Genomic DNA, 112,359 nt, shown 5'->3' with positions numbered 1-112,359 from the left:
GTGACTTCAACCATTGCCGTTCAAATTTTATTTACAACGACCTTGGTTGAAGTAGAAGCATGCTTCGGGAGTTCTGTGCGACCATAAAATACCTACCTAGTTGAAGTGAAAGTTTTATAAGACCGCTGTGAGGCAAGACATGCTGTATGGCTTAGAATGTTGGGCCACCAAGAAGCAACATGCGGATAAGATAAGTGTAGCGGAAATGCAAATGCTTAGATGGATGTGCGGCCACACGAGATTAGATAGAATTAAAAATGAAGACATCCATAAAAAGGTAGGAGTGGCACCAATTGAGTAGAAGATGATAGAGCACCGCTTAAGACTGTTTGGGCATATCCAACGTAGGCCTTTTGGATGCTCTAATGAGAAGAAGTGACTCGTGCTAAGTTGATGGAGTAAAAAGAGGTAGGGGCAGAGCGAAAACAGCTTGGGATTGATTTAGTCAATTTGAGTTAGATTTATTTAAGAGGTAGGGGCAGACCGAAAACAGAGAACATGACATTGGATAGGAGAGAATGGAAGAAAATGACTAATGTAGATAAATCCAACTAGTGTCGGGATTAGACTTAGTCAATTTGAGCCGGATTGATTCTTTCACCTTCTTCATGAAAATGGCTTTGTTTCGTTTGCCGTAAATTTGGCGCTAACAGATTTTTTTTGACTATCTTTCCACTTCAAAATGGGAGTAAAATTTATTTTATGCCAATTTTTACATAAGAAACTGGTGCAAGAAGCGTTGTTCTTTAAATTAAAACACGGTGTTAAAGACGAATTAATTCCTTAATTAGTTTTGCACATTGCCCTTAAATGCAGTGATATTTGAAAACTTTTACCAAATCATGACTTCTCATTTTTCTCGTATGAACTCTCACTATAAAACAGAACCACTAGCAAAACTGAAATCCATTTTGTATAAAAAGATGGGATGGACACATGCCCGCAAGAAAGAGAGTGCGAATCCTTATAGAACATCAAAAATATTGTGAAAATAACCACATAACCAGTCATTTTTGCTTTCCTCTTAATTTTCCGAACAGAATTGCAGTTTGCAAGTGTTTTCCTACCATGAAATTTCACCCGGTATAAAGAAAGAGAGTGGTATTGGGACCCACTGGTTTCGGTCATCGTCACTTGATAATTTTTAACCTAGAAATTTTTAGCTGGTCATGACTCATGACTAACTTACGTTGATTTTGAAGAAGCAATGAAATATTAAATAAAAGAGATGGGTATCCAGTGCCAAAAAAGTGGGCAGCAACTCTATCCCATATTCCCATTAAATAACCCCCATTCTTAACTATCATTTATTCTTCTTCATGATTTAGTGTAGTGCTATTAAATGAAAGGAGAGCAGCCTCGAATGACAGAGCCTTCACTACTCCTGTAGTTTCGTTTGCATTTTCTTTTAAGATGAAATTATAGCTGTACGCCCACTATTAGTTATTAATAAAAATGCAAATTACTATATAAAAAGGGGAAGCCCCTTTCTTTACTTGGGACAGCCCCATCTGTATTTATGACCAAGCTTTTAAATTTCAACTGAAATCCGAAATTTCGGTCAAGTCCAAAACCGAAACGTTCCGAAACCGAAATGGCTGAAATTTCGGCGAAACTTTAGATAAAATATTATTATTTTATTTGTTTACATAATTTCGCCCGGCAGAAATTCCGGTTTCGGTTTGGTCCGAAATTCATGCCGAAACCAAAATTTAAAACCTCTGTTTATGACTACTATTTTACACTGGAGAGGGCTGCCCCCAATTAGAAAAGGGTCAAATATATCATTTCCCTAGAAAAGATGAGGCGATTACCCTTTCATGCACAAAATGCCTTCCAGAGTCTATTTTAAGGTTTATGGGAGGTCCGTCAAGGGCTCACTGTTTACTATTTTAAAATATGAAGTGAAGAAAAAAACAAAACAGCTTTGTATATGGGTTTCCTTTCCTTTTCTTCTTCGTTTATTTTTAACTAGTGATTAGATTAGCTTACCAGAATCAGATTCATTAATCAATAAAAAATTAAACACCACTTCTAATTGCATGAACTGGGCGAAGCCTGAAAGCATGGTCTTTTTGCTAAAAAAGAATAACTCATGTTGGAGACTTATCCTTTGGCATCATAACTTCTAAGATGGTTGTTCGCACGCACCTGTCCCGTGGATGGCTTTAAATTCAAAATGGGGATTGTGATCTTGGCCGACACAACTTTTAAATCTCTCCTAGTTGTAAAGGTTACATCATTGATGCTTGATTGTCTACTTAATGACATCTAGATCAAAGAAAAGTCAATTGTATAATCTTTGGGTTATGGCCTTTGTGAGAGTTGTTGTAATCAATGCAAGATTAGGGGTGTATCAGTGTATCTGCTTCGCATTGGATCCACCTATGTCTTGGTCTCAACCCGTTCAGATCACTTATCAATCAGATCCTTTTCGGAACGCTTTCGTAACCTACTCTGAGTATGTTAGAATTCATTTTTAATCGGGCCATCTATTCGAGTGTACTAAGTCCTTCTTGATGTTATCCACAGGGCTTATAGTTAGGAGAGGGAAGATGGGAGAAAGTCCAAAGAGAGAAGAATTGACATCGAAATGAAAGTAGGGAAAATAAAATGTTTGTTTGTTGTTTTGAGTAGACCTTTTAAATGTGAAGAACTTAGACCTCCTTAATAGGCATAGATTAACAAAAATATGAAGGGTATTTTCACACATTGGCACCATTTGTTCAAATCTAGGGTGCTCTATCAAATTTGCCTAGGTCACGATCCAAAATAATTTCAGACCTTGGGATATAGATCCGGTCGACACATTCAGATCCGACTACTGTCCTATCCATTAATTAGCAATTGGATCCTTCAGATCCATCTGACCGTCTGGGTCCTGACACCCGAGCGAAATGGATGAATGGATTGTTCAATACCAAATATTCCTAAGGTCATAAAAATGCAAAGTTGTGGAAGGGAAAATGTGACGAAATTAGAACATGGAATTTTGGGAGATCCTGGTATTTCTCTATCAAGAACTAGGTTGTTTTGTACTTAGATAAGATCATATTGTTTTATGAATGGAACATAAGATCATGTAATTAGAGATTTTTTTTTATGTGATTAGCATAAGATCATATATCGACAAGCAATCTATGAACGCATGCAATGAGATTGTCTCCAACAATTGAATAGTTCAAGTCATTATTTTGATCCTTTGTGTCTCCACAATTTCATCATTAATCATAGTAGAAGTGAGGAGAGGAAGGAGAGGAGAATGGTAGAAAAAAGGGGGAGTGAGGTTATATTACCTCTCCCCCAATAAAATATACACTCATCAAACGGCAGTTCCATATAAAAAATGACAAAGTAGATGTAGACTTCGACCTTATGTAGAACCTAAAAGGCGTTAATGAAGAATTTTAGAGAATTTCTATTATTCTTGAATTTCTTGGATGAATTACAAAGGGAATTGATGGTGCTTATAAACAGCACTTACATGATAAACATAGAAATAAATTACGATAACAATGGAAGGAGAGATGTGTAGAATATTCTAATCTAATTACTAATCAAACCTAGTTTCCTAATCTATCTAGGTTACCTCTACTAGCCAACTTGCCTAGTATAATAAGATGATCCAACGATGAGATCTCCACATAATCCACCAATGAGATCTCATTTTTCACTTTTTTGCTTTGCCTTTGCGGCTTTGCGCTCCAAAAATATAGAAGGGAAAAATTGCCAATGGGAAACATCAAAATATGAGAATTGCCAACGGGGGACACACTTTTGAAAAATTGTTAGAGAGCGACGAAATGGGGTTAACAAGTCTCTAAAAGGGGGTTATCAACCCTCTAAATGGGGTTATCAAACTCTAAAAAGGGGTGACCCGGTTGGCAATTCTCGTATTTTGATGTCCCCCATTGACAATTTTTCCAATATAGAAGAGGGTCCCTTTCTAGAAGACTTGGAAGTGAAACAGAACAACCCCCAATCACGCCCCCTTTAATTGCTCTACCCAAAGTAAGGACATTGTGTAATACAATCGTAACTTTCAAATTTATTTGGCATTAAAAACAGCTTCACGAGATAGCCGTTGGAACCACCAAACACAATGGGAATCCCGTGCCAAGCAGGCATACCCCAAAAGGAGAAACCTTTTCATGGTTGGAAAAATGTGAGATGATCTAAAAAAATCCTTTGCGCTCTATAGGTTGCCTAAACGAGAGTGGAAGCGATCAAATCCCTATTGTAGACAATTGCCCGTAGGGGTGACTTTGTTATTTTAAGGAAAAATGCAAAAATTAGGAGTTGAGGCAATTGCCCGTAAAGGTGTCAAGACTCGAGCCCACAATCCGTTCCCAACGAACAAAACTTGGCTGCAAAACGGTCTGCAGGAACTTCCTGCAAAACCATGCATATTTGAACATGACAGGGGGAGTTTAGGAAGTTCCTAAAGAATTTTTTGGAAGACAAAAGTACCCCTATCACGTTCAAATATGCAGGGTTTTGCAGGAAGTTCCTCCAAAACGTTTTGCCGCTAAGTTTTGTTCGTTACCAACTCGATTACACTGGCTCCCTTCATTTGGATCTAGTATGGTCCATCGGATTTTATCGCTATGTTTGAGTCATGATTCGAAATAATTTCGGACTTTTGAATATGGCTCTAATGGATAGTTTCGACTCAGCTGTTGTGCCCAAATCCTGCCCGTTAATTAACATTCAGATCATTTGGATCCATCCAACTTTTGAGGTGAATTGAAAAAGCCATCAGAGACTTACAATTCCCAAAATGCAATCAACAACTATTTAGGCCCTGTTCATTTGAGATTGTGACAACCGATTGGTAGCCCCGGACCTATTACCGGACTCAAATTTAAATGTAATTTTGAGTCCCATAATAGATTTTGGGTTCACAATCAGTTGGCGCAATCTGAAAGGAACACGCCCTTAGTCAGGCCCTGTTCGTTGGAGATTATATCAACCGATTGTGATTCCAAAAACAATTATTGGACATTTTGTCCAAAACCAATTAAATTGGTTTTGGACTCACAATCGGTTGGCATAATCTTAAACGAATATTTTGAGGGCATGGCCATCTAAGGTAGAGAGCAACTGGGGAATGGTAGTTTAGATCATTGGTAAAGTGGTCACCCCCTAAACTTGTTGTCCGACATTACTAAGTTGAGTAAGATAAACCTTTCTAAGGTGTAGGAGTGTCATTATCAAAATAATGGAATGTGAAAATCATTTTCAACTCGGTCTCTATTCATAAAAAGATATTCTCTAGGATCGGTTCGGATAGGTGGATCATTTTGGAAAACTTTGAAAAAGAAAAAACTTTTCCAAAATTTCATATTCTTTCATTGTTTGATTACACATGAAAAATAGTGACTTGAACCGCTGCAGCTCAAGTTTTATTTTAAACGATAACCTCTAAGATTGGAAATAAAATAAATCCATGAATTTTATTTCCTAGTCTCTGTTTTTTTTCCTCATAAAATGGGCGTAAAACATATTTTATTACAGTCTTTCCACTTAAAAATGGTACTAAAATTTATTTTATGCCTATTTTTACAGAAGCTACTGTCTGAAGAAGGGTTTTTCTTGCAATCCAAACAAGGTGTAAAAGACAATGAGCCCCTTAATTAGTCTAGCACATTTGCCTTTAATGCATTGAAAATGAAAGATATACTACAAAAAGAGGGAAGTGATATATTTGCCCCTGTTTAACTTGGCTCAGCCCCCTCTATACACTAGAGGGGGCTGTCCCAAGTTAAATAGAGGCACACATATCATTTCCCTAGAAAAGAGGAGGCCGTGTGAGGCAAAAATAAATAAAGATTATCCGTTCATGCACAGGAAGGTTTCGAACATCTTTTTTTTTTGTTTTAAAGAGGGCCGTGAGGGGCTCTCTAATTACTATTTTAAAATTTGAAGTGAATAAAAAGAAGGGATTTTTGTAGAAAGCCATTTCGCCACTGGCTGTTGCATAAGCTAGCAGCCACACAGGGTCACTTTTGAGCAGATTTTGTCTTATTCATCTACCACTAATTGTCAAGCCAAGTTGATTCTCACCCAATGAAATCTCGCTCTCGCATGCAACAGCCAGCCACAAAATGCCTTCCTGCGAAAGTCCCAAGCAAGACCCAAAAAACAAAACTGCTTTGTATGAGTTTCCTTTCCTGTTTTTTTTTTTTTTTTTTACTTACTAGTGATTGGATTAGCCTACTAGAATCAGATTCATTAATCAATTATACACACTTCTAATTGCATGAACTGATTGCGGAGCGAGGCCAGAAAAGAATGGTCTTTTTTGCTAAAAAACCAATTACTCAATAGTTGGAGACTTACCATTTTGCATCATAACTTCTGAAGCCCTATTCGTTTAAGATTATGACAAACGATGGTGAGCTCCCACCCTGATTATGGACTGAAATTACATCAATTTTGAGCCCAATAATCGGTTAAGGGCCCCACCATCTCTTATCATAATCTCAATCAAACAGGGCCTAAGATGGTTGTTCGCATGCACTCCTCTCCAGTGTGTGGCTGTAAATTCAAAATGAGGATTGTGAACTTGGCCGACATACATCATCGATGCTTAATCGTCTACTTAATGACATCGAGATCAAAGGAAAATCAATTGAATAATCTATGGGTTATGGCCTTTGAGAGAGGTGCTGTGCTGTAATCAATGCAAGATTAAGGGTGTGTCAGCGAATCTACTTCGGATTGGATCCACCTATGTCTTCTTTCATTGGAGTGTCCTAGGTCCTGCTAAGACATAAATGAAAGAAAATATGAAGAGACTAAGACTCTCTATCGGATCCAGCTACTGTGCCCAAATCTGAAATTAGCATCAGATCATATACAGAGAAGCAATCTATTAACATAGATTTATAAACAAAACCACTTTTTAGATATCATAATTGAAGAAACTTTCTTGTTGGGGTAAACATATCCTCACATCATTTCCTTTGAGGAGAATAAGCAAAAATAGAAAATTTAGGTCCTTTCTCATGAAGGGTAAAAAAGAAAAGAGAAAACATGAGAAGCTGCAATTATAATGACTTGGCTTTAAATTACAGAGGCGTGGAAGGAGCAAAAAGTACCCGACACAAAAAAAATGGGAGATTTCATGATTTCTCACGCTAAAATTTAGGGCAGTGATATTTCCCCCCCTCTGATGGCTATTTTCCCCCTCTTTAACAGAAATCGTTAACTTTTATGCTTTTGGACTTAACGGTTGCTTCTCCACCCCTTCATAAGAGTTAACGAAAACTGTTAAAGGGGGGAAATAGCCATCGAGGGGGGAAAATATCAGTGCCCAAAATTTATTATCAAATCTCAAATCCGTGAGTTACTCCTTTCCAACAGACCTTTCATAATAACTCTCTTCTTGTACTCTTTGGAGTATATTTCCGGCGATTTCGGCGTACTTTCCGGCGATGATTCGTCAGTTTCCGAACTATAAACATCAGTTTTCAGGCAAGGCGCGAAATAGAGACACGTGGACGTCCAGATGATCGCACATATCCGGCCCCAAAAGAGCAACACGGAGAGGCTGATTAGCATCAAATACAATCCAGTGGCAGAATTGTAATTTCCGATCGCTGTTTCTCCCGTTTTCCGGCGAGTTTGTTGCAGATTGCTCTCGTTCGATGTGCCGGAATACACCGGGAGCGATCTCGTCCGTTGATCTGACAATAATGTGAACTTACGTTCAGACGAAGAAGCATCTGAAGAAGAAGTCATAGAGCGGGAAAAAGAAGACGAAGAAAAGACTGATTCGGTTTTCCGATCATCTTCCGGCAAAGATTCCCGGCTAATTTCCGGCACCGGCATTTCATCCGGCGAGTCGGAGTGCTTTCGGATCTGTATCCGATTTGAATCTTTCCGCGCTTTTCCGCTTCGATCCTTCGTCTATCAAAATCATTAAAACAAAGATCCAAAAGTAGGATAGATGAAATCAGATAACATGTAATAATCGATAAAAAATAATTTCAAACTTGCAAAAAAAAAAAACAAAAAAAAAAACCAGAAACTTACAGCGAGATTCTCAGAGGCCACAGTTTTTAAGACGCGAGAGAAAATCCGGCTAGTGATTTTCCTTCTCCGATGATCGACGACAACATCTTCTTCTTCAACCTCGGGATTTTCCGACTTGGAAGAAGCTGAGAGGATCAGATTTTCTTGGAAGAAAGTGAAAAGAGGATCTCCTGATCGCTCCTTTCCATTAGATTTCTTCTCCACTTCTAAGCCAATAGGGCGAAAACAAAGGAGTAACCTGTTCTTCCCTCTAGTTTTCATTTCTCTAGGGTTTTTGCGTTCTCTTTCTCTCTCTAAACAGATTGTTTAGGTTATGGTTCGCATTTTTCTAGAGAGAGATCGGAGAAAGCGAGGGGACCTTCGTGGAGTTTCAAACATAAAGCCGGCAATACAATAGTTTTGGTCATCGTCTCGCGATTCTCTTGTGTTTTTTTCTTCTCCTTCTATTTTTCCCTTGGATTTTGTTTTCGGGGTTTTCCGTTTCTTACTCCTGCCCGCTACTTTTAACTATCCCATTTATTTATATGTAGGCGGGGGGGCAGTAAAAGTCGCTCTCTCTAGTCTCTCGAGAACGGAAATAGATAATTCTTAGTAAGAGCGTATCTATTGTTTTATTCGGGTTAATTACTGAATAAAGGTCTCTTAAATGACGATTATGCCCTCTCGTTTTGAAAATTTCCGGAAAGGTAAGCTCCACGTCATCTGCGTGTAGGGGAAGTTAAAGCGGCTCGTATGGCTATATAGACCTGGCAAACGGCAGGGCCGGGTCATATTTTACAGGTCACTAAGCTGGGACCCGCACCCGGCCCGTATGGGCCGGGTCAACCGGATTTTTGACATTTTTTTGACATATTTTCTTGAGAAAATGACAAAAAAAAAGGTCTTTATTATGATAATGACGTGTCCAGATGGGAGATTTGAAAATGACTAATATAGAGTGATAGTGACTTGTTTGGGTGTTTTAAGACCAAAGTACCCCTCAGTTGAATTTATTTTTTCACTTTGGGAATGAGTAAAAAGATATTTTCACAAAGATATTTTCACCTCTCTCTCTCTCTCTCTCTCTCTCTCTGTAGCAATCACCGGCCTTTCTCGCCGGCCTTTCTCTCTCTTTACTCTCTCTCTCTCCGGCACTCTCCGTCGACGGCACGGCACCCTCTCTCTCGACCTCTCAACGGCCCTCTCTCTCGACCTCTCGACGGCCCTCTCTCTCGACGGTACCCTCTCTCTCGACGGTACCCTCTCTCTCTCTCCGGCCCTCTTCGTCGACGGCAGGGCACCCTCTCTCTCGACCTCTCGACGGCCCTCTCTCTCAACGGCACCCTGTCGCTCTCCCTCTCTCATAGGTTGGTACTCTCTCCCTCTCAGTTGTTTTTTGGGATTTTAGGGTTTTGAAAAATTAGGGAAACTAAAAATTAGGATTTTAGGGAAACCAAATTTTTGGGAAACCAAATTTTTAGGATTTTAGGGAAACTAAAAATTAGGGGTTTTGAAAACAAAAATCAGTTTGAAAATCAGTTTTCTCAAAACCCCTAATTTTTTAGTAAATCTATGGTTTAAAGTCCTAAATGTTGGTTTAAACCCCTAAGTTTTTACTAAATGTATGGTTTAAAGCCCTAAAGGTTGGTTTAAACCCCTAATGTGTTACTAAATCTATGGTTTAAAGCCCTAAAGGTTGGTTTAAACCCCTAATGTTTTACTAAATCTATGGTTTAAAGCCCTAAAGGTTGGTTTAAACCCCTAATTTTGTACTAAATCTTTGGTTTAAACCCCTAAATGTTCGTTTAAACCCCTAATGTTTTACTAAATTTATGGTTTAAAGCCTTAAAGGTTGGTTTAAACCCCTAATTTTTTACTAAATCTATGGTTTAAAGCCCTAAAGGTTGGTTTAAACCCCTAATTTTGTACTAAATCTATGGTTTAAAGCCCTAAAGGTTGGTTTAAACCCTTAATGTGTTACTAAATCTATGGTTTAAAGCCCTAAAGGTTGGTTTAAACCCCTAATTTTGTACTAAATCTATGGTTTAAAGCCCTAAAGGTTGGTTTAAACCCCTAATGTGTTACTAAATCTATGGTTTAAAGCCCTAAATGTTGGTTTAAACCCCTAATGTGTTACTAAATCTATGGTTTAAAGTCCTAAAGGTTGGTTTAAACCCCTAAGTTTTTACTAAATGTATGGTTTAAAGCCCTAAAGGTTGGTTTAAACCCCTAATTATTTACTAAATCTTTGGTTTAAAGGCCTAAAGGTTGGTTTAAACCCCTAATGTTTTACTAAATCTATGGTTTAAAGCCCTAAAGGTTGGTTTAAACCCATAATGTTTTACTAAATCTATGGTTTAAAGCCCTAAAGGTTGGTTTAAACCCCTAATTTTGTACTAAATCTTTGGTTTAAACCCCTAAATGTTCGTTTAAACCCCTAATGTTTTACTAAATTTATGGTTTAAAGCCTTAAAGGTTGGTTTAAACCCCTAATTTTTTACTAAATGTATGGTTTAAAGCCCTGAAGGTTGGTTTAAACCTCTAATTTTGTACTAAATCTATGGTTTAAAGCCCTAAAGGTTGGTTTAAACCCCTAATGTGTTACTAAATCTATGGTTTAAAGCCCTAAAGGTTGGTTTAAACTCCTAATGTTTTACTAAATCTATGGTTTAAAGCCCTAAAGGTTGGTTTAAACACCTAATGTTTTACTAAATCTATGGTTTAAAGCCCTAAAGGTTGGTTTAAACCCATAATGTTTTACTAAATCTATGGTTTAAAGCCCTAAAGGTTTGGTTTAAACCCCTAATTTTGTACAAAATCTTTGGTTTAAAGCCGTAAAGGTTGGTTTAAACCCCTAATTGTTTACTAAATCTATGGTTTAAAGCTCTGAAGTTTGGTTTAAACCCATAATTTTTTTAAAATGTATGGTTTAATGACCTAACGTTTGGTTTAAGCCCTAATAATTTTTCAGAAATCTATGGTTTAAGCCCTGAGATACAATACAATCGAAAATATATGGTTTAAACCAATAATTTCTCACACCTTATTGGTTTAAACTCTAAATCTTGAATAATATATGGTTTAAATCAATAATTTATGACAAATCATTTGTTTAAACTCCTTTTTCGGAAATCAGCCCCTAAGTTTTGAAAAACAATGGTTTAAACCAATAATTTATGAGAAATCATTGGTTTAAACCCTTAATATTTGAGAAATCAGTTGGTTTAAAGCAGTTGTTAACTTTTTTTTCACCACATTCTGTTTCAACAGGTCGAAATCTGATTTAGTGGATTTGATTCCATCTTTTCCCCCTAGTGATCATCTCATCAAACCATGGTAATGCCTCCGTTATTCTTTTAAGGCTTGTATTTTTAAAAATGTTGTATATATCTAATAATGGTTTGTTTTGCAGGCGTCTTATGCTACGTCAAGATGCTGCCCCTCTAAGTTTGACGAATTCTTCAGGTCCCTCCGTTATTCAGTTTGGAAGTTTAAATTAATTGTGGAAGAGCGTGGTCGATGATGTGTTGTTGTTTTGCAGCAATGATTGCGGGTTGTTTGTGCTTAAGGAGATGGACTGCCTGGCACGTGACGTTCCGCCAGAGTTCAGTCAGGCAGATATAGAGCTGATGAGAGGACAATTGTTGGAGGATTTCTTAGAAGGGCGGTGTAGCACGGTTTTGAACTTGTAGGAGTTGATGAACATGCAGGCTTGGCGAGGTTGAATTCCATTTCAAATGTAGGCTTGTAAGAAACAATATCATTGTAATGTTTATATGTGGGTAAAGGCTGGGAAGATGCCAAAAATCATTTTTCATATCAACATTGTATTTGGTTTGTCTTTTTGTAGCAACAACCAGAAAATGCTGTTGTAAATAAGATAGGCTTTACATGGATATGTAAGTGGTACACATTCCAACACGAAAACATCTCTGTTGTTCTATATGTGGATCTTATCAAATACATGGATGATGGTTTGTACTCTAAAAATTTGTTTAAGATTTTGAGATCCAATGTAAGCCGAAAGTTGATTACTTCAGTCAAACTTATAAAAGTAAATTTGTGGCCAATAATCAGTTTTGAACCCAGACGTGGTTGGGGAAAATGAAAAAAAAAAAAACAACGACCAAACTCTACTGCGGAATTCCGACGAACTTCTCGGAATTCCGCACCCGGAATTCCGAGAAAAGCTTCGGAATTCCGCAGTAGCCATATACAGAACCCCAACAGATGAATATGTTACTGCGGAATTCTGCCGAATTCTCGGAATTCCGCAATAACCAAATTACGCAAAAAAAATTGTGTCGGAATTCTGATTTTTTTTTCGGAATTCAGAGAGTCGGCCCAGGCGCGCATAATGTCTGGACCGACTCGTTGAACTCATTTTAATTTCTTTCTCCCTTTTTCTCCTCCATCTCAAAAACCTCATTTGTTTTTGTTTTTTTCTTCTCTAAATCCACCATCCATCCTCCCTCCATCCTCGATCCTCTTCTTCCTTAGCAAACCCTACATTTCTCTCCTAAACCCTACCCACATCATTTTTCTTGAAACCCTTTCCCCTTTCTCTCATTTTTCCATCTTTTAGCTGTCCCTTCCCCTTCCTCTTCTTTTCCCCTTTCTCAATTAAGTCACAGTGAGAGGGGTACCGACCTCTTTTGTGCCGGTGGCGGGGAGAGAGAGGACCGGCGAGAGAGGTAGAGAGAGTGCCGGAGAAGACCGCCGGAGAGAGAGAGAGAGAGAGAGAGAGAGAGAGAGAGAGAGAGAGAGAGAGAGAGAGAGAGAGAGAGAGAGAGAGAGAGGTGGGTGGGTGTATAATGTTAAGTGCTTTGGGTTTCTCAAATTAAAAAAATCTAACAGCTGAAAGTAATCATCATAGCCTGTAATTTGATTTGATAGGGGGAGAGAGAGAGGGAAAGAGAGAGAGAGAGGGAGAGGGAAAGAGAAAAACGTAGAGTGAGGGGCATTCTCGTCCTAAAGACTTTATATTAGTCATTTCCAACTCTCTCCCCTTGACAGGTCATTGTCATATCAAAGCCCTTTTTCTTGGTCATTTTCTCTATTTTCTTTTATTTTTTTCCTTTTTTTATGCCGACACAGCCACACTATAATAGGATGATCCAAACCGTCCATGTGATGGGTTGGGACTGGAGACCAAGCTTCTCCCACTAGGTCCCACATTTGAATGGTCTGAACCGTCCATCTTTGAGTAATTTGACCATCTTAAAAAAAATGCTAGAACGGAAAATGGGAGATTTTTTTTTTCTGGCTTAGAAGATCCAAAGCAAAGGCTCTCAAAATGGGTGATTTAGATAATTCAAATGTGGGACCTAATTACCACATTTGTGTAGCACATCTGGAGGTGTTTTCTTTTTTTTTTTTCTTTTTGCATTTTCCCTTGTGTGGCACATCTAGAGGTAGCACATACACATGCATGTGAGGGGTAGTTTTGCCATTTAAGGGAGAAATTACCTAATAGCACATCTGGAACATAGCGATAGAATTAACTTGCAAGTCAAATTTCAAAAGCACGTGCAGAGAAGTTTGACTCGCGATGAGTCACTATTTACCTCTTGTTATGTTTACACGGTCACCCGCGGGTCCACCCGGACCCGCCCAGTTTTTACTGGCCTGGTTGACCAGCGGGTCATCTTAGAAACGGGTCACATATGGTGGACCCGGACCCGGAAATTACGGGCTTGCCGGGTCGACCCACGGGTCCGGGTCACTCTTTGCCAGGTCTAGTGGCTTATGGTTTCCGGAGATTCAAAAGCGTGTCTTTATCACTTTGAAGGTCATTAGCATCAGTTAAGTCTCCACAATTACAAGTGGTTGATTTTTGTTGGATTTCCCGTTTAGTACTTCTACGTTTTCGAACGTAAAGACTCGTTATAAGAGAGTCTTCTCCTACGGACGAACGTCCTTCTCACGAGTCTTCTCCTTTGACCAACTTGCTTCATCAAGAGTCAGGATTCTCCCTTGGCCGACTAAGAGTCAGTATTCTCCTTATTTCTCCTTTGAATCGTAAGTTGGCCCTAATAGGGTTTTTGTAACCACTATACTATTCTTGTGTATGTTATACAAGGCACTGTTGAGACCCTTAATGGACCCGATTCGGATAAGATTCTCCTATATTTGTTTCATGATCCATTTGAATTCACTACGAGAAAAACATCTTATTGTTTTCGCTCCGCAAAAGCCTGGGTGTGATAGAACCGTAGGTCATTACGAGTAGGAGTAGCGTGTGGTTTGTGATTGAAGGCGAATTCAATTATATGGGTAATCAACCTGTGAATCCTGGGATTGGATTTAAGGAGATTGAGGTCAAGGGGAACGCCACCTTTTATCTTGGGCACTAATGCCTTTTACAAAAGGCATTGTTAAGCATGTCGTTTTTTATAGAAGCACTGTTAAGCCTTAATGGACCCAATTCGGATAAGATTCTCCTATGTTTGTTGAACGATCCATTTGTATTCACTACAATAAAAACATCCTATTGTTTTTGTCTGCGAATGCCCATGTGTGATAGACCAGTTGATCAGTGCAAGTAGCATGTGGTTTGTGATGGCATGCCAATTTGTAAAAAGTCCAAAATTCAATTCTAGGAGTAATCAACCTTTCTACCCTAGGTTTGGGATTGGATTTCAATGAGACAGAGGGGAACACCATTTCTTGAGCTCTAATGCCTTTTACAAAAGGACTTTTTAAATGACGCAATGCCACAGTGATGACTTTTAACGTTGATACACACAGAATGTGTGACACATCGATACACGCGGAACGAAATCAAGTCGCATTAGCGTCGACGCCAGAACACAAACGAGATGTTGATGCTCGTAGAATGCAATCAACATGTATCCGATTAACCTCTTAAAAAGATAACACAAACAAACGCTAGTGCGAAAGATAGAGGTGTAAGGAGAAATGCTAACCGAAGACAATGATTCCATCTTGTTGGGTCTTCAATTCTTGGAGTGAAACTACAACTACTGAAAGTACAGTGCGGGAAAGTAAAGTAAATGCTAAGATAAATTACGACATGGTTGATGTTGGTTTCATTTTGTAGACCCCAACTAGTTTGGGACAAAGGCTTAGTTGAGTTGAGTTGATGTTGGTTTAGGGACAACTTTTTGTCAATATTACTAGATATATAGCGACAAATGTTTAACCATCACAAAACCTGCTGCTATAGTCCTTAAGCAAAGCCAATTTTAGCTATGGACTATGTTCCAGTCGCTAAAGACAGATAGCGGCAGATTTTTTTTCTTATGGGAGTTGGTATATTCTACTGCCAGCTAGTGTATTTCTTGTAGTGATTTTAACTCATAGTTCTACTCCATTGGATCCGCAGATCTTTCTATTTTGTGTGTATATTATAGTCCCATTAAGAATAGCGTTCATCAAAGTGTCCTAGGTCTTACCATTATTTTGCATAATTATTATTTTATACAAAATTTTAATTTTAATTTTGTTGTTTTGGTTCCATACAAAGAGATCATATGTTTAGGTCCCGCCCATTTAGCCGATCTAGTTTTAGTCATGGTTTTAAATTTCAATACCGTTATATGTTATATGTTTTGGACCTCACCGAAACTGAAATTTTGGCCGAAGTTTCAAAATTTTGGCCGAAATCTGAGACACCATTAAGAACAATAATTTTTTTAATGAAATTTTGGAAAATAAAAAATAATTAAAAAATTGACATTTTTGGCTTGAATTTCATAAAACTTTGGACAAAATCTTAAAAAAAGAAGGAAATTTTAGACCGAAATTTCTGAAATATGATACTGTTTTGGGTACTGTCGATATCGGTTTCGATGTTGACAGAAATCTGAAATTTCGGTCGAAATTTAAAACCATGGTTTTAGTCCCCTATAATCTGTTTATGTCCCACCCAATTATAGTCAAATAAAATCAGTCTGATTGTCAGGGTCTTTTCATTGCCCTACGCCCCTACACATTTTTAGGGTTATTCTCTTTCATTAGAAGCGATCTCACACTAGCGGGTTCTCTTGGGCTCTTGAGTGTTTGGTTTTTGCTGTGTGATTGCTCTGTTGAATGATTTATAATAGTTGCCATTGATAGCGAAGAAAATCGAAGAGATTTGCACCTCGTGGATGTAGGCCATAGTTCGAACCATGTAAAATTTGTCTCACGTCCCGGCTACTAATTTTCTTTAATGTAGTTTGTATCTTATTTTCTTAAGAACATGCTTATGTCCACCAAAAGGATCCAAAAGTTAAGGGCGGGGCATATTGGTTATGCAAGGAAATGGTTTTGAAGTTAATAGTTATAATAGCTTTAGAAATGATGTAGTTAATGTCTTCCAAAGAATCCTCTTAAGGTCCTATTTGCAAATACGATTCAAAGTGATCTCACGCTTGCGGGTTGCGTATCACATATTTACAAATAAGAACCATTTTTTATGGCATCCCAAGAGGTCCTAAAACAAAAATGGATGGCAATACGAGATCTCATATCATGATTGTAGCTTATGGGCCACCATGAATCTAGTCTCCCTTGATTAAATCATACTAATCCCTTGTTCTAGGGTTGATAAGAACATTTTCTAGAAATATTTGACAATGGCATTTTAATCATTAAATATGGTCTCTTGGAAGTATAGAAAAAAATCCAATTTTCATACGGGGAAAAGCTAAAAGCATCCCAAACAATCCTGTATTGTCAAATGATTTTTGACAATACATTCATCTGTAGAAGATTTCATAAATGATTTTTGGGGCACTCCATATTCAGATCGGTTCAGATCGGAGGTTTAGTATCATCCTATGGAAATGATTTTTGGGGCACAACCTATTTACGTTGTGCCCAAACAGATGAACTGTTTGGATCATCATATGGAGTGGGCCGTATCTACTTTTTTAGACTTCATGTGTTTTCACGGCCACCCATCGTATAAATTCTCTTGTCAAATATATATCTGAAATATTTAAAGCTACTAGGAAGTGAAGACACATTAGCAGAGTCTTTTCCTAGGGTCCATTTGGTTGGACCAGAAATTGGGAAATTTAAAGTAAATGAAGAGGACATGTTACCCGTTTCTCAGCATCCTTGGTTGCCATTTATTATTCACACGAGTCTTCTAGTCGCCTCTAAAATTTTCAAATGCAAAACCCTTTTTTATGTTTGACTTCTCTCTCAGATAAAACCCAAAAAAGAGAGTAAAGAAATGGCGATAGGTTTTCCTTTCCTTCTACATTATGTACATCCAAACGAACCCCTAGAGTCGTGACATAGTTTAATTGTTGTTCTTGTCTCCCAGTGGGCCCTACTTGGGTTGTTGCAACTTGCAAGCAGTACATATGTTTTATATTATGGGATTTGCTAGGGACCATTGCACAAGGCATTTTGCGGACGGTCTGTTGCATTAGAGAGCAGCCACATCATGAATGAAGACAACATCTGTGGCTGCTCTCTCATGCAACAGACAGTCTGTGAAATGCCTCTTGCGATGGTCCCAGCAAATCCCTTATATATATGGGAGTTGGTAGTGACTATTGCAAAAGGCATTTCGCGGATGGGCTGTTGCATAAGAGAGCAGCCGCCTCAGCTAAATTAAACGAATAAGACAAAATCTGCTGAAAAGGAGAATAGGAGAAAAGGAGAAAAAGCTAACCCATTATATATATAATTTCTCCACTCAACGAAAGAGAATAAGAGAAAAGGAGAATTTGAGAAGGGAAATGATATCAGCACAGTCATATTTTGATATTTCTGCTAACCCATCTTGTCTTTAATTATTTAAAGAGCTGTCAAAAGGTTAATACATTTTCCTAAAAGCTCTCATGAGCCAATTAAAGAAGAAATACAAGTCTGGTGTTCTTTCGGTAGAAGAACGCTCACGGTTTTGAGTCTTACTTAGTTTTTGGCTTCAGAAAGAGAGCGAAAAACATTGATAGCGCCATTGTATTTTTTAAAAGAGAAACATGACTAGAGATTCTCAACTTCTAATTAAATACTAAGTGAGTCAAAATTAGAAAAGAGGCAGCCCTATCTATGATAATGTCACTCCTCTCTCCAATATATGCGTTTCTGCGTTACAATTATTTCTCGAGAAGCCATCAGCATCGCAAGGGAAAAGTTGACTAAGGAGTGCTATTATCAAAATGTAGGAATGGGGATATCATCCCCACAGACAACCAGGCATTCCGATGATTACTTCGCTGAGAGTCTATTTCACTTGTCTCTAATTGAATGTGGGACCATTTACTATTCTTAAATTGTAACCATCTTATTATAAGTTTTTTTATTTGGCAAACAAACAAACTCACAAATATATCTAACATAGCAATTAGCAAATATAAAGCCGACATACAAAAACACAAGAACAATGTGTTTTTATGGAGCAATGTGGGCGGCCATTTGCTTACAATTCAAGTCAAATATCATCTTTAGATGGGCCATGCACCAAAATTTTTCATCATCAAGCTCTTTGATTTCTGGAGGCTTTTGTAATGAATATGGGGTCTACATTTTGATATATAATAGGGTTGCAATTTTCCTTAGAAACTGGGTATTTGTTTCATGGAAATGAGTTGGCCAAATGCTGAAAATCTCATTTTCCATGAGGAAAGGTTCCAGTACTAAGAGTATCTTAACCTTAATTTATTTGCATAGTGATTGTTTCTCGACGCAATGAGAAATTTAAAACAAGTTATGTGGGGATGAGGACCGGGTTCCTGGTCAAAGCGCAAGGGTATTGGTGGTAGTGGTAGTCTACTAGCAGTGTGTAAGTGCAGGTATAATAAAATATAGTCAAGCTAAGCATTAGGCATGTGTCTTTCAAGAATATTATATCCATGTTGAACTATATGGGTATAATAGAATATAGTCTAACTCCATGCTAGAGAAGTGGCCATCAGGATGCCACCCGGGACATGAAAAGTTTTTACTCTTCAATACATTAGTGTAACTAATGTTGTGTTTTTCAGGGAGTCAAGTAGAAGCGTGTGTCATGGTAATCCTTTTAAGAAATTTGTCATATTGGACACAAATCAACATATAGTTAATTGAAAGATCTAAATTTATCTTGTTTCCATATTTTCGGTGTTATTTATCAGGTTTAATTAGTGAGAGTCCAAGATGAGATGCTTGTGCATAGCCTACATATGGAGCCAATTGTTTTGAACTGTGAGATGGTGTTTCCTTCTATGTCATTGCTAGCCAACAGATCTTCAAGAATCGAGCTAGATTTCCTTTTTTGATCCTACGAATTTCCCCTTCGGCAATTGGTCTGAAAACCAAGTTCCAGGGAATTGGCATAACAACAATCTAGAGAGGGAAATAAGAAAATTTGGAAAAGATTTTCCAAGTAGTGGTTGATAACTGAGCAAGGAATCTTTGAATACATGACCACGATGAATAGGTATTGTTGACAAGAAATGCTTGATGAGAATCAATTTACAACCATAAGAAAGATGGTTCCCACAGCAATCTCTAATTCTAATTTTGACAGAATCCAGGAGAGAAAAGAAAGTTTCTATGATGGGTTGTGGTGCAGGGGTAAGTGACACGGAAACAATTTGGTAGTAATTTAAGGTGGAGTTGAGAGGCTTCGTGCTATAAAGTTCAGAAATTCTGTACTTACAGGATTAGATGGGTTGTCGGTTGGAGAAGTAGGAACTCCTACAACTTCCTCCAACTGAGCTGTTATATTTCCTTAATGGTCCACAATAGTTAATGGGAAGTGTCACTAAAATTTGGCTTCCAAATGCAGCCTCCAAAAGGTCTCTCAATAAAGTGCAGTGGCTGGGAAGAATCTGTACCAACCCTTTTCAAATCTTTTAGCCTACTAATGGAGTCTTCTAATCGATGAAGAACTAACAATTCTAAACCAAGATTGAAAAAAAAAAAATTCTAAGCCAAAATTGCTTTATCAATTATAGCACACTAACTGTGATCGGTAAGGAGGAGTGAAGTTCAATTTGACTTTCAAATACCAATAGCGAGGACTCTTTCTGTTCAGAACTGATTTCTTCAATAAACTTGAACTCTTACAAAGGCACAAATTCCTTTTTTCAAGCTGACTTGTTAATTTCCAAGATAGACACAGTCTACCAAGAACCCAACTAGTTTGGGACAAAGGCTTTGTTGAGTTGAGTTGAATTGAGCCAAAGTCTACCAAGAGCATTAATCAAATTTTCACCTCAAGCCATGTTCATACAAAAGAACAAGTGGTGATCGAGATCTAAAGTGCATGGCAATGTGGAGAAATCTGACACAGGCATTTAGATTGAAAAGAAAGGGACAAGAAACTGCCAAATAAGTCGCAGATGGGCATACGTTACTGAACGAAGCTAAAAATCAAAAGCAATTGGAAATGACATGAGTTGCAAATAAGGTGAAAGGCGAATATAAACAAACTATAGAGGGGCAGAATTATTGTTTTGAGATAAACCGAGCATAATTTCCAGAGATTCCCAAATGAGATAAACCGGAACTTTTCACCTAACAGAGCTGTTTTATCCCATCTTAAACCATTTGCTTCTTGAAATATTACACTTGCATGCATGCTACTGTATCCCTTTTTGTTTTGTTGAATGGTACATGTTACTGTATCCTTAAACATTGAGAAAATTGAACAAACCGAATTGTGAAACAACTGTAGCCATATCTGATCGGTTTTGTCAGCAATTGCAATTTGGAAATGCATTCAAGATAGCTCTGTATTTCATGTTTTATTAATATTAAAAATGCTTAAGAGGATTCCCGAATTGCTTCAAGATCCAGGAGTTTTGAACCGGCACCATCAGATTTCCTTCACCAACTCAGATCAGAAATTCCTTGTACAGGAATTTTCATTTCTGAAGTGACAATCTCAAGTAGGATAGGCATGAAATTCTAAATCCATTTAGCTTGGCACTGATCAAACTAAATGCAGCCTATATTACATGGATTCTTCTAACGAATACCACTACCACAAATTTACAATTAACACATGTTTTGAGTTTTACCCATCCTAATAGTAAGTTTCTTAAATGGAAATAAAATATTATGTTTCAATATATTACCTTTTTGTTGGGTAGTTTCAATATATTACTTGTGACAATCATATTATTATGTAATAAAAATAAAAATTTAGAATTGATTAAAATATTTTGGTGAATCCACGAATCCTTCTTTTCGAGGTTTGGCGAATCCGACACTCGATACCCATGTTGGATTTCAATACCCGTATCTGTACTGATGCAACATAGAATGCAGCCGATTTCCTCCCAAAATTTCAGAAACATGCAGAATCTAATAAAGGCAATTATAATCTGACTTACAGTGGTAAATCGGAGAAGAGAACTTCATCAAATCCAATCAAATTTTATTTTCTTTTACATGAATATGATCAAGAGTACAATATAAATATATGGGGAGTTATTATAAATGCATGGGATAGCTCCAATTATAGACTAAGAAAGCAGATCAAAACCCAAATACCCACTACATATATACCGATTTTTTTATAATTTAATAGCTAATGCTTGAGTTATTATATGCTTAAAATATTTGCATTAATTGCATAAGTTCAGAGACATAGTCCTTCAAAGGAGCTGATTCAACTGAATCTAGCATTTTCCACAATCTCCACCAGATCCCCCGAAAAAGATAGCATAACCCCCTTGAGGTGTTTCTCCAGTACCCCAAATTTCATAGCAGTCTCCGCAATCAAAATAATTATAAAGATAATCAGAGATTACTTCTTCAGCCTTGCCTTTTTTATCTATTAGATTAATGCGTCCAATGTAACTTGCGTATCGGTATTCTTGAAGATAAGCTGGTTTGTGGCCACTCCCCATCTCAGGCCAAGGTTCAACACCGGCATTATATACAATCCCTCCCCATTGAACAGCATCAGCATAGTGAGCCAATGTAGAATTAAAGAGTACCTTTGGCCAATAGCCCACCTTCTTATAATCGTCTCCATATAATAACCACCAATCTTTAGTCAATGGATCCTTGTAGATAGTGATTGTACAGTAATACTGACTACCATTGTAGACCGAAGTTTTGTCGAAAATGGCACCTAGGGCTATATCATGGGAAACTTGTACAAAACCTGGGCAAAGAACATCATCAAAACCTGTTTTACCAAAACCATCCCTCGTCCAGGCTGCAGATAGGTGAGCGTGAGAGTCATGGTATAAGGCATTATTTACCACCCATCCAACTTGTATAGAGTTTGCTCGGTCATAAAGTGACCTATCACGAACTATAATTTTAGCAACACTATTTTGGCTTCCTCTAATTTTTGGCTCCCATATATTGAGGTCGGCTCTTGATCCATAACGTTTGCCACGCAATGTAGCTTGAAATGCAACGTGAAAATTGGCATCAACACTTGAAGGGGTCTGAGCATTTGAAGGATATACTTTTCCAAAATTTGGGGCAGATTTAACCCTTATTAGGTCTTCCTTGCTAATCTTCCGAATAGGAACTGTTCATATTGGACACCCTCCATCTTTGAAGCCTATATCTACCGACACACTTAACAATGAAATATTTTTATCTATATTCCCTTTTGGAAGATATCCTGGATTCATCTGGATCTTGTGATTCATCAATAAGGGGTGATCAAAAGCAGGTTGTTTGTTTATATCAACACAACTAAAGATCTGTCCATATTCAGTCTTAATAGTCCAGACCGCTGGTTTATTGATAATCTTCAGTTGCCTCTCAAGCTCTAAATCTTCTTCTCGAGATACACTATTTCTCCCATTTCCTTCCACTACATTGCCACTCAGAACAAGAGAAAGTAGTAGAAAAAGTAGCAAAAACATTCCCTTCAAACTCATAACCCAACGATTGAGAAACTTCTGGCAGATAATTCATATATACCGAAATTAAGTAAACAGATATATGGAAACAAAAGAAGAAGAAAAAGAGCAAGTAAGAAAGAAAGATATTGACCTGAGGAGTGAACATCAAAAGAGATACAGCAGCCGTAGGTCTTTGAGGAGGATCCTGCCCATAAAAAATGAAGAAAATAAATAAAAATTTGAAAAATGGGAAAAGGGAAGACCAACTACAAGAATCTTCCCATTGTTTCAGAAACACCAAAAACATTTTCATTTGGAAAAAAAAATCCCACCTTTCTCTTCTCTCTAACAGTTACATAACCCAAAAAAACGAAACACCGACCTTGAATTTCTGACCATGATTTCCGAATCACTCTTTAAAAAGTAGAGAAAAAAAAAACAACATTCACATTAACAGAATCGAGTAAAAAGAAAAAGATTCTCCTTTACAAAACAAGCATTAGCAATGAAAATAAATAAAAAAACCCATCTAAGAATTCATATTTAGACCCTAACACTAATCCCTCTAGAGAGACAGATAATAACCCGGCAATTCAAACTCGCCTAACCTATCAAAATCAACTAAAACACAAAAACATATACAGAGAAAAATCGATCGAGAGATGAGGATCAGAAGAGAAGGGGGGAGACATACTAACATGGAAAGCGTTTCGCATTGCATGCATTTTGCCCTCAGAAACCCTAGAAAAATGTTTGCTTCCACTCAGAAACACTAGAAACGTTTAGAGAGAGATGAGTGCGAGAGTAGTAAAAGCAAGCGGTTTTTCATTTGGCCTTGTTTTTGCAAATAGAGTACCCGATATCCTGGTGGAAAGCACATGTTAGACGTTTCAATGTTATAAAAGGACAACAATGCCCTTTACGGAGAGGGAAAAAAGTCCCCATTTTTGCCTGGCTTCAACCGAGAGATGGGCTTAATAGTTCAGAGTATTGCCTAGTACCCGATTATTTCCAACATTCAAAGGACTTTGTTAGGGGTGGCATTATGATCTTCTAATGCTCCTTCATTTTTTGAGTTTTTATATGGTCTAAGTTTGCATAGTTAAGAATTTATCAAAAAAGTACTTTACGGCACACACCATAGGATGATCTAAACCGTCTATTTGATAGACCACAATGTAAATAGGTTGCGCCCAAAAAATCATTTCCATAAGATGATCTTAGCTTTACTATACGGCCCACACCATAGTATGATCCAAATTGTCCATTTGATGGGCCACAATGTAAAGATCCTATCATTGCTACATGGCCCGCACCATAGGTTAGATCCAAACAGCCCATCTGATGATTTTTAGGTCACAACCAATTTACATTGTGGTCCATCAAAAGGACGGTTTGGATCATCCTATAGTGTGAGCTGTGTAGTACTTTCTGAAAAATATCGAACTATGTAAGCTGACACAATATAAAAACTATGAAAAGCAAGGAGGTGAGGGAAGATCATAATGCCACCCCTGGCATTCCTTAAATAAAGGGTAATATTGTCAACTTTACTCCATCTACAAAAGGGGAGGGGGTCTGAGCTGATTTTCGTAGTAAGGCTAGTAAAGCGCTACTTCTAAAACGATATAGTTGGTCGTATCACATGGGGAGTCGATTTAAGATATTTAGGAGTCGATTGATAAAAAAAATGGCCAACTTTTATTACTCTTTTTGCAAATTAGCAAAGTATGTTACTCTATTTGTAAATACTGCAAACTAGGTTACTTCTTTTGGAAAAATCCCAAAAAGCAATGGGGAAATTGAGTGAGATATTTGGGCTCCGTTCACTTGGGTTGTGTTCATTTGATTTCTCATTGACTGAAAAGAAAGGAAACTTTTTGCAAATATCGACCATTTAAACAATGTAAATAGTAAAAGCAATGGGGAAATCAAGTAAGATCTCTGGGCTCTGTTCACTTGGACTGTGTTCGTTTGATTTCTCAGTGACTGAAAAGAAAGGAAACCATGCTAAATTTTTAAAGACAATCGTATCCCTTCGCATTAAATCCTTTTTCTACATCGTCGATTATTATCTTTATATCACTGCCCTCGGCCAAGCGAGTATTTCACAGAGCCGGCAGGGGATTCCATTACTAACTGCGGTTTCTTTTACAACAAACACAGCGAGTTTTAGTTGAAACCAACAGAACACACAAAAACCCCTCTCACATGCAACAGGCCATAGGACAAAATGCCTTTTGTGATGGACGCTAGCAAATCCCATATTTCATTTGTGCTCCGCATTGATTTTTTCATCGTAAAGTGGGATAAAACAAATTTTACACTCATTTTTACCTTATAAATGGGAGAAAATTTTGTTTTACGCCAATTTTACTTCGAAAGAAAAAGACTCTTACGTTCCCTCACTTCACTAACCTTTGAGAGGGATTAGTTCGCTAAAAGGAGAAGCAGGGGTTAAAGAGCTGAAAATGCGCTGTTTGAGGCGTTTCGTTCGGTCCCTAATCCTCACTCCGCTCGCCTCACTTCACTAACCTTTGAGAGGTTGAAGTTACATTAGTTGTTAAAAGATCGGTCGGCAAAGCCTCCCTCAAGTATGCAAATCGCTTCTCCTTGCTTTAGCTTTGCTTTATAAAAGCCCAACTAGTCTTATTTTTATGCCATTATTGAATGCAGGGTTTTAGCTCACCCTTGCTTCTTTGGATGCCAATGCGTCTCTTGTTTCAGCTGATTCTCCTTTTGCTACGGATGAAGATTTGGATCCCTAATCGCAGAGAAGAGTCCCTCCTTGGTTTGATCCGCGGTTTGAATCTTCTATTGCACCGCTTTGGATCTCTCTCCCAAACCTTCCCCTTAATTTCTTCAATCCAGACTACCTTTAATCTATTGCAGGGGTGATAGGTAGGGTTTTGAGATTTGATGGCCCAACGATAGCCCTAAGAAAGTGTGCCTTTTTTAGCTATTGTTTTGTGATGTGATGTAAGGCGCGTTAGCCTATCTATAGTAAGGGGCCTTTTCTTGCTCGTTAGCGCTTTAGTTTTCAATAAGGACGTTTAGGCTTTACTAATAAGATATAAAGGGCTTTTTCAGCTTACTCTGCTACAGCGGACCGTTAGCAGGGTACCGCGGTTTGTGGGCTTGAAGGACTTAGCGCCGTGACAAGTGGTATCAGAGCCAAAGGTTAGGCCAAGCCCCGGTAGTTTAGCTTAGCTTGAGTTAGAGGAACCACCATTTGTATTCCCTGCCCTAGTGTTATCATTCTGTTTCATTGTGATGTGATTTGACCAGGTAATACTCATTTTATTATTCGGAAATGAAAATGCAGATTCCTCCGAAAGTGTTTTTTTTCCGAATAATCCGAACTGGAGGAGCTGGCCAGGATGGCTTGGTAAGCAAGCACCAGTTATGTAGGTGCCAACTCCCAATTCTTTCTCTTCTTTCTTTTTATTGTGCAAACTAATATCTATTTATTTCTTTATTTATATATATAGGGAAGGTCCATTAATGTTATAATACCAGGAGTATGAAAGAGAATCCCCAGCAAGCCCCAGCTTCCAAATCAGGCGCTTGCGGGGCCCTATAAAGCCCTATACTAGAAGGGGGGCCCTTACGCCTTATGTGAGAGGGGGGGCTCTATTAAGTAAGGCGTGATAGGAGGCCTTACCTTACATAATAGGGGGGCAGCTTTCCCTTCGTCCAATACCGGCCGCTGTTCCTTTTCTCAGTCTGCTGCTTGACTTTCTCGCAGCAGTGGAGTGAGGCTCGTGCTTCCCTTTACAGAAGCACGAGTCGAACGAGCTTTGCTTTTCGCGCAGTTTGGGGCCAAATTGGTGTAAAACAAGTTTTTACATACAGTTTTAAGTGAAACTAGTTGAAGGAAGTGGAACCTTTAGAAAAGAGTTTTTATATCGGGAAATGACATCAGCACAACCATGTTTTGTTATTCGCACAGTCATAGCTTGTCTTTTCGTTTTTTAATTGCCTTGTGAGAGGTTTTTGCCAAACATCTTGACGGCTCTTTATATACTAAAAGACGAGCTAGGACCGTGCAAATAACAAAACAAGGTTGTATTGATATCATTTTCCTTTATATGTCTGTAAGTAGTATTTTTCAAAATGTAAGTGGGCCCAGTTCACAGGATGAACCAAACCGTTCATCCGGTGGGCACAGAACATAAATAGGCTGTAAGTCTGTAACCCATAGACCATCTCCATTATAGAAAGCTCTAGAGATCGGAAATTTGAAAATTGAAATGCTTAACATCTAGCATTCCAATATCAGTAGTCTTACTAAAAAATGAAAAAGGACAAAAGCGTGAGAATGATATGTTTTTTGGGTCGTATCTAAAAATAGAAAAAGAATAAAGAATAAAGATAGAGAGTTCTTTGCATCAAGCCTTTTACAGCCTAAGCGATAGGCTCTTTTCCAGATTAATTTGGGTACTTTAATCAATGTGAAACATTCGATTTGGAAGTCATATGACGGATGGTCAAGATCGATTGTCACGTTATTAACGTGTTCTGTGAAAAAGCAGCAACATAATGTCGTGCGAAGAAGACATATAAGTGATCACAGGACCCGCAATAGACCGATCATGCAAAAGTTTGTTAAACATAATTTAATTGTCTAAATTGACCACTAATTTATCCATATTAGTATTTTATTCGTTGAGATGTTAATAAAGTTATAGCAAATAAGGTCACTATGGTGCAACATGGCTTGGGTTGGGTCTGGTTTAGGCTAACCCTAACCCAACTCGAGAGAGAAATTCTTCAACCATAAACCGACCTGATATGACCTCAACTCGAGAAGGGTGAACCGGAACCCAACCCGATTTATGGTGCAATAACCATTATAAGCGAGCAGTTAGAGAATATTCAGGAAAAATACTTTTAATTGCCAAAATCATTAATAAAACTTTTAATAGCTAATTTTTTTAATTATGCCTTAGAGTACGGTGTGAGACTCTTTGGTTGTTTTTTGAATGGTAAAGAATTGTCTTAATCTGAAGAAGAAAGAATTGGTGGATCAACACGATCTACACCCCGATAGTAATAAAAAAAAAAAAAGAGAAACATACAGATACACCTACTCAACTTTCAGACATTTTCAACAATAACCATGATTTTTCGAAGTCATCAACGACAAAAATGTTAGAAAGTTGAGGGGGTGTATCTGTAGTTTTCCCAACAAAAATATAGCGGATCACATGTAAAGGGGGAGAAAATCAAACAATTCCAATGTCGCCCTAAAGGCTCCTTCCCTTATTAACCTATCCGCGTGACTGTTCGTTGATCTTCTTACATGATGGAAAGAGAAGGAGGATCCTTATACTCGATCCATAATCTCAACAATTCAACCATTTTATCACATTCAGTGGGTCACTCTCCCACTCCTCCTCTACTATTACGTGATCAAGGATGTTATATATCATCAAGTAGTCGTATTCATAGATAAACGGATCTTATCTCCACCTCGTTGCAATCTGCAATTCCACTGGGGCCTGAGAACGCCCGACAAGTGCGCAACTATGATCACAAAGAACAGTGAGAGACCCGAAAACGATTTCGTTCAACCCCAAAACTTAAGAAAACAATTTTAATTGGTCCCGAAAAAAAGTAAAGGAGGGATTCATTTTATATGTGCTCTGCATAATACATTTAGGCCATGTTTTGCGACCATGAATTTTTTTTCATGGAATATCAGCTTACCATTGATTACCAAGTGTTGAAAGAGGGGCAGGGAGAGTGAGAGAGGAAGGGAATTAACCTCGTAGAGTAGTGGTGTACGTAGTCAACAGTGAGGGGGCAGGCGTTGGATTTTGTAGACACCCCATTTTGATCGTGCCCTAAACCCTCCAAGTTTGAGAAAAAACCATCAAATGAATGAGCTAGGGTACCAAACTTCACCATAAGCTTGGTTAGGGTCCCAGCTAGCTCCCTGCAAAATTTCGTCGAAATCCGACCTCGTTTGCCTAGCGAACGAGTCAAGCAAGGTCGTGGTGCAAGTTCGCAGAAGGGGGGTGGATTATCTGGATGGGGCCGAACCTGGGCCGAATAGGACAAAAGTTACGGGCGCTCCTTATCATTTTTTTGTGCACCCATCAACGGAGTGCCAATATCAATTCCGAAAATTTTCTATAAAAACGAAAATCAAAGCTTTTAAAAAAGAAGAAGAGATATAACAAAGAGAGAGAGAGAGAGAGAGAGAGAGAGAGATAAACCCATCTTCTCCAATCGTCTTCTCTAGCCGGATCTTCACCGGATTCCGGCCATTTTCTGTCAGATCTTCTTTCTTTTCTCCATACTTCATCAAACCCTAGCAAGTCTTCTATCTTCATCAGATGTGAAACCTTAACCGAGAATTAGAGATAGAGAGAGAGAGGCTTTCGGTCTTCTTCTCCGGCGATCTTGCCGGAGATCCAATCGTCATTCACCAGCTCCGGTCAAGCTCCGACGAACACAGATCTGAAAAAATAGAGGAGGAGGAGAGAAAATCGCACAGAGGGAGAGAGAGGGAGAGAAAATCGAGCCTAACCCTAAACCTGTCTTCTTCTCCGATCGAAATCCGGTGAGATTACGATCATTTTTCGACAGATTCTTCTTCCACAAACCTTTGTAACCTATTCTATTATCAAAATCCAAACCCTAGCTCCTCTGAGATTCTTAGATTTGTAATTTTCCCTAAATTTCAAACCCTCTATTGCATGTCTGCCCTTGCAATCTCAATTCCGGTCATCTTCTCCGGCAATCCTCTCTGATCTCCGGCCAATTTTCTACCTCCATCTCGATCTTCTTCTTCATTCTACCATTGCCACTTCATCCACCAAATCCACCAGAATCCGGCCATCCAGCCATTTTTTTAGGCCGATCTCCTCTCCGGGCAGCCATTCTTCACCTTCTTGATCATCCATCACCATTATCTCTTTCATTGTCTCTTGAAAACTCGAGTTTCAAGTAGAGGGAAGCTCGGATCTGGAAAATAAAAAAGAGAGATATTCATCTTCTCCGGTGAATTTTGCCGGAATCCGGCAGCCCTATCCTAGATTTCATCATCATCTATACCGTTTCGGGTCCGTTGATCTTGTATAGATCTGGCGGATCTTTAGCGAATTCCTTCATTCAGTCAGATCTGAACATTTCGAACGAATTCCGTTTTTCTCCGGTCAGATCTGCAAATTTCTCCGTCTCCGCAAATCTACTGCCATCTTTTTGTGGGAAATCTTTGCCTTTGCAAAGATATCATAAGAGAGCAATTGTTATGGTCATTCTTTCAAGGTGAAATCTGAGCATCTTCTTCAAATAGCAGATCATCAAGAGTACTATCATTTTCATTTGCAGGTAATAGTATTTTCACAATTTCTTTCATCTTTATTTTCATGGTTAATGGAAGTGGATGCTATTTTTGCCATTGATAGTGTGTTTGAAGATAGTAAAGAAAGAAAGGAGTAGTAGTTCTGTTGGTTTCATATGTTCATTCTTGAAGAATATTTGGGTTTTACCTGTTCAGTTTGTTAGGTCCTTGAGGTTTTACATTTGTTTTGAATTGTACATTTAAATGTTTAGAAAAGTCTCAACATGTGTATGTATTTAGCAGATTTTGAAACCGCACAAGTTCATCTCTTAAATTCGTGTTTGAATACATATGAGATAAAATGTCAAGGATTTTAGATCTTTGTTCTTTGTAGATGCTGCTAGGATTTTCACCAGAAGTTTTATTTGTGATTTCATAGTCATTGGGAAGTTCAAAATAAAATGATTCTGATACAATTGTCAGGACATGACAACAACTCAGTTGGAATTTTAATACTTCTCTTTCATACTAAGCTTTGAGTTAGGGTTCGAAGACGGTAATAAATGGATTGTTCAGGTGAGATTATCTCAAAGCTTATTATACTCATTCCTTTTTATTTAAATAAATTGTTTAATAGGAAGAAGGAGATCAGATGACTACTCTATTCGATATTATCGACATGGGTACTGTCTGATTTCAAGGCGGGATATAGAAATATTATCATGTGTATATGATATCAGATTATTACTTTAGCATCATCTGATTTCATCCCCATATTGGGGTGGTGTTTGTGGTTGGGCATAGAAGTGTTTGATATTGTTTTCTTTTACTTTATTAGGCTATCCAGCGGCTGGTCTGGACTAATTAATGTTGTTTATCATTTTATGATTGCTAAAGATTGTGTATTTTTTTTATTGAAAATTATTCTTTGCTCAGCACTTGATTTATTTTTATAAGAATAGAATGGAATTTGCGATTATCTGATAGCTTTTTCTTCTTTCTTTGATAGACTAACACAGTCTTATAGATTTCTGTTAATTTTCTTTAGATATTAGAATCCCCTCTCATTGCAAGGGCGATGAAGGCGCTAGCCTAAGCCCATCCTTAGGGGACTCTCTTAGTCCGAGTAGCCCTCCCCTCGTTTGTTTTTAAGACGTGCCTAGTCTTTTGAGATACCCTTAAACATTGTCATTTAGAGCCCCAATTTAGGGAGACAGGCTATGTCTCATGTAAGAAAAGTTATACTCTTTAGAGACAAGCTTTGTCTCATTAGTGAGTTCACCCTTAGGAGACATGCCATGTCTCGTCAGCACCTCTCTTGGAGCCCATTCTTGTGCTTAGAAGACTTGCCCAGTTTTGCTAGCATTTTTCTCTATTCTACCTCTGTGTCTAAGAGATTTACCCAGTCTCATTCTCTTGCTAAACCTCCTCTTTGTGCGTCGTTTGGTTTTGGGAGAACACCCTACTCGGCTTGGCATCATACCCCTACCCTTATGGGTATTGGGTTGCACATTTGTTGCACCCTAGGGCTAGGTAGCTGTCCGGCCCGGCTAGGTGTTTTACCTTTGCCAAATATGCACAAGGTCTCTTTTTCCTTATTACTTCTGAGCTTTATCTTAGTTTGATAGTCCACTAGCATAGGAATCCGTCCTTAGTCTAGAGAGTTAGTCCTCTTGTTCAGGAATCAAATTCTATCATCATAGGGGTTAGGATTCCATCCAACCTTTCATCAAATCATGTGTTTTTACCCGCTCTTGCAAGGCATAGGATGCTGTCCAACCCTTGAAAAGTCGTGTTTCTGTCATTTTTTCCCCGCAAAGCATAGGATGCTGTCCAACCTTTGTGGGATATTCAGGAGTCCGTCCTGCCCTTATGATGATAGGATTCAATCCTCTTGTGTCAAAAACATCAAAAACATATAAAAAACCAAAAATCTCAAAAATCTTGAGTTATTAGGAGTAGTTAGGAAATCTGTTCCGAACTACGTTGGCTTGATCCCTTTCAACAGGGTACGTAGTGCAGCTTGGGATTCACATCCTAGGTCCAGCCAAACCTTTAAAAATAAACATTTCAAATCTTCCAAAAATACAAAAATATTCAAACCATTTTCAAAAAGATCTTCCTTTAGAGTTAGGAGTCTGTCCTAGCTATTTGGGATGTCTTAGAGTTAGGAGTCTGTCCTGATTTGTATTGATATGGTGTGTCCTGTCGCGTGAGTGTCCCTAGAGTTAGGAGGCCTCAAGTTGATCGGTTAGATACTTAGTCAAATCGATGGCTAGACTAGGAAGCATATAGTCAGCCCATGGTTTTTTTTAGAATGCACGGCCTAGTTACACATAGGATGTAGGGCTCACCTGCATTAGCTTAAGGCTAATCAACTTGCATTAGTTAGGGCATATAGAGAGTCCTAAAAATTACAATTCACTTGAATTTAAGCAATCGTACAAAAAGCTTTAAAAATCAGTCGAATCTAGTGGATCGAGTCTAGGATAGCAGTTCTAGATGGTTAGGCATAGTAGTTTAGAATAGGGCATCGAACTACGTTGACTCCGATTCTTTCCGAGGCCGGGATACGTAGAGCAGCTGGGATGGATGGCCATCTTGGTCCGAGTCAAGTCCTACATTAGAGTTTTAGGATTCGTCTTGTCCAGTCGTGTATAGATTTGAATTATGTTGTGTGTTTTGCTGTGTTTTCTTACTTTCATGTACAGATCCTATACTTTTAGCTGTAGCATGCATGCGTTTGCACACCAGAACTTAGACACCAATTAGGTATGACACTCATAACCTAGTTATTCTCAGGTGACACTTCTTTTATTTCTTTTATGTGTGCTTATTATTCCTCCAAGACATGTATGATTAGATAGATGTCTTCTCGGAGATTTGCGTTCTCATTTCACATGACTTTCGCTCAAAACTCTTCAAAATCAATAATAAATGGCATAAGAGACCAGGTGCTTGCACTTGGGCTGATGAGGTGCTCTTTAGACCTCCCGAATTCGTAACCAGGCATGAACCCTCTTTTATATCTCTGGTTATCCGTTGCAGCAGAGCATAGTATGGGATCCTTGGCCCACTTCCTTGGATGGCGACTCTTCTTTGTTTAAGGTACGCCTCGAATCTGGGCTAGTCCCCGAATCGAGAGGTATCTCCCTTTGTATCGCCACTCATGCTGTGAGAGGCACATTCTTTCGAGAGTTCCTTGGTAGAGCTCTCCATTCACGTGGATGATCCTGAGACTGCTAGCGTGTGGGGCTCGTCCCTCACAACCTCTCTCTCGGATCGGGGTCCACAGATTTACCTATTTTGAATGCTGCAAAAAGGGCATAAATCTCTTTGGTAAGAGTCTTTGGCAAGTCGTGACTAAGCATACCGAATGCAGTTAGGGCTGACAATTTCACCCGGAAAAGCGGGAATCCGCCCCGCCCCGCTTGGGGAGGGGATTCCCCGATTTGAGTGGGGAAGGGGAAGGGGAAGGGGAAGGAGATTTAAAAAATTCCCCGGTGCGGGGAAGGGGAGGAGAAGGGGATGAAGTTGGTCCCGCTCCGCCCCGTATTAATGCCATTTTTTTCTTGTATTTTTTTAAGTGTTTTTTTTTTTTTGGGAAAACTACTAGAAACCCCTTGGATCAAAACATATCTACAAGATTCTCCCAAAATTTCCATTAGTACAGTTTTGTCCCTGACATAGCTTTTCGTGTTTTCTTTTACCCATAATCCATTGGGCATTGTCCCTCATTATATTAGTATATTACCCTTAGAAATCCCTAAAATCTCTCCCTCGAACCATCACTGTAAGGCAACATTAAATTCTTTGAAAATCTCCCTCCCCAAAATAAAGGCAACATCTCTCTGATGAGTGATGAGATTTTATGTGGTGTGCACTCGTATAGTCCATTATTTTTCAAAAAGTAATGTATGGGCTACGCCATAGGATGGTCCAAACCGTCCATTTGATAGGCTACAATTTAAAAGTACTTTACAGGCAACACCATAGATCATCCAAACTGTCCATTTGATGGGCCACAACGTAAATAGATTGCGGCCCAAAAATCATTTCCATAGGATGATTGCAACCCTCCGATCTATAGAAGGTACCATAATATGCAATTCCTCTATAGAACAGAGGGTTGGATTATCCTATGGAAATGATTTTTGGGCCAGAACCTATTTACGTTGTGGCCGCCCATCAAATGGACAGTTTGGATCATCCTACGATGTGCCCATCAAGTGGAAGGTCTGGATCATCCTATGCCTATAGTAGTATGGTGTGCCTATCAAATGGACGGTTTGGATCTTCCTATGGTGTGGCACGTACAGTACTTTTTGGCAGGTTGGATTGGGAATTAGGGATCTGCTAGGGACTAGTGATCAATTAAATGAATCTGAGAGCAACCACCTTTGTCCCCAGGTTAATAAAATGAATAAGACAAAATCTTAGCCTATGTGGGTTGTGTGGCTACACTCACATGCAACAACAGCCAAGCCGCAACATGCCTGAAGTGATTGTCTCTAGCAAATCTTTAGTTTTAAACCTAACATTTAAAAAAAGTAAAATGAGAAAGTAAAGTGATTGTCCCCGAAGGATGCGGGGCGGGGAAGGGGAGGGGATGGGGATTAGATATTCCCCGTGGGGAGGGGAGGGGGATTTCCCACCATCCCCGCAGTGGGGAGGGGAAGGGGAGGGGGGAAATTCCCTGCAGAGGGGGAAGGAGTAAGGAACCCCAACATCCGGCCCCGACCCGCCCCGTTGCCAGCCCTGAATGCAGTGAGTTGTGTGAATGATTCTTTGCTATAAAAGAATGTAACATGCTTTGGATATGGAAAGATGCACTGTCCTTTCTATTCTTCTCCCTCTCATACAAGCAAGCATCTATTACTTTAATAATTGATAAGCGGTTCCTCAGATTTATTCTTCTCCCGCAGAGGGGGAAGGAGTAAGGAACCCCAACATCCGGCCCCGCCCCGCCCCGCCCCGTTGCCAGCCCTGAATGCAGTGAGTTGTGTGAATGATTCTTTGCTATAAAAGAATGTAACATGCTTTGGATATGGAAAGATGCACTGTCCTTTCTATTCTTCTCCCTCTCATACAAGCAAGCATCTATTACTTTAATAATTGATAAGCGGTTCCTCAGATTTATTCAACAGCTAGCATGTACGTAGATAAAGTTATAAATAGCTTCCATGTCCTTGAGAAGAAAAAACAGGCCCTCTCCTTTCTCATTCATTTCGAGGTCTGTTATTGTAGTGGTGACTGAATTCGGGTACGTACATTTTGGTCCCTTTTTTTTTCTCATCTCTGTTACAACTAGTTGGAGAAAAGTAGGCCTAGAAGAGACATGGAGTATCGCCATTCTTTCCGGCTCTCCTCTGAGGAGGAGGCCAGCGTTAGAGTAATCACCACCAAACATGCTCCAGAGGATCACAAGTTCGAACTCAAACCCCTCGTCGGTGCAATAGAGGACATTTTTCACCATGCCCTCTTCTCAAGTACAATGGTGAGTATTGGCTACATAAATGGTTATAATGGTGCAACATCATTGGTGGGGATAAATCTCATCTGTTAATGACCCCTTCTCAAGTACAACTTTTCAGTAGATTTTTTCTTATTCAATTAATTCATCTGAGGTTGCTGCTCTGTCATGCAACGGCCAGCCGTCAAATGCCTTTCTGCAAAAGTCCCTAGCAAATCTCATAATTAAGGGATTTTCTAGGGACTTTCCTAGAAAGTCCGTTGTTGCATGAGAGAGCAGCCACACAGGCTCAATTTTCAACAGATTTTGTCTTATTCATTTCATTCATCCGAGGTGGCTGCTCTCTCATACAGTAGCCAGCCGTGAAATGCCTTGGTGTGAAAGTTCCTAGCAAATCCTTTTAATTATGCGTTAATTATGTAATGTTGGCCCAGATTGAATGGATTAATTATGCATTGTTGTAATGCATAAGAGCGAGGTAGTAATGCATAAGAGCGAGGTAGAGGCGTTAGGGAGATACAGACCAAAAGACCCGTGTAGAGCTCCACTAAAAAACACAAACAACAAAATATAAATTTTTATATATCAAAACACTTATAACAAACTGAGTGTTCTTCTCCTTTATGAATCTCTACAACTTCTTCTCTCTTGCTTTACCCAACCTTACAATCTGTACACAAAATGATTACATACTAAAGACACAAAACACTCCCAAAATAGCTAACTACATTAAACACCTCGTTGTAGCCCCCATGAGTCTTTTAGTCAACCTAAGCAACATCATAGAAATTCCCAAGAGACTCATGGGGAATCTAGCCTTAACATAGATACAAGGACTTCCATTTTCAAAATATAATTAATACCCTAGAACACTACAATGACTTTTCACAAACCAGGGAACATTGATTTTGACTTACAAATTCCAACATGTAAATCAACAAGTAATGTTGTGATGAAACACAATAGTAGAATATAAGTTATTTACATGGTTTGTCACGTTCCAAGACAATCCAACAGCTTCCACTGTTGGTGAAGATTACAAAATAAAAGGTACTTAAAAGGTCTACAGTCCCTAATATTTGTACAACAGTTTCTCCGAATGACGAAACCTATACAATTTTTACATGTTAAAAGTAGGGCTGCAACTCGGGTCGGGCGGGTCGGGTTTTGGAGAACCCAACCCTACCCGAGAAATATCTTGGGTCGGGTTTTTTTTCAGAAAACCCACGATTCTCAAACCCGGCCCTACCCATGATAAATCTCGGGTTGGGTTGGGTCGGGTCGGGTTTTTTCACGTTGACGCAATTTTTTAAGTAAAATTCTTATTTGGCAAGGCAACTCAACTCATAGAAGCAGAAATTACACTCACATTACACTTAAATCAAACAATGATGTAATTACACTCACATTACACTTGAATCAAACAATGCCGTAATCAAACAATGTTGTAATTACAATCAAACAATGCTGAATTAAACACTTGAATCAACTCAACTCATAGAAGCAGAAATTACACTCACATACAATAACAGTGGGTGGGTGGGTTTTCACTTTTAACTTTTAACTAACAATAGAAAAAAAATGTACATACTATAACTTATGTAACTCGGGTCGGGTCGGTTCGGGCTCCTTCAAACCCGGCTCGACCCGAGATTCATGCGGGCTTTTGAATGCTCAACCCGGCTCGACCCGAAACCCATGAAACCTGAACCCAGCCCAGGTTATTTTCGGGTCGGGTCGATGTGGGTCGGGTAAAACCCGGCTCGAGTTGCAGCCCTAGTTAAAAGTAACCTACTTTGTGCTTCCCCCTATGGAACTTACAAATGACAGAACTGGAGACGGTTGTTTAACCGTCATATATGCTATGTCCATTAATCCTAGAGACAGACTAACTTCTGTTGCAAAATATATGTAGTGACATATTTGGTTCTTTCGGTGGATTTTGTCTATCGCCGATTAATGTATTTCTTGAAGTGATATAACTAATATGGGTGCGGTTGTGATGACCTGTATGCAGGTTTCTGAACTGAGCAATCTTGCTGATAAAACTGACTCTTGCCATGGAGAAAAATTTGAATTGAAGGAAGCCCTTCGTCACACCATCCATCGTCTTTCTTGGGAGGTAGAATCACATATTCATTTGAACAGTGTGATCAAGTAATTTCCAATTCAATTTTTTAACTAAGAGCATAAAAGCTGAAACAACTTTCATAAACTGGCAGATAACTTGCAAGTTCTCTAGGTTTACAAATCCTCACACTACCGCATTGGCATTGTTTGAGTTGCTGGAGAGTTACTCATGGGAAGCAAAGGTAGTACTAGTTTTGGCCGCGTTCGCAATGAGCTACGGAGACTTCTGGCTCACAGTAAAACCCATTGTTGAGAACCCCCTCACCAAATTGGTATGCTTTCTCAAGCAGAGACCATGCCTTCTCAAAACTAATGAGATGCTAAGATCACATTTTCAAGCTCTCAGTTTTTTGGTGAAATCCATGTTGGAATCTACCAAATGCATCCTCCAACTTAAAGAATGCTCTGTGGAGTTCCAATTTCAAGCTCAGATACCACTTGTTGCTTATCGGATTATCAAGGCTGTAGCTGCTTGCTACTCTTATAACATGGCCTTGGTTGAAATGGGTAGCGAGTAAGATGACCGATGATCATTTTGGACTTGATTTAGATTGAAATTACTAATATTTTTGCCTCACAAAGGTAATTTTCTGATGCAGTGATACCACTTTGGCCACTGAAATTCCAGAACTCACTACTTACTCCAAGGATGTGGTTGAAATCCAAAGCTACCTGAGGAAGCAACTTGATGTATTTGGTGAGTTTTGGTATAACACTCTTGGGTTTGTTTGTGTTGCTAAAAGTTCATTTGGAAGTGTAGGTAGGCTAACATATCTGTTTGGAGGACTACAGGCTATGAATCGTTTGTGCAAGAAATCAACAAGGAACATGAAGATATTGTGAAGCTAATTGAGAATTTCTATGCCTCAAAAGATACCATGTTTCTTTGGAGTAGCTCGAAAAACGTTGATTCTGTGAAGCTTTCAAAGGTTTTCCATCTTGCCCCATTTGATTTTTTTTTCTTTTGGGTAAGCTGGGGTTTAGCGTTGACTCCTACCGATTTATTTGATAAAGAGAAAGATGATACAATAAAAGCATAAAACCAGCCTTAACTCGGAACATGAGAGAGAGGGAGAACCAAGGCTAAGTACATATGAGCGATAAACATTAAGCCTAAGCGATCAAAATGCTCAATACTTGTGAATTACATAATCAGCTAATATGGAAGAGGTATATTAGGCTCTTTGTGAGCGTTTTGGGCAAATTTTCTTGTGGACTTCCTGTCATGCTTCCTTTGATTCCTCAAGTTCTGGAGTCTCTATTTCACCACTCCCCTCATGCTCGACTCGAATCAGGTGGAACTGATTACATTCATCCGCCCGAGATACATTCTTTTTTGAAGATTCTTTGGGACCTTTTGTGTTTGTTTGATCTTCCTCCTTTTCTGAGGAGGAATCAAATGAGGAAACCTCGTCAGGGTCGGAATAGTCCTCTGATCCAGTGTCCTCTTCACTCTCTTCATCATCCGTCTTTGCATCTCAGTCCTGATTATCAAAAGTTTCACCTGTTTTTTGCTTTTCAGGTTTATCTTGCTCTTTAGATTTGTGACAAATTGGATTGGAATTTTGTAGTGCTTACCTCAATCCATTTGAATTTGTGGTGCTTACCCCAATTGGATTTTGTAGTGCTTACCCCAATCCATGATTTACTATCCCCAATTTTCAAGCCTCAGAGAATATCAAAGGCTCGTTTAGATGACGTTTTATGATCTTTGATTGAAAAATGGGTTTTTAATCCGGAATTTATCTGGGAACTCGGGTCGGCACCTTAAATTTTATTAATATAAAATGAAAGTACAAGAGGGGGACATGCCACCTAACATCCAAACCAAAAGTTAAGCAACGACCAAAAGATTGCCTCTGCATATAGCTAGCAATTTCCAATGTATCACAACGGACCACACCCCTAATCTCTCTAAGTAGGTCATTCCACAAAATAAAAATTTTGTTATATCTATTTTTAGAACCAAAATTTGATAAAGAGTCTGCCGCTTGGTTACCTTCTCTGTACTGGTGCGAGATAGTAGAATTAAGAAGCCTGATCAATTTTTTGCTAAAATTAAAGTATCAACCATGGCATGTTACCCTTCCTTGGATACTTGATTGATAAAATGAGTTATTGGCACTATTTCTTTTGTTTAGATCTAACAATTACGTGCTTGTTGGTACAGGCAACCCTGCAAGTACTGAAAGGCCACTCAGTTGCCCTTTTGATCTCAGATTTTGATGTCAACCTACAACAATTTTCTGTTCTTATTGACACATACAACAACATCAAACATAAGTATGGAAAAGCCTTTGAAGTTCTTTGGATCCCTATGGTGGATCAATCTGTTCAGTGGACTGAGGCCCATGAAACAACTTTCACTCGCCTTGCTATTTCGATGCCTTGGTATTCGTTTGGCCACCCTACAATGCTTAAAATGGCATTTGTTCGATACATCAGGGAATCGTGGAATTTCCAGAAGAAACCAATACTAGTCATTCTAGATAACAAAGGAAATGTTGCTTCCACCAATGCACTTCCCTTGGTGATGCTATGGGGCAGTTTGTCATCACGTCCTTTCTCAAATTTGTTGGAACCCAACCTTTCTCAAGTCACTATGACTACTGATTACAAGGTGAAGGAAGATTTGGCGGTAGCGAGTAGTAGTCATTCGCATTGCCATCGCATGGTGCTCCCTTTCACATGTGAGAACATTGGGTCTCTCAGCTACTTAGTCTTTTATCCTGTTTTAGCTTATATGTCCATGGGGATGCCTAGTATTCCTTTTCTCTATGTTCCTTCTTCTTGTTGTAATATTTTATTATCAATAGAATAAACTACTTTCTTCATTTGTGATTTAATGTAATGGTATTGCATAACAAATTGATATAGGCAACACGAAAGCAAAGAAAAAAATTCGATCAGAATACAATGTTAACTGACTAATGCCTTAGAAATGATCATCTTCGATCTTTGGCAATTAACTTTAAAAAATCCATGGATTTCATTAGTTTTGTAATTTAGAAGGGATCTTAATGCTGGAAACCTCTCTAAAAATCCTTGGATTTCATTCGACCAAAAGCCATTGATAATGATCTTAATGCTTGAAACCTCTCTGGAAACCTTCTTCCCTCACGTTTTCTCCTTGCTCCACTCACTTCAATGATGGGAACTGGTTTGTCGCTCTCTTTCGATGATGATAACAAAAGAGACTCAAATCATGTTCTCGTGTGCAACCAGAGGGCCGGAGGAACTCTATATATAGAGTATTGGGAGAGTGGGACTGGGAGAAGATCGGCAGTATCCTTCGCAATCCGGAGGGCAATTCGATCATGTCTTTCTCTGGACCGGCAGGGGAATGTGATGCCAATGAGGCCGAGGCGAGAGGCCTGTTGTTTGGATTAAAATGGTGTGCCTCTCACAAATTAGGACTGCTCATAATTGAAGGGGATTCATCCAACGTCATTGCTGCTTGGGCAGCGAACAAGTGCTCTGGGCCGTGGCACTTGCCGTCCATCCTCGACGAAATCTGGGATTTAATCCGCGAGTTAAATCCTCAGCTTATTCACCCGGAAAGGTCGGCAAACACTGAGGCTGATGAACTCGCCAAGGCCGGAACTGCAAGGATCGACTTTGTCATCACTCTCTTTGGGCAGGAATTGGGGGATGATTGAATCGTTTCACATGTAGTTCTCATTTTATTTTCTTGCTGTCAGATATGCCATGATCGGCATGGAGCAGACACCTTGTCCCTTTGTATCTGATGTATCTATCTATTTGATGGAAATAAAATTTTGTTAACTTTTTAAAAAAGAAACCACTTTCACATAGTTTATTTTCATTAAATAGTTAGGTTATCTTATCACAAATAATCCTAGCCGTTGACCGTTCCAAAAGTCATCAACGGATGGGATTTGTCCCAATCTACAAAACACAAATCCCACAAGAACACATGAGATATACGGGGCTTTCTTATACAAAATGGTTATATATAGAGAAAAATAAGATGCACAAGTCACAGACAGGAGAAATCCACAAGCGCAACCATGAGGAATCCACAAGTGTGGTTTCTAATATATGAGGAGCAGAGAGATCCACGGCCTATGAGCCGGTGTATAGCTCCACTAAAAGCAAGAAAAGACACCAAGACAGAACTTTGGTACAAAATACCTTATAAAAGACACCAACATCTCTATTTTATTGAAAATTTTATAATTTTCTAGAACTACAGCAATAATAGTAGAAGGGCGGTCTGTGACAGCCCTCACACAAGAGTGTCATGATATAGTTTATGAGATAATAGAGATGTTGGTGTATGGCCAGATATTCACGAAGAAATATAGTTATTATGGTAGACCAAAGGTGGGGTCCATTGGACTGTCAATGGGACCCAAGCAGTCTGATGGACCAGCTGAATCCAAACTTAAACAAACAGATCTAGACACATTATCAGGATCCATCGACACATTTAGGAGCCGTTTGGATAGACGGATTTTAGAATCCAGGTTTTTAGTTTGAAAACAGTGTAAAAGATAGTACATGATCAAGCTGTTGTATGTTGTCCTGACAGCGTTTCTTGGATTTTAAGTGAGAAAATCAGGTTTTAAAAATCTCTCCTGCATCCTGAGATTTCTAAAACCTGGAAATATGGGAGAATATGCTACTCTCTTGCTGACGGAAAGAAGGGCGAGAAGGAAAAAAAACGAGTAAAAATCAACGGCTGGTCCGCTTATTCTGTTGTCTCTTAGCTACAATTTTGAAGAAACCCTAGATTCTAAAATCCACATATCCAAACGGACCCTTAGGATCGTTACTATAGGGTCTGAAATTTTTTCCAATCAGATCCAAACAACTAACAAAAGACCGTGGGACGGTCCTAACTCCGAATTTATTATACTACTTTACGAAAATACCCTTCCACTTTTTTATGACCGTGGGACGGTCCTATCTCCGAATTTATTATATACTACTCCCTTCCCGTTCATTTGAGTAAAAGTCATATATATGTGTTTTGTCATTCATCTCTTTCAAGTCACAGCTATAACCATTGACCCTACGTCCCTAGCCCACCAGGCTCACACTTCCCCTCTCCCTAGTCTTCTTCTAAGAAATTTAACTATGTACAATGTAAGTAGGATCTACTGGATCATGACTAAGTAGGATCTAAAGAAACTCCGAATCCCATCCCACCCATAAGGGCGTGAATGGGGAGTGAATGGATTGTGACCGAGACATAGTTGGATTTGATTCGAAGTGGATCCATTGACACACCTACTATGGAGCTTGCAATCATAAGGGTAGACGACTAGACGTAGACACGGGAAATGCAGGGTTCAAACACACCAAAAATTGAAATACAAACAACATACAGCAAGGCAACAGCAGAACGGCAGGGGCAGCAACAGAGGCAGAGTTACTCAGCAGTGAACCCCACCCAAAACTTTACTCTGTCTCTTGGACTCCACGTGACTCCACGGCCTCAATCACCCTCTCTACCTTTAATGGAATTTGCAGCATACTATACAAAAGAAGAGTCCTGAAAATATGCAACTACCCTGCCCTCTACGTATCATTGTTTCTTCTTCGCCGCTCATTTCTGCACTCCATGTGAACTTTTTAGGCCTTAAATGACTCAACCTATAAAAGAAAAGCCACGCCTCAACTTACAAACATAGTTACAAAGTTCTCAAGAGTAATTGAAAGTTTTTGAAAAGTCCATTTTAAGTTTTACAAAAGGCTACTGATATTGGTAATTTGGTACTACCATCTTTTGATCATTGCACTAACTCATCTTGTCTTTTATTATTTAAACAGCTGTCAAAGGTTATTACATATGAGTGCAACTCGGGTCGATTTTTTGGAATTAGGGTTGGGCTTTTACCTTAAAATCGGGTCGGGATGGGTTCAGGTTGATTCCAATTCATTTTTTAGCAAAAGCACAACCTAACCCAATCCAAGGTGCACTCCTATTATTACAGTTCCTAAAAACTTTTCTAAGCCCAATAAAAAAGAAAAAAACAAGTTGAGTTTGTACAATTATTAAAAGATGGCAGTGCCAATATCAGTAGCTTTGAAAAATCTTGAACAATTAATACAATTTTATATATTTTTTAAATTAATGGCAAAGATTCTGAATTAAACCTGATTTTTCCAAATCAGACATGAATTTTACGAATAATACGATAATTTCTTCTGAATTGTTTTAAAACATCCTAAGAAATTCAGCACCAATGAAGTAGACATTATAGTGCTATTAGTGCAGACATAAAAACACTTGCGCTTTTCCGAAATTTTGCTGAATTCTTGAGGCATTTTTTGAATATTTGGAGTACCGATTTTTTCTTGTATCCGAGCTTGGTTAGCTATGGTTACAAACGTGCCATCATTTTTTATGGCATGAAAAGAATACCCTTTATCTATTATAATATATGGTGTCTTACTTCTTTGACGCTAGGGGTTATTCTCGAAAATTATACTACTAATTGGCATTTGTAATTTTATTCCAATTTCAATTTGTAGGTGAGGATTTCTTTGTTTACTCATGAATATTTTTTGTCTACCTCCAATCCTTCGTATCCACAATGTGGGGACCGGAGGGGAGGCAATGGGACCAGGGGCGATGGCACTTGAAAGGGAAGGGGGACAGTTGCCCCCCTTAATTGTTTGGGAAAAAAATATATACCTTTATTTTTTAATATTTTTTTATACTTACCCCTTATTAAAAAAAATATGCCCCCCTTTCCGATCATCCCTAAGATAGAAAATAATTTTTGCACCCCTTGTGAAAAATTCCTGGCATCGCCCCTGAATGGGACATGTAAAATACTAACAAAATCATAGGGTACGTGTTGATTAAAACACTAGCTTTTCTGATCTTGATATGAGGCTAATCTATATTTCATCACTAATACATGCAATATGACAAAAAAAAATGACATTTACTATGTCGTCTGCTAAGAGAAGGAAACAAAGTTGCAGATGGCTTAGCTAACAAGTGGGTCTACAGTCTACTAATAAGTAGAATTATAAGAGTCAACAACCCCCGTGACTTACCTTCCTCAGTTCATCAACATTGTTAAGCACAAGTGACATCTCAACAGAAAGGAAGATCAAGTGTCATTCAAGCAAATTACCGGCAACTTCTCCGGTGAGGTAGACCGAAAGAATGTTTCTTGAAGCTCCTTCAATAGGACGTACTGGCAGCTGTCATGACTCGAAAGAACACCACATATGCACATTGAATATATATTCGAAGCCTTTTCTTCCTCGGACCACCCCCCTTCAGTGTATTTACGAGTTATGACTACTTTTTTAACACTACCATCTCGCACGGGGCACATGTACATAAAATCAGCACTGTTGATCTCGTAGAAACTATCAGGGGACCCACATTGCATTGGCTCCACTCCAAGCGGGAAATGCCTCACGATCAACGGATCAAAATGTTCTGAATGGCTCACCACTGTTTATCTTTTTTGTTTTTAATCCTACTGGCAAAAAAAATTTTAAGTTTTTAATCCTAATGGAGTAAAATCCATTTCGATGTAGATGTAAATCCCTACCTGCATAAAATAGTAATGGTGAAAAAAATCTGAGTTTAACGTCATAATAATCCATGTTTTTAACCCTATTAATGTTAAAATCTTTTGGTATTAAATAGTAAATCCCTGTTTACAATAGAAATGCCAGTAGGAATTTACACTTTTTCACTGATAGATTTTTACAACAATAGTAATTTGAGCCTTTACACAAATTTATTTGGGATTTGCTAGGGACAGCCACAGAAGGCATTTTCGCGAACCGGCTGTTGCATAAGACAGCAGCCACGTAGGCTAACTTTTCCACAGATTTGTCTTATTCAATCAATTCATTCTACATGGGCTACTCTCTCATGCAACAGCCGTTTCGCGAAAATGCCTTCTGCGACGGTCCTAGCAAATCCCAATATATTTTTATGTTTATCATTCAGGCTTCTAAATTAATTGATTTTGATGCCGATGGCGATTTACCCATTTATACCGATAGGAATTTACTCTTTAACCTCAATAGATTTTTTGGGTGGTGGGGTAATAGTCATAGATTTTCACCTCGATAAACTTAGATATTTTACACCAATAGGAATTTACACTGGTGAAGTCTTATTCCGACAAGATAATAACACTCATATTTTTATTCTGATTGGATAAAAATTCAGAGTTTATTTCAAACTGTTTTACTCTAATAGGATTAAAAGCTCAGATTTTAATGTTGATAGGATTATAAGTAAAATTAGAAAAAATTGTAAAATTGATTCTAGATGAAGAGAGGGGGGATTCGGACAAGAGGTAAAAAGGGAGGAAGTAAAATAACACAAAAGAGGGAAGTGATATATAGCCCCCACCCCACACACCCACACACCCACCCACCACCCCCACGCCCCCCCCCCCCCCCCCCCCCCCCCCCCCCCCCCCCACCACACACACACACACACACACACACACAAAGTCTTCTTCCCTAGGCTAGTCCTTGTACACTACATGCAGGTTGGGTTCGGATTAACTTAGGCCCAAATTGAAAATGCAAAAAAGAATAATAATAATAGGCCTAAGAAATCACAATGAAATTAGAGAATGGAGGTTGGGTTCACTTCAAGTCGGGTTGCCTAAGTCCTCAACCCTAACCCAACTTGAAATTTAATTGGATTTGGTTTTCATAGCCTTGACCTAACCCGACTCGAGGAAGGCCGACCCAAGCCAAGCCAAAATCGGATTGAACCTATCGGTTTGGGTTGAGCCCGACCCAAGTTGCACCCCTAAGTATTTTGATCTTTTTGTATAACAACCAATGAGTCCAAAAGCTTAAGCTCTTAGAGACTGTGTTATTTAATCATTTATACTTCAGTACTCCAGAATAGCTCTGGTACCATGTATAACAACCAATTACTCCAAAAGCTTAAGCTTAAGCTGTTCAAGTTTGTTTTATTTAATCATTTAAACTTCAATATTTTTATTAGGTAATCTTGTCTTTTACCATGTAAAGACATTTTGGTCTTTTATGTCTGGAAAGAAATATCACATGGGTATTTTGGTTAGAAATTGATGGCATGATCTTATTTGCAAAATTCACTCAAATATGATGACCCCGGATTGCCATAGTCAGTGACTTTTACTGGTAGGGATAATTGGGCAGTGATAAATCGACCCTCATATATCTTAAATGGACCCCCTATGTGTCTTTTTCTCTCTCTAACCCAGTAGGGGGTCCATTTAAGATACATGGGGTCCATTTATCACTCCCCGGGATATTTATGTAATTATAATTAAGATACAGCTCCCTGTCTGGATTCTCTATAATAGACCTTATCTACCTGCTTCCGTCTAAAGTCAAGGCGGAGTTTCTAAAAGCAATTTCTGCATGATAACAATTTTTTAGAGGAGAGAGAAAGACACATGGGGAGTCGATTTATCCATTTAGGGAGTCGATTTATCCATTTAGGGAGTCGATTTATCACTCAAGACAAAGCAAATTGTGAATTTTTAGTGTACTAATATAGAGGCTTTTGAATTTCAACTCCATAAGACTTTAGAAAAGTGGTGTCAGTGTCAGCAACATAACCTCTGTCTTTCATTGCCCAATGCCTACACATCTTCATCTTCTGTGGAGATGGCTATATTGTTTCGGTATGTGCGAAATTTGCTTCACAACTTCTAATGCCTTTATATTGTACAACTCACTGTAATTATTCATGTACGAACAATTCAAAGTACCACATCTTCTGATGATAAGACTGTTAATACAAGACGTGTGGAATACGAAAATGACGAGAATATCCCCATTTCGTTTGTATATTAACAAGTAAAACCTAGCAACTCCCTGCAGCCACATGACAAACTGTAGCCCGAGAGACCAGATCAGCATTTGTCACGTGCAAGGGCGACAAAAACTTTCGTGGAGATGGCATTTAATTAATAAGGATAGTTTGGTAATTAAACTCCAAAGTTTTTACTTCTAAGATGTGGTGTGGCCTCGTTTATTATTATTTTTCGCTTTGGTATCCTTTTTGTAAGTAACAAACACGTACGTACGTAGATGGGAAATCCTTCGATAGATGGTTGATAATCACTTTAGCCTACTGATATTTGCACTACCATGTTTTGATAATGACACGAACTCTTCTTTTCTTTTCCTTTTTTAATAGACAGCTTTTTAGTAATTGTAATAGATTTTGAAAGCTGGTTTTGTAATAGAGAATTTCAATAGCGACGTTTAATTATTCGAAGTGATTTCCATACTTTTGTTTAATCTTCCTAGAGAATAGAGATCTCACCCCACGCCTAACGGATTTAAGTGACTTTAACAACTCTGATTTTAATTCGACGAAAGACGAAAAGGATTCCGATCTTCGCGAATGTTACGTATCGGTTCTCTTCAACTGTTCTACAACCGATTTTTCCGATTTCAAACCGCTTTGACTGGAAACTCACAAAACATTACAACAGAATTTATTTGTTTTATTCCTGAAAAAAAAAAACTCGTCACCAAACAGGAATAGAAATTTTCAACTCCGTCATTACCAAAGCTTTTCTATAGTCTTCTCGATAGGTCCCACCAAAAAAAACGAGAAAATTAAAAAAGAGGCTAGTTTTATATCTTCTTTCTTTCCGTTTCATCGTTCAGCACTGCTGAAACTGCGATAGACGAAACGTTTCGTTGCAGAAATGGCTTATCTTCACTTCCGTCTCCGACCCCTCCTAGGGCTTGTTTTCTCGCTTTCCGAGCTCGTACAATGGTGGTCAAGGACATTGACAGGTGTGTCTGAGCTTGACACTATATCAAACATCGAATCGTAGCCTTCGATCACCACATCTTGAATCAGATTGTAGCAATCCAACAGCTTCTCCTGCCAACAGATAAGATAATGTCAAAAAAGGAAAAATAAAATAAAGAGGAGATAATATTGCACTTCCAGCTTTAATTCACACAGCTTCTCTCTTTATTTTCCATACTTCTGATTGGCTCTTTAAAAGCTTTTGAGAATTACAAGAGCCTTGAACAACCCATCTCACAGAGAATAAAGAGAGGCCACGCCATTTATTAAAACAAAAGAAATCTATAAATGCTCTCTGCCTCTCTTTTTTTGCTCTTACTTTATCTAAGTATATACACGATGAAATTGCTTTCTGAAAACAAGGATATTGCAGGGGTAAAAGCTCGTGACAGGCTGAAAGTAGCGCTGATGCTCCAATTAGCGACGGTTTGTACTGTAGAAGCTTGATTTCTGCACTAAAAAGGAAGATTAGCGCAATCTGATCTATTTTAGGAGTAGCGAAAATAAATCAAATGGCGATTTCACGCTTCTTACCGTTTTGAGCTTTGAGAATAATCTCTGTAGCTCTAGCTTTGAGAACTCGTTTTAATGGCGGATCGTTGACTTCAAAAAAGGAAAGGAAGAAACAGACAAAAGCGAATGGAGTTACAGAGCGCATACGCCATTTTAACGCTCCGAGAATCACAAGCTCCATTCGTCGGATAGTCTGACTATCGAATATGAATCCTTCTTCACTCTGTTCCAAAACGAATAAAAAAAGAATCGAATTAAACTCCTTATTAATGTGGATGCTGTCAGAGAATAATAAGGCTTCTGCATACAATACCTGAAAATCGGTCAAACAAAACAAAGTTTTCTTCATCTTTGCCGCTAGAGAAAGACAGGTGAGAGAAATAAGCTTCAAGATCCACGCCTTTCCTTGCTGGAATATCAAAATCGATTAGATCGTCATATGTTCAAAGCGAAAACAAGTAGAAATGAATAAACGATCATGAGATGCAAATTTAATCTCGAAAACAAAAGTAGAAATCTGATCTTGAGCCTTTTACCGGCATTTCTTGTCTGGATATGAACCGATCGAGGTAATTAACGGCGAGATAAGCTGTAAACGGATCGATTTCGCAGGAGAACTGCGCCTGACGAGCTAAAAATACTTCAGAAAAAAGAAAATATAAAGAAGAGCTAGTGACTGTTCACGTAGATTTTCGTTTTACCTTTCGGATCAACGAGATCGATTCATGGCGAACAGAGACGTTGAAATCTTTGGTTTTGAAGCTCTCACAAGTGCTCTCAAGAGGCATATGATCTGACTCGGTAGAGAAAAGCGATGAAACAGTTTCGGATTGGTTGTCATGGAAGCTTGTCAATGGATTTTCGAGATCGAAATCCTCCATTTCTCACTTTTTATCTCGAATTCAGCTACAGAAGAAAGCCATTGGGGAAATATGAGGTCTCTGTTTATTCTACTTACAAGAAAACTTCAACTTCACACCTCTCTTATCTATAGTGTTTTCATCACTGTCTCCTTTCTCTCTCCATCTCTTCAGTCTTTTTTTATCTTTTCTTTTTCTTTTAAGGGGGAGGAAATCAAATAATAGTCTTTGAAATGGGTCAGGTTTTAGGTGGTAATCTGCCGTCGCTTTAAAACTGAAATTCCGAAATCGCCCTTGCTATGTTGGGAAGGAGCAATTTATTATTCATGTCTTGTCAATGGGTATTAATTTAGGGCTGTAACTCGAGCCGGGCTTTACCCGACCACCCGAAAATAGCCTTGGTTGGGTTCAGGTTTCATGGGTTTCGGGTCGAGCCGGATTGAGCATTTAAAAGCCCGCATGAATCTCGGGTCGAGCCGGGTTTAAAGGGGCCCGACCTGACCCGACCCGAGTTACATAAGTTATAGTATGTACATTTTTTTCTATTGTTAGTTAAAAGTTAAAAGTGAAAACCCACGCATCCACTGTTGTGAGTGTAATTTCTGCTTCTATGAGTTGAGTTGATTCAAGTGTTTGATTTAGCATTGTTTGATTGTAATTACAACATTGTTTGATTACAGCATTGTTTGATTCAAGTGTAATGTGAGTGTAATTACATCATTGTTTGATTCAAGTGTAATGTGAGTGTAATTTCTGCTTCTATGAGTTGAGTTGCCTTGCCAAACAAGAATTTTCCTTAAATAATTGCGTCAACGTGAAAAAGCCTGACCCGAGATTGATCATGGGAGGGCCGGGTTTGGGAATTGTGGGTTTTCCGAAAAAAAACCCCATCCGACCCGAGATATTTCTGGGGTAGGGTTGGGTTCTCCAAAACCCGACCTGCCCGACCCGAGTTGCAGCCCTGGGTATTATGTGTACCAGCAAATTCTTTGGTGACGGTCGTCCGGGGGAGATCAATAATTTTATCTGAAATGCCCCGTTGTTTCAACGTAAAACAAAATTTTACGTGGAAAGGAACGGAACTAAGTGAAAAATCAATTTTTTTTTTCATAAAATTTAAACAGTTATTTCTGGAAGCAAATATTTCAAAAAGAACGACCATGGAGAAAGTTAGCTTTAGGATCAATAAAAAAAAATTCGGTCGATTTGCAAGTAAATTATGAAATCAAGGCCGTTGATCTTGTAGAAGATTAGGAAACCCATAGGAGCACAATAAAACTACAAAAGAAGGACCCAATAAGTATTGGGAAGTGATATATCCACCCCTTTTGATTACTTTGGACACCCAGCACCAGTGTACGTGGCAATCAGCCCCATTAAATTCTTCTAACATGAAGTACATCAGCCCCTCTGCAGTCATTGATTCACTGCTGCTAGGTGTCCCAAGTAATCAAAAGGGGCGGATATATCACTTCCCTGCCCGGGCAAACTGATCTGCCTCTCCATTCACTGATCTCTTGACATGTAGAAATTGGACCGAGTGACCTTGTCAAGGAGTTTTTTGCCAAGTCTTAAGATTAGGATGAGAGGATATTGAATCTTAGATTTAGTTGCTGAAGGATAGAGAGTGAAGAAATAAAAAGTTTCCTATTTTAGAAACTTTATAAATATCAGTCTTTTACTTTTTGTAAACCCTAGATATGGTGTCGAAGTGCTTTTAGATAAGTTTTAAGATGAGGATTAGATGGTATTGAATCATAGATTTAGTTGATGAAGGATGGAGATTGGAAAATTACAAAGTTTCTTATTTTAGAAACTTTTTAAAACATCCATCATTTAGACATAGAAAACCCTAGATGTGGTGTAAAGAAGCTTTTAGCCAAGTTTGTAGAAGAGGATGAGATGGTATTGAATCTTAGATTTAGTTGATAGAGGATATTGAATTAAAAAATAAAATGTTTCTTATTTTAGAAACTCTAAAACATCCATCTTTAAACATAAGAGACCCTGGAGATGGTGTCAGAGAGCTTTTAGCCAAGTTTTGGGATTAAGATGAGATGGTTTTAAATCTTAGATTTAGTTGATGGAAGATGGAGATTGAAAAAGTAGAAAGTTTCTTGTTTTATAAACTTTATAAAATATCCATCTTTTAGACATAGGAAATCCTAGAGATGGTGTTAAGGAGATTTCAGTCAAGTTTGAAAACGTCCAGGGGATGGGGGATCTCCCATCCAACAATCTAATAACATTGAGGGAGTCGCCTTCCACAATGAGGTTGTCCAAGTTTTTACATGCCACCAATCTAATATCCCGAAGAACCGCCTTAATTTCTGCCTCGTTAGAATCCTTAATACCGATCGACCCAGAGAAGGCCCACTTGGTTGAGCCGCTACCGTCTCTAAGGAGTAAGGATACCTCCGATACACGCCGATCCAGGCTACCCAAATTGGAACCGTTGAAATTAAGTTTTAACATTCCAAGATCAAGGATGGCTTCACCTCGGTGTGACTACCTCCTTATATTTCATACCATCGTAAATCTCCTTCCAGCATCATCTGATGTCAGTAGCCGAGTATAAGCTGAAATTAGGAATAACTTTAGCCCAAGAAATGACCAAAGAGAGAATCTTTGCATAAGAAACTGATGCACTTCTGACAACATTCTTGAACGTGCGGGCATTTCTCTCTTTCTAGATGATGCATATAAAGGCCAACAGAACAAGCTTCCACAAGATCCTTCCCTTGCTAGGCTATGGTACAAAAAACCAACTGTTGAGGAGATTCAATATATGAGCAGGGAAAACTCACTCAATCTCGAACAAATCCAGAATTCTGGCCCATACTTCTCTAGCATACCTGTAACGAATAAACAAATGGTCCACTAGCTTTCCTCCTACCCTCATGCAAAGGGTACAATGATCGACTATGAGCATATGGTATTCGGAGAGAAGGTCTGTAGCATGTGCCCTATACCGACAAGCCGTCCATCCGAAACCTTGTACTCTAGGAGGGGCTGGAATGAACCAAACTTTAGAAAGATGCAAGGGAGAGGAGGATGAGGCAAGATAGAGGTAAAATGATTTGACTGAGAACCCACCAGAGGCGTTTAGGATCCAAACCCTTTTGTTACCTCTATGCTTCCAATTATAATAACTCTACCAAATGTATAAGAGAGGCTACCCTGTCCACTTCTCTTTCAAAAAAATTCTCCTGAATTCAATGATCCATGAAATCCTTGCTCCCTCTCTAACAAAGCAATCCTAAACTAATGCTTCTCCATTTTTCAGCCGCTCTAAAGAGGTCCGGAAATTATACCATAAGAGGCTCTTGAGTGCACCGTTTATCATGCGAGAGCATCACTTTGTCACCATTACATACTTTGAATCTCTTACATTCTTAAAATTTAAAATCTTGCCTCAAGATATCTCTCCAAATTGTGAGAGCTGTTAGGTCTATATTTATCATCCGATGTCCTCTTAACAACTTTTGAACCATACTTTATATCTATTGCGTACTTTTGTCCAAAGGTGAGACCTTTCCTCGCCATACCTCCACCATAATCATTTACCAAGGAGTCGTATATTGACATCTTTTAGATGGCAAATTCCAATCCCATCACTTTTGATGGGTTTGCGGACTTCCTTCCAACTGACTTGACGCATCTTCTTCTTGTAATCTACTCTTTCCCCAAAAAAATTCATTTGAATCTGCTCAATTCTTCACATTACACCGATTGAACATCTAAAGAGGGAAATATTATTAAATTGGGATATTAGCTAGCACTGCTTTAATTATGGTAATCTTGCCCTTGAGAGATACCAAATTTCGTTTCCATATTGAGAGTCCTAGATAAGTGGTAGGGAATTCTTTAGGCGAGCATCCAAGAAAATTGCCAATCTATCTTTCTCTGACTGTTTCAAATGGATTCCGAACAGTTTTAATTTTTTGAAATTATATCTTTGCCCTGTAACCACTTCATAACACCTCAACACAGATTTGAGCTTTAAAATTTTATCCTGGTCGGCCTTGCTAAAAATGAAGTGTCATATGCAAATTGAATGTGACACTTCCATATCCTTTTTCCCCAAGTGAAATCCTTCAATCAGACTAGAGCTTCTAAATGGAATTCTTGGCACACTTAATGAGCCCACCGGTGTTATGTCTATGTGATCAAATCCTTTGGTCTAAGTACTGGTGTACAAATGTAGCCAACTTTCCTTCGAGAATACTTCAATTGGATGTCCCTGAGTCCTTGATCCATAAGCCTCATTTAGGGTTCCGCTACCAAGAGCTAAGGCATTCTTAATTTAGGATTTTGAGAATTAATTGCCAAAACTCAATTTTGAGCCCAATAATCAGTTTTGGACTGAAAAATCCAAAACGGAAATGATCTAAATGTTGGTTTTTGTAGCCCCGTTATTTTAAGCATGCGATGTCCATTCAGCATGGGACCAATACCATGCGGGTTGCCTCAAGATTGAACATACATGTCCCTGTTTAGGTCTCGAGAATCGATCTTATCCCTAGAATAGTGGCTGCATAGTCGTCCTCTTTTTAATTACTCATTTTCCAAGCCATTGATATGGTAATTGAGTTTGCCGCATAAATACAAATGGGCTTTATATCATAAAGAAGAGCCTTGGTTAGGGAGATGATAAATTCACACCCGTGTACGATAATTCGCACCCTTGTAAACGTGTTAAAATTGGGCACATAATTAGGGCTGGCAACGGGGCGGGTCGGGGCCGGATGTTGGGGTCCCCTACTCCTTCCCCTTTGCGGGGAATTTTCCCCCTCCGCTTCCCCTCCCCACTGTGGGGATGGTGGGGAATCCCCCTCCCCATGGGGAATATCTAATCCCCATCCCCTCCCCTTCCCCGCCCCGCATCCTTCAGGGACAATCACTTTACTTTGTTAAATGTTAGGTTTAAAACTAAAGATTTGCTAGGGACAATCACTTCAGGCATGTTGCGGCTTGGCTGTTGAATGTGAGAGTAGCCACACAACCCACATAGGCTAAGATTTTGTCTTATTCATTTTATTAACATGGGGACAAAGGTGGTTGCTCTCAGATTCATTTAATTGATCAATAGTCCCTAGCAGATCCCTAATTCCCAATCCCACTTGCCAAAAAGTATTGTACGTGCCACACCATAGGAAGATCCAAACCGTCCATTTGATGGGCACACCATACTACCATAGGCATAGGATGATCCAAACCTTCCACTTGATGGGCACATTGTAGGATAATCCAAACTGTCCATTTGATGGGCCACAACGTAAATAGGTTGTGGCCCAAAAATCATTTCCATAGGATAATCCCAACCCTCTGATCTATAGAGGAATTGCATATTATGGTACCTTCTATAGATCGGAGGATTGCAATCATCCTATGGAAATGATTTTTGGGCGGCAATCTATTTACGTTGTTGCCCATCAAATGGACGGTTTGGATGATCTATGGTGTGGCCTGTAAAGTACTTTTAAATTGTAGCCTATCAAATGGACGGTTTGAATCATCCTATGGTGTAGCCCATACATTACTTTTTGAAAAATAATGAACTATACGAGCGCACACCATATAAAATCTCATCACTCATCAGAGAGATGTTGCCTTTATTTGGGGGAGGGAGATTTTCAAAGAATTTAATGTTGCCTTACAGTGATGGTTCGATGGAGAGATTTTAGGGATTTCTAAGGGTAATATACTAATATAATGAGGGACAATGAAAAGCTATTTCAGCGACAAAACTGTACTAATAGAAATTATGAAAATTTTGGGGAATCTTGGAGATATGTTTTGATCCAAGCGGTTTGTAGTAGTTTTTTCAAAAAAAAAAAAAAAAACACTTAAAAAATACAAGAAAAAAATGGCATTAATGCGGGGCGGGGCTGGGCAGGGCAAACTCCATCCCCTTCCCCTTCCCCTTCCCCACTCAAATCAGGGAATCCCCTCCCCAAGAGGGGCGGGCGGGGCGGGGCGGATCCCCGCTTTCCGGGTGAAATTGCCAGCCCTACACATAATTCAAGTTAAGGGGTGTGAATTATCCTATAGGGGTGTGAATTTATCATCGTCCTATATCTTTTCTTCATCAATATCTCGGTGATATTTGTACCCATCTTTTACCGTAAGTCACATTAATTACGGCGCCAAATCGTTAAGGTGGTTAATTATTAGAAGGCTTAACATGAGATGTGCATGAAAATCCAAATCCAATCCCTGGGCCCACCCGTATGGTTTTAGCATTATCCAACAGGTGGTGTGAATTATCCTACAGGGGATGCGAATTTATCATCTCCCAAAGATATATAGAGGTACTTTATCCAAGCTGGAGAGTGTCGATTTGCGTGACTTGCGTCTTGACACTTGACTCTTTGACTCTTGAGACCCTATGTAGTAGTTGTCTGACTCTTTTTCTTCCTCCTTTTCCAAAATAATAACCATAATTTCTACGTCCAAGCATCATAAGCCCACATTCCGTTGACTATTAACGGTTCTACCTTTCTTCTGACTGACGAAAATATCCTTTCACCGTTTAATTACATTTGGACGTTATCTTTAGGCCATCGTTGGGAACCATGAATTTTTTTCCACCATAAATTAGTTTATCAAATGATGAGAGAGCGTAGAGCGGATGACAGGAGTAGAGAATTGAGAGGGCAAGAGTGAGTAGAGGGTGATAAGTGTTAAAAACAAGGAAAAAATCACTTATATTTTCAGTGGAGTTTCTTACCCACACCATTGGGTGAGCTAATATTCCAGGAAACAAAAATTCATGGTAGCCAAACATGGCCTTAACCTTGCTTATTTTTATCTAAAGTAATCACTTTTTATTATTTCCGTACCTCGAAAAAATTGAATATCGTATGATAGCTTGAAGATGAAGAACTTCATCAAAGGTCAATTATACACCAATTTGCGTTACTATACATTTGATGTGATGGATGTTAAATACGACATGACTCCAGTATCTCGCCACGTGTTATTTCCATGTCACCAAGATCTTAGTCATGATCGCCTGTCATCATAATGGGTGTTAAACACGGCATGACTGCAGGATCTCCCACGTGTCATTTTCTTATTACCAAAATTTCGGCCATAATTACTCATTATCACGATTATTGAAAATATTACGCAAGAATGGCAAGCCATGCACGCCACTAATCTCCTACGGCCAGAGCACAGCCCAATCTAAAGAAAGAAGGCATTTTCTCCAATGATTAAAAGAGTCCACGTGGTACACAATAAAGGGGAATTGCATGCAGAGGAAAATGATAAATATGTTACAAGGCTTCACAAGAGAGGGGGGATCTCGCTCGAAAAGAAAAGGACCCAACCGGACAAAGAAAACACCATTAAAGGCCACAAAGATGCGTCATTAAAGGCAAGCTTTAATCACCCATTAAGGCCATCTTCCCAGAGGAGAGTGAGAAAAAAGGTGCTGGACGCCCACTCCCTCCTCGCCTCGGGTCTCATGTTTAAATTGACCACCCGAGTAACAGAAAAAGCCCATGTTTGATTCCGGTAACCTAGCCATTTCCTTCATTAATCCTGCTGTTTATTTATACAATTGAGTTGGAATCTGACTTCGGTGTCAAAGTGGTCGTCCGAGACCTACCCCGGACCCCCTGACCTCGTTTGTCTGTGATTGTAGATACTGGACGGAGGCTCTCTACCCACCGCACGATCACAGATCGAGATTCCAGCATCATCATGATGCCCCCAGATCATTTGATCTATGTGGATGACCCATGGCCCATCTACATGTGATGTGGCCCATCTATAAGCATGGGTCAAGGTGGCAAACGTGCCATGTCGGCTCGTGTTTTTTTTTTTTTTTTTTTTGAAAATATATGTTTTGGACGAAAATGCCCCCCAAACTAACCGTTTGAAACAACTTTTGGGGGGTATTTTCGGGTTTTTTATTTAAAAAAAATTCATTTTTATAAAGGGGAACCGGTCTCGCGGGCCGTGCCGTGCCGTGCCGCCCAACCAAGCCCGGCACGGCACGCATCACTGTAGCTATATGTGTTGTGACGTGCCTTGCCGGGCCGCGGGCCGGCACGGCCCGTTTGCCACCTTGAAGCACGGGCATTGAATGTGAAGCATAGATCATCGTGCGGAGCTACATAATCTTCAATGGTGCATACAATTTGGTACTTCATTTGAGTTTAAATGCACGTTTGTCAAGTTCAATATATAGTTACCTCTATTTTTATTTTGGTTCCAAATCATGAGCAGCTTGGGAATTTAGAAAATTTGTCCCTGACATCGTGGGAGATAGAGCGAGTCTCTTATTTTTCTATGTTAGTGGTCCCCGGGCACACATTGAATTGGGCTCAGGTAAGAACCGCTAAATTTAGAGGCTAATTTAAAGGCAAAACCGCTAAATCCAACGCCAAAGGTGCGCATGATTCACAGTAGGCAGTTAGGCACTCCCTGTTCTTGTCCCAAAGGGCGCTATTTCACCCTTAATAAATTAAGGGGCTTTTGACATATGCGGCCATTTCCATGCCACTCCACCAAAGTCCCAAGCAGAAGAAAAATAAAAAATATGTCTTACACTAAATTTTTTTTTTTTTGGTAGATAAACTTACCCTAAATTTTAGCAACCTTAGATATGATATTTTCCCTAGGTCATTGTCTCTGATTCAATTTTCTATGCATTCTATTGCTGGTCTTATACCCGAAGTCTTTTTATATTTTGGGTCTTCCTCGAGTCTAGGCCGTTTGGATTCAAGATGGCAAACGGGCATGGCACGAAAATTAATGGCCCACACGGCCCGCGGGCCAGGCACGGCACGGCATGAATAAGCAAGAGGTTAGGCACGACACGTGTCGTGCCGTGCCTGCATGAGAAAACAGCCACATAAACTCTCTTTTACACTGATTTTTGTCGTGCCGGGTGTGTCTTGCCGTGCTGCTTCTCGTGCCGTGCCCGTTCGTGTAGCGTGCCTAAACCCTCAGCATGGCATGGCCCACGTCTTCGTGCCGTGCCGACATAGCCCATGTCACTGTAGCAATCATGTCGTGCCGGCACGGCCCATGGCGTGCTGTGCCGGGGTGTGCCGTGGGCCGGCACGGCCTAGTTGCCACCTTGAGTTTGGATACAGGGAAAAAAATTGAAATACATCTTACCCTACTATTTTCTTTTAAAATGTATGATCGATGTTTTAGAGAATAAAATCCAGAGGAATTCTAGACTGAAGGGAGCACTTGCAAAAAAGAGGTGAAAGGGCTCTCCTATTGGTTGCACATCACCATCATGCATTAATAACGGCTGAAAAGTCAAACATGATGGTGATGTGTAGCCAATGGGGGAGCCCTTTCACCTCTTTTTAGCAAGGGCGCCCTTCAGTTTAGACTTCCTCTAAAATCCAAGTTTTAATTAACTTGTAAAATTCAGGATTTCATATACAATCCTGGATTGTAAAATCATGTATTCTTTGTGACCGAGAGTATACTGGCCAATTTTGCACGTCTTTTTTATTTTCCTTTCCATGATTAACGTTGATGAAACATTAGGAGTTCATAGCTCATGGCCTGTTTGTTTTAGATTATGACAACCGATTGTGGAGTCCCCAGTTGATTATTGGACTCAAATTTAGTGCAATATTCAGTCAAATAATAGGTTGGGGATTCCATAATCGGTTGTCATAATCTAAAACAAAGAGGGCCTCAGTGATCATAGCAGAGCATTGTTTTCTTCAACCCTCCTATTGGTGAAAGGTTGAATTTGCCATATCAGCTATAAGAGTAAATAAATTTACATCCCCATATATAGATCATAAATTGCTTGAAGACATAAAATAACTTGAATAAGCATAATTGGAACTCAGTCCTCTTTACCATATGGAGCATAGCAAAAACTCCACCAAAATAACTCATCTTGGTAAGCCTTTCAAGTGCTCCTCCACGCATAAATACCATTGGCATTCACCAAGAAACACCCAAATCATACCCAGATTATCAATTGAGAGTCCAAATCATACCATACTATCGGTAGACAATTCTAACTATCGATCGATAGCCTACATAGAGTAGTTATGTGATGCAAGAGCATCCCCTGGGATTTATCACATCAGCCTTGATGGCTTAGTAATATAGGATTAATGCGTATTTCCTTCTCTAATCATATAGGGTAGTTCAGATATTTTGTTCTTTCATATTTTTTTTTAGTCTTTTGGGTTTAATTAGGACCATTTAGGAATTTGTCTTATAATGGGTCAAGAAAAGAGAAGGTACTCCCTGGAGTAGATAACTTATCTACTCCCTTCCTTAGAATAACAGTTGGGGCCATATTGTTTGGGTGATCCAAAGCATTCATTTGATGGGCCCTCACATAGATAGGGTGTGGCAAAAAAATCAGCTCGATAGGATCATCCTAACCTTATAAACTGTGGAGGCAAAACTGGACGTGTATGGGCACAAATCTATCCATTTTTTGCATCCACACTTCATAGGGTTATGATGATCCTATCGAGCTGATTTTTTGGGCACACCCTATCTATGTGAAGGCCCATCAAATGAATGCTTTGGATCACCCAAAAAATGTGGCTCCAACTGTTATTTTAAGGTAGGGAGTAGATAAGTTATCTACTCTAAGGAGTACCTTCTCTTTTCTCGTCCACACACACACACACACACACATATATACGGTTTCTACACACATGTGTAGATAAGTTATCTACACACTGGCTTAAAATAAAGTGGAGGTCCACATTGTTTGGGTGATCCAAACCATTCATTTGATTGGCCCTCGCATAGATATGGTGTCCACAAAAAATCAGCTCCATAGGATCATCCTAACCCCTCGAACCGTGGAGGCAAAAAATGGACAAATTTGTTAAGGATTATACACGTCCATTTTACCTCCACAAATCGTAGGGTTGGAATGATCCTATGGAGCTGATTTTTTTATGGACACCCTATCTATGTGAGGGCCAATCAAATGAATGGTTTGGATCACCCAAACAATATACCCTCCACTGTATTTTAATCTAGTGTGTAGATAACTTGTCTACACATGTGTGTAGAAACCGGTTTCTCATATATATATAAGGCTGCTTCTCTCTTTTAGAGTTTAGTTTTTGGGAATTGTATTTTGAAATGGAAAAGGTTTCGAATTGGAATTAGGAATTTCGGGGGGAGTTTTCTCCAAGAAAACATCTTTCTAAATTTTTCTTTCAGAGGAGATGGAAAGGCAATTTTAATCCTCGTGGATCTTTTGTATTGTAATAACATTGTCTTTTTTTTTGTTTTTTTGAATGGTGTAATAGCATTATCTTAAACTTAGAAATTATATATTTTTAACTAAGCACCTCATAAATGACTATCAAACATTGAGAATTATAGTTACTATTTTTTGACATAGGCACAGGCATGTTTTGATAATAGGCACTAACTGATCAACTTGTCACATATGCTATATGCCCTGTTCGTTTAAGATTATGACAATAGATGGTGAGTCCAAAACCAATTATTGGACTCAAAATTAAAAGTAATTTTGAGTCTTAAACATAATTTTGAGTCTCAAACGCACAGGTTCTTAACCGGATGTCAAAGGCTTCTTACAACTTTTTAGTCAAGCGTATAAGACAACATAAGTTTCTGTCAATTGTAAAAACATAGTACACTTGTTTGTGCCTTTGTGTCTTACTAGCCAAAACATTTTTGTAGATTAAAGATTTCTTCTCTTTCTTACAGTTAGGTAGTGCTATTTTCATGGTTATATAAAGAGAACGGGGCTTATTTATAATTTGGGAATTGCTAGCGTCCATCGCAAAAGCCATTTCGCGTCTGGTCTGGTCTGTCGCATTTCAGACCAGCCACCTCGTGAATGGAGACAAAAGCTGTTGTCTTCATTCACGAGGTGCCTTTTGCATGGACCCTAGCAAATCCCTTATAATTTATATGTTTAAGAGATGTTGTTACAGTATAGAAGGCTTATGAGGCCCTTGCGTGTCTTGCCATATTGTTGTGAATAGGGCGGACAATAAGGCGCTCAAACGTTCTGAAAAGCTCTTTATGTTTTTCCCCTGTCTTAATCTCCCCTCCCCCACCAAATCTCTTGTCGCGAGCGCTAATGCAGTTGTGGATGACATGTTAGCAGACGAAAAGCCAAACATCATCAGTTCATCACATAGGTTTAAAGTTATCTTCCACATGAAACACGTATGTCGCCCGTCTCAAAAATGCCCCCACCTTTCTCCAAAATTTTGCAAGCCTCCATCGCAGAAGGCATTTAGCAGATGGTGATTCGCATGTCTTCATTCATGAGGTGGCACAGATCATCCGCGAAATGCAAAGCTCCCAAAGTATAGTGGGCCCACCTGGTTCGAAGATCCTGACCATTCATTATGATTGCCCCAAAAATTATCTCCAAAGGATTAGTATCATCCTTTGGAGACAATTTAGGTTGGGCAGTTATTACCAAATGATCCTAACCTTTTGGAGATTATTTTTAGCGGCCCGCCTATTTATGTTGGGGCCATCTAAATTAATGTTTTTGATTTTTGAACAAGTGGGCCCCTTCATAGTTTTTGAAAAATGCCCAAAACAAATATCATGTAAAAACTCATATTAATTATAAAGAAATATAGGCAAAGATGCGGAATGAAAAGATTTATTAGGAAGTCATAAGCTGGAGATTTATATGGTGACTGCCTGTGAAGTCTAGTATTTTTGGTGAGGCCCACTTCAAAGGATGATCCAAGCCGTTCAGTTATTTGGCCACAGCATAAATAGGCTGCAGCCTGTGGATTATTTCCATAGGATTATCCTAACCCTCCTATCTATAGACGTTTTTGTAATGTGCAGTCCCTCTGCAGATCGGAGGGTTAGGATTATGCTATGGAATTGATCTATGTTGTAAGCCTTTATGCTTTGTGGCCCAAAAAATCAACGGTTTGGATCATCTTTTTGGAGTGTGCCCCATTCGAAAAATACTGGACTTCGTTGTGAAACAACCAATTACTCCAAAAGCTTAAGCTGTTGGAGAAGGTGTTATTAATATTTTATACTTCAACACTCCCCCCTCACTTGTTGCCCCTCTTTCTTTAGGTTGGCCTACACGTGACACATGTGGCCGCCATTGCATGTGGATTTTTGCTATCAAGGAGGTTTGAACCCAGGCATTTGCACTGATACAATGTGGAACAACCAGTTACTCCAAAAGCTTAAGCTGTTAGAGAAAGGCGCTATTAATCTTTTATACTTTACATTCCCCGCACTCACCCCATAAAATCTCCATATTTATTTACTCATTTGATTCGGCAGGAAAATGTGAGGAAAAGATAGGGTTCATTTTCCAAATGGGCATGAACATAAAGAAGCCAAATCTCTATTATCAGCATCTCGACATTCCTTGGAATGTACCCTATGCTCTCTTTTCATCCTTGAATTATTATTTCCTCTTTTCTAGTTTTTGTTGTCTTTTTGATAATATAGGTTGTTTCTTTGTTGCATAGATGTAAGAGAAAGCCTAAAGCTAATGTCTGTGTGGACTGGAAGGGCATTGTAGAGATCCATTTCCAGCCATTGAGAGGTGAAGACACTTTTGCTTTTCTCTCTTTTTATCTCATTCTCTCCACAAACTCTGTTGCTATTGCTACAGTGTTTTTGTGCTTGAAACTCTTAAAGCAGACTTTTACGGAGCCCCAGACAGATAGTACTCCTTGCTCTTACTCTCTTAACGTTAAAGGGAAAGCTGGCACGCTTGGAATGACATGGTTGTTCTTCTTATAATAAGGGGCTTTAGAGAAGAGATCACATGAGTGGATGGAAGCGCATGCTCCACGCCTTTCTCCCCATGCAGATAACACCATTATTAGGGAAATGATATATTGGCCTCCCTTTTTTTTACTAGGTCAGCCACTTTTAGTGTAAAAGAATAGTCGTAAATACACTAGAGGAGCTATCCCAAGTTTAAAACAGGGGGGCGAATTTATTACTTCCCCATTATTATCCTGTCTAAACAATCAAATGGACCATATTCTTTATGGACAAATCAATTTTCCCTTCTGATCTCTGTGTCTGTGTCTGTGTCTGAGAGAGAGAGAGAGAGAGAGAGAGAGAGAGAGAGAGAGAGAGAGAGAGAGAGAGAGAGAGAGAGAGAGAGACCTCCCAAATAGTGTGGCCTACCAGGGATTTGCTATTGCCGTGAAAAATGAATCGGTTAAATGTCACCGTTAGATTTTTCCACATTAGATGGGGACCATTGCGCGTTTCTGTGTCTGACCATCTATATGCAAGGCATTAATTAAATATTCAGGATGAGCATGCTTAGTTATCTTCTAGTACTTCTCATTCAATGATTTACTTTTTATATTTAGGTAAGCATGCTTATGTAATTTGATCATCTATATATATTCAAGTCACTAATTTTGAGCAAGCCCTCAAGAAGCAATAGTGGTAAGGACACTCAAACATACACGAAAAGGAATGAGTGACGGCAAATCAGATGATAAACTCTCAATAATCTAACTACATGGATTAAGAAAATAGCGTCTTAATCATGTCAAACACACCATCTAATCATAAATATTATTTTCAAGCTTAGTGCCCATAGCAGAGAGTTTTCACTGTAGTAAAGCTAGTCAGAAATTTTCTTACAAAACCAAATGCCCTGCCCCCCATCGGGCGATCTGATTTTGGTTCCAATTGGAGCTTAAGTTTGAGGGATTAGGATCCCAAGTATGACTCCATAAGCTAGGTATACTTTATGCCTGGCAATCATTGCCCACGCCTTCAAGGAAGCAAATTTGCTAGAGTCAATTTCTCTAGCCCATCTCGGCATATCCCTTCGCCCGTCTGCTCTAAAAAAAGAGAGCTAGATTTGGTGGAAGAGGCCGCATAATGGTTTTTTTAAGCTTAATATTGATGGCGCAGCCAAAGGAAACTCTGGAGAATCAGGTGGGGCAAGAGTGCTAAGGAATGACATTCTCCTACTACGAGAAGGGGACAAACAATCAAACATGATGGCCGAAACTCAAGCTCACCTTGATGGGCTTATATGTTGCTCGGCTTTGCAGGTAAAGAATTTGATAGTGGACTGCGACATCAAAGTACTAATCAATTTAATCTCAGGCAAGGGGCAGGTCCCTTGGGTAATCCAATACTTCTGGAAAGAACGGATTAGAGTCCTAGTTGCTTAAGAGTTAATTTGGGAGTTCTAATTGTAGTGGAGTTTAGCTACGGGTTAGCTACAAGTTAGTTTTGGGTTTCTTTACATAGACTAAATAAGTAGGAGAGATGTGACTCTCGTGTTTTGGTAGGAATAGGGCTTTATCTTATGGTCTTTATAATGGGATGTGCCGAGACTTATCTGTAGTGTAGAGAGTTGGAGAAAAGAAACGTTAACAGGAGTGAATTAGCCGAGACAAAATTGTGAGTGCAACACGTTTAAGTTTGTTCACGATTTTGGATGGCAAAGAAGAGGATGTGTATAGTTCTTGCTTTTGGAATAAATTATTCATAAAGATAGCTCTCTCTCTCTCTCTCTCTCTCTATGTGTGTGTTTGTCTTCGTGTGGGTATTGCTTCTTGCTTTGTTAGTTGTGTTGAACAAGTGTATCAAAGCTTGGTTCTTTAATCCTTGATTTCCTACACACCCTCTCTCTAACGGCTAGCTTTTAGGGGTGAGTTCTGCCAGGTTGATTCCCTTCAAGTGGTATCAAAGCTGGGGCATGGTAACTCCCGGGAAGATCTCGGTAACCCCGGTGTGCCTCCGAGGACAGTGGAATTCCCTCGGAGAAGATCTCGTTGTTCCCACATTGCCACCGCGTGGAGGGGCGAGATGGTCCACGTTGCTTCCGCGTGGAGGGGGAGATTGTTGGGGTTCCATGCAAAAGCAAATAGTCCCACATCGGTAAAAGTGATGGGGATGGGGATGGGGATGGGTTAAAAGGGAATGGGCACCCTCCCTCTAACGGCTAGCTTTTAGGGGTGAGTTCTACCCGGTTAAATTCCCAACACACGGATACTGGAGCGCTATGCCTGGCCAAGCTTGAGAGGCAGCTAGATGTGATGCTCTAGGCTTCCCTAACCTTCGATGTAAATAGGTCTGGAGTCGCCGTTTTAATCCTCCTAGGTATCCCTTCATCTAGTTTTTTCACATTGGGTTCCATCATTATCCTCTATCTTCATATGGAATCGGGGTATGCCCTCCTCATCTGTATCCTCTATCTTCATATATACAGTTCGCAGTCTGCTTCGATGCTGCTATAGTTTCCGGGTTAAAAATAAAGCTAGGTATACGTTACTTAAGATAGTATACTTTCTCTCATCACTAACTTAGAAGGTGATAGGCACAAATTCTAGTGTTAATATTATATGCCCTCAGCAATCAAATTTGATTTAGATTTTCTAAACATTCTATATATGAGATATATGCAATGTTCTATTTCTAAATTTAATTATTTTACAATCATAATTTCTACGGCTATATTGAATTTAATGTTACATCAGATTAGGGATGGCAAAATTGGCTGAATCGAACCAAAACCGAGCCGAAAATTCGGTTTGGTAAAACGAAACCGATTCAAATTTTGATTCGGTTCGGTTCGGTTTGGGGTTAAACCGAACCAAAATCGAACTGTTACCCCTGATTTCCAATGAATATGAGTAAGGGCGGCGAAATTGGCTGAAACCGAAACACCGAAACCAAATCCAAAACCGAAAATTCAGTTTCGGTTTGGTTAAACCAAACCGATTCAAATTTCGGTTCGGTTTCGGTTTGGGGGTCAAACCGAACCATTGCCACCCCTACATCAGATGTTGATGTTTCTCAATTTATATTGTATTAACTCCATGCATAAGGTTTGTAAAACAAAAGATAAGAGAGGTAATGTTCCGTTCCTTGCAGACCTATAATAGCTATCAACTAGGAATGTTGATTGTACATCACATTTTGGTATAACTATGGCCTGTTTGGTTTGGATTTTGAGAACCAATTGTCAGTCCAAAAGTGATAATTAGTCTATTATTAAAATCCAAAACAACACAGGGCTATCCGATCTTGTGTTGTTCTAATAGATTAGATGTTGACTTATCTCAATTATTAGGGTATTGTCTTTCAATCACCCCAATAACTGTTTGGTATATCAAACAAGCAAATTGCTTGAGAGGACGGATCAATGCTTATCCTCAAATTTTACGAATATGTAAGTGAATTCCAACTTTCTTATACTCAAAATTTTAGGATAATCCTGATAGGCTAACTCCAGGCAACCATTGTCAACAAATGCAAGACGAGTTTTTTTCTGGAATAATCCTGCCATTGATAGAAGTATCCAAAGCAATCAAACAACTCCATAGTCACTATTATGGGCCAAGGAACTATTCCACCCACCAGCACCCTGGTCCCTGGCCATTTCTTCTAATGATTGTCAATAGCAACTTGATTGGACGAATGAGTCCCAAGGCCCATGTTATAGGGTTTGATGCAAATTTTTGATGTGGGCTCTAGTTAGGAGTGAACGGACCCACCTCAAATCAGATTTACCTGCGTCTTGGTAATGATCCAATTCATTATCAGTTGGATTAAGTCGGGGACTGTTTTTGGATCCTACTTATTGAGTTTGGATATTTGGTGCCCTCTATTTGGATCTAGGAGGCTCCAGATTTTGTGGCTACATTTAGGAGAACATACATGGTGGCCGACCGTGAGATTATAAAGGGCAAAGAGAGAAAACCATCTCTCCCTTGGATTTTAATCCAAGAGAAAGCCCTTTTGTTGACTTTTTCTTGGTTCAAAAACCAAGGCAACAGGTTTTGTCTCTACTCGCCCTCTATAATCTTATATAATTTGTCTACATTTAGATCTTGATGCCCAAATAGTTTTGTTTCTTAGGATATAGTAGACATTGTTGAAATCCAAATGTTATATCTAAATCCGGTCCATTAATGTCCGGATCCTTTGGATCCATCGGATCTTGTGGGTTCAAAGACACCCTCGGCCGTATTTTAGAAATGAATAGGCTTTCAAAGTCAGTTTGTGACGAAAGAGCGTACGAACACAATTTAGTGCCCACTTCTACTTGTCGTTGGATTTCCTATTTCCGAAGCACATCCAAAATTCTCCACGAAACAAATGAAAAGATGAAAAATGGAACCCAACTAAAACCCATCTTATTCATCAAACCAAAACAAATCCCAGATGTAACGTCAAATTACAAACACAGTTCCCGCCCAAATCCCACCTCTCTATCTTCTACCCTGCAGCACTACATCGAATCAAATTCCCCCTCCCAAGGCCTAAAAATCCATGCTCACATCCTTAAAATCGGATTCCGTCCCAACACCAACATATCCATCAAACTCCTTATTCTCTACATTAGATCCGGGTTCTTAACATACGCACGCCAGGTATTCGATCAAATGCCAAAACCAACCACCTCCTCATATAATTCTATAATTTCCGCATATTTCAGGCAAGGCCAAACAGAAAAATCTCTCAGTCTGATTCGCAAACTCGCTTATTCTAATGGGAAATTTGATGGGTTTACTTTTTCAATGAGTTTAAAGCTGTCTACTACTTTAATGTGTCCCAATCTTGGGAAACAGATTCATTGCCAGATAGCAAAATCGAATATTGAATTGGATGATGTTCTCTTCACAGCTCTCGTTGACAATTATGCGAAGAACGGAAGGATAGATTATGCAAGGAAGGTGTATGACAAAATGTCTGAACAAAATATAATTTGTTCTACAGCAATGATTTCTGGGTACATGAAGGAAGGGTTGCTAAAAAACGCAGAAGAGATATTTCAAAACACAACTGAGAAAGATATCGTGGTCTTTAACGCGATGATAGAGGGCTACAGCACGACAATTGAAACAGCTTATAGATCTCTTGAAGTTTATATTGATATGCAACGGTTGAATTTCCGTCCGACGATCTCAACTTTTGCTAGTGTGATTGGAGCTTGTTCTGTTTTATCAGCATCTGAATTTGGTCAACAAGTTCATTGTCAACTCATTAAGACCGACATTTTATCAGACGTGAGATCGAGCAGTGCGCTTGTAGATATGTATTCAAAATGTGGGAGAATTGAGGACGCGCGACGAATCTTTGATTCAATGCCGGAAAAGAATGTTTTTTCGTGGACTTCGATGATTGATGGGTATGGTAAGAATGGAAATCCAGATGAAGCACTTGAAATCTTTGATGAGATGAGGAATGAACAAAAAGTTGAACCCAATTATGTCACATTCCTTAGTGCTCTTTCAGCTTGCGGACATGCCGGATTAATTTCTCGTGGGCAGGGGATTTTCAACAGCATGAAGAGAGATTACTCGCTCAAACCGAGAATGGAGCACTATGCTTGTATGGTTGATCTTCTAGGACGTGCTGGGAGCTTAAATCATGCATTAGAATTTATTAAGAAAATGCCTGAAAGGCCTGGTTCTGATGTATGGGGAGCTCTGCTTGGTGCGTGTAGGCTTCATGGTCACGTTAAAATGGCGGATTTAGCAGCGAATGAGCTCTTTAAGTTGAGTATACATGAGAGACCGGGGGCTTATATTGCTCTGTCTAACACATTTGCAGCTGCAGGGAAGTGGGAGGGTGTATGTGAAGTTAGGGAGTTGATGAAAGAGAGGGGAATTTCAAAAGATGTTGGGTGTAGCTGGGTTGGGACTGACCGTGGTTTATGTGGTTTCCATGTTGGTCAAAAAAAGTGGTAAAAGTGCTTCACATGAGGGAATGAATGATCAAACTTCGTGAAGGCAAGCACCGTAAAATCGTACTTGATGAGGATCATGTGAGAACAATTTGTGTGACCCAGTGCATGGTGGGTCAGTTCATTCACAGTCAAACTCCCAACATTGTCATGTATTTCCCTATAGTCAGGATTGCTATGAGATTTGAGTCCATCATTTTTATTGTTGATAAGTTCTCCGATGTGACTCATTTCACGTCGATTTGTATGGCTAGGTTCTCTGTTGTGTCCCATTTCCGGAGAATTTTATGGAGCAAAATAGGAGCTATATCTCATTATGGACAGCGCATACTGCATCCAATCAGATTAACAGACAGAAATGTTCAATTAAAGCTCAGGACATTTGTGCAAATGCTTAGCTGGTGGGGAATATCATCGATAGAAATTCATTTTATTCATGACAGAGTTTACATACTATAGTTTCATGACCCATCCCTTTCATGCCATTTTTGGCCTCTCCATTCCACACCTCCTAGACTGTACCTCTATATTCTGTCCTGGGAAAGGCATTGCCGAGGCTGACACCTTCATCCACTGTGTCGATGAGATACATCGAGAGGTGTTAGAGAGTTGAGTAATGAGGAGAATAAAGTGACCACTAATCAACTTCAGAGAGAGCACTTCTACAGCTCGTGGGTCCCTATTGACGACACTCCCTATCGATTTGTGATTTGAGCCAGTCATCATTAGCACCTAGAGATTTACCAGAGTTTGCAACAAGGAGGGGTAAGTTACCATTTCATTAACTGTATTATATATTTTTCTTTTCTATCTGATCTTGGATGAGTCCTAGATAGACTTTGTCACATTCAATTATAATTTTAGCTGTACTAATCCAATGATAAAACCCTAAAACACTACTGGAAGTTTGCCTTCGGGCTGCAATTTTTGCTTCTTGGACTTGCGGTCTACAAAATAATTACAATTCCTAACATGCAAACTAGTTCAAACAATTTGTTCAATGACATGGAGAGCAAACCATGAAGAATGAACTGAAACACAAGCCATGTAACCAGTGTCTAAATACTACGACATTAGAGATTGGGTGTTCCATTTCTTGTAGATCTTTTTTAAAGATTTATATTGTTGAGTAATTTTTCAAGCAGCTGCAAGAGGTATTAGTATGTAGACAGAGAAATTAAAGCCTTGAGCCAAGGAAGATGAGTATTGAAACGTTAATATTTCTCTCAAGCCAAACTAACAACTCAAGGTGTCAAACAACCAATTGCTCCAAAAGCTTAAGCTGTTGGAGAAGGCGTTATTTATTCTTTGGAAAACACTTTGAAAACGGGATTCCGTTTGGAGAATAAAAACAGGACTGAAATGACAGTTGATTTGACCCTTTTTAATGTGTATTTATTGCTTTTATGGGGATTTGATCTCCCTCCATTTGTCTTTTAGTGGACATGGCCCAATAATTGATGCCCGTTTTTTTCCCCAAAACGGAATCCTGTTTTTCTAGTAGTGCTCTTATTCTTTTATACTTTGACACTCCCCATCACGTGTGGCCCCTTTCTTTAACATCAAGGAGATTTGAGCTTGGACCTTTTACTTTGATACCATGTGAAACAACCAATTACTCCAAAAGCTTAAGCTGTTGGAGAAGACGTTATTTATTCTTTTATACTTAACACAAGGCATGAGCCTAGATATTTGGTTTGCCATGGTTCATTATCACTAGAGGCATTTTATTAGTGCCATGATGGGATTAGGCATTAGAGGCATTTTAATATTATCATGGTCCAATTCAGCAAATCTTTTGGTGAATTAGCTGGATCACTTAATGGGTTTGATAATGTGTGATTTAAGAAGAGGATTGCAAGGGAGAGAACCAATTGAAGATGGGTGTTGCTTTGTTGATTTCTTTGAGTTGTATCCGAAGAAGTGTAGAAAAGTAAAGGGGAGTATCATGCAGTGTTTCAAAATGCAGCGAAAGTAAATCCTAGTCGACTGGGGACAATTCGATCGAATATTCGGTTGAAGCGGCTGAGTACTTGGTTGACGCAGACATAACTCGGGAGAGTCAAAGGAGTTTTGATTGAATTTGTAGGGCAAAATGCAGACTTGGCAAAGAACACGGCCAATGAAAAAGGGAGTCGACTCTGGGGAGTTTTGAAACTATGGTATCATGTGATATGTCCAGAAAACTGAAGGGAAAGGATTACATGGTGATGGCGGCAAAAATTAATTCATGTGCTATTCTTAAGAAAAAGGAACTTTAAATTGGCTTGTTTTCTTTGTGGTGTCAAAGGAAGAATGTCTTGTTGGCATATTTGGGAGGCCTGAAATAGAAGATTTGTTTAGAAGAAGAGAAAACAGATTGAATTCTAATAAATCAGAGTCGTACGGGGATATACATATAATAAAGGAGATTCCTGATATACTGATCTTGGAAGGAAATTCTAAGAATGTAATAGCTTGGGCAACTTGATTATTTCTGGATCCGTGGAGATTAACAACGTTTGTATTCGCAATGTGCTCGTTTTGCGACACCAACTTTGGACAATTCCTAGATCAGCAATGATATGACAGGTGGATTAGTGAGAGGAGTGAAATAAATCCAGTCTCATTATTGGAAATGATTTACCATTTTAGGAAGGCTGTCTTTTCGGCAGTTACATCTAGCAGGGTTCAATGTTTTTATGTAGTTGAGAACTTTGTATGCTTGACTTTGTCTGCCATTTTTCTGCTGTTTCCTGGGACTTCTCGTCTCCCTTTTTGTTGGTTTATACTATAGTCGATGAGCTCATCTTGGGGCCAGTTAGCTTCATCGAACTGTAGGCAGGTCCAAAGTTTAGTGAATCCCTTGATGATCTTTTTCAATCGGCACTTTAAATCATCATCTTCCAGAGAAATTTCTGCAGTCCACAATATACTCTTTTACTCTAAATTGTCCACAATAATCATCTCTCCAAATAAGCATTTTCTCCTAATTTTATTAGTATTGCATGCTTAACTTATCGGCATTATCTTTGCTAACTTATGTTTACTCAAGCATTGATTTAATTGTCTTTGATGCTCTGGAACTAAATTTTGCCAATGGTTCCACTGTTCTGTTTTTACATAATCATAACTTCAATTCCAGTATGAATTATTGTAGCTCACCCAAATCCTTCATTTAAAACAAATTTAGAGCAAGGTTTTCGCATGAAGAGTCTCATTTTTTTCGTGTCCCATGTAACCATCAAATCGTTCTTGTCTGCTATCACAATGCCTATGGAGTAAACAAAGATAGCCATGCAAACGGTAGATATGATGCCATCGGTGCCTATTTGGGTCAATACATCAATCTCTCTAGAATACGAAGAAATAGGAAGACAAGAAGAAGATAGGAGAAAGTAGAGTAAGGCAACAAAGTCTAGCAATAGTAGTTGCAGCCATCTCACGAATTGTTTCCCTACTCTAATTATGTTAATCATAATCGAAATGACAAAAGCACCCTTAAGTAATCTTCAATCGAAATGATCGAAAGGGAACAAAAAAGAGAAACTCCTGTTAAAAACTTAAAAACTTACTTCACAGCACAAAAGCAAGATGCCCGAATGAACATGTTTTAAATTTCAGTCCTCACCGAAACCGAGATTTTAGCCGAAATCCGAAATTCGGTAGAAGCGCTTGAAATGTTTTTTTCTTGGGCCGAAATTTTGGTAATTTCAGTTGAAATTTTGTAAAGGAATAAAAAATAATATTCTATCAAGAATTTCGCCGAAATTTCCAAAATTTTGGCAATTTCGGTTTCGGAACGTTTTGGTTTTGGTCCTTGATTTCAGATTTCGGCCGAAATTTAAAACCATGCGTATGAATTAATCCTATAAATCGGCAGTGGTGCCATAGATGGCCACACTTATTTAAACCAATCGTTTTATTAATCGATTCTTGCCATAGATGGGTCTCCATATGATGATTCTAACCCTTGGATTTTTTGAATTTTCACTTACCTAACTTGCAATTTGACATTTTAAAAATCGATTTGTATCTTTTTAATGTATTGATAATTTTGAATATGTGGGTGTTTGAGAATCTGATGGGAAATTTATAGATACGAAAAGAAGAATCGGATGGCAGAGTAGATCTGGGTTTCATGCGGTTTTGAAGAGAAGGGTTTTCATACTTTTTTGAAGATTAGTGTTTTGAAAGTAATGGAATGAGCCTCTTTAGAATCTGATGGTATTTGTTTGATATCATGCTAAACGAGCTGAACCCCAACCAAGCTAGAGCTTGACTCGGTTCGGCTCATTAAAAAAAAACTCTGCTCGGGCTCATTTGTTTACTTAAAGGAGCCAACCCTAGCCGATCTCGAGCTTGGTTGAATTTTGGCTAGCCGAGCTTAAGCCCATAGTATTAAGCTGGTCACGAACACGAACCAATGCTCAAACTAAGCGAGCCCGAACACCCCAAAGTTCGGCTCGCCTCGTTTGCAGCCCCAGAACTCTCTAAAATCAGGAAATCAAATTACATTATCAGCCATGTTTACAACGTCTTACGTGGCAGGCTGGTTGTGCATGACTATCACATTGGGCTCGATATATGTGCATGTCCACTACGTGTATATCTTCCTTTTGTCTTCTTCCTTTTCTTTGGAACTTAAGTAGTTAAAGCTAAAACATTATTTATAATTTCTGTGTATGCGCGGGATGGATGCAGGACTTGAGAGATCTCCGATGACCTCAGCTGCCCCGTCCGTACTGACGGGCACCGCCCAGCCGGTCACCCATAACTCCAGCAAGGGCATCAAACACCTTGTGGATGCTACGCCCCATCTACGCTCCATTCCTTTCAATTACATATTGCCGGTGACAAGCCGTCCGTTACCGGTTTCTGTTGCTTCGATTCCGGTCATTGACCTGTACGGTCTGGAGGGACCCGCTGACAGTAGGACGCTGACCGTTCAAGCCATCAGCTCCGCTTGCGCCCACTGGGGTTTCTTTCGGGTGAGAGTACATGAATTGTTATATCTTCTGTTTCTTCTACCATCAGCAATGGGACAAGATTAAGATAATTTTACATTTTTTTTTTAACGTTTTCATCTCTCTCTCTCTTAGGCCCCACCGTTGATCAGGTGGGCCACTGCTGTTGTATTTTGTCTCCCCAACTTCAATTGGCCAGAATCGTTGGGTGCGGAATTGGACCCATGAACATCCTACAGGCCCATCGAATCAATGGCCACGTTCATGAACGTACATGGTGAGGGCTACAGGAAAAGAATTCAGAATCTTGGGTCCCACCTTTAAATGATCTAAACCGTCGGCCTTGTTTTGGAATTCCTATGGCCTAAACCGTTACCATGCCAGTCACGCAATCTTGCAATCATAGCTCCGAGTAACATGTAATTTTTTTTTATGGGTAAGTTGGGGGTTCAGCGGGGACACCTTACCGATTTATCTGATAAAGAGAAAGATTCAGTACATATGGGTTATATTGGACTAAGCCTAAGAGATCAAAATGCTCAAGTAAGAATTACATAATCAGCTAATTTGGAAGGGTTATATTGGACTCTTTGTGAGCGTTTTGGCCAATTGTTCTTGTGAACTTCTTGCCGTGCTTCCTTTGATTCCTCAAGTTCTGGAGTCTCTTCTTCACCACACTATCCTCATGCTCAACTGGAATCAGGTAGACCTGATTACATCCATCCGTCCAAGATACATTCTTTTTTGAGATTCTTTATGATCTTTTGTGTTTGTTTGATCATCCTCCTTTTCTGAGGAGGATTCAAATGAGGAAACCTCGTCAGGGTCGGAGTAGTCCTCTGATCCAGTGTCCTCTTCACTCTCTTCATCATCTGTCTTTGCATCTGAACCCTGATTATCAAAAGTTTCTCCTATTTTCTGGTCAATCTTGCTCATTAGATTTGTGACAAATTGGATTGGAATTTTCTCCAACTTCATTTTCATCTTGGTCAACATTGGCAATTGGCAAGGAAACTAAATGCATTTCTTGTAGTAATATCTGCATTTTCTTTGCCTTGTTTTTCATTTTCAATTCCAATAATCCTTTCTTCTGTAGAGATCTTTGTTGGAAATTCTTGCACTGGAATTGGATTGCCTAGTTTCCTTCTTTTTTGGAACCCACTCTTGTTTTTTAACCGTAATACTAATTTTATCTTGGGTGATCTGTTGGAGAGGACATTGGTCAGATCCTTACACTGTTTACATGCAAGAGGTTTCCAATCGTATTCTACTACCTGTGTCAATCTTCCATTTGGAGTTTGGATGTTGAGGACAATCGGAAGATCTATCTCAGCACTAACCTCAATGCAGACTCTGGCATAGCTGAGCCTGGAAGCTTCGGTAGTTTGTGTATACATATATAGAGGTTTACCTATGGAGCTAGAGATCTTGTTGAGCCCTCTTCTTGTCTAGAATTTCAAATGGAGGCCTAGAAATTTTAGCCAAATGGGGATCGTTGTGAGTTTAAGCCTTTGAACAACCAGGAACCCATTTCTGCAATATGAGTGCTCTTCCACCATAGGAGATGGTGGTTGACTCGAGCATATGAACAATCTTAAGCATTTGAAAATTTGAATAGGAAAAATCCATTTGCCAAAGCAAACATAAGGAATTACCCTTTCAATCTCCATCTTTTTTGAAGGAATTCTCTAAATTCCTCTTTCCCCTTTCAAAACTCGCTGAAGCGGGAGAGTAACATGTATTTACATATTATTGACGTTAAGATCAAGATTGAAGGATGACTGGCGTAAATCTATTGGCTGTCAAATGGACGGTTCAGATCATTCGAAGGTAGGACTCACTACAGTGTGGGCACAGCCCCTTGATAGAGCAATCGTCCTCCAGCACACCTAATAATATATCAATGACCACTTTTTTTTCATTTTACAAGGAGTTATTTAAAACCTTATGAATGCTAAGTTTCCTTTATGTGTTAGATACCATACAAATGTAAATTTCTAATAGTTATCTTATGCATATAATTTTTTCTGTACCTAAATTTCTTTACCACTGTTAAATATCTTGAACGGGTAAATTTCTCCGTAGCTAGCTATACCATAAAAATAAGTCATAAAAGCACCTATGCGCCTCATTAATAATCTTCACTCATAGAGTTTGGATCATTTTCTTGTATAATTGATCAGCTTTCTTGGAAAATATAGATTTCATTGATAATTTGTATATGTAGTAAAGTTGATTATTGAATTTCCAGTTCAAATGTATAGCATTAGGCGGAATTTCATGTCCAATTCATGAGAAATTATATGGTGGCCTACCGTGTGGTAAAAAGGGTAGAGAGAGAAAACCAACCACCCTTGATTTCTGATCCGTGGAAAAGCAAAAAAATTGGATTTTCTTCGATAAAAAATCAAGGGAAGGAGGGTTCAGGGTTCTCTCTCCGACCTTTACATCACATGGTTGGCCACCATATAAAATCTCCCAATTCATATTTAGTTTTTCAGAGTTGAGCTGGGTTTGACTAAAGTCTCTTGAGGCCAACTTGGTTTGGGGTTCTAATAAATTGATTGATTGATCTTAACAGATAGTTAATCACGGCATTAAAGAGTCTCTAATGGAGGAGATGATAAGGTGCATAGAAGGATTCTTTTCTCTACCGTGGGAAGAGAAAGCGAAGTACGCATCGGATGATGTGTTGAGTCCGGTGAGGTACGGAACCAGCTTGAACACGCCGGTCCCACACGCCCATCGCTACTGGAGAGACTTCTTACGCCACTTTGGTCATCCTTTTCAAAACACTCTTCACCTTTGGCCACATTTCCCTCCAAATTACAGGTATCCAATTCCTTCCTCCTATAAGGTCACATGAGTCTCTGAGTCTCATTTTGTTTGCATATATTTTCCTTTAAAAATAACACTAAAATCTAATTAGGGAATATCTATTATCTAGGTACTTTTGTGGGAATCCCTTTGGTGGGCCCTCTTTAACAATAGAGAAGAAAAAATGAAGAATGTTGCAGCTGAATTTGTTTTATTCATTCAATTCATTGGATGGGGACAAAAATCTCGCACCTGAATTTGTCTTATTCGTTTTAGGCTCCGTTTCTTTCGACGTAAAAATGGACCTAAAATTTGTTTTATGTTCATTTTTACAACGTAAAAAAAAATTTACATCTATTTTTACGTCGAAAGAAAAGGATTAATTCATATGATGGAGTGCCGGCAAAATTATCATCTCGATAGGATGGTCTTAACCCTTCGATCCATTGGAGGTTTCTATAATGTGCTTCCCTGTCCAAATCGGAGGGTCAGGGTCATCCTGTGGTGATATTTTTGTGCCATGGCCTATTTACGTTTATTTATGTGGGGTCCCAACAAACAAATGGTTTGGATTATCAAATAATGTGGGTCCTACCATATTTTTATTAATGAGTGCGTTTGGGACCCTAGACCAAATTTCACCCAATTGGGTAATTCTAGGCCTCCAATTTGTAGAAGTATCAGGCTGTTGATTTTTCTCTTTTCTCGGTATCTATTTGGAGATTTATACTTAGACAATTCAATGAGTTTTTATGTCAGGTCCACAGAAATGCAGTGGGACCCATATGGTTGGATGATCACCATCCATTTATTTGGCCCCAACTTAAATATGCTGTGCCCAAACAAATTGTAACTATAGAATGATCCTAACCCTACGATCTGTCGAGGGATTGTACATTACAAGATTCTCTTCAGATCGGAGGGTTAAGATCGTCATATGGAGATTATTTCTGGGGCAGAGGCTATTTGAGTGGGACCCAATTGTGTTGCCATATCAGTGGGTCCCTTTGTATATTGTAACAATGTGGGTTCTTCTCTTTAGTATTTGGTTAGACGAGTCTGACTATATCAATCATCTTACTGCCATGACTGCCTTGTTCTTCTTATACTTTGAATTTGGCCAAGGCAAGTTGCAAAGGAATATCTAGAGGAGATTTGGAAGATGTGGCTAAATCTAGCAGGAGCGATCTCAGAAGGCTTAGGACTCGAGAGAGGTTACATACAAGAGAGTCTTGGAGAAGGCTGTCAGATCTTGGCCGCCAATTACTACCCGCCATGTCCGGAGCCGCATCTAACGTTAGGCCTTTCTGCACACTCCGACCACGGAGGGCTGACGATTTTGCTGCAAAATGACGTGGAGGGCTTGCAAGTGAGACATGAAGATGAGTGGGTCCAAGTTCCACATATCCCGGGCACCTTCGTCGTCAATATAGGAGATTATTTGGAGGTACATCACACCATTTCTTGCTAGTTGCTTTTAGAATTCATCTTAGATTTCTTCTTTACATAAACATGATGGTTACTTTGTGAAACAAGCTCCTTTTATAACTGTGGGCGTGGGTTTGGATGCTGTTACGGTCCTAAGTGGGGTCCAACTTAAGTATATGACTAGGTAGGTCCCAGCCTGGTATGAAATAGGTTTAAAGGGCCCTAGGCTTAGTCTAACGTGGGCAAAAGCTCCAGAGCTGAAGGAATGCGTTGGACTATGCCCTTTGAATTGTCCCATACCATGTTCGATCCCACCTAATCTCATACCTACGCAAGGCACCGGATGCCCACTCTGTGGCAAAGATATTTTCACTTTGGCCGTTTTTACGGTAGCTCTTTTCAGAGGCCGCCGGCCCTTTAGTGGTAGTCCACTCTGTTATGATGTCGCTCTAATGAATTTCACTCAGTCTTTCATTGGGTGGCCCTCTCCACCCACCTCTTTTGTGCCTTGAACATGTGATGTGGTGGTTGCTCTGATACCAAATGTTAGGTACGCTTAGGCCCTTTAAACATTTTCCCATACTAGGCTAGGTCTCACAAAGTCTCATACCTAGGCAGACCCCCACTTTGGACTGCAACTGATGTACACCCAAATTACTTATAATCTGCACTATCTGAAGCCGCAATTAAATTACTTATATTCTGCCCTATTTGAAGCCACTAGTGCAATTTCGCTGTATGGAATGGAGTGCTCACGGAATCATGACTCAGGAGAGTTAAATGAGTTTTGGTTGACTCTGTAGGACAAAATGCAAACTTGAGCAAAAACTCAACCAAGGTAAAGTGGAGTCGACTCAGGCAAGTCGATGATACGCAAGAGAGGATTGAAACTATAATCCAGTCAGATAGCTAAGTATGGCTTTGGTGAGTGTGTAACTTGGGTCCTGGGTCCGGCCCAACCCAAACCTGACGGGTTTAACCCGATGTCTGCTCGGGTTGGGTTGGCCTACCCACGGATTGGGTTGGGACTTGGGACGAGGATGGGAAAAACCCAACCGGATTTAATTCCAGCTTTGGTTAGGGTTGATGCATTGGGCAACCCAGCCTGACCCAAACCGAACCTGGCCGCCTCTGATTTTATGGTAATTTTATTGCGCTACTTGAACCTGATCCAACCCCGAACTTAATATCTTTTTTTTTTTTTCTATTTTTGTTACGGGCCAAACTTAATCCAGCCCAACCTGATTTAAAAAATTGGGTTAGACGGTTGGGTTAGGGGTGAGATTTAAAGGCAGGTTAGGTTTGGATCGAACCTTCTCAACCTGAAGTTTGGGTAGGGTCAGACAGGTTAGGGTTAGCCAAAACCCGACCCAACCGGGCCCCAGTTACACCCCTAAATTTTAAGGGCATAACTCATAAGGTGGCCTTTCGGGATGATTATAAAACAAGCCTATCTTTACATCGTTTTCCCTTTAGATATTGAGCAATGGGAGGTACAAGAGCGTGGAGCACAGGGCAATGGTTAATGAGAAAAGGACGAGGATTTCCATAGCAGTGGGGCATGGACCTGAGCTGGCAGCCATGGTGGCACCTGCAAGCCAGCTTGTAGAAGAGAATGGTGGGCCCAAGTACAGACCAATAACATATAGAGACTACATGAGGTGCCAACAAAGCAGTGTCTCGAGAGGAAAAAGCCCACTAGAAGCGATTTTGATGAACAGCTCAACATAACGAATACTTACATTTCATTGTGTCTTCAGAGGTATGTGAAGGACCCAAAAATTCAGTTAAAATTTGTTTAATGGTAAATGTATTCGACTCTGTTTAGTATTGAATTTTAAGCAAACACTAAATAAGGTTGAAATCCCCTGGAATTTATTTTGATCGAGAAAATCCGGTTGGAGGGTGCCACTTGGGTCGGGACGGGTTGAGCTTTTGCCAAAAAATAAATTGGAATCAACCCGACCCGATTTCATTGTAAAAGCTCAAGCAGAATTCCCAAAAAACGGGGCGATTTTTGGGCCAATAATCGGTTGGGACCCTCACCATCAGTTGCCACAAACTGAAACGAACAGGCCCTATTTGTTTAAGATTATGACAACCAATTGTGAGATCCAAACTGATTGTTGGACTCAGCAATACATTTCAATTTGAGTTCAGTAATCGGTTTATCACCAACAATCATTTGTCATAATCTTAAATGAACAGGGCCTTAATTTTAAGTCGAATAATTAGTTTTGGATTCACAATGAGTTCTCAAAATCCTAAAGAAATAGGGCCTTTGGATTTTATCCACCAACCGATTGGTTCTCAAAGTCAAAGTTATGAGTTAGTTGTGACAACTTTTTTCAAAAATTCAAAGTAGAAGTTACTGTTGCAAATAACTGTCATAAACAGTTTTTGAGAGAAAACTATATAAGGATGCATCAAGGGTCACAAAACCAATACAAAACGTTTTATAATTTATCTTTACTTTTCTGCATTGTCTTTTATTTTTCTTTAGTTGTAATTTGACCCAAGAACACGAAGTCCAGAAGGAATGGATTCATCCACATTGGTGAGCATTTCCTTTCAATTTCAGTTCTATATCCTTGCATTGGAGCCTATTTGTGTTTTCCGTTGATTAAGTGACCGAATATCTCTCTACTTAGACGGTCTAGCCCAAGGAAGAAGTGACGTTCTTCTCCTCTTCTTCTCAGTCGCCTACATCACAGGGACTAGGGGTGGCAATGATTTGGTTTCTGTTCGGTTTGACCCCCAAACCGAAACCGAACCGAAACTGAAATTTGAATCGGTTTAGTTTTACCTAACCAAAACTGAACTGAAATTTGAATCGGTTTGGTTTTGAAACCAAATTTTAGATTCGGTTTTGGCTCGGTTTCGGTCCGGCCAATTTTGCCACCCCTAACAGGGATGGAATTGATTAACCCTCTAAATTGAATTTTGGAAATCCACTCTATTGTTTGGCACGCCCGCGCACATTCTACACACAACACGGCCCATCATTTACCACATAAGTCTTTGGGCAGTCAACGACATTGTAGTGCGCATATCACTAGCCTGTATATTTCGAGCAATATTTAAACCCCACATGAGTCTTTGGGTAGTCAAAGGCCTGCATTTTAGCAGTTTGTTGAAAAAGTCCATTGTTTCAAAAGGCATTAAAGAGTCGAAAGAAGAAGTGATGTTCTCATCTTCTTCTCATTTGCCTGCATCACAAGGGATGGAATTGAATTTTGGAAATCACTCTACCGCACACTCCACATGCACAACACTCCACCGCTTACCAAATATTTGGGTTTATTAGTACATAGTACTAATATCACTAGTTTATATGTTACCAAATGGCAGGCATTTAATAGGTTTTCATTGAAAAATAGTTTACCGAGCATTAGAAAATTAATTTTTCATATATTGCTTCTTTTTTTTTTAAAGTTCACAATTCACTACAAACAACACGTACATAAATCAAGAGAAAGTTTCATCTCTCTCTAGCTCGATCTCAAATGTTCACCACCCACAACCGTGTGCGTAATATACACTCTGCCAGTCGAGTTCACCGATTCCAGCAGCCTCCGATTCAACTCAGTCACCCCACACGGACTAAGCCTAAAGCAAACCAACCCGAATCGCCTTGGCACAACAAGCTCGAACTTATCATCAGCCCTAACAAACCCTTCAAACCGCCTTGGCACAACAAGCTCGAACTGATCATCAGCCCTAGCAAACCCTTCAAACGCTTTTGCCATCCGAATATCAGTCCTAATATGTGCCTGAAGATTCGCCACACCGTAACTCCGCATCACGAGCCAGAGCCTCAGTGCCCGGAATCTGCGACCCACCCCGATTTGCCAGTCCTTGTAGTCCACCACCGAGTTGGAATCGCTGGGTTTATTTCTCTAAGTTCTTGGGATTAGTCGCTAATCCTCTCACTAATAAATCCGGTCTTTTGACCCACAAACAACAACAATCCAAGCAAGTCAAAAACCACCTGTGTGGACTCATGCTGACCGAATCTGCCCGGTCCACTCCTTCCAAGTACAAACGGAATTCCGGGCAGATACACGCGCTGCCCGCGTACGCAGCGTCTACAGGGACCCACACCTCTTAATCACCCGCCACATCAGCAAGATCTAGTATCGGGTCCACCGCAGTTGTAGAAGTAGTCCCCACCGTTGCGCAGAGATAACCGGTACCAGCCCCACTGCCACGTCTACTTCCATCGCGGCACTTACGACCCGCGCGTCGAGCGAGAACTCATTCTCTCTCGTTGTTTTTATATTTCGGATATTACAAGTGAAAATGCCTGCGATTTTGCAGGCTTTTGTGTAGGTAGAGTGAGTCTGATCGGAGCCGTATACAACGAGTTTCCCGATTTTTCGAGCGCGCGGTCTCGAGCCGCCACGAGCGTGCAGAGAATGGCTTCGCTCGTGGTCCCTTGTATGACGCCCCCGCCACTTCCAGAGAACGTGAAAGAAGATAGGAGCTTAAGCAGCTTGGCGAGCCAGTCCATGACTACGGTCTCGCGCTCGGTAGCCAATGGTGAAGCTAGCCAGTTGAAGCCGACCGAATTAAACGAGGTGCATAGCATTTCGCCGAGGAAACCCGCAGTACTGGCCGTAGCCGGAAAGTAGCCGAAGAAATTGGGGCTGTGCCAGTGAGTCATGCCTGGGATTATATCGTTTTTTATGTCTCTGAGTATGGTTTCGAGCGGCTAGGGACTGTAGTTAGCGGCTTCCGGGAGTCGGCTTCGGAGATAACCCGGTTCGACTTGGCTTAGAACTGGGTAAGTTTCGATGTTGTTGTAATAGTCGGCGATGAGGATGGGCTTGTTTTTGGAACTCTTCGGGATCTAATGGCTTAAATGCACCGGTAGCCGATTCAGGAATGGGGGTGTCTAGAGAGGCAGTAAGCAGCACTATTTAATGCATTTTAATTGCATGTGTATTTTTATTTTTGGAATATGATATATTCGCCCCCTTTTCTTATTAGAGGGGGCTGCCCCAAGTAAGAAAAAGGAAGCTAATATATCACTTTCCCTTTGATTTATGTTTTCAATTTCGTCATTTTGATGAAAATGTTTAAAAGATTTCGAACATTTTCTTGCCTCCGACATGTGACGTGGACGTCAACCAATCTGTTTATTTGACTGGCCATTATTGTGGGCCCCGTTTCCAAAGACTCCACGATGATTCTAATTTTCAACTCTTTGATCAATCAAGATCAACGGTCGCGATTGAACGGGCATGTTGCCTATGAGGACGTAAAAATTGATTGTTCAGGAATCAACTCCATAGTGACTTTCAGCCTAATTGGAGTTTATTTGTTTTATTTCCGGCTGTTCAAATATTTTATATTCATTTTCTTAAATGGTCAATATTTCTGATTCATGATGTACGCGAGAGTTACACATGTAAATATTTACGATGTTAATGCATGACTATTTCTATTTCATCCCCGTGTGATACATCCAACCATGTACATGCAATTTTTGAAGGACCCGATAAATCACCCATATCGGACCCACTCCTCTATACCGATTTTATTGACATATTGGCTATACCAGCATATGATAACCCAACAACGGAATTTAAAACCAGGGAAATGATATATTCGACTCCTTTTCTTCCTTGGGACGGCCCCTTATAATGTAAAAGGGTAGTCATAAATAGACTCGAGGGGGCTGTCCTATGGAAGAAAAGGGTGAGTATATTGCTTCCCTAAGACTACGATATAATGTAAGAAATTATATGATGAAAGGGCGTACAAACACGTAATCATCATCCCATCCTTGATATTTGATCCAACAGCAGCTCACTTTTTGAAAAGCTGATGTTGGATCAAATATCAAGCGCAGTACTTCCATCGTACCTCCTTTACTTGCTTGTACGCCCTTCCATCAAATAATTTCTCATATAATGTAATCTTGGTTAAATTGCACGGCTGAAGGCTGATAAAAGAAATACACTTTTTGGCCCTGTTCGTTTCATATTGCGACAATCGATGGTGAGGGCCCCAACCGATTAATGGCCCAAATTAGGGCTTTAAACTTACTGCGTCACACTTCTACCACCTTTGGTATTTCAGCCGAAATTTCGGTTTCGGCTGAGTCCGAAACCGAAACTTAAAACCATGGTTGAAACTACTTTGATTATATGATCCTAGGCCCTTGAACCTTCCGGAACCTCGTTTATAGTTCCCCAAAAAAATTTAGGTTTCATTTTGAGTCCAAAACTGATCATTTGACTTAAATTAAACGCAATTTTAATTCTAATAATCAGTTTTGGTCTCAAAATCAATTCTCAAAAACTAGAACCAACTCGTATGCATTTATCTTCGCATGGAATGTTTGTACAAATGGGATCATGATATTGTAATTGTCAAACAACCAATTAATCCAAAAGCTTAAGGTGTTGGAGATGGAGTTATTTAATCTTCTATACGTTAACACTCTACCTCACATGTGGCCCCTCTTTTGGGTTGGCCAGTACATGTGGATTTTTAATATCAAGGAGTTTTGAACCCAAGACCTCTACTCTGAATTGAAGCTGTGTGAACAAAGCAATTACTCCAAAAGCTCTAACAGAAATCACTTATCTTACTCTTATTATAGGACTAAAAAATTGCCTTTAACCAATGAACTTAAAAGTGACTCTCTGTCTAGTAGCTGTCTTTCCCAATACATTCAACGACAATTCCTATATGAGTAGAGTAAATATATCTGATCAAGACTCGTATATATCTGATCAAGACTCGTGGACATACAACGAATGGAACATAACAAAGGTGCATTGTCATAACTCTTGCCTTTCAATCTCTGAACATGACATGCTGTTTAGATATGTATATTAAATGAGATTGCATCACAAATTAGGTGACTATTTAGTTTCATATGATATGTTCGCCCTTTGGATAAGGTAAGAATAGGTTTCTATGGCGTAGTGTCCTAATCATTATTCATGCAAAAAATATGTTTCTATGACTAAATTTTCATAAGGTAAAAATAGAGCATCGAAATTGAGAGCTTAAATCATGTTCCCTATCAAAATGGTCTAAATCCCGTCCTCGACCGCATCAGCGCTCCTTGCTTGTTGGTTATGTTGGCCTTCAAGCTCAGGGTTCTCTTTTCAAGACCAAGTAATTAGTTACGCACACCCTTGTTTACCTGCCTCACTAGGGGTGTAAACTAGCCGAGCCGAGCTTGGCCTGGCTCGGCTCGGCTCGTTAAGCTCCAAAGCTCGGCTCGGTCAGGCTCGGCCAGGTTCGCGAGCCTTAACGAGCTTTTGTTATACTAAGTTCACACCCCTCATCTTCCCTGGACAGCCCTATTTAGTGTAATTCGACTACTCTTTTTACACTAGGGGGGTGGTCCAAGTAACAAATGGGGTTCCAAAAAAGAAGTGACATATTTTGCCTCTCTCTTTCACTCTCTGGACTTGTATATATTAATATATAACATATATATTTAAATATATTAAATGCTTAACGAGCCTTAACGAGCCGAGCCTAGCCTATCTTGGGCTCGGCTCGTTAAGCTTAACGAGCCTGGACAGCCGGCTCGTTAAGGATTCGAGCCGAGCTTTTTTTTAGCCGAGCTCGAGCTTCCGAGCCCGAGCCAAAATTGACACCCTTATGCCTCACCCCCTCACCCGGTCTTAGCTCGGACATTCCAACATCCAATTTGATCAATCATGCCAAAGAAGCACCCTATTTCTATCAATTATTGGAGTCAAAATTCTCCCCTTTCATCAATCATGCCAAACAACACACCCTATTTTTCATATTTAAAATCATTACAAACATTGTAAAATAATAAAACAATATAATTACAACTTACAAGCAATCACCTCCAACCAGTTCAGCCGAAAAACACCCAACATCCGTTCCATTTCCCTACTAACTTGCGTTCGTACTGAATCCAGGCCCTCTCATCTTTGAAATCACACAGCCCCGTAATACACCTGTTGTGTCATCCCGTCGGAAATCACACCTGCCGGATAATCGTACGCCTTCCCCGCCGGACCGGGTTTCATCTCCCCCGGCCGTACGGCCTGTGCGTACATGTGGCTGACGCCAACCGTATTATTTTGAACACTCGGAATCTGATGATGGAAGATCTGAGCCGTTGCTGGCGCCATTGGGACTTGCTGAAGGTACGGCATCGGCGCAGCTGGAACCTGACCGATCGGGACGTTACCGACCTGGACATAGTAAACCGGCACCGGCTGTACGGACGGGCCATGTAATTGTGATTCCGGCATGTAATGCCAGATCGGATTACCGGCATATCCGATCTGCTGAACAACCGCCGGCGATTCAACCTGGATCTGATTCTCTTTGATTTCCGGCTTGCTATTGACCGGCGGCAAGTCGGGAATTGGAGCCCCGCCGGTAGTGGATGACGTGGAGCAGTAAGGAGACGGCATAGAAGGAGGGACCGGAGAACCGGGATCGGAAGCCACCGATACGTTCTCAGCGAGCCGGGATTTTGGTTTCGGATCGTCTGAGTGTTCGAGTCCGAATAGATAGTCCGGCATTTCAGAAACTACGGAAGAGACCTCGGAGCGCCCGCTCTCAAGCGAAGCCGAGCCCCCGTTGAGCGCGTCGAGGAACCAGTGCTCGCGCTTGGCTGAGCCGTCAAGAAGTGAGCTGATGCAACTGCCTGCTCGTGAGCCGCCACCGAGCGGGAAGAGGAATAGACGGAGCCGAGCTGTTTTGGAGTTAACGGCGTCATGAGAGAATAGACGGTCGTATTCTTCCATCATGTTTTCGACGTCTTCGTCAGTTGTGACGGAGATTAGGGCATCGAGGTCTTCGTTTGGGAGTTGGTATTTGACGGTTATGTCGTTGGTGTTTGAGAGTTTGGAGAGTTTGGGGAGGAGATGGGAAAAGGTTGTGGCGCGATGAACGGATACGATTCGCGTTTCGCCACCCACGTATCGGAGCTGGTTGTCGTGGGGACGTGGGAGGATTCGGCCTCCGAAACTGCACATGAAGCGGACATGTGGCTCAATGTCGTTGTGACACTTTTGTGGCCGGGATTCTGATTTCGGTGTGGAGGTTACTGAGTCTGCCGGTTCCGATGGGTGGTTGGATGTCATTGTTCGTGCAGATTGTGAGCTAACCTGTTGCCCTTTTTTTAAAAAAAAATTCACAGGAGAAGTGTCGTCAGATCCCGGTCAAAGAACAAATCCGAAAGGTAGGGGTGGCCAACCGGTTCGGTTCTCGGTTCATTTTTTTTCGGTTCTCGGTTCTCGGTTCCATGAACCGTAAGAACCGAACCGAACCGTAGTACACAGTAGGACCGAACCGAACCGGACCGAAAATAATCGGTTCGGTCCGGTTCGGTTCTTCGGTTCTAATGGCTAATTATTAATTATTAATTATAATTTATAAAAACTTTTAATTAAAGTTATAATATAAGTTACTTTCTTATTATAAGAATAGTATTAACTATTACTTATTAATATTATAAGTAATTTATATTATTAAGTATATATATAATAGAATATAAAAATATTATATATATATATTCAAAGTTCGGTTCTTCGGTTCCGGAACCGAACCGAGAACATTAGACCCGGAACCGAACTGAAATTTTTCGGTTCTTCATCAGTGGAACCGAACCGGACCAAAAATATTTTTTTACAGTTCGGTTCCGGTTCGGTTCTTCGGTTCCGGTTCGGTTCTTCGGTTCTGGTTCGGTTCTGGCCACCCCTACCGAAAGGCATAAAGGAAATAGACTATTTCTTTTGGGAAATGATAAATTCGCCCCCTGTTACACGTCAAAAAGCGTTAAAAGTCTGCAACGATTCCATTTATAAGGGGTGCGAATTGTCCTACACAGGTGCGAATTTATCATCCCCAATTTTGAAACCTTCTTAGAAATTAAGAATATTAAAACCTTAGGCGCTGTTTGTTTTGAACAGCTCCAACCCTGGTTGGAGGAACTTCTCTCCATGCTTACTTTTTAGTTTACTGTTCGTTTAATATTATGATAACCGACTGTGAGAACCGAACCTATTATTGGTCTCAAAATTATGTTTAAATTTGAGTCCAATAATCGGTTGGGGCCCTCCCATCGGTTGTCACAGCCGATGTCACAATCTGAAACGAACAGGAAAGAATTGAACCCAGTTTTGTTCGAACCGATTGTGAGTCAAAACTGATCATTGGACTCAAAATTATGCCCTGTATATTTGAGATTATGACAACCGATTGTGAGCTCCAAACCTATTGTTGAGCTCAAAATTACATTTAAATTTGAGTCCAATAATATGTTTAGGGCTGACAATCTTTTGTCATAATCTTAAACGAAGAGTGCCCTAAATATAAATTTGAGTCCAATAATCAGTTTTGTATTCATTTTCGGTTCTCAGAATCCAAAACATACTGGTATCTTTTCAAAAAAAAAAAAAAGAGTTTTTATTTGCTGTATGCCCGTCAAGTCTAGTATTTTTCAAAAATTGTAGTAGGGCCGACTGCATAGGATTATCCAAACCGTTCATTTGTAGGGCCACATAAAGAATCTCATCTTATATACTTTCATATTTTCCTAATGCTCATCTTTCCAAGAAGGAAAATGACGCTTCGTCCTATTAGAAAACGTTGTAAGTAAAAAATCAGCTTTTTTCTAACGACGGGAAGGATAGGATATAAATGAAAAATCTCCTCTTTTCAAATATCTTAGACGATTTGGACGGAGATTTTATAGGAACTTAATAACATTTAATTGACAAAATTACCCTCGATTCCATTGCCATCCAAAGAAGTATCCGTTCTTGAACGCAAGCTCAAAAGATTATCCATAACCCAAGCAAACACCATACCCAGAAGAGAAGGCTGAGAAGCTCCCAAAACCCACACACAGATATGAAAAAAAAAACCCAGCCATCTCAGGAAATATAAGCAATTTTAATAAGAAAAAGTTATCATAATCCGCAATCGATCATGGGTATCCCGATTCCTTTTTTGAAATTCAGAAAACCGTATAGAGAAAATTATAGATATAATCAAGCAGAAGCTTTGTTGAGGAAAAAGAAAGAAAAGGAGAAAATATGTTGTTCATAAGAATTTTCATGAATGATAAGAAGTAAACATGAGATTTTACTTACTTGTTGTGTTTTAGGCTTTGATAATCCACTCCTTTGAAGATACCCGACAGTAGAATTCTATATAGGAGCTTTTGTTTCTCATTTGTTTGGAGAGAGAGAGAGAGAGATGGTTTACTTTTTAGAGAAGAGAAAATATAGATGGCCGGCTGGTGGATGCCGAAATGTGGGTCCACGTTTATTGTTTTATAGACGTAGACACACCGACCATTTTTCGTCACAAAGAGCCAAGTGCACCAAATTATGGTGTGACCCACAGCACATCTCAGACATAGTTAAAAGTTCCGGATTCCGGAATTATTGGGCCACACAAATTTTGGGAATGATCGGGAAATGCATGGAAAGAGTTCGAAAAAAGAAATTCGGAAAAATATTTTCTATTACCCTTCCTATTTATAACAGGTACATCTCTAATCCAACACATTTTTTGGGCCAAACGTTGGAAAAAATTATGAGAAATTGAGCTAGTCAAACGTTGGAAAACACATTTACTATGCAAAATAAAATCCAAAACTGATCCTTTGAAAAAATGCCACCACACATTATTTTTCATAGTAAACTAGTAAAAATGCACGTGCAATAAATTTCACGTAAGAATAACCACAAATTAAGTAACGGCCTAAAAATAGCTGTAAAACCTACAGAAGTGAACTCTATGCATTTAGATAGGCATAAGCACAAATGAAATTTTTTTATGAGATAGACCTTTTAGCATGTGAATTTGTACAAACATTTAGCATAAGTAAACCCTAAGACAATGTGATTAAGAAGACTTCACAAAAGAAATTTATATTAATTAACCTACAATAAAGTTGAGAACTTATTTCTTAGATGGATGCATATAAATAAAAGAAAAAGAAATAACGTATAAATAAATAAAAGGAAAATTTTCAAAAGAAAAAAAGAAGAAGTATGAGAGACATACATTGGCAAGTCACTAAATAACTAAATGATGTGTTAATATGAAGATGACAGATTAAGAAGAAAGTAAATGTAAACTATAAAATATACCTTCTTAGTTTTGCCAGAAAGTAGAGTTTTACAATCATTCATTGCCAATGCATTGACCAATTTTTTATCCCCTTTGGCATAGATTGGACTGCATCTATGTCAATGAATCTATGTCACTGAGATATTGTACCAATTGTTGACCACCTCAACTCAAGCCGGGTTGTTTTGGATTTTGAGAAGCAATAGTAAGTCACCAATAATCAGTTTGTAACTCACAATCGGTTCTCAAAATCCAAACCAAACAGGGACTAATAATTAACAAAGAAAAATGTTATCAACACTACTATATCTTGATGATCACACTCCTCACTTTATTAAAGAACAGTATGGCCCACACCATAGGATTATCCAAACCATCCATTGTGGACTGTGGAGACTATTTCAATGTTGAACCCGTCAGGTTATATATAGTGCTAATGTCTTCACTACCATATTTTGTAATAGCACTACTCACCTTATTTTGATGATCGCACCCCTCACTTTATGAAAATGTACAGTATGCCCCATACCATAGGATGATCCAAACCGTCCATTAGATGGGCCACTGCCTACATAGGTGATGCCCGAAAAATAATTTTCATCGGTTGATCCAAACCCTCCGATCTATAGAGGGTTATAGGTTGATCCAAACCGTCCACATGATGAAACACAACATCAATCGGTTGTGCCCATAAAATCATTTCCATAGGTTGATTCTAGCCCTCCAATCGATATAGCTGATCCTAGCCCTCCAATCGATAGAGGTTTCCATAATTGTTGTTCCTCTTAAGGTGCCCGGAATCCGTCAATATTTTGCAAGTGTCATGCATGAATAATATCAAGTAGTTTTTTCGTCATTATCATATGTCTTTACCTCTTCTTGGTACTTTTTCTGTAATTATCATAGATAGGCATCCTATGTTGGTACTTTTCGTATGTAGATTACGATTTTACCCTAAAGAAAGTAGGTAATATCATAACGTCTTATTCAAGAGAATATGCATAATACAAGTGGGATATAGATGGAGTTTTCGGCAAAGGGTGGAAGACATTAACCCATCATTTTGCATTTATACATGGTAGTTAGAAGATTAGATTACCTTATCGACATTTTCCACTGGTTGGAGAAAATATAAAAAGATAATAAAAAAGATTGTGTCATCTATAGTCCTCAAAGGCTACACCTATGTCTTGTAGGGCTGTCAACGGATCCACTTCCATCGGATCGGATCCACCTATGTCTTAAGTCACAATCCATTCAAATAACTTATTGGTCGGATCGGATTCATAGTGTTCTTCGGATCCTAGTTACCGAGTCTTGGTCACGCTATGTTTCAAAGTGGACAGTCCATCAGAGTGTCCTAGTAGGCTCTACCGACTAAGGTTTTAAATGTCGACTGAAACCCGAAATTAATTTCGACCGAAATCCATCAAAATTTCGGGTTTCGGTCGATAACAAAACCAAAATCTATGAAACCCGAAATTGTATTTTACTTCTATTTTCTTTCATATACATGATGGTCAATATGGAATTGTACTAACCCCTTCCCAATAACGGAAGCGGAATTTCGGGGACGAAATTCTCTTTAAGGGGTAGAATGTAACTATCATTTTTTTTGTTGTTGTTAATATTACCTAATTTATTAATCTTTTTTATAATGACACCATTTTCAAAAACCCTTAACCTATATTGATAATGACACTACTCTCTTTAAGTTAAAAAAATAGAAAGGACTCTTTAATTGGGTGTTGGCGTTGGTGTTGGATTAGGATATCCTAACACAATCAAACCTCACGATTTTGGGGTTTCTATTAAAACTCAAAATCGTGGGCCCTTTCCCCACTTAACGGAATTAGAAAGAGACGAGAGTGAGAGAGAGGGAGAGAGAGAGTTGTAGTAGCCTTGGATTAGGAAACCCACAACCAAAAGAACCACCCGATTTGGGATTTCTATTAAAACCCAAAACCGTGGGTCTTTCGCACTTAACGCATCTAAACTGAGAGAGAGAGAGTATTAACGAAAAAAAAAAAAGAATAGAGGGAGAGAGTTAACGGAACTGGAGAAAGAAAGAGAGGGCGAGGTTGGGGAGAGAAGGAGACCGAGGCCGAGAGAGAGAAAGAGATCGGGACCGAGCCAAGAAGAAGATGAAGAAGAAGAGAAGAGGAGCTAGGGTTACCTTTCTCAATTTCAAGTAAGTATCTTCAACTCAGATTTTTCTCTTTTTAAAATTTCAAAATTTTAATTTCAGCCCATCAAAACCCAAGTAATAGAGAGTTTATCCCCAAATTCCGTCCGAAATTTTAGGTATTTCACCCAAAAATTTAGATTTTTTATATTTATTTAATCTTAAATTTCAGTAATTTCGGAAAATAAAGATGAACGTGAAATTGACCTACGATTTAGTCAATTCCACAACTTGTTTTTTGCTTCATGTGGGGGATATTCCTTGTCTTTTGCGCAGGTGTAACTACATGGGATTTCGTCTTATCTTCCAAACGAAATCCTGTTTTGCTTGCAGCCCTCTTCTTTTTTAATCTTGGAAATACTATTGTCTGGTGGGACAGGAATATTGACAAGAATATTGCTTTGAATGTGTTAGGATATGTGGGATCCAACGGTTGGATTGGGTTAAGATCTGGATCATCTTGGAGGTAGATTGGGTAAGTTGGCTAAACGAAGCAACTAGATAAATTAGCCTTTTATCTTAGCCTTTTATCTGTAGAAGATTCCATAAATGATTTTTGGAAATCTCCATATTCAGATCAGTTCAGATCGGAGGGTTAGGATTATCCTATGGAAATGATTTTTAGGGCACAACCTATTTACGTTGTGCCCAAACAGATGAACGGTTTGGATCATCTTATCCTATGGAAATGATTTTTAGGGCACAACCTATTTACGTTGTGCCCAAACAGATGAACGGTTTGGATCATCAAGAAAAGTGGGCCATACATACTTTTTTTTAGACTTCAGGTGTTTTCACGGCCACCCATCATATAAATTCTCTCTATATGTCGAGAAAAGTAGAAAGAGGTTCTGATCAAATATAGGGAGAAGAATTAAGAGGGCATAGAGGGCCATTCATGGATAAGGTATCTTATAAAGTTAAAACAAATGGCGATTTAATATGTCAAGTGGAAGAAAATACAAAATATCTACATATGTTTGATTATTATATATGGTACAACCACCGACTTGGTGTGGGTGTGACGTTTTGTTGTTGCTTTCATTGTTTGTTATCTTGAGAATGGATTGAAAAAAAGAGTGCATGACCCAAAATCGGTCGTCACATGCAAATAAAATTATTTAAGTTAATCTTATTTGAAAATAGAACGTTAAGTTCTCTTTGGAAGACATTAATTATTTTATTTCTGAAATTATAACAATCTAAACTAATTTCAATGTATTGTATCAAAACCTAAAACCTAATCTTTGTTCATGATGCATCCATGTATTTGTCCTGAAAATGGTTGAAGATTATCTAAAAAGAAATAGAAAAGCCAACCAAACTGCTGTCATTATTTAGTTTCAAGGTTTCTTTTTGGGGAGTGATAAATCGACAGAGAAAGACACGTAGGGGTCGATTTAAGATATTTGGGGTCGATTTATCACTCCCCTTCTTTATTTCTTTATACTCCGTTTGGATGCCAGAATTTTTTTGGTTCTTGGGACTTTTGTGGAATTTCCGCAGGAAACCCACGTTTGGTTGCTAGTTATATAGTGGGCAAAAAAGAATCCCACAAACCAAAATAACCCCGCACGAAACCCAAAGCTGGAAAAAAAAATCCCACGAACCAAAATGTTAGAGTAATTAGGTCAAGCAAGAGGTTGCTTGAAGCATTACACCCAAGGTATCTAATTTGGAATACCAAGTTTGTTGCCTCCAGCCCCTATATATATTAGATACACTAGGATTTTAATAGGTTAGTGGGCTCTAGCCCAAATAGGCCCACTACACCGGTTTATTATCTTATTGGGCTTATATTAGAACATACATGGGTTATATTATATACCTAACAATCTCCTCCTATGTTTTACATATAGCACAATCCAATAGATAGATAGTGTAATGTTCACAACAAAATATTGAATCATCCACATCACCATATGGTCTATATCATAAAAGATCTGTAATCCAACTGAAAACACGAATCCTTTTATGACAAACCAAGAGTTTTAGATATACAACAAGCTAAACTCAACCAAAAGGTAGTTTCACATATAAGTGAACCCCACTGATCTTAGAGGAATTCATTCATGAGGTATGATTCTCATTGAGATCCAAAATAAAGTTCCACAAAAAAATGAACTCTATAAATACTGAAATAAAAGCATAGTCTTTATGACTTTAGAAGATTTAAGTAAGTCATCTTCATCAAAGTCCAAATCAAAACAAGCTCCTCCTTTTTCACCAATCCCTGTGAATTACCAAATATGGATTTCATAAAAATGAATCAAATCATTTCTGTAAAACACTAAAGTATATAGTTCTACCTGAAGAAGAACTTAGTACAATTCCATAATTCACGAAAGTATCTAGTTCTACTTGAAGAAGAACTTAGTACAATTCCAAAATGACTGAAAAAGTATCAGTATCACTCTCACCATAAGCATCATTGTCAAGTTTCAATAAAGAACAAGACCTAAACAGCTTCTTTTGCAAATAACCATTTATAATTGTCAAGTTTCAATAAAGAACAAAACCAAATAGTTTCTTTTGCAAAGAACCATTTCATGTTTCTTTTTTGAAATGTTACAGTCATCTTATCCATATTTGAGTTAAGCTGTATCATCAAGTTTGGAATGTACAACCTTTCCCAAAAAAGGACATGTCATCAAATGTGGAATGACATACAACAACTGTAAACATCATCGAAACATATCAAGTGCCTATCTTAGCCAAAACAGAGGGAGATTCGAAAAATTCAAAATAACATGGATGTAGGTTAAGACATGTCTACACGGTCTTTAACCCCATCTCCCCCACAATTTTGAATATTCGATCTTTGGTCAGTCCTTGTTGTGAGAGCTTCGGCCTATTATCCTTCGATTTCGTATCAATCAAAGTGATAATCCCGTGTTCTTGAGATAATTCAGCATATGGCCTGTTGCAGCCTAAGATGTCTCCTCTTACTATTAAAGAGTGAGTGCTTCACAACCATTGTTGTAGCTTGATTATCACATAACACACATAAGGAACTATTCCTTAACCCACTAAAGAACTAATCTTTAATCGGGTCAGTGGAATGTCATAAACATAATCAGATTCTTTATCCCTTAGCTTTCATCTATAGCTGAAGTTAGGGCATAAAGTTCCAATTCGACTTCCACACAACAATAATAAATTTGCTGTCATCTGATTCTGAGCCCATGATACATCAGAATAAACTTCCACAATAAGTGGATGGCTACCATAGTTTTGAGCATACTCTAGAGTACATGAAAGATATCTCATCAGCCTCATAAGGGCATCTCTATGCTCATGGCCAGGATTGCTAGTAAAATGACTCAGCATGCCAACTATAAAGGCTATGTCTGGCCTAGTGCAACACAAACATGAGACGACCAATCAGTTTAGAATAATCTGACTGGCTCACACTGTCTCTTCCTTAGAGATCAGCTTCTTGGTATAATCAAAATGGTGTCTCAATCGGTTTGCACTCACTGCATCCTCAAAAAGAAAAGTAGTTTTCCATATAATGGGCTAGGCCAATGGTGATTCCCTGCTGTTCAAAAAACTTACTTTCATACCAAGAATGATGTTAACAACACCCAGGTCTTTTCATGATGAAGTCTTTACCCAAGGGTAGTTTCACATTTCTCATCACAGAAAGAGATTGGAAAGAAGAATCAACATCTACATACAAACAAATAATCATGACCTTATTCGACACAAAACGATACTGAAGGCATTGATCCGAGTTATATGTCAGAAACCCAAAGCTCTTTACTACTTTGCCAAATTTCGGATGTCACAATTTAGGTGCTTGATTAAGACCATAACAAACATTGTATAATCACATACAAATATCTACTTGCAGCCCGTAGTCTCAACCCCTTTTGGCAAATCGACTAGCTGCCAAGTTTGATTTTCTAACAGAGAGCTCATTTCATCATGAATGGCTTTTGCCCACAACATAGAGTCCCTAGATCTCATCACGTCCTGATAGGATGATGGATCATTCTCCAATTGGTAGGTCACAAAGTCGTCACCAAATTCTTGGGTACTCTATCACATGGAGGAGCATATAGAGATTTAGGATGTGATTTGCAGTCAAAGCTGCCTCTCTCTAAATGCAACTAGGCATGCCAGCTGACATTAACATGGAGTTTAACACTGAAGTTAGCGTCCTGTTCTTACACTCAGCTATGCCAATTGATTGAGGCGAGAGATGAGCAGTAGTGCCAAGGATTACGCTCTAAGAGGCACAGAATTCCGTGAACCCTGTCAATGTGTATCTTCTCCTTCTCTATCACCCCTAACTCTCACACTTGTCAAATGTAAATGACATATATAATGGTATCTTATGAGTATTAGTAAGTTAGACCATTTTCTGATAGTCCACATGTCCCAATCGGTTGTGTAACAACTTATGAGCAATTAGCGGTGAACTATCCTAACTAACAGTCTCATTATCGAAACTCAAATCAAACATACCATCTATCAAATATGCACAATCAAAATAGTATGAGTTAACAATCAAAGTTACTCTACCACACATAAATGAAGTACAGATGCCAGCATAGTCTAAAAGCATAGTCTAAAAGAGTAATAGAAATTAAATTCTTTTGAAGAGCAAGAACTACTTTAACAATTTTTAAAGTTAGTATTTGTTCTGAAGAAAAGGTCAAGTTCGCAGTACCAGCGTGAGGCACCTCTATCTCTGCTCCACTGGCCACTGTAACGATCTCTTTCGCTGCAACAACATCAACTAATAGTTTCTTGGAGTTGCAAACATGACAAGTAGCTCATGTATCTAACCACCAATCTGAAGAAGTACTGGCCTTACTGTTACCCAACATAACAACAAAACTCTTAGGCCCAGTCTTACCCACCATCATATGAGCTTCCTTTTGTGGTGTGTCAGATTTAGCCTTCTTAGGGTGTTTACACTCTGCAGCAAAATGACCCCATTTCCCACAGTTGTGGCACTTGCCCTTCTTTTTTTGAAAGATAGGCTTTTTGGCCTCCAACTTGGGATGTTCACTTTTAGGTGACTTGGATTTCCGAGGAAATTTCTTAGGATATATTACCGCGTTAGCAGCAGACTGTTGTTGTCTAACCATCTCCAAGTTATTCTTGGCTCGATTCTCATCTTTGATTCAAATGAATCGTTTGAGATCATCCAGTCCCACTTGCACCTTTTTCGATACATTTTAGTTTTAAAAGAGTGCCATGCAGATGATAACGTAAATATGATTGCACCCACAATGAGGGCCATACATTTCACATATGTCTTTAGCAGTGTTATATTTACTATAGGTTTCTACAAGACAGTCTGAAAGACAATTCAACAAGTAGTCTTTGCAGAAATCCTCATCTTTAAGCCATTGAGATTGATCAACTTTTTCATCCGTCTCAGCAAAGGTACTCAAAACGGTGTAAAAATAATTCACGTATGTCAGACCGAATTGAGTCTTTCGCTTCCAGGAATTAAACTCAGATCCACCAAAGGATTGAAGTTTGATCATCTCAAACGGCATAGTGTTCTTTTCCATTGTATATTTAAAAGGAAAGAAAAATTGGAAAGAGTGCACCTGATTTGCGAAGCGCGATAACCAAATAAGAAGAACTAATTTGCGAACCAAATCCAAACTCGAATCCGAGATATCCAAGATGAAACCCAACAGCAAGAGATTACCACCAAGGGAAAAACCCAAACCCAACCTATTGGGATTTACAGGGGGTGAACCACGAACAAAGAACCAGCCAAGGCGAAACCCGAGGCGAGGGTTGTTCAGACTATCCAACTGTCGGCAAAACTAGTTGACAAGAACTGGTCTAAAACCAGTTGCAAATCCCAAAATAGATTGGTCTTCTGTATAACTCGCGATTTACAAAGCTGTTTTCTTGCAAATCTTGTCCAGATTTCTCGCCAGAAATAGCCCTGCGGCAAAAACACTAACTGCCGTGAGTAAACCCCCAATATGAGCAACAATCCGAGCCGTGAGAAAATGCCCAAATTCCGAGTGATCCACGGCCGTGAGTTAAACCCCCAAATTCCGAGTATCTAAGAACCGAACCGCGAGAACCGGTCGCATTAACTGGTGGGAACCGGCTGCGAAAAAACCGGCAAAACCGACGAGAAAGGGACCCGACGGCAAGAAGTACCGGCCACAAGAATCCACACCAAACCCAACTGCTGCTGTTCGGTCGGCCTCCAAGGTTTTTGCCCACAAAAATAGTAGTTTCGGCCACAATAAAGAGACAGAGTTGGGCTATGTAGAAAATCAAGATTGAAGCACAAAGCGTTGATCAAGATTTACACAAAAAACCCACACCCAAACCAAAACCGATTGGCTATGGATGAGAAGACAACCCAAGTTGCAGGTTTAATGGTGGTTCCCTCAATAGCTCTCCATCCAACATTAAAAAAAATTCGTGCACTTTTTCTGATTCGAGAAAGGCTTGTGCAATAGTCTTTTGCAATTGGCTTTTGCAATCCCCCAAAAAACAAGCAAGTGAGAAAAGCAAAAACCCACAAGAGCGAGAGGGAGAGGAAACCCACGTCAAAATCAATGAAAGAAACCCACGTGAGAGTGCTTTTCTATACCAAGAAAATTTCAACCCAAGTTGTGATGTTCTAGAACAATCACAAAGAGTCCTCCAACAGATTGCTTGTTTTCTAAAAAGAGGAGGTGTCGAAATTGTGAGTGGGTATGATAAAGGTAAAGATCGTCCCTTGATTCAGACCCAAAAATAAATAAATTATTTGTTGAATCCAACGATGGTATAACTCCACTTGGGCGTGAGGCAAGCGACTCGACTCCTTCTCTAACAGAGTTTGAATACGTACCCTCAAATGAAGCGTTTTGTTAGAGAGACAGACGCTTTTGTTGAGAGGGGAGAATGAACAAAATCTAGGATTTTGAATAATGCTTCAAGATTGTTAGAGTAATTAGGTCAAGCAAGAGGTTGCTTGAAGCATTACACCCAAGGTATCTAATTTGGAATACCAAGTTTGTTGCCTCCAGCCCTTATATATATTAGATACACTAGAGTTTTAATAAGTTAGTGGGCTCTAGCCCAAATAGGCCCACTACACCGGTCCATTATCTTATTGGGCTTATATTAGAACATACATGGGTTATATTATATACCCAACACAAAATAATCCCGCACGAAATCCGAGGAACCAAAATAACCAAAAGAAGAACTTTTTTCTTCCCAACAGTTCAAGCAACCAAACAAAGCATTAGGAAAATGATATCCATTCGCTTGTTTTAATAATGACACTCCCCTCTTCATTTTTCAGTTTCCTTTTAATTATTAGAAAGCCATTACAATTCCCATGAAGCTATCAACATCCACAAAACTATTAATAATACCAGTGTCATTTTCAAAATAGCAATGTCAGATACTAGCTGTGGGCCCAATCAATTCAATGAGCCCCACTTCAGATCCTCAATGGTCCCAAAATCTCAACCGTCAACATTGTTTCTAGAACATCGCAGTGTTGAACGTGAGCCGGTAGTCTTTCAGGTGGGCTCCACCACAGATGAAGGGGTGTAATTGCCCGCACCGAGGCTCATCTGCCAGTGGGGGTCCCACTTAAGCAATACACGTGTCATGCATACCGTTGATGGCTGCTCAAGCTTGATCGTGTCCTTCTAAAAAGTAGCCCAATGAGACCATGCAAATACAAAATAGGAGGAGAGTGTTGTGGGGTCCAGCCCCATGTAGGCGCCACCCACATCAAGATTCCTATTATAATAGGAAACCTATGTTTCCTAATTGCAAAAGAGATTGTTTGGTTGCCTTTTAAGGTCTTTGACCACTAGCACTGTCGGGCGACGGTCGGGTGATGTGGCGCGCTCGAGATCTTCTCTCCAAATTTCTTCAAATCAAAGAAATTTGTGGAGAAGATCTTGGGGAGATCTTTTTTCCCTTATCCCAAACCCCCCAATATTTGCAAGACAAACCAAACAATGTTTCTTTCTTCCACCCTTAATCTCCCCGTTGACTGATCTGCTTTAGATCTCCCCTTTGACCGCTGGGATATAGATCTCCCAACGAATTAATGGCATCCAAACAGAGCATTTAGGAAAACAACCGAGATAAGGAAAGTGGGCGAGAGAGAGAATCGTGGGTGTGTGGTTCTCAGCAAAAATGGAAAAACTCAAAAAAAACATGAATCGAAAATAAAGAAAGAGAAAAAGAGGCGGGAAAGAAGAAGAAGAAGAAGAAGAAAGAAACTAGGGTTTTTCTTGGGTGCTCTTTTATAGTTTTTGTGCGGAATCAAAACCAAAGACTTGGAGCGTTCTTCTTGGAGATTTTCGCCGCGCCGTTAGTCCTCTCGTTGCACGGAGACTTCGCAAGGATTTGGGTTTCTTCGACTTGAAGATCGAAGTGGGTAATTTTTTGTGAGAAAGTGGATTTTGTTGTTCGCTACAAAGTAACCTTTTATCTCTCTTTATTTCTTGTATGGTCTAAAGTTTTGGGTGAAAAACTTGAGAAAGAGAAGTTGTATTAATTATTTAATTTGTGGAAATTTCGTCGGATTTGCCCCCAGGTTTTTCCCTCTTCGTTGGAGGGTTTCCCACGTAAATCTTTTATGTTCTTTTGTGTGATTGCTCTCTTGATTGTTAGGTTCTCTAAATCGAGATATTTAGTTGCTTCATAATTTAAGTAGGTTTTCTTCAGTGAAAAACCCAACAAGTGGTATCATAGTCGTAGTTGTTTGAAAGCATAGTTGTTTGTGTGGATTGAGATGGAGAATTCTACGAGAATCATGATCAAGCTTACAGGATAATTCATTTGGTTCCACATGAGACATGTATAATCAAGATCGTTGATCTAGTGGACCATCATGAGGTGACCCACACGAAACAGTTTCTATAATGTAATAATAGAAGGATGGAGACATGAACCTTTTATAAGGTACCCATGCTAGCATAATAGGTTTGGTTTGTCTTTTGTACTCTATCTCACCATATACATTACTCTATTTGTGGTTTTACCATGTAAACACATGTATTGCCACTGAATATTGAGCATGCATAATTGTTGGGAAAAAGTTACCGTTGCGGAATTACTGGCCCGGAAAAAGTTTTTCGGAGTTAAAGCTGTGCAAATTAAATGGGATAAAAAAATATGGAAGCGAAAATAAATGACAAATAACACTAGATATTTTTACGTGGAAAACCCTCCAGGGTGAAGGGAAAAACTGCGGGACCGTAGTCCACATGAAAACTTCCACTATAGTAAATAATGGGTTACAACATCACCTGTAGGTGGGTTTCTTACAGAGTATATATAGATATCGTACCTTCAGTGTATGGCTATAAGTAGCTAACACTCTCTCATATACTGGCTCTCATTACACAGCTATCAGAGAACTGTGTGTGTCTCTCTCACACTTTCTCTCTCCAGAGCACTTCACTTGTGCTTCTGCTGATTTCACTTCGCTCCGATGCTTCATTTCTTCCTCTGTCTTGGTATTTATAGGTGAAGCAAAGGAAATATGAGCGTGCAAGCGCATTAATTAATTTCGGCAGTGAATTCAGCTGTCGTATACAACAAATGCATCGAAGAGAGTTTTTCAACACAAATTAGCTATACGTCCACATTGTGTAATTATTCAAACAACAACCGTGGAATTTCGCGACCTTCGCAAATACACACGCCGAAAGTAGTGGACTTTCGCGCGTGCTTCGCGCACTTTCGCACATGGTATTCATTTATTCCTAGTTTTATCTATCTCTTGTCCCCCTCTTATTCCACACATTTTTCTTCTCATTTCATACAAGCATTCAATCATTCAATGTTGTATTGAATGATGGTGTGAAATGGGCGAAAACCTCCAAATAGGGCGAAAACCTCCGGTGGACCATCATGAGGTGACCCACACGAAACAGTTTCTATAATGTAATAATAGAAGGATGGAGATATGTACCTTTTATAAGGTACCCATGCTAGCATAATAGGTTTGGTCTGTCTTTTGTACTCTATCTCACCATATACATTGCTCTATTTGTGATTTTACCATGTAAAACACATGTATTGCCACTGAATATTGAACATGCATAATCCATGTGAAATCAATTAGAAACGGTTTAAGCATGAACAATACTTAATTGTTATGAAATAAGACACGATACCCATTCAGTTACTTCAATTTTGCAATAAAACAAAACTACCTCAAGAGGCCCTTAGCACTTGCAATCTCACATGCTTCCAATCATCTAAATTATCTCCTACCTAGGCAATCCTCTTCTCTCGAAATCTCTCTAAAAATCCAAACCATACACCTTCACAAATTAAAAGATGTATGCATAAAGCACATACGACTAAAATAAATGGGTTCTTTTCTATTTGACTGTTGGCTAACTTATCCTATATATATATATATATATATATATATATATATATATATATATATATATATATAAGCGGAATCTTATAAGCAGGGTGCTGCCACATGTCAGCCCTCCTCTATCCAGAAATTTTAAAGAGTTTTGTGTTTTCAATTAAAGCTATTAAATCTCATCATTACTTAAAATATCCCTTAAAATAAGCAATTAATATATCTCTTAAAATCGCAAAAGACGTTTAAATTGCCTCTTAAAATTCTATCCTCATTGCTAAATCTCCCCATTACTGAAAATATCCCTTAAAATCAGCAATTAATATCTCTCTTAAAATTGCAAAAGACGTTTAGAATGCCTCTTAAAATTCTCTCCTCATTGCTGGAAATATCCCTTAAAATTAGCTATTAATATCTTGATGCCGATTCCCTACAAATATATGTCTCCATATCTCTTTCATCCAATTAATAGATTTTTTCGTCTATAAATAAAAATGAAGTAAAGTGCATTTATAAGCTAAACGTTTCCGCATAACTCTCAACATAACATCCATTATTCCATTCCCATAACTCTCACACACTTTCTCTGTGCAGAGCACTTCACTTGTGCTTCTGCTGATTTCTCTTCGCTCTGATGCTTTCTTCCTTCCTCTGCCTTGGTATTTATAGGTAAAGCAAAGGAAATATGCATGTACAAGCGCATTAATTAATTTTGGCACTGAATTCAGCTGCCGTATACAACAAATGCATCGAAGAGAGTTTTTCAGCACAAATTAGCTATACGTCCACATCTTGTAATTATTCAAACAACAACCGTGGAATTTCGCGACCTTCGCAAATACACTCGCCGAAAGTAGCCGACTTTTGCGCGTGCTTCTCAGACTTTCACACATGGCATTCATTTCTTCCTTGTTTTATCTATCTCTTGTCCCCCTCTTATTCCACACATTTTTCTTCTCATTTAATACAAGCATTCAATCATTCAATGTTGTATTGAATGATGGTGTGAAATGGGCGAAAACCTCCAAATAAGGCGAAAACCTCCGATGGACCATCATGAGGTGACCCACACGAAACAGTTTCTATAATGTAATAATAGAAGGATGGAGATATGTACCTTTTATAAGGTACCCATGCTAGCATAATAGGTTTGTATGTCTTTTGTACTCTATCTCACCATATACATTGCTCTATTTGTGGTTTTACCATCTAAAACACATGTATTGCCATTGAATATTGAACATGCATAATCCATGTGAAATCAGTTAGAAACGGTTTAGGCATGAACAATACTTAATTGTTATGAAATAAGCCACAATACCCATTTAGTTACTGCAATTTTGCAATAAAACAAAACTACCTCAAGAGGCCCTTAGCACATGCAATCTCACATGCTTCCAATCATCTAATTTATCTCCTACCTTGGCAATCCTCTTCTCTCGAAATCTCTCAGAAAATCCAAACCATACACCTTCACAAATTAAAAGATGTATGCATAAAGCACATACGACTAAAATAAATGGGTTCTTTTCTAACTTATCCTATATATATATATATATATATATATATATATATATATATATATAAAGCGGAATCCTATAAGCTGGGTGCTGCCACATGTCACCCCCTCCTCTATCCCGAAATTTTAAAAGAGTTTTGTGTTTTCAATTAAAGCTATTAAATCTCCTCATTACTGAAAATATCCCTTAAAATCAGCAATTAATATCTCTCAAATCGCAAAAGACGTTTAGAATGCCTCTTAAAATTCTCTCATCATTGCCAAATCTCTTCATTACTGAAAACATCCTTAAAATTAGTAATTAATATCTCTCTTAAAATCGCAAAAGACGTTTAGAATGCCTCTTAAAATTCTCTCCTCATTGCTGGAAATATCCTTAAAATTAGCTATTAATATCTTGATGCCGATTCCCTACCAATATATGTCACCATATCTCTTTCACCCAATTAATAGATTTTTTCGTCTATAAATAAAAATGAAGTAAAGCGCATTTATAAGCTAAACGTTTCCACATAACTCTCAACATAACACCCATTATTCCATTCCTATAACTCTCTCACACTCTCTCTGCAGAGCACTTCACTTGTGCTTCTGCTGATTTCACTTCACTCTGATGCTTTCTTCATTCCTCTGCCTTGGTATTTATAGGTGAAGCAAATGAAATATGTGCGTGCAAGCGCATTAATTAATTTCGGCACTGAATTCAGCTGCCGTATACAACCAATGCATCGAAGAGAGTTTTTCAACACAAATTACCTATACGTCCGCTTTGTGTAATTATTCAAACAATAACCGTGGAATTTCGCGACCAAATACACGCGCTAAAAGTAGCCAACTTTCGCGCGTGCTTCGCGGACTTTCACGCGTGGCATTCATTTCTTCCTTGTTTTATGTATCTCTTGTCCCTCTCTTATTCCACACATTTTTCTTCTCATTTAATACAAGCATTCAATCATTCAATGTTGTATTGAATGATGGTGTAAAATGGGCGAAAACCTCCGATGGACCATCATGAGGTGACCCACACGAAATAGTTTCTGTAATGTAATAGTAGAAGGATGGAGATATGTACCTTTTATAAGGTACCCATGCTAGCATAATAGGTTTGGTATGTCTTTTGTACTCTATCTCACCATATACATTGCTCTATTTGTGGTTTTACCATCTAAAACACATGTATTGCCACTGAATATTGAACATGCATAATCCATGTGAAATCAGTTAGAAACGGTTTAAGCATGAACAATACTTAATTGTTATGAAATAAGCCTCAATACCCATTCAGTCACTGCAATTTTGCAATAAAACAAAACTACCTCAAGAGGCCCTTAGCACATGCAATCTCACATGCTTCCAATCATCTAATTTATCTCCTACCTTGACAATCCTTTTCTCTCGAAATCTCTCAAAAAATCCATACCATACACCTTTACAAATTAAAAGATGTATGCATAAAGCACATACGACTAAAATAAATGGATTCTTTTCTATTTGACTGTTGGCTAACTTATCCTATATATATATATATATATATATATATATATGTAAAGCGGAATCCTATAAGCAGGGTTCTGCCACGTGTCAGCCCCTCCTCTATCCCGAAATTTTAAAAGAGTTTTGTGTTTTCAATTAAAGCTATTAAATCTCCTCATTACTGAAAATATCCCTTAAAATCAGCAATTAATATCTCTTAAATCGCAAAAGACGTTTAGAATGCATCTTAAAATTCTCCCATCATTGCTAAATCTCTTCATTACTGAAAATATCCCTTAAAATCAGTAATTAATATCTCTCTTAAAATCGCAAAAGACGTTTAGAATGCCTCTTAAAATTCTCTCCTCATTGCTGGAAATATCCCTTAAAATTAGCTATTAATATCTTGATGCCGATTCCCTACCAATATATGTCTATATCTCTTTCACCCAATTAATAGATTTTTTCGTCTATAAATAAAAAGAAGTAAAGCGCATTTATAAGTTAAACGTTTCCGCATAACTCTCAACATAACACCCATTATTCCATTCACATAACTCTCTCACACTTTCTCTGTGCAGAGCACTTCACTTGTGCGTCTGCTGATTTCACTTCGCTCCGATGCTTTCTTCCTTCCTCTGCCTTGGTATTTATAGGTGAAGCAAAGGAAATATGCGCGTGGAAGGGCATTAATTAATCTCAGCACTGAATTCAGCTGCCGTATACAACCAATGCATCGAAGAGAGTTTTTCAACACAAATTAGCTATACGTCCACTTCGTGTAATTATTCAAACAACAACAGTGGAATTTCGCGACCTTCGCAAATAGATGCGCCGAAAGTAGCTGACTTTCGCGCGTGCTTCGCAGATTTTCGCGCTTGCTTCGCGGACTTTCGCACATGGCATTCATTTCTTCCTTGTTTTATCTATTTCTTATCCTCCTCTTATTCCACACATTTTTCTTCTCATTTAATACAAGCATTCAATCATTCAATGTTGTATTGAATGATGGTGTGAAATGGGCGAAAACCTCCAAATAGGGTGAAAACCTCCGGTGGACCATCATGAGGTGACCCACACGAAACAGTTTCTATAATGTAATAATAGAATGATGGAGATATGTACCTTTTATAAGGTACCCATGCTAGCATAATAGGTTTGGTCTGTCTCTTGTACTCTATGTCACCATATACATTGCTCTATTTGTGGTTTTACCATGTAAAACACATGTATTGCCACTGAATATTGAACATGCATAATCCATGTGAAATCAGTTAGAAACGGTTTAACAATGTACAATACTTAATTGTTATGAAATAAGCCACAATAACCATTCAGTTACTGCAATTTTGCAATAAAACAAAACTACATCAAGAGGCCCTTAGCACTTGCAATCTCACATGCTTCCAATCATCTAATTTATCTCCTACCTTGGCAATCCTCTTCTCTCGAAATCTCTCAAAAAATCCAAACCATACACCTTCACAAATTAAAAGATATATGCGTAAAGCACATACGACTAAAATAAATGGGCTCTTTTCTATTTGACTATTGGCTAACTTATCCTATATATATATATATATATATATATATATATATATAGAGAGAGAGAGAGAGAGAGAGAGAGAGAACATTTCCTACACACTTGTGTAGGTAAGTTACCTACACACTAGCTTAAAATACAGTGGGGGCCCACATTGTTTGGGTGATCCAAACAATTCATTTGAATGGTCCTCACATAGATAGAGTGTCTACAAAAAATCAGATCCATAGGATCATCCCAACCCTACAATTTGTGGAGGTAAAATGGACGTCTATAAACCTTCACAAATTAGTCCATTTTTTGCCTCCATAGTTTGAATGGTTAGGATGATCCTATGGATCTGATTTTTTGTGGACACCCTATCTGTGTGAGGTTCATTCAAATGAATGGTTTGGATCACCCAAACAATGTGGGCCCCCACTGTATTTTAAGCTACTGTGTAGGTAACTTACCTACACAAGTGTGTAGGAAATGTTCTCTCATATATATATATATATATAAAGCGGAATCTTATAAGAAGGGTGCTGCCACGTGTCAGCCCCTCCTCTATCCCGAAATTTTAAAAGAGTTTTGTGTTTTCAATTAAAGCTATTAAATCTCCTCATTAGTGAAAAGCAATTAATATCTCTCTTAAAATCGCAAAAGACGTTTAGAATGCCTCTTAAAATTCTCTCCTCCTTGCTAAATCTCCTCATTACTGAAAATATTCCTTAAAATCAGCAATTAATATCTCTCTTAAAATCGAAAAAGACGTTTAGAATGCCTCTTAAAATTCTCTCATCATTGCTGGAAATATCCCTTAAAATTAGCTATTAATATCTTGATGCCGCTTCCTTGCCAATATATGTCTCCATATCTCTTTCACCCAATTAATAGATTTTTCCGTCTATAAATAAAAATGAAGTAAAGCGCATTTATAAGCTAAACTTTTCCGTATAACTCTCAACATAACACCCATTATTCCATTCCCAAAACGCCATTTCCTTTCTCACTGATTTCCTCCCTAAAATGCATCAGCTTCCACGACCTTTGAATTCCCTTTTAAATATACAAAAGATGACACTTAAATAGGCATTCATTTAGTTTCCTCAACCTTCTCTTCAGTATATTTACCAAAATTTTCTTCATCATACCTCCCTCCCTCTCTCCCTCTCTCTCTCTCTCTCTCTCTCTCTCTCTCTCTCTCTCTCTCTCTCTCTCTCTCTCTCTCTGCCAGCAAGTGTATGGTGGGCTTCCAGGCCTAGTCACAGTAAGATGTCATGGATTCCTTCTTTTTTTTTTTAACATTCTAATTTCCTCTATCATTCTTATCCGCCAAACCCTAACTCTAGCATTCTTGGTGCCTGCGAATCATCACTTTTACTCTCCTTCCTCTGTTTTTATTTATTAGATGAGTTGTCATTTACCTAGGGATTTTCCAACCATAGTTTTTCTGATTCTATGTATTTTTTGTTTCTTTTGTTAGGTTTTCCTTCTCTTAGCAGATGATGTCAAGGTGGAAGAATATAAGGAAGAGTTCAAGGATGTTATACTCTATCTAGCCATTCTCAGATCAGAAGAACAGAAAAAATAATGTGTACGGGAGGTAGAAATCAAGTGACCATTTTTCTAGGATGTGTGTATTTTGTAAGGTTGAGAATAGCTATTGCAAAATTTGCAGGGTCTTCTTTTGTTGTATTGAATGTGGATCAATTTGGTCTTGGGCAATTTCATTGTCCAAAATGAAGTGTTCTAATATTTTTGGGATTGATTAGGTCCTGGGCAATTTCATTACAACTAAATATTAAGAATATTTTGAATGTTTTGTGTACAACTGCGGCTACAAACCATTAGGGCAGTTCTTTCTTTTTTGGTCAATGTATTGCTTCTTTTGGGCTGTTTCCATTGTTAGATCAACATTTTGGACCATCAATTGTTCATATGCGGTGTTCTGCGTCATTGGCTTCTTGGAAGGAAAATGTTCTCTTCCACCCCATTGAGTTTGAGGTAAATTGAATATTCATGTTTATTTCTTTTTTAATTTTTTTTTGAAGGAACCTGTCATACTTATTCTTAAATTAGAGTCCGCCGACATCCTTGCCATATGCCGAGGAAACATATATCAGGGAGATTCCTCTGGATGAGGAAACATATCAAGGGTCAAATCCCCATCTTCAACGCAGCCATGAAAATATTATAGGATTGCGATTATCTTCAGTTCACTGCAATGGATGTAGGAGTTGGTATATGCTCTTATGATCTCTTAGAATTACTTGATTCTTTTTAACTACTACTAGTCCATACTTTTATTTTTAATTAATTTTGTGCATCTACAGGTTTTTTCGGCCCAAGTTAGATTGTGATTACGCTTGCGGCTTAAGTCTGTCCATGGGATATTTGCTGAAGTAACGCTTATGTAGTTCATTTTTTCATAGGTTCCACATGAAGAATTTTGGTGTTGAGCTTGCTATCTTCAGTTGATATTAGGGACGTCTACTTGCAGAGCATGACAGTCAGTTGGATGGAATAGATTGTCAAATTGAAGTTTCATCTTAGTCATCAAAATTACGAATGAAAGAACTTTCAATTGATATTCGTTGGCTTAGAAGTTCCAATGACAGGGCATGATGGTGCTTAGGTTTCAGATAAAGGGACCTAAGGTTTTCATTAACAATTTGAAAATTAGCAAAATCTGAGAAATATCCTCTTTGAATTTCTTCTAATCTTTGCATATAGCAAGTCCAAAGACATAACTATGTAATACTGATGTCTAATCTGTATATTTACAAATATATCTTCATTATGAATGTTTCTTCTTTCTTTTCTTTTGTTTTTAAAAAAAATTATAAAGCATTTTTTCGGGCGCTCCGTTCATCGCACGGGTCTGCAACTAGTATAAGCATAAAGGAGAAGGTTTTATTTGCTGAGAACTGAAATTAGAAAGGGCATCTCGATTACTTGCAAGCGCTAGGATTCAAATTGAATTTCAAATACCCAGAAAATATCATCCTTAGTTTTGTGAACATCACTCGCCACACTCTTGAACCATAACATCATATTGAATTGATAAAACAACTAAAATAAGTAAAGAAAAAAGAAAGAAAGAAAAGAGCATGATTTTGTAATTCAAAGAAATAACACCGGCTATACCTGATGCATGGTCAAAAATTAATTTAGAGTAAATGATTCTATCATTAGCATTGTATAGAATTCATACCTATGGAAAGAAACCACTGCGTTGATTCAATTATGCCCAGAGGAAAGAAAAAAAATGCAACTTTATTTAAGAAGAAAAACTATTTAGCAGGAAACAAAAATCCATATAATTAAAATAGAATACCAAATGATTTGATAGCACAAATACCTTTAAGAAGATAAACCATTTAGCAGGTAACAAATAACCATAGAAATAAAATAGAATACTTAGGAACCATGTTAGGACTGGATTTGGATTCACTGCATAGAAGCATTGGAGATCCTAAAACAAACCAACTGGCATAACAGGAAAGACCCGAGTGCTTTAATTGACAGATCTTCTAGTAAAATCAGAAATCCAACTACTTAGCAAAAGGTGAAGTGAAATCCTGGAATGGTAAAAAAGTAAAAAGAATCGATGTAGCGTCAGCTGCCAACATGCTGGAAACACCGCATACCGACAATATCGAGATGGTTTTTTAGATTGAGCCCTTCACACCACTGAAACCCGACCCCCACGGACAACAACATTTGGGTAAACTTGTATGCCCCCATCGGTCTGGATAGAGCTGGTGGCCCCACCCCACCAAAACCAAGTGTAAAATGGTAGGCTCTACCCCATAAAACGTAAGTGTAAAATAGGGCCCCACCTTATGCATGGGTTCGGTAGAGATGATGGCCCCACACCATCAAATCTTGAGGTGTAAACTGGTGGCCCCACCTTATGCATTGAGTAGAGATGATGGACCCCATCTCATAAAAATAAGGTGTAAAATGATGGGCCCATCCAATGAACAGGTTTGGGTGGGTAAAGTGGTACCATGGCATCAAAACATGAGGTGGAAGAAGGTGGCCCCCATCAAAACATGAGGTGTAAACCGTGAAATGCCTTTATGCGAAAGTCCCTAGCCAATACCATCTATTAAATAATCCTTCATATTTATGCGAAAGGCCCCACACCATAAAACATATTTACGGCACAAGAATGTTAGCATTGAAGTTAGTATTGAGACCCTTCAGAAGCTATCTCATGGTTTTTTCTTTTCTTCTTCTTTTTTTATTTTTTTATTTTCTACAAATGTTTTTGTTGGGACTTGTGTAGAACTCACCCTTAAAAGCTAGCCGTTAAGGGGAGGGTGCCCCTAGGTCTTTATAAGCCCATCCACACCCTCTCCAGGATTGGTCATTTTACAACTTCTAATGATATGGATTGGTTATGATTCTCTAATGGAGAAGATTTTCTATTAGGCTGATTTTTTTTCTCTGTCTGACCTGCAAAATACACAACTTCATCATTGTTTTC

At 39.0% G+C, this 112,359-nt stretch overlaps 6 protein-coding genes, 1 long non-coding RNA gene and 2 pseudogenes across 12 annotated transcripts; 4 read left to right on the top strand and 5 right to left on the bottom strand.

Annotated features, from left to right (window-relative positions):
* Positions 1-6,887: 6,887 nt before the first annotated feature.
* LOC143882534 (uncharacterized) lies at positions 6,888-8,550 on the bottom strand. The gene is made up of 2 exons (XM_077386012.1): positions 8,041-8,550; positions 6,888-7,914 (listed from the first exon to the last, which is right to left on the bottom strand). The coding sequence occupies exons 1-2, from the start codon at positions 8,299-8,301 to the stop codon at positions 7,339-7,341; spliced, it is 837 nt and encodes a 278-aa protein (XP_077242127.1). The 5' UTR covers positions 8,302-8,550; the 3' UTR covers positions 6,888-7,338.
* Positions 8,551-21,328: 12,778 nt separating this feature from the next.
* LOC143882532 (protein neprosin-like) lies at positions 21,329-23,618 on the bottom strand (annotated as a pseudogene). The gene is made up of 3 exons (XR_013252258.1): positions 23,483-23,618; positions 22,936-22,989; positions 21,329-22,841 (listed from the first exon to the last, which is right to left on the bottom strand). The product of XR_013252258.1 is annotated as a protein neprosin-like (transcript).
* An 11,636-nt stretch (positions 23,619-35,254) lies between these two features.
* Positions 35,255-40,517, top strand: LOC143882531 (protein SIEVE ELEMENT OCCLUSION B-like). Its single transcript, XM_077386011.1, has 6 exons — positions 35,255-35,575; positions 37,569-37,673; positions 37,774-38,195; positions 38,281-38,378; positions 38,474-38,610; positions 39,852-40,517. The coding sequence occupies exons 1-6, from the start codon at positions 35,417-35,419 to the stop codon at positions 40,500-40,502; spliced, it is 1,572 nt and encodes a 523-aa protein (XP_077242126.1). The 5' UTR covers positions 35,255-35,416; the 3' UTR covers positions 40,503-40,517.
* A 7,618-nt stretch (positions 40,518-48,135) lies between these two features.
* LOC143882530 (putative cyclin-D6-1) lies at positions 48,136-50,050 on the bottom strand. The gene is made up of 6 exons (XM_077386010.1): positions 49,688-50,050; positions 49,523-49,609; positions 49,300-49,395; positions 49,008-49,209; positions 48,793-48,923; positions 48,136-48,545 (listed from the first exon to the last, which is right to left on the bottom strand). The coding sequence occupies exons 1-6, from the start codon at positions 49,865-49,867 to the stop codon at positions 48,375-48,377; spliced, it is 867 nt and encodes a 288-aa protein (XP_077242125.1). The 5' UTR covers positions 49,868-50,050; the 3' UTR covers positions 48,136-48,374.
* A 17,661-nt stretch (positions 50,051-67,711) lies between these two features.
* LOC143883892 (Tetratricopeptide repeat (TPR)-like superfamily protein) lies at positions 67,712-69,940 on the top strand. The gene has a single exon (XM_077387223.1). It carries the CDS (start codon positions 67,750-67,752, stop codon positions 69,529-69,531), a length of 1,782 nt encoding a protein of 593 aa, XP_077243338.1. The 5' UTR covers positions 67,712-67,749; the 3' UTR covers positions 69,532-69,940.
* A 204-nt stretch (positions 69,941-70,144) lies between these two features.
* Positions 70,145-80,584, top strand: LOC143883893 (flavanone 3-dioxygenase 2-like). Of its 2 annotated transcripts, XM_077387225.1 has the most exons (5): positions 70,145-70,292; positions 74,211-74,497; positions 77,055-77,305; positions 78,416-78,737; positions 80,195-80,584. In XM_077387225.1, exons 2-5 carry the CDS (start codon positions 74,228-74,230, stop codon positions 80,447-80,449), a joined length of 1,098 nt encoding a protein of 365 aa, XP_077243340.1. In that variant the 5' UTR covers positions 70,145-70,292; positions 74,211-74,227; the 3' UTR covers positions 80,450-80,584. The 2 variants fall into 2 exon arrangements, with proteins under 2 accessions (XP_077243340.1, XP_077243339.1); XM_077387224.1 differs by lacking the exon at positions 70,145-70,292 and having other exon boundaries at positions 74,195-74,497.
* A 1,625-nt stretch (positions 80,585-82,209) lies between these two features.
* On the bottom strand, positions 82,210-84,234 carry LOC143885605 (tryptophan decarboxylase TDC2-like; annotated as a pseudogene).
* Positions 84,235-86,470: 2,236 nt separating this feature from the next.
* On the bottom strand, positions 86,471-89,971 carry LOC143883891 (Octicosapeptide/Phox/Bem1p family protein). 3 transcript variants are annotated; one of them, XM_077387219.1, is made up of 3 exons: positions 89,833-89,964; positions 89,464-89,560; positions 86,471-87,851 (listed from the first exon to the last, which is right to left on the bottom strand). In XM_077387219.1, exons 2-3 carry the CDS (start codon positions 89,543-89,545, stop codon positions 86,659-86,661), a joined length of 1,275 nt encoding a protein of 424 aa, XP_077243334.1. In that variant the 5' UTR covers positions 89,546-89,560; positions 89,833-89,964; the 3' UTR covers positions 86,471-86,658. The 3 variants fall into 3 exon arrangements, with proteins under 3 accessions (XP_077243334.1, XP_077243335.1, XP_077243337.1); XM_077387220.1 differs by having other exon boundaries at positions 89,464-89,568; positions 89,833-89,913; XM_077387222.1 differs by lacking the exon at positions 89,464-89,560 and having other exon boundaries at positions 89,833-89,971.
* A 2,685-nt stretch (positions 89,972-92,656) lies between these two features.
* On the top strand, positions 92,657-110,682 carry LOC143883890 (uncharacterized). Of its 2 annotated transcripts, none has more exons than XR_013252590.1 (5): positions 92,657-93,011; positions 93,420-93,480; positions 109,348-109,868; positions 109,944-110,104; positions 110,297-110,682. It is a non-coding gene; the product is annotated as an uncharacterized LOC143883890 (long non-coding RNA). The 2 variants fall into 2 exon arrangements; XR_013252589.1 differs by having other exon boundaries at positions 110,198-110,682.
* Positions 110,683-112,359: the final 1,677 nt, after the last annotated feature.

Source organism: Tasmannia lanceolata, unplaced genomic scaffold, assembly GCF_043159265.1.
Source record: "Tasmannia lanceolata isolate RefF3 unplaced genomic scaffold, GAP_Taslan_0.1 ptg000008l, whole genome shotgun sequence".
Classification (NCBI taxonomy): Eukaryota; Viridiplantae; Streptophyta; class Magnoliopsida; order Canellales; family Winteraceae; genus Tasmannia; species Tasmannia lanceolata.
Note: the sequence above shows the minus strand (reverse complement) of the source record. Positions and strands in the feature narration are given on the sequence as shown.

What these genes read in the sequence shown, in the direction of transcription:
- LOC143883893 (XM_077387224.1), top strand. Translation starts at nt 74,201, where the DNA reads ATGGATGCAGGACTTGAGAGATCTCCGATGACCTCAGCTGCCCCGTCC. An exon ending in CCCACTGGGGTTTCTTTCGG is followed by an intron (nt 74,498 to 77,054) that starts GTGAGAGTACAT and finishes TGATCTTAACAG; the next exon opens with ATAGTTAATCACGGCATTAA. An exon ending in ATATAGGAGATTATTTGGAG is followed by an intron (nt 78,738 to 80,194) that starts GTACATCACACC and finishes TTTTCCCTTTAG; the next exon opens with ATATTGAGCAATGGGAGGTA.
- LOC143882530 (XM_077386010.1), bottom strand. Translation starts at nt 49,867, where the DNA reads ATGGAGGATTTCGATCTCGAAAATCCATTGACAAGCTTCCATGACAAC. An exon ending in CGATCTCGTTGATCCGAAAG is followed by an intron (nt 49,610 to 49,687) that starts GTAAAACGAAAA and finishes TTAGCTCGTCAG; the next exon opens with GCGCAGTTCTCCTGCGAAAT. An exon ending in TATTCTCAAAGCTCAAAACG is followed by an intron (nt 48,924 to 49,007) that starts GTAAGAAGCGTG and finishes TTTTTAGTGCAG; the next exon opens with AAATCAAGCTTCTACAGTAC.
- LOC143883891 (XM_077387219.1), bottom strand. Translation starts at nt 89,545, where the DNA reads ATGGTGTTTGCTTGGGTTATGGATAATCTTTTGAGCTTGCGTTCAAGA. An exon ending in GGATGGCAATGGAATCGAGG is followed by an intron (nt 87,852 to 89,463) that starts GTAATTTTGTCA and finishes TTTTAAAAAAAG; the next exon opens with GGCAACAGGTTAGCTCACAA.
- LOC143883892 (XM_077387223.1), top strand. Translation starts at nt 67,750, where the DNA reads ATGTCCGGATCCTTTGGATCCATCGGATCTTGTGGGTTCAAAGACACC.
- LOC143882531 (XM_077386011.1), top strand. Translation starts at nt 35,417, where the DNA reads ATGGAGTATCGCCATTCTTTCCGGCTCTCCTCTGAGGAGGAGGCCAGC. An exon ending in TTGGTTGAAATGGGTAGCGA is followed by an intron (nt 38,196 to 38,280) that starts GTAAGATGACCG and finishes TTTCTGATGCAG; the next exon opens with TGATACCACTTTGGCCACTG. An exon ending in ATTCTGTGAAGCTTTCAAAG is followed by an intron (nt 38,611 to 39,851) that starts GTTTTCCATCTT and finishes TTGTTGGTACAG; the next exon opens with GCAACCCTGCAAGTACTGAA.
- LOC143882534 (XM_077386012.1), bottom strand. Translation starts at nt 8,301, where the DNA reads ATGAAAACTAGAGGGAAGAACAGGTTACTCCTTTGTTTTCGCCCTATT. An exon ending in TGGCCTCTGAGAATCTCGCT is followed by an intron (nt 7,915 to 8,040) that starts GTAAGTTTCTGG and finishes TGATTTTGATAG; the next exon opens with ACGAAGGATCGAAGCGGAAA.